General features: G+C 37.5%; 6 protein-coding genes across 14 annotated transcripts; 4 read left to right on the plus strand and 2 right to left on the minus strand.

Annotated features, from left to right (window-relative positions):
* The first annotated feature begins 5513 nt into the window (after nucleotides 1–5513).
* LOC125238728 lies at nucleotides 5514–19682 on the plus strand. The gene is made up of 8 exons (XM_048146147.1): nucleotides 5514–5661; nucleotides 7463–7638; nucleotides 12265–12485; nucleotides 12709–12825; nucleotides 13981–14431; nucleotides 15335–15465; nucleotides 16829–16969; nucleotides 18764–19682. Exons 1-8 carry the CDS (start codon nucleotides 5618–5620, stop codon nucleotides 18839–18841), a joined length of 1359 nt encoding a protein of 452 aa, XP_048002104.1. The 5' UTR covers nucleotides 5514–5617; the 3' UTR covers nucleotides 18842–19682.
* Nucleotides 19683–24136: 4454 nt separating this feature from the next.
* Nucleotides 24137–54758, plus strand: LOC125238575 (protein quiver). Of its 3 annotated transcripts, none has more exons than XM_048145916.1 (6): nucleotides 24137–24345; nucleotides 27786–27858; nucleotides 39738–39797; nucleotides 42767–42814; nucleotides 48179–48325; nucleotides 48637–54758. In XM_048145916.1, exons 2-6 carry the CDS (start codon nucleotides 27834–27836, stop codon nucleotides 48828–48830), a joined length of 474 nt encoding a protein of 157 aa, XP_048001873.1. In that variant the 5' UTR covers nucleotides 24137–24345; nucleotides 27786–27833; the 3' UTR covers nucleotides 48831–54758. The 3 variants fall into 3 exon arrangements, with proteins under 3 accessions (XP_048001873.1, XP_048001875.1, XP_048001874.1); XM_048145917.1 differs by lacking the exon at nucleotides 24137–24345 and adding an exon at nucleotides 26080–26151; XM_048145918.1 differs by lacking the exon at nucleotides 42767–42814.
* Nucleotides 54759–55410: 652 nt separating this feature from the next.
* On the minus strand, nucleotides 55411–97854 carry LOC125238787 (aldo-keto reductase AKR2E4-like). Of its 7 annotated transcripts, XM_048146224.1 has the most exons (8): nucleotides 83209–83339; nucleotides 80496–80589; nucleotides 66840–66932; nucleotides 65110–65289; nucleotides 64387–64503; nucleotides 62653–62820; nucleotides 61344–61535; nucleotides 55411–55835 (listed from the first exon to the last, which is right to left on the minus strand). In XM_048146224.1, the coding sequence occupies exons 1-8, from the start codon at nucleotides 83304–83306 to the stop codon at nucleotides 55620–55622; spliced, it is 1158 nt and encodes a 385-aa protein (XP_048002181.1). In that variant the 5' UTR covers nucleotides 83307–83339; the 3' UTR covers nucleotides 55411–55619. The 7 variants fall into 7 exon arrangements, with proteins under 7 accessions (XP_048002181.1, XP_048002186.1, XP_048002187.1 ...); XM_048146229.1 differs by lacking the exons at nucleotides 80496–80589; nucleotides 83209–83339 and adding an exon at nucleotides 97631–97854; XM_048146230.1 differs by lacking the exons at nucleotides 80496–80589; nucleotides 83209–83339 and adding an exon at nucleotides 95592–95652.
* LOC125238786 lies at nucleotides 83249–108989 on the plus strand. The gene is made up of 13 exons (XM_048146223.1): nucleotides 83249–83364; nucleotides 86485–86620; nucleotides 88080–88132; nucleotides 88728–88806; nucleotides 89642–89710; nucleotides 90681–90743; nucleotides 91164–91238; nucleotides 94498–94554; nucleotides 96915–97019; nucleotides 101543–101703; nucleotides 102030–102101; nucleotides 106249–106402; nucleotides 107411–108989. The coding sequence occupies exons 1-13, from the start codon at nucleotides 83315–83317 to the stop codon at nucleotides 107633–107635; spliced, it is 1299 nt and encodes a 432-aa protein (XP_048002180.1). The 5' UTR covers nucleotides 83249–83314; the 3' UTR covers nucleotides 107636–108989.
* A 4955-nt stretch (nucleotides 108990–113944) lies between these two features.
* LOC125238687 (LYR motif-containing protein 4B) lies at nucleotides 113945–118500 on the minus strand. Its single transcript, XM_048146085.1, has 3 exons — nucleotides 118338–118500; nucleotides 117502–117622; nucleotides 113945–114307 (listed from the first exon to the last, which is right to left on the minus strand). Exons 1-3 carry the CDS (start codon nucleotides 118424–118426, stop codon nucleotides 114251–114253), a joined length of 267 nt encoding a protein of 88 aa, XP_048002042.1. The 5' UTR covers nucleotides 118427–118500; the 3' UTR covers nucleotides 113945–114250.
* A 1627-nt stretch (nucleotides 118501–120127) lies between these two features.
* Nucleotides 120128–121468, plus strand: LOC125238958. Its single transcript, XM_048146458.1, has one exon. The coding sequence runs from the start codon at nucleotides 120128–120130 to the stop codon at nucleotides 121466–121468; it is 1341 nt and encodes a 446-aa protein (XP_048002415.1).
* Nucleotides 121469–121896: the final 428 nt, after the last annotated feature.

Below are 121896 nucleotides of genomic sequence, written 5' to 3' on the forward strand. Positions count from 1 at the left end.
CGGAGGTATCAGTCGATTTCTTTAAGTCAGTCATTGACTCTTAGGGTAATCCATTACCTAATCCAAAACCCGATGCGACGGATTTCTACTTCGTGCAATGAAGGTCGACAGAGTAGACTGAGAGGTGGAGACGTCAGTGTCGCATCGCTGGTGGTTGCTGAACACGTCGTGGTAGCAGGTCAAGGGGTGAATTTAACACCGCCACACATGCGCGCTTTAAGAGCGTAGGCGGAGCGCAATAATGGCGGTGCACCGCACTAACGCTGGCGTTGCGCCCAGTGGGCGCTAGCGGGAACGAACGAGCGCTGATAGCGAGCGCAACGCGCGCGGGACGCGAGCGGAATGCACGCGCATTCAGCGCGCTGATAGCGAAGCGGAATGCACTTTATGTGTGGCGGAGGCTTAATACGTACCGTTGTACGGCGTAATGCAGGGCTCTCGCAGACGAAGAGGTACGATGACGGGCGAAGCAGAAGAAGGCGAGGTCACCGAAGGTCACTTACTTGGCTCCCAGGGGGTGCATACTGACCTCGTACGACAGTCTGTTGGAGTCAGCAGTTACTGTCGTAGTTACTCGTAACAGAAGAGATGTAGTCCTGCCATCGTACAGCATAACATAACATACAACTGAACTGTGCATAGCATATAGTGCTATGCGAACCTTAAGCCGGCTGCATGTCACTTCAGTCGCCAGCGCCACCGCCTGTTGAAGATTATTCTCCATCGGAAGAGCTTTACTTCGTACAATGTTCCGATTATTGAAGGTCTTATCGGGCTGCAGATGCAAGCAAAACAGGGGCGATTGGCCTACAGCTATCGGCAGCTGTACGAGGTAATGCTGGAAACTGCAGCGGTGCAACCTTCCTCTGTAGACCACGAAAGTTGTGAAATTTATGAAATCAGGTTCTACGATCGAATCAAGCACTATATTAATTGAGTATAGTCGAGCCAGATGATAACTACTGAAGTACTCCTGAGTTCCTGGCCCCTTTCGCTTTGAGCTGGAATCTGAAGTTCACTAAGGCGAAGCAGGTTTATTTTTCCCAATTTGTTTATTAGAGGCTCGGCGAATAAGTTAATCTCTCGAATGGACAGGGGGCGCCACAAGCCTCCGGGAAATCGTCGTGTACTTGGAACCCCCGCGGCCAGATTGCCGATCGGTTTTGGTGTCCGCCCGGTAAACAGACGCACGCTCAGGATGCAGGACGCTGGCTCGAATTCAGATCTGGACATTCTGAAAGGGATTTTTTTTTTAATTCCGCAAACCTTTACGATGTCTTTGACCTACACAATGAGCGATGTACAGGAATCACAGGGTCTTCTCGCGAGGCGCCTCTCCGATTAGATAGCTCGCGAACATCGTCAGGACACCCTCGCAGCAGTGCGGCTCCTCGTCCGGTTATTGACGTCTTACCTCGTTCAACTATGGGTCTCCAAACCACGTTAGGACGTAGCATCTTAAGAATTTATCTGTTCTCACTTCGGCGACGGAGGAGTCTTTGGTCAAAATAGAGTGTAAATACAGTCGTACTTCACGGGAACTGGAAAGAGAAGAGTGGATACCATAGTGTACGGGATGTCAGCTGATAGCGGCGCCCGGCGTCACATTGGAGGGTAGTATCAGCCTGGTCAGCAACAGAGTCTGCAACGATACCGTAGCAGACGGAGCCTGGATAGTCGTGGTCGTGGCACCATTGTAGGGGAAGACAGTGTTCGCGGTGAGCGTGACATCTTAGGCGCGACGGGCGTTATCAGCGTGGCGGCTAGCAGCACCAAGGGCCCACATCAGCAATCTTACCAGCTTGTCACTGCAGCAGACGCTGTTATGTTCGGCGGTGAGATTGAGACGGCCGTCGTCAGCTCGAAAGGCGTCTCGATGCCCTGTCGCGTCGCGCAGTATCGTGCTCGGTGGCCCTCTCGAGGTCGCCGCCGTCAGCGCGGGAGGCACCGGCGCCAGCGTGGCAGTCAGCTACATCGGTGAACAGCATCAACAGAGTTCGCGGCGTCGTCACGGCAAACGCGGCAGGAAAATTAGCGACGCCTTCGCGGCAGCCGCAGTATTGCGCTCGGTGGCGCGATGAAGGTCGCCGCGTCTGCAATCTTACCTCGTGCGATCGAGGCGACATCAAGGCGCCAGCATGAGCGTGTCGGCCGACGACACCGGTGGAAAACTTCAAGTAGCTTGCGGCGTTGTCACGGCAGACGCAGCAGAAGGATTGCGACGCCTGTGCAGCGGTTAACAGTATTACGCTCCGCATCACCACTGAGGCGCCAGCATAAGCGTGGCGGCCAGCAATACTGGTGGACAGCTTCGGCAGGGTCGCGTCTCGCGTCGTTGTCACGGCATATGAACGCTCTACATCACCATCGAGGCGCCAGCAAAAGCGTGGCGGCCAGCGATACTGGTGGACAGCTTCAGCAGGATCGCGGCGTTGTCACGGCAGATGAGCTCGCTGCATCACCATCGAGGCGCCAGCATAAGCGTGGCGGCCAGCGATACTGGTGGACAGCTACAGCAGGTGGACAGTCAGCAGGATCGCGGCGTTGTCACGGCAGACGAACGCTCTGCATCACCATCGAGGCGCCAGCATAAGCGTGGCGGCCAGCGATATTGGTGGACAGCTTCAGCAGGCTCGCGGCGTTGTCAAGGCAGACGCACGCTCTGCATCACCATCGAGGCGCCAGCATAAGCGTGGCGGCCAGCGATACTGGTGGACAGAGCAGGATCGCGGCGTCAGCAGGCTCGCGGCGTTGTGGCGGGGGCAGAAGGTGGCCGCGCTGGTAGCCTGCGTATTGACGACTGATCACTAACGGCACGGCGCTCGCGTCGGGGCAGCAGCAGACATACTTACAGCGTCGCACGCGACGCCTATGCGGCGGCCACAACGTTGTTCGGCGGCACCGCAGAGATGGCCATCGTTAACGAGGAGGCAACTTCTACGCAACCTCGGCGGCGCCGACGCGGCGGACAACACTGCCGCGGTCAGCGGCGCTATCGCAGCGCTACAGTAAGTTTCGGCGCCGACACGTGGCTTGGGGCCTCCGCACCGAATCGGAAACCGAACATATTCTTTCTAAAATAATATGAATCTGCTCACCCATTCGTCGGAGAAATTCAAACCTCCTTGAAGCGCGGTATTCCTCCACCGCGCCCGCCGCCGCCGCCGCCGCAGCCCGCAGGTCGCGCAGCACGCGGTCGCGAAGCACGTGGTCCCCGGAGCACGTGGTCCCCGGCGGAGCAACTTACCTACGTTACCGCTTATATTCTCGCGCGAAACTTTTAATACGCGGATAACACTTCCTACTTTAGTCTCGAAATGCGAATAGTTTAAAAAGAAAACTGATTAACGGTAACGATTTTTGCAGCATGGAACTTTCTTACAAAAAAGTGGGTAGAATCATAAAGCACCGCTCGTTCATTTCTATAGTGAGAACCCCGAAAGACGAATAATGATCGCTAGCGAGGCATAATATATCTCATTATTCAAGACGAACGAGCGCAAATTAAAAGGGAAGAAAGAATTGACGGATGAAATTGAAAAATTTCATAATTCCGAAACGTTATAAGCCACTTTTTAAATAAAAACACGAATAACTCTGGTTTGACCAGAAATAACAAGGAAATAGAAACTAAAAGATTAATTTCGAGACACCATGCTGTAAAAATGTTCGAACGGAATACGCGACAACCGGTCACTTCGGCGTTCGACGAAACAATGAGGGTGGCTGGTGGCGAGTCGGGGCGCGGGGGGCCTTGTGTTGCAGGTGGGGAAAAACGGGACTACCAACATCGCGGCGGTGAGACGCCGGAGCGACTTACAACGAACGATGGCGCCATCTATCGGTCCGATGCGACGTCTACGACGTACTCTCTCTATAAAGACCTCGGATATACAAACGGCACAAATAATAAAGAAACTTATGAAGGTGGGCTCTGTACATGTAAACAATAAGAAATAATGAAAACGAGCACAATAATGTATGTAGTATGGGTAAGTAGAGAAATGCTTTAAATAAAATATTTAAGAAATTGTCAAAATGTCGTTTCATTCATGACATCCCCGTGAGACTCTGCCTTGCACGACAAGTCACGCAAGAGAATACCTAAGGGCCCATTTAGACGGTACGAGAACTCGCATACGAGTTTTATTACATCGCGGTATTTGATGGCTGTGCAAAATTGTATGTAACCTCAACAGCCCGCAATGTAACTAAAATCGCATGCGAGCTCGCACGCCGTCTAAACTAGGCCTTATTTTGGTTTCTTGGCACTAAAACAGGCGACGAAATGGAAAAATGTGTAGGGCTCATGGCCAATTGTCTAAATAATATGTGGCTTCCTAAACTTTGACGTTTGCGGAATCATCAACGAGCCATAATTGTATAGTTCTCGAAAAATTTGTACAAAAATTAAAGAAAGTTAAATTTGTTTTTATTAACTCCTATTTTGTTACCAAGATTTTGTTGATGAATTGAGATTTTATTAAGTTTTATTTCGTCATTAAGGTTCTCTAGTATCTATATTTTCTTAATTATAACAATTTAACCTGTATATATCTTACGAAAGTCGACTTATATTACTAAATGTTGGTAACAAAATAGGATCAATTAAAATTTGCTGACGTGGCTATGTACAAAGTTGCCGGCAACTGCTCAATAATACTTAAAAATTGACTGAAAAAGTAGGGTCGAAGGTTTAATTTTTACAGAAAAATTGAATTTTGCGCCTTTTTTTAGTGAGGTTTGTTTAACTGACTAGTGACTACAGCCTGATAAACATCAAATAGTACTGTATGTTAGATATAATAATCTGGAAAACGCCATTCGTTCGTAAAACAGGATCTAAATTTAAATTCCTCATAGAAGAAGAGCCTTTTTCTACTAAGTTCTGCTCCTTCTAGTTTCATTTTCGCATGCTTAAACTCGCTAGAATGCAAGACCTTTCTTCCATTCTCTCTTCATGATGATACTTGCATATCATGAAGGACTACCCTGTACATAACATCTTAATTTTAATAAATAAATAATAAATAAATTATTTATTTGCATTTAATTTACTCATATTTAACAAATAAAGCATCTTATCTTGGCTCAAATTTGTAAAGCGCTGGTGGCCTAGCGGTACGAGTAAGAGCGTGCGGTTTTCGATCTTGTATTGTATGTGCGAAATGTCATTTGATATTTGCCAGTCGCTTTTAGGTGAAGGAAAACATCGTGAGGAAACCGGACTAATTCCAATAAGGCCTAGTTACCCTTCGGGTTGAAAGGTCAGATGGCAGTCGCTTTCGTAAAACTAGTGCCTACGCCAAATCTTGGAATTAGTTGTCAAAGCGGACCCGGAATGCCGGGATAACGCAAGGGATATGATGATGAGTGAGTATATTATATTCTTTGATGATGATGATCTTATCTTGGCTCAAATGTCTAGTAGCCAGGTCCTAAATTTTGCAATAAAAAAAACACAGCTGTCAATTCTGTTGTCAAAAGAAGTGTCAATAAATTGACCAAAAATGTTGCGTATAGTACTAATAATTCTAAATCGCAAATAATAAACTGAATTTATACTTCTCTAACTTTATTAGTGCACTTAGGAACAATTTATAGTGCAAGTGCGAAAATGTCCGTCACAATAGAACCTGAGGGATACTGTACCGAACACAGGTAACTTATTATTTATTTTTATGCTCTTTTTTATTCAAACATAACTTTATTAATATAAGAAACTAATAGAAACTACTAGATACCTTACACAAAGATTTTTGGCATGCCATTGGTCAATAAATTAGATAATAAATGCAGATAACTAACCTAACTTCTGTGTTGTTTTGCCTGACTACAAACTATGATTACCATTTTATTTTCATTTATTCGTACTATTATCAACGTATAGTACCTAAAAAAATTTTTTCCATTTTTTCCTTTAATATAAAAATGTTTAGAATCGTTAGCAGACGTTTCTGCTTGTTAAAAAAAAAAAAAAGTATAGTACCTATTCACAAAATAAACAGACAATTAGACAAAACAGAAGTACAAATAAAACCATTTTTCTTATAAAAATAGTTCAACATTATAGCCACATTTCTGTATCTTTAGTATTAGCTTTGTAAATCGATTCTTCTCATTAGATCTTCTTCATTAAATTCTGTTACCCTCTGCTGGGGTGTAGGGCTTGAATTATATTTCTCCATTTTCTCCATAATTATACTGGAGGCCTTGGTGACTTTTTCTTTCATCACTACATATTAGTATAAAACAAAGTCGCTTTCTCTGTCCCTGTGTCCCTATGTCCCTATGTATGCTTAAATCTTTAAAACTACGCAACGGATTTTGATGCGGTTTTTTTTTTAATAGATAGAGTGATTCTAGAGGAAGGTTTACATCAGGGATGTAACGGATGTGTTTTTAACGGAACCGGAAGGGGAAGCAGAAGTTTTGAATTTAGTTTAACGGAAGCAGAAGCGGAACCGGAACCAGAAGCGGAAGTTATAGATGTTAAAAACGAAAAGAAAAAATACCACATAGGTATAACATAAATCAAAATTAATTAAATTACCTACAACTTTTAGGTGTTTACTGTTCAGCCTGTAATCAGCAGTTTGTAATCAGCCTTTAGGCCCACTTAGGTTTTAAAAACGAAAAGAAAAGTTACCTGATATTCTATCTTAAGTATATCATTAGAATCCAAAAATTTAAATCACCTTGAACTTTAAGATGTTTAGTTGTTTACTCACTAAGGGTCGGTTGCACTGAACCGTCTGTCACCGTTAAAGCGTTCGTTAAATTTTATTGTATGGGAAGTTCCATAGACGTCTGTTGCGTGACGATGATGTGTCTGTCAAATGTGGTTGATGCAACTGGCCCTAAAAATCATATAAGAATCCTTTTAAACCTTTATTATGCCGTAAAAGGTTTTAGAAACGAAACGAAAACTTATTTACTCGTTAGGTAGTATAATACATTCCAAAATTAAATGGAGTGATTCTAAAAGAAGTAAACTGTATTTAATAAACAAAAGCTTAGCAGATTTATCTCCCGGCAATTTGCTTCTAAGGGGATCGTAGATAAGCCCTGCACCACTGAATAGTTGTTCACTCGCTACAGAACTAGGTGGACAGGACAAATATTGGCGCGCAATGGAATGAAGCGATTGATGTTTAGTATCGCAGCACGTGGCAAGCGGAGAGATGAGCGAATGACAGGTATAGACCTGTTGGTCTTTGATGTACGCCGCTCATGTCCCACCGTCGCACTAGGTTCCGACATCCGCTATAACTGCTATAACTTCCGTTTGAAAAATAACAGAACCAGAACAGAAGCGGATGTGTAAAACGAAACGGAAGTTCCGTAGAAACGGAAGCAGAAGCAGAGCTCTGTTACATCCCTGGTTTACATGTAGGTATAGTACCCGTGCTAAGTAGTGTGTTTAATTTATTTCAGTTTCAAGCTTATTTTACCATTACAGTTGTACCTGCGGGCCGCCTCCGAAGCGCCGGCGCGTCCGTCGAGTGAGCATTCTAGACGTGTTGAATGTGGACCTGGTCCGGAACGCCATATTCCACTACGTGCCGTTGGGAGACTTGCTGCGCTCCGAGCGGGTTTGCCAGAGGTGGCGGAGTGCTGTGCATCATTATTTAAGAGGTAAATAAGAATAAGAATAATTTATTTACCAAGAAAAGGAATAGCTACAATTTTATCATTTACTGTGACTTCCACACTAGGCAAAGCCTGTTTTGCGGAAGTCCGGTTACTTAAGATAGTTTAACAAAAATGATTCGGCTATTGACATACATTAAAAAAGGAAAATCAAAAATGAAATGCTAAATGTAACAAAATCTAACAAAAATCTAATAAAAATATGTATTATATTGCTTTATTACTAGGTAATTGTGAATAAAAAAATTGAGAAATAAGAGGAAGCTGTTACTCTTATTGAGAACACACATTTTTGGTAAGGAACCTTAAAGATAGACCTAAAATCAAATACATTTCATGGCCGGTCTGTCTGCTAAGTCGCAAACCTGTTTGAATCCTGACAAGGGTATTTATTTGTGTGATCAGCATAAGATCTGCTATTTTTAACCCCCGACGCAAAAACGACAGGGTGTTATAAGTTTGTCGTGTCTGTCTGTGTGTGTGTGTGTGTGTCTGTCTGTGGCATCGTAGCTCCCGAACGGATGAACCGATTTGGGTTTAGTTTTTTGTCTGAAAGCTGAGTTAGTCAGGAGTGTTCTTAGCCATGTTTCATGAAAATCGGTCTACTATGTCACTGTCGGGGGTTTTTTCAAAATTTTGTGGTTAGGTTATTTCCTGAGTCATAGATGTTTTTTTTATTTATATAAGTATTTGTATTATTGTCTGAGTACCCACAACACGAGCCTCCTTGAGCTTAATGTTGGACTCAGTCCTGTGTAAGAACGTCCTTAAACCTCATCATAAGTCAGAACCCAATTTTTCCGATTTTGAATTGAGAACTTTTTTAAATTTCTGTAAGAGTTCAAAACTCGTATTTAATTTGTACTTTTATAAGTCGCCAAGAATTAAATTAAAATTAAAAAATTAAAAATCATTTACTGCCATAATTCACATGCAACATACACGAACTATCTTATCTTATCTTAAATCTGCGGGGGCCCTTACGGATACACTTCGACCCATCGGGATCTTTTGTGCAATTACCCCCTACGATCCTAAGATCCTTCAGCTATTCAGGAGCTTCTCGACCATCTCCACGTATCGGATGATGAGGCTCATGGGTAGCTCTCTGAAGTCCTTCGGTGCCAGGTAGCCTGCTCCAAAGTTCTTCATTCTTTGTCTGGCGAGGGCGTGACATTCACACATTAAATGTCTGACGGTCTCTTCCTCTTCGCCACACATGCGACAATCAGTGTTGTCGGCGTGTCCCATCTTGGCCAAAATTCCTTTGACCCCGTAATGGCCTGTGAACACCCCCGTTATAATTTGGAGTTGTCTTTTGCCTAGCTTCCCTAGCTTTTTGCTCCATCCAGAGTCTACCCTCTGCATAAAGAGCTTTGAATGCTTCAGACCAACCAGGGCATCCCACTCTTTTTGGTGACTAGCCTTTGTTTGGTCTTTCATAGCCATTCTGATGGTTCCTTGTGAAAGGCCCACATAAGGTTCCGGACCTATGAAGTTGTCTTCAGATCCGGCCTTGGCAAGTTCATCAGCGTTTTCATTGCCAATGAAGCCTTCGTGCCCCGGTATCCATACCAGTTGCACCTTGTTTTGCCTTCCAAGCTTGTTAAGAGCTTGGATGCCGTTTAATACCAGTCTAGAGGTAACTCTGGGCGATGTGAAGGCTTTGAGTGCCGCTTGACTGTCGCTGAGTATATAGATAGTCTTACCTTGGATTTGTCTAACTATATTCTCATGTACACAGGCAATTATTGCATATGTCTCGGCTTGGAAGACCGTGGCATAATTGCCCATGCTGATACTACCACTGTAGTCATTTGCATAAATGCCTGCGCCCGTACCAGATGCCATCTTGGACCCGTCTGTATACCAGATGATGGTGTTGTCATCAGGGGTGGGTGTCTCCAGACCCTCCTTCCATTCGGCTCTAGTATGGACTTTGGTTTTGAAGTTTTTGTGGAAGATGAATTTCGGTTGCATTTTGTCGCAGCCCATACTCATCAGCCTTCCCATAGAATTGTTGTATTCCATGCTTGTGTGTTTAGTCTTCGGCATGCTATCGCTCCAGAGGCCTGTTAAAGCCAGCCGGTGTAGCGATTTCAGTGCCTCAGACTGTATCACTAGATGTAGCGGCGGGAGATCCAATAGTACCTCCAATGCTGCTGTTGGCGTCGTTCTGAACGCACCCGTTATAGCCATGCATGCTGTCCTTTGTACCTTCATGAGGACATCCTTGCATGTGCTCAGTAATGTCCTTGGCCACCAGGCCAGGCTTCCGTACAGGATTATAGGTCTCACCATCATGGTGTAGATCCACCTTAGTACCTTTGGGTTTAAACCCCATGTTTTTCCGTAAGCTGACCTACACATTCCAAACACTCTAAGTGCCTTGGCTGTGGTCAGTTCGACGTGTCTTTTCCAGTTCAGTTCTTTGTCTAGTGTTACCCCTAGATATTTCACTTCATTGGAAAGTTCAAGTACCCTTCCATAGAGCCTTAGTTGCTCCATGCCAGTAAGGGCCCTTTTCCTGGTAAACGGTACTACCACTGTTTTGCCTGGATTGATGGAGAGTTGTTGGTGGTTACACCACCTCTCCACTTGCCTCAGTGCTGTATTCATGATTTCTGACACCGTTCCCGGGAATTTCCCGTTTATGAGTATCACTAAATCATCTGCATAACCCACTGTATATACTGGGCCCTTATTTAGTTCTTCCAAAAGTGAGTTCACTACCAGGCTCCATAGAGTCGGAGAGAGAACCCCACCTTGTGGACAACCTTTTGTTGCTGTGGCTAGTAATTCTTCCCCCATGAGGGAGGACTTAATTAGCCGGCTGTTCAACATATTACCTATCCAGCGGCAGATGGTAGGTTCTATGCCATGTTTGAGTGCAGCATTATTGATTGCACCATATGTGGTGCGATCAAAGGCACCTTCGACATCCAGAAATGCAGCAAGACATAGTTCTTTGTTTTCTATGGCCTGCTCCGCTCTAGTTGTCACCAGGTGTAGTGCTGTCTCCGTGGACTTGCCCGGCTGGTATGCACATTGCAAGCGGTGTAGTGGATGTCTCTTGAGCGGACCATCCCTGATGTGTCTGTCCACCAGTTTCTCCAAAGTTTTAAGGAGAAATGATGATAGACTTATGGGCCTATATGATTTGGCTTCTGTGTAATCCTCTTTGCCTGGTTTGGGCAAGTATGTTACCTTTACTAACCTCCATGCACGTGGTACATGTCCGAAGGCAATACACGCTTTGTACAGTCTACTCAAGTGGGGTATAAGTACGTTAGCGCCTTCTCGTAGTAGTATGGGGTAGATTCCATCTGGCCCCGGGGCTTTATACACGAACTAGGTAGGTACATTATATTTTACATTTTAAACAAGTTACAATTAAAATAAACTTAAACTTTACTAAACATAATATTAGTACACTATGATTAATTTACATTACATTCAACAATTCTATTCAATTAATTAATACTTTAAAAAAAAACAATCGTTTATGAACATAACCTACTTACAAAATAAACTAAAACTACCTAAAAATAAAACTTAAAATAATAAACTAAAACTACCTAAAAATAAAACGTAAAATAATAAACCTTGCACACGTGGCAAGGTACCCATCACGCAGGCAGCATTCCCGCGCTGTATTGCGATTGCAATCTTTTGCGCGAGAAAACTGCCCGCGCGAGTGTCCCCCGTTGACTTCCTCAACCGCCTGCCCAGTTCTCTGCAGAGCCCGCGCGCACCGCCACCCCACGGACCGAGTGTCTCGACACCAAAAGCTACAAATTCGTAATTGGTGCCGAGACAGCTATATTTATTTCTTTTAAAACGCTCTCGGGCGTCAGCCGCCGCCCCGGCATTTTTAGTGGTGGCTGAAATGTATGACGCTGCCAGCGTATCGGTGCAGGTAGCGTCCCACACCAGCGCACGGCCCATTTGTTTGTTTGCACATTACATTTGTTTATAACATAAGCATGGCAACGGGTACCAAACTCAGCATGTGCTGAACAGGTGTCCAGCGCTGATTTTTAGTTTGGCCCCTTTGTGGCGATTTGTCGTTGGATTAAAATACGGCGCGCATCACAACTCTTTCATTTGTAATTTTTTTCCGTACAAGTATTAATTATTTTTTCCCCTCACTAGCTCGGAAACACGTGTTTTGTCCTTTAATACCAGCGGGTAAAAACGCATTTTATCCACTAGTGGGTAAAGTAATTTGACCTTGAATAAAGTCAAATTAACTGCTTTAAAATTGATAAAAGTAGGTGAATCTAATAGTAATAGATGATTTACCACCTGTGGAACTACTGGAAGCAGTGATAAACGCATTTTTTGCGTTGTAGTTTCCTCGCTATAGTGAGGGGAAAAGTTTTGTGTTACACTCGGGTGCAAATGTATTTTACTTCTCGTATGTTAAAAAACTCGCAAGTTCAGGATTCTATTCTCGCTTCGCTCGTGGTTCAACTATAGAATCCTTTCACTTGCACGTTTTTCAATTCCACACTCGGCGTTAAAATACAACTTTGCCCCCTTGTATAACAAATAACTAATGTTAGGTTAGGTTACGAGGTTAATATTTATTTATTTCGACTGTTGCAGGAGCCCGCCGCATCCGCTCCAAGCTACACATAACTGCGCCCTGGCACCCTCCACCCCCGCGCCTGTGCAGCTGCCAGCGCCTCCTCCCCCTCGACGAGAGCCGCGCCCCCCACTACTCCACCGCGCTCTACAAGTGGGGGGCGGCTGTGGAGGCCGCCCCCTGTACCGCGGAGAGCTTTGAAGACATTGCGGAGCAGTGCACTAATATACGGGAGATTACTGTGAGTTTTATATCCCACTTCCTTCCCTAAATGTATTTTGCAAATTTTGAGATTTCGTCCTTTAGAAAAAAAAACATACTCCGAAAAAAAAAACTGTTTTTTTCACGGATTTTTTTCATGTTTTTTTTTTCAAGCCTGAAAAAAAACCCGTTTTTTTGCAACCCTAGACCGATCCATCTCCATTTCCGTAGAGCCTCATATAATACAAATGTTTTTGTTTCAGTTTTACGGATTTCCGGACCGGGAAATAGTAAAAGACAGTATTGCTAACGGAAGGTTGCGGAACCTGAGGCGGGTTGCCTTCAGGAATCTCGTCACAGAGGACGAAGACAGAGAACAGGTAATTATTAAAGCAAAGAAGATCGACTAATAGAAAAATAACCTAAACACAAAATTAAAATTTTGAAAAAACCCCCGACCGCGACATAGGAAACCGATTTTCATTAAACATGGCTAAGAACACTCCCGACTAACTCTGCTTTCAGACAAAAAAAAAACTAAATCTAAATCGGTTCATCGGTTCGGGAGCTACGATGCCACAGACAGACGCACACACAGACAGACACGTCAAACTTATAACACCCCGTCGTTTTTGCGTCGGGGGTTAATTATTGTACAAGTAAAATGAGTAGTCACAGTGCATACGCATAGACTGCCATCTCTCGACTCAGCGTTAAAACTTTTGAACCATTAGACAATTTTGACCTTATTCTTAACTTATATCGTCTAATATCAATGTTAGCGCCATCTAGCGGAGAATCAACCATCTATACGACCTTGATACCTGTCTTTACGGAGTTATACACGGTGAAATAAAAAGGAAAAAAAATTGACCAACATGACGACGAATTCGACATGTTGTTAGGTTCCTTATCAGGAACCACTTTTAGTTAAATTCGCAAAAAAATAATTTTCAGTACAGATGGTGTTTTTTTTACGCACTAGTGCGAGAAGTGGTTCATTATATGCCAGGTCGAAACTTCGGAGGCTCATCTGTACCGAAAAACGTCGTACGATACACGTGCAAAAAGGAAATTCGTAACTCGTGTCGATTTAAAACACTCCCTTCGGTCGTGTTTTAATTTATCGCCACTCGTTTCGACCTTCCTTTTTTACGCACTTGTATCGTAATGTACTATTTCATCGTTGTCATACATAGTAAATGAATTAATTAGTGTGAGAGACCCTTAAGGATAACATTCAAGTTAGTGTCAAGTGATTGACGGCACATGTCAAAGCAAATAACATTGGGAAGTGGTAAAGGCTGTCACACACGTGTTCAGTAAATATTTCTATTTTTTTAATAACTCGATAACCGTAAGAGTTAAGACGCTTTTTAGATACATTAATTGTATTTGGTCTAAAGAACCATCCCTTAAAGTTAACGGAAATCAATAAAACAGGGTGTATATAGTAGTGTGACTACTTAAAAAAAAACACAAATCAAAATATTTGTTCAAATAATTTGATTTGTTCACTTTATTTTCTTTTTCAGGCAACAGACGAAGACATAACCACCCTCCTTGAAAGCCGTCAGATAACCGAACTAACCGTAATAGGAAACGACCAAATAACCGGAACTTTCCTTCACCACCTAAACCAAAATATAACCTCACTACGACTCAGAAACTGTCCAAATCTAAACTATAAACATCTACTAGATATCTTAGACAGTTTAATAAATGTTACCATATTAGATCTATCAAGAAATTCTCCAGATGTACTCAAAAATGTACATTTGTTACTAGATGTGATGCCAAAATTAGAACATTTGGAGTTAAGTGGGTATGAGAAGGTGGAATTAGATGGGACTCTAAAAGGGCATGAGAGGTTGGAGAGTTTGAAGCATCTGAATTTAAGGCGGAACAAGAATGTGAACGATGATTGGTTGGAGACTATAGCGAGGGGGAAGAAGTTGGTTACTTTTGACGTGTCTTATTGTAAAGGTAGGTAAATATGTATATTTTTTTATAGTTCGTCTAAAGCAAAGAGGATCGAGTATTATAGAGAGTTACTGTCAAAGTAAAATATGTAATCTCAGTGCGTAGACTGCCATCTCTCGACACAAGCTTAAAACTTTTTAACTTCAGTTTTGACAATTTGGCCCATATTGTTAGCTTGATATGTTTTAAAATGTCAAATATTAATAGTAGCGCCATCTAGCTGAGCGTACCGCAAAGGTGTAATGCCATCTAGGCCACCGTACCTTTTTCTGTATGGTACTGAGGTACGTTTTTTTCTTAGACTTTATCTGTCTATACGGAGTTATATATGTCTTTGGTCTAAGGTAACTTTGCATCTTCTTAACTCTTTGCATCATAGAGGAATAAGTAACGGAAGAGTTGTAACTCCATACATCAGTAAATGCGGGTTATTTGTATAGGCGTAGTTAAGTGACATCTAGCGACAATCACGCGTCAAGGCTCGCATTTTTGCAGTAATTTTTTTTTTTGGTTAAGATCAAGAACGATTGGACTAGTGACCACCAATTTATATAAAGATTACAAATTCGAGTTTTATTATCTGAAGAATTGAATATTGTTTTCTCGCATTTTTTAGGGAAATTATAGGTAGGTAAAAATTATAGGTGGTAATTATAGGTGGGTGTAAGTTAATATGTTATATGTCTAAGGTATTGATTGATTTTTCAAAATCGGTCTCTTAATGCACCTACAATCTTCTCTGCTTTGCCCAAAGGTTGATTGGTAGAGAATGCCTCATGGCATTAAGTTCGTCTTTTGTATATTAAGTTGTTCTTTTGTGCAATAAAGTTTAAATAAATAAAAAACTTTGCAAAAATTGTATAGATATTTCATAATAAAACCTGTCAAAATGTCGTTTAATTTTAGGTGTGACGATGACAGGCTTGACCGAAGTTTGCGAGTCGTCTAAATCGATGAGCGAGCTCGCTATAGCGGACAACGATGACATATCAGATGAGGACGTCGAGACGATCATACGGCTCCTGCCCTTCCTTACGGTGAGATTTTCATCTATACACCGTGTTTTATTCGAATTCGAATATCGAATTAAGTATCTAACAAGTTTAATGTTTATATATTAATTATGTATTATATGAGTATATGTATATATCATTAAATGCGTTTCATTCCAATTGGTCATATCCAGTAAATATTCTTATAGCAATTTTTATGTAAAAAACTAGTCCACTATTAATATATTTACAACATATTTACAGTATTCAAAAGACATCGGTACATGTAAAACTAACTTAAAAATACTGACAATCATTAAATTATATTTATGTATTATTTGATGTTAGTATGTTTTAGATTTCTGATTTTCTTTTTCTGTTCTTTTGTTTTCAATGCTTCGCCTACTATCTTCTCTGCTTTGCCTTAAGGTTGACTGGTAGAGAATGCCTCATGGCATTAAGTTCGTCTTTTGTACATTAAGTTTGTCTTTTGTGCAATAAAGTTTAAATAAATAAATACGAGTATATTGTATTCATTTCATTTTAATATGAATATTCCTTGATTTAATTTAATAAAATATGTCATATTTTGACATTTTTAACTATAATTACTACCAATTACTACTAATATATTAATTTTAATACACCATGTAATAATCATGTAAATACATTTTGACGTGTAATAAGTAACAATATTATAAATAAATGAGTATGAGTATAGTTAGGTTCATTATAGGAACCAGAATGGCATAGTTAGTTTTCTTAAATTCGTATTTTTTCTATAAAAACCATACACCTGCGATAGATGTATGGTTATTATAACTCACACTAAGTGTCAACTCTGTGACATGTCAATCGCACATCGAACACACAAAGCCCGTTTCTTAACAGCGATTGATGTAATGTAACATCTATCGCAGGTGTACGGTGTTTAAAAATGTACAATTAAAAAAACACTAACTATGCTCTTCTGTTTCCTATAATGGACCTAACTCTATGCTGAAGTTAACGGAATTCAATAAAAACACGGTGTAGAAGACGGTCAACCAAATCTTAGCACTAAATAAAAAACCGGCCAAGAGCGTGTCGGGCCACGCTCAGTGTAGGGTTCCGTAGTTTCCCGTATTTTTCTTGAAAACTACTCAACCTAACTTTTGAACCACATGTTTAAAAAATATGAAAAAAATCACAAAAGTAGCACTTTATAAATACTTCCTAGGAAAATTATTTTGAACTTGATAGGTTTAATAGTGAGCGTGGCCCGACACGCTCTTGGCCGTTTTTTTTTCGTCACCCCGGTATTCGACACGGCTCATGAGAGCCTGAGGTCCGCTTTAACACCTAATCACAAGATTTCGGCATTAGTTTTCTTTAGTGATCAATGTCAAAAATACATTTTTATCCACAGATCTTGAACATCCAAAAGTGTCGCGGTGTGACTCCCGACCTGGTAGTGTATCTGGCCCGCATCATGCGCCGGCGCAACCGCTGGCGGCTGCCCGCGCTGCGGCTGCGGTTGTACGGCACCGTCGTGCCTGAAGCTATGCCGGTAAAAAATATAACCTTTATTAAAAAAATGAGACAAGTTTGACAAATTTTGGGCCGTTCGGAGGATCTTCAACTGGAGCAAGAACGACCGGTTGACAGTGCTGTGGATCTACGGCACCGTCGTGCTTGAAGCTTATGCCGTATTTAAAAAAAATTGAGACAAGTTTGACAAATTTTGGGCCGTTCGGAGGATCTTCAACTGGAGCAAGAACGACCGGTTGACAGCGCTGTGGATCTACGGCACTGTCGTGCTTGAAGCTATTCCGGTAAAAAAAAAACATTTTAAAAAATTGAGACAGGTTGAAAAGTTTTAGTCCGTTCGGAGGATCTTCAACTGGAGCAGGAACGACCTTTTGACAATGCTGCGGCTCTACGGCACCGTCGTGCCTGAAGCTATGCCGGTAATAAAAAAAAAACAAAGGAATGGAATGCGCTCCCACCATCGGTGTTCCCAGAAAAATACGACCTCGGTCTCTTTAAACGTAGAGTGAATAGGCTATTACTGAATCGGTGAGCTCCATCTTAGACTCTGTCTTCACTTCCCATCAGGTGTGACTAGGGTCAATCGCCGATCAGTCCATAAAAAAAAACCGGCCAAGAGCGTGTCGGGCCACGCTCAGTGTAGGGTTCCGTAGTTTTCCGTATTTTTCTCAAAAACTACTGAACCTATCAAGTTCAAAACAATTTTCCTAGACACACTTTTTTTTCGTTTAGGAGCGATTATTTCCGAAAATATTAATATTATCAAAAAACTATTTTAGTAAACCCGTATTCATTTTTAAATACCTGTCCAACAATATATCACACGTTGGGGTTGGAATTTAAAAAAAAATATCAGCCCCCACTTTACATGTAGGGGGAGTACCCTAATAAAACATTTTTTTCCATTTTTTATTTTTGCACTTTGTTGGCGTGATTGATATACATATTGGTACCAAATGTCAGCTTTCTAGTGCTAACGGTTACTGAGATTATCCGCGGACGGACGGACGGACAGACAGACATGGCGAAACTATAAGGGTTCCTAGTTGACTACGGAACCCTAAAAATAATAAATAAATTTTTATTTTGCTTGAAATATGGTACACAGAAGTTGTTCAGAAAATATTATAAATAGTAACACATATTTCACCATCATCGGTCATGTAAAACGTATCTTAACCTACAACTAAAACTAATTTAAAAATATTTTAAGCGGGTTACTCACGTATTAAGTCGATATAGCGTTCGACATGTTTCGGTTCAATTTCGAGAACCTTTCTCAAGAGTAGCGACCCCGCTGCTGTGTATGCGTCGCGCTCTCGACATGTAAAGGCGGGGTCGCTACTCTTGAGAAAGGTTCTCGAAATTGAACCGAAACATGTCGAACGCTATATCGACTTAATACGTGAGTAACCCGCTTAAAATATTTTTAAATATGTATGAGTCTCACGGGAGTTTTATAGTTAAAACTAAAACTAAGTCTACCTATACAATAGGGAACTTGACTGTAGTTAGAATAAAATATTTTATACCATACACGAAATAACGCATCAGATAATTATAAGAAAAACATGGACAGAAGTAATTTTTAAATCCAATTTCTATTTAATAAGTCAGGTAGAAATATATAAGGTAGAAATATATAAATGTGACAGACGAACAGAGTCGCACCATAAGGGTTCCTTTTGTACCTTTTTGGTACGGAACCCTAAAAATGGAAAAAAGTTCTTACCATGACATCAAGAACCTTTTTAACTACATTAATAATTCATAAAAATATTTCAAGAACTAATTTTGTATTTGTTTGTTTCAGATGGTCTATTCCTTTATCCTGGACTTCGCGAAAGGAGCAACGCTCGATCCAAAACCTAGTCCCTACTTAGGGTTCTGATCCACTAAAGTAGTACAAATATACAGGTTGATTTTTAACTATGCTTGGCAAAGTGAAAATGTAATCTACAATGACTATGCATCCCAAAATCGTAGAAAATGTTTCCGATAAAAAAAAATGTTGTCTGATTTGTGGAAATGTAGTTTTATTTTCGCGATTTTGTGTCGGTCTCATAAATAGATATATTTTTATTTACAAATGTATTTAGTTGAACTAAATATTAATATATTTTACATGTATACATTTCGAGGTTATGATTAGTTAAAACTAAGTTACTGCAAAAATTGTGTATTTAAATATTTATTTATTTTTCATTTTGCATTATACTTTAACAAACTAAACAAGCTTCCTACATCGTTCATGTCTACGTAAGGTGTGTCGTATTATTGAAAAAAAAAAGGAAAAAAATGTTTTCTAGGTCAACATATTATATCAAACATTGTCAAAAGGCCTTTCAATGATATATGCACTATATGTATATATGCGAATCCAATGTTTAAATATGATCTCAAAAATGGTGATTTTATTGTGATTCTTCACAAAAAAAAAAAATTATTGTGTTCCGTGTAAAATGAAATAAAACTAATAATTTAGTTTTAAGAGGCAGTTAGAGGAATTTAATTGCGGAATATCTAATGTATACTCTGTCGAACAAGTCTGCCAGTAAATAAGAACAAAGAAAACTATATGTATCCTTTTCTCTAGCACCCTAAAGAAAAGGCCTAAAGAAAAGGATGCATATAGTTTTCTTTGTTCTTATTTACTGACAGACTTGTTTAGGAAATAAATTATAGGAAATAAATAGGGTGATTCTGTGAGGCATGACCTTACTATTAAGAAGTGAATATTGTCCCAGAGCTGTAAGAACCTCTTTTTGACACATAACAGCGTCCACAAAACGTAAACTCGCGCAACCTAATGAAATTTTAAATAAAATCCTGTAATAATATTTAAAAAAATCAAGTACTTAAAAACGATATTTCGCTTATTTTAAACATAATCTAACACATGTTATATTTTTGCGGATCTTCGTTAATGAGTATTTTACGATATTATTTTATCACGCAGGATTTACTTATAATGTCATTTATCATTCATTTTTATTTTTAAACTAGTGCTGTGGCAGAGTCTGTAATTTCGATTCAAATGACATTTCAGTAAGTTGATAGAAATCGTATATTTGTTTAAGCGCCTCCTTGTACATAGGGCCTAATCGATTAAACCAATTCGAAACTAATCGTTAGATTTGGCAAACGATACGTCTTAGCCACATCGCAACATACTTCAAAACAAATGTGTCAAAAATGTGAACTTACAAATCCGGGACAATAAGTACATAGTGTACAGATGTAGTTCGAAAAGGTTTTCCTTCGTATTTTAACGGAAACGTTCGTATTTGTCATGCTAGTTCAGGCAGTGTCAGTACGTCTTGTAACTGACTGAAATAGGTTACTGGCCTCCTAGTCAAATCAGCTTCTTTTTAAGAACTGTCAAAACGAATTTCAATGTCTTGCTAATATCACAGTATAATAAAGAGTACTATCGTACAGTATGGCCACTCCTGCTCCCCGCTGAAAGTGCCGCCCACCCCCTATCAGTTACCTGACAGTTACCGCCTGTCAAAAACGCGAACAGTCGACCTGTCATATTTTACTCATACAAGCATGATACGCGTTCACCTACACGAGCTTAGAATGTGTGCTAGGAACGCGCCTCTTTCATATATTGGAACGCCAGTGTCCGAGATGTGCTAATATGGAATTAATACAGTCCGAGTCACTTGAATAGCCTCACCCCCAAAATAAGTATAAATGCTGTTATATATTCAATATTGCCTGTTTGATTCTATAGATAAACTTCACTAGCGTAGTACTATGGCTGAATCATAAAAAGTAAAAATAAGAAAAATAAATATACGGATTGTACACTAAAGTAGTGAAAAGGGTGCGTCACTTGAATAGCCTCAGTGAAATAAAACACCATTAAATACGATTATAATTTGTTTTTAATATTTTGTATACTTTCCATTATTTTTGATAACTTCAAAAATACGTCCGGGAATAGAGTCATATAATGAATTAATGTAATTTTGGTTCAAATTATTCCAGTGATTATGAATTTCTTGTTCAAGATCTGCGCAGCTATTAAACTGTCGTCCACCGGCAAATATCTGGCGAGATAGATAGCCCCAAACATTTTCCATAATATTCAGGTCCGGAGAGTTAGATGGCCAATCTAAAACTTCAATTTTATTTTTTTGAAACCAAGCTTTTGTTTCACGTGACGCATGTATAGATGCATTATCGTGTTGGAAAATCCAGTTCCGACGTTTAATAATTTTGCGAATATCTTTTTTCTTGTCTTCTAATAAATTAGTATATAATGCTGAACTTTGTTTGCCTCTGAGAATTGAAATTGGAATAGGTCCGTTATAAGAAATCGCCCCCCATACCATTACTGAGCCACCTCCTGAATGACGACGTGACAACACTAGCTCTTCTTTTCTTAGATCGTGAAAATAATATGAATAGCCATCTGGACCATCTAAACTGAATTTTTTTTCGTCACTGAAAACAACTTTACGCCATTCATTTGTCCAAGACATATGCATTCTGGCAAATAACAATCGGGCTTTTTGATGCCGGTCGCGCAAATGAGGTTTCCTCTTGATTTTCTTCCGTTTAAGGTATGGGGATGACTTTATAATGCGTCGCACGGTAGACAGTGATGCGCTAGTGTTAACTTCATTCGCGATTTGCCGCGCTGTCTTGGAAGAATTAGATGCTGCACGTAAAATAAGCCGACGTTCACGTGACGAAGTGGCCAATTTTGTACGACCTTTATAGTTTTTTCCATAGTTTTCTTTATTTTTCACATAATTATTAATTACTTTAGGACTGCGGCCAATTTTAATTGCTATTTCACGGTGAGATAATTTCTGATCTAAATAAAAATTCACTTTTTCTCTTTCTATTTCAGTTAATTTTCGACCACGACCCATGGTAGCTAAACAATAAAATAAGACTTAAAAAATAATATATACGTAATATTCAACGCTTAATTGAAGAATTGCAACCAAAAAACCGAATCAAACGCACGCGAGTAATGTTCGAATAGCACTGAGGCTAATCATGTGACGCGGACAAAATGACGCGCCGGCACAGGGCGCGGTGTTCCAGTGCAGGTTCGAACATGTTTTGTCTTGTATCGTAATGCACTGCGCGTGAAGTCAAATTAAGACTATTATGAAAGTAATATTCGTACACATTTATACAGAAATTTCAAAATTTAGGGGTGAGGCTATTCAAGTGACTCGGTCTGTATGAAATTGAGTGACGTCACGGTCAATTCAGTTACTTTATATATTTCTACCTGACTTGTTAAATAGTTTTTCTTACATTTATCTGAAGTTTTATTTCGTGCATGGTGTAAAATATTTTATTTTAAGCACAGTTAAGTTGCCTCTAGCTATAGCATGACGTTCGTAGGTTTCCATAAAAATACGAAGAAAAATCATTTCGCACTACACGTGTGTATGTTTGTTGCTATCGAGCTAACTATGAACTATTTTAGAAACACATCCTCATAGGACGATTGCTTTTACCGGTTGTTTCAGATATCTTGCGACCAAGTGCTGGAATGATATCCCCCCACCTTTAAGAGAGCTTAAATCCAAAAAATCTTAATATTCGTTTTAAAAAAATTCTCGAAAAGCAAGCAAATGGTATTCCATTCGGGTACTTGGTTGCAGATTTCCGGATATGATTTGGTGGGAACAACGGTAGTCTTGGGAGGCTTACAAGCTGTCCACACGTGTCAAGTAACTTGCTACTTTATACCATTCACCTTTAACATTTACATCATTCAGAAAACAACACACGATATGCACATAACACTCACGCTATACACTATACATTTGTTTACATTTGTTTACGATTTAACGTTGGCAATAAAACTCAAATATAATTATACTCTGATGTGAGTAATCTGTATATTGTGTGTGTTTGCAGTTTGCCAAATAAATGATTTATTTATCTATGAAAATTTGAATTAATTGGCTACCCATCTGGGAAAAAATCAACGTAATATCAGGCGAAGATTTTGAAACATGTCAAAACAGTTCATGTTTATTTGGTAATTATTAATTAGTCTTTATACAATCACTGTATATTATATTTTCTGAAAATACGAAATGAAATGTACTAATTTATTCTTAAAATAAGTTGTCAGTTATAGCTTAAATATTTTAAGTTACGTGAGTAGGTATTCATTAATTTTATTTTATTAAAATAAATAAATTATTTAAAGAATACCTATCTTTTTACCCCCTTATTGTCTTTAAGCAACCTTTGGACACGTCGAGCGTTATTTCGACTGAAATAAAAAAGTTTTATAAAAAGTGCATGTTAAAAGTTTTAACTTAAAACACATCTAAAATCGTCAGAATTAAACATTCTACTTATAGTAATACCACAGTATAATAAAGAGTACTATCGTACAGTATGGCCACTCCCGCTCCCCGCTGAAAGTGCCGCCCACCCCGTCTCGGTTACCTCACAGTTACCGCCTGTCAAAAACGAACAGTCGACCTGTCATATTTCACTCATACAAGCATAGTACGCGTTCACCTACACGAGCTTAGACTGTGTGCTAGGAACGCGCCTCTTTATTCATACCTATATTTGATCGCCAGTGTTCGAGGTGTGGTAATAGGTATACCCACTAATATTTTAGTTAGACTATAATTTTGAGTCAGATCAAAAGGAAGATTTGAATGAAATAAACAAATAAATCATTAAAACATAACGACATCCCCTTTGGTGAGATATAAACCCTTTGACACAAATTACAAAACTTCTTTAAAACTGAAAAGGTTTTTTTAGTGAACTCCATCTAGGTCCGTTACAGCCCACATAGGCAACTATCTTATGAATATCAAAAGCGAGCCATCTTTGTGGCAAACTCATTGATAATTCAAAAGAATTCAAAACAATTTTGTTGACAGCCAAAATGAGGTACCTACTCTTTTCCGCATAGCGGCAATACGCCAGCCAATGACAGGTCCCTTCACGAGTTGCCAGACTAAAAAAAATATCGTTGCAGTAAGCTTAACTATATTGTTGGCGTTTTCTGCACTATGCTTAGCTCAAATTTGTAGACATGTTTATTTATAGTTTTGGCGGTTGTTCAAAAGATAATTTTACAAAAATAGTTTGGAGAGTTTTTAATAAAAAGAGACATTTCTATTATGTTTACTGGCAACATCGGCAGTCTTATAAATTGAGCGCGGCGAGAGTTCACGAATATTATCCGCAATCCCTTTAAAATGGGCTCGAAATTGCATTTAAACCCAAAAAACATGTTATAGAATGTATAAAACAAATTATTTATAGCTAAATTATGTACGAAGCACGTTTATAACGTTCGTTCCATTGAATGTTAAGATAGATAGTGTTTTTTTTATGTTCACCGATGTTTTTCGGACTTTAAGATGTTACTGGCTGGTAAGAATCTCCAATTTTTATTAAAAAGTAATTTACTTAAATAAAAAATTAAAAAAAGAACAGTCCTCCTACTGCTTAAAAAAGTGCAGTAACTGTGTGCTTTTTTTTCTTAGTTGTTTTTAAATAATTTATTACTGCAGTGGCGTAAAACATCGATCGATAGATAAAGTGATTATTAAATAATGTTTTTCATGAAGGATATTGGTCCCAATGCTCGTTTTCGTTGCAAGGACGACATTACCAGTGGTTCCGACTTAAAATCAATAATGTGCGCGCATTGAAACTCTGCTACGCTAATGTTGCTTGCTAGCGTAAATCACTTTATTTCCATTTGATTCCTTAAACACTATAAAAATATATGTTTTATAACTTGTATGTATGTATTTATAAGCCTATGAATAGGTACAAGGCTTAGTCTTTGTTCACAATTAAATGTTAGGTAACAAAGTAAAAAAAAACAATAACCTATTTTTTTTAAGAAAACAGTGTAATCGTTAAAGAAAATTAGTTTACATAAAATATTCTGTCATTGTGATATAATTTATGGTCGTTATAGTTTTATAAATAAACTCGACGATAAAATTATGTCGTTTGGCGCCGTTAGCGCGTCTAGACGCGAATATTTTTCTCTATTTTATTGTTGGCTAAAAAATAGTGATGTGACCAATATCAACAATATCGATGTTTGGTATTTTTTTTCTCTATTTATTTTTGTAACTATGTTTCCATTTAATTATTTTCCTAATATAAATAAATTAAATAAGAGCATAAATACGAGTAAAAAAATAATGTATTATAGGACGTATCGCAAAAATTGCTTTCATCTAAATAAAAAACATGCAAAACATACTGCAATTTATGATAGTTATATCATAAATAATCACTCTATTACATCTAAGGTATGTTTTTCATCAGTAAGCATTTAGTACATATATATATACTATTTCAATCAAAATGCAAATCAATATAATAATTAATAGCGAAATATCATGATCATATATCACTGCTTTAGCCATTTGACCATTGATCATAAATCAATCTATTCTAACCCTTTCGGGAATCTATGAGATATTAATAATAGTGTGAAATCTTGAAATATAGCCTTTTGTGAATCCGTGCTCATTTTGTTTGACGTATTGTGTTGGCACAAACAGCGTAATATAGGGATGCAGCCTAACACTGGCTGTTATATTATAAATGTTATACCAATATATACATTATGTTATAACATTTATAATAGCCCAGTGTGGGAGCATCATAATACATATCTACCCTACAGTAACAAAAGCCTGTTTTATAGGTATATTTGGCTATTTTAGCTATGATGCATTTTGATTTTTTTTATGATGCTTTTTTTTTTGATAATGTATTTTATTATGTTTATATGTTTGCGAGGAAAAATCGCGGATAAAAGCCACTACCTGTAGTCTTTAAGCAAATAAATTTATTTCAAAAGTAATTCAAAATAAATCTTCGCCAACAAGGTTTTTTACGGAGCTTTATGTTTATAAAAATATAAATACCGGTCACGATCCTTATCATACACAGGGACAGACCAAAGGTGAATAATTGAGATCTCTGTGTGTCATTGTTTTGGTCATTGTGTAATTCATACAGACAATAATAACTTAAGCTCTGTCAATTTACTTCTAGTTATCACAGACTAGTCGCGCGAGTAGGTGGTTTATCAGAATTCACAATAGGTACATATTTTATTTATTTCTTAATTACAATAGAAAACATTATTTTTTTATTTACGAGTACAAAGCATTTTCTTAAACGTTTTAACTACTTACTGTAACTTAAGTAAGTAACTTATTTGTATTTATTTTTATCTTATTTATAAATATTAGGTATCTATCTCGTAGAAACTGCCACTGCAGCAATTTAAGAGACATTTCTTCAGTTATTGATTTATCTAGTTGTAAAAATATTTGCGAGTGTGCACGGAAAACGTCCCACTTTGTCGATTGCTATAAAGCCGCTTTGTCAGTTTATTCATATAAAGATACAAGTAAATCTCGCCTTAATGGTAACCGACAAAGTGGGACGTTTTACTAAACACACTCACATTTATTTATTAATAGTTCTCTTATTAAGTCTATTAACTGGCAGATCTTAGCCGGTTTTGTAGTGTCAATTCAAAACTGTCAAAAATCAATTGTTATACTACTCTGGGCTAGCATAACTTACATTCTCGCTCTTCATTTATAAGGTCGCGCGCGAGAACGCATCTTATGCTAGTTAGATTAGCCTACATCCATAGTAACTATTATTTTCTAAGAGTGATATATATAAAAAGCAGTGTTAGGGTCTCCCCAAATCTATCGACGCCGAATCTGCTTTCGCTGATCAAAAATGCTCCAACACTGCGTTATAAACGTTATATAACACGGTGTCACACTGTGCTATATAACATTTATTGAGCAGTTCCCGAATACTTTGTACATAGCCACGTCAAAATTTTAATTGATCCTATTTTGTCACCAACATTTATTGATATAAGTCGACATTCGTAAGATATATACAGGATAATTGTTATAATTAGGGAAATATAGATACTAGAGAACCTTAATGACCAAATAAAACTTACTAAAATCTCAATTCATGAAATAAATCTTGGTAACAAAAAAACCGGCCAAGAGCGTGTCGGGCCACGCTCAGTGTAGGGTTCCGTAGTTTTTCGTATTTTTCTCAAAAACTACTAAACCCATCAAGTTCAAAACAATTTTCCTAGAAAGTCTTTATAAAGTTCTACTTTTGTGATTTTTTTCATATTTTTTAAACATATGGTTCAAAAGTTAGAGGGGGGGGGACGCACTTTTTTTTCCTTTAGGAGCGATTATTTCCGAAAATATTAATATCATCAAAAAACGATCTTAGTAAACCCTTATTCATTTTTCAATACCTATCCAACTATATATCACACGTTGGGGTTGGAATTTAAAAAAATATCAGCCCCCACTTTACATGTAGGGGGGGTACCCTAATAAAACATTTTTTTCCATTTTTTATTTTTGCACTTTGTTGGCGTGATTGATGTACATATTGGTACCAAATTTCAGCTTTCTAGTGCTAACGGTTACTGAGATTATCCGCGGACGGACGGACGGACGGACGGACGGACAGACAGACATGGCGAAACTATAAGGGTTCCTAGTTGACTACGGAACCCTAAAAAGGAATAATAAAAACAAATTTAACTTTTTCCTTAATTTTTGTATAAACTTTTGCTGCTGATGGTGCTCAATTACATAGTATGAACATGCGTCCGGCTGCGTTTAGCGACGACGAACGCTTGAGCGTCTTCATACTAACAACCGATTTTTTTGGTCGGCTAGAGCAGAGTCCGCGTCGATAGGTTTGGGGAGGCCCGTATGGTGCGTTAACTGATATGCCAGGTCTTATATTGTGTGTGTTATAACGGATTGTTCATGAAGCGATGATGGCGCGCAGCTGAGTCCAGCCAGAGAGCTCCCGCACGCAACATGCGCTGGATATTTCCAGTACCAGGTGAGAATACAATACAATACAATATTCTTTTTTGCACACATCGTTTACAAGTAATGCACAAGAAACAAAAACAATTAGAGAGGTAACATCAGGTGGTCCGCTTAAGAACGATCTCTTCTAGACAGACTTTTTATTTTTACATCACCATTTCGGAAAATGTACTTTTCTTCACTGCTAAGATCGCAAAGTGGCACTTTTCCTCCCTGCTATGAGGTAGCAAAGTAATACTTTTTTGTTCACGGACATATTTATTTTTTATTTTCACTTTTTTTTTTAATGTTTATGCAGCGTGTGTAGTCCATACGGGCGCATAACGATTCTTAATAACGATTAGGATCGGACCTAAGTAGCCAACTACAAGGTTTTTTATTAATAGATGAGATTTTCTTTTCAGAATTATTATTTTGGTAGTTAATGTTTATTTAATGCTAAAACTCAGAACTTCAGTCATTAACGAGCAATGTCATAATTAATATTTAGAACTTCGTAAAGTAATTAAAACTAGATATTTCAAATATCCGTCCTTTTAACATTTTCTACTAATGAATTAAACCACGGTAATACTTTTATTTAGGAGAAAAAAATGACCTAAATACCATTTATATTTTACTAGGAACAAATTTTTGTAAGTAAATATAAAGTTTTTTTTAAATATTTTTTTGTAATTTTTTTCCATTTATATACATACAAAATCTTTAAATTAGTGATGTTGACATTAATCTATCGATATCGAGTGTCCCACTTTCGTAAATATTTGGTGTGAAGCTGTCATCGTGCCAAAACTGCGGCTTCCACTTTATCGAGTCCATTATGTGGGCCAAGTTTGGATTTAATTACATTTTAATAGTGTGAAGGGTAAAGCTGTTGACATAGCCTAGTTTATAGTGTGGTATGCCTTTTATTTTGAGGATAAATGATAGAAAAAGTACATAATATGTAAACTCACGCTTGTAACAAAAACAGTATTTAGTTTGTTAATCGTTCGTGCATAATAAAATGTACATAATGAATGAAATTGACTTGACGGCCGGTCTGGCGCAGTCGGTAGTGAACCTGCCTGCTACGCCGCGGTCCCGGGTTCGAATCCCGGTAAGGGCATTTATTTGTGTGATGAGCACAGATATTTGTTCCTGAGTCATGGATGTTTTCTATGTATATAAGTATTTATATATTATATATATCGTTGTCTGAGTACCCACAACACAAGCCGTCTTGAGCTTACCGTGGGCCTCAGTCAATCTGTGTAAGAATGTCCTATAATATTTATTTATTATTATTTATTTATTATTATATTATTAAGTATTAATTTAACTTAAAAAAGGTTTAACTCTTTACCCATAATCACTGGGTATGGATAGTGGATACTATACTACTATACCTACTATATTACTATTTTATAAGACATAAACCCCACCAGTAATACATTAATCAAACATTAAAATCTTCTCTTTCATCTTGAAAAAACCTCTTAATAATTAAAGAAAACCGTAACATAAATTATATTTAAAAGCTAAAACTAACACAAGAATTTGATAACATACTAATAAATCGCCGATCAACACGTCAATTAAATATCTTTTGTTGGCAGCAGGGCCGGATTAAGGGTAGAGCGAGTGGAGCGGCCGCTCTAGGCGCCACATGGTAAGGGGGCGCCAAAATCGAGGATGTGGAAAAATCCATACAAAAAATAATACACTGCGTGGGCGCGCACATATCACAAAATGGCGAGAGGAGTCGAGAATTAATCCAGATATTGAAAATCTAGATTTGGTTTCAGATTAAGTGGAAAGTTGGGCTACATTGCCATCATATACCAATATTCATAAGGGCGCTGTTGTTAGGGCGCCGTAAAAGGAGGATTCTAGAATTTCTTAACTAGCCCTTTACGTCGCTATCCAAATGCAAAAATATGAGTTTATCCGATAGTCCAAAGCATAGTTCCTCATAAAGCCAAAGGCGCAAAACGTCTCAGAGAGGCGCAATTTTGTGAGTCACATGCAGGAGATGATGAGCGAACTTCAAAGCACTAATAAGATCCCGAAGGGAACTTAGTGGCAAAATACCGAAATGGGCACTCCGACGGCGACGACCGAGTCCGCAGTAAATCTCTTAATTAACTCTTAATATATAAAAATAATAGCGATGGCGAAATATATGGCCTAAAAACCGGGAACATAGGCGCCCTGTGAAGTCAAAATACCCCAAAATATGCCAAAGACCGCAGCTCTGCAGGAGATCAAAGCTTGGAAGTTCGGAAAAAAATCGCGCTCGCTTCGCTCGCGCTTACTATTTATATTTATCTTTTACTTACTTAAGAAAAATTCCACACGCAGCGGTCGCGTTTTCATTTTTAGTCTGCTTTCCTGACTTGGGCACTATAGTACTCCATTTTGTTTGTTATTTTATGTACATGATATCCACGTTCAACCCCACCCCACGTAACTATACTAGGGTGGAACTGAGATAGTTCAACCCTTTGTCACATTCGTACTTTGTATGATGAAATCCCACAGGTGTGAAATCTACATGAAATTCATAAATTCTGTATAGCGTTAATCTTCAAATTACGGCGTTACGGTGAAAAAAAATCCGTGCTCGCTACGCTCGCGATTTTTTTCCTCCGTAGTGAAACTTCTTCCCAAGGGCGCCGAAACTCAAACTCGCTCTACCCTGATCGAGAGCACGGGCCGGCGCTGGTTGGCAGTACCTATTATTTATAGCAATCTCTTAACACCGTAACATAAATTATATCTAAAAGCCAAAACTAACACATATTTAAGAATTCTATCACATACAAATCAATCGGCTATCAAAACGTCGATATTGTTTACGCCAGTGTGGGCATTGTAACACGTAGTGACGAGAATAGACCGATATTGATACAATTTAGGCTGCGTATAAATAGATCGTCTGGAGATATAGGTGTCGCGCGGAATTTGATTACTTAACAAGAAAAATATGAAAAATCTGAACATATATTGAACAAGTTTATTTGGTTAATATAAGAGGGTTACACAACGACGTTGGGATTTTCTTTTAAGCAAAATTTGCTTGTGACAGAAAACCCCGCTCTTCCAGAAAGAGAGGGTATAAAACAATAACATTATGTTTGTGTTTTTACATATAAATTAAAATTAAAACTAAACTTAAACTAAATACTTCTTTTACAATTAAAAGTAGTACTAGCTGAGACAAAATTACAGTAAAATGATGTTATGATGACTACCTACAGAGTTTATCTTTCTTAACAAGTTATTATAAGTTATTATAACAATATTAATCTGTATCAATTCGTACATTTAAATTTATACATAGGCACAAAATTTACTATTTTTAATCATAATCGAACCTGTATATAGTAAACATTTAAAACAATACTTTCGTAAAATAAAGAAAACTATCTACTACTGTAATTATTTGTTTTGTCTCCACTGTATCTTTTGCTGAGGTGTGCCAATAAAGAGTATTCTATCTATCTATCTATCTAAGACTATGTTTTTCTATTTTTATTTATATTTGGCACAAATAGCTCACCTGTTGATGTTGGTATGTCATATGTCATGTGTCATGGACTTTGTCAGTTTTTTTATTTATTTCTTGATTTGTGCCGGCTCCACAGACCAATACAACAAGACGGCCCTTAGAGGGCGACTCGCGGTCACCAAGCATACGAAAAATAAGGTGTATAAAAGTTTGAACGCGCGCGACACCGATCAGTAGCGCCCAAGTATACGACCCGCTAACAGTGTTCGTGTCCGCTCGGGAAAAAATCTTAAATAATTAAATTTGGTTGCAAACAATGGTCTCTTGCAGCATAAAGTGGTGTGGCAAGTCTTCTAACACTTCCACATATAAAAAAGATGGAATAACATTCCACAGTTAAGTCAAATTAATTATTTCGTTGAATATTGTTTATTATCCGCGGAGTTCATTTATACTGGTCAATATGGTTGTAGTGAGCGGCGCCGAGGCGCGTCCATCCCTTTTTGCCTAGTTAACAATGCGATATGCTATCCCTTTCACGTAAACGACTAGGGATGGGGCCATGTTAGTTTATGTCTGTTGCGGGAACTTCGTACTACCGTTCGTACCATGTGCTACCATTTTATGAAATATAAAAGAAAGCAGATTTGTAATTGTGAAATTATCTAGAATCTGTAGAGTTTGTAGTGTTATTTAGTTGATTGATTAGTTTACCATATTTAGTTGGTAATTTAACTTAGTAAACGTAAGTAAAAATGCACAGTTTAGTTATTAGTTAGTAGAATGATTTTTATTGAGGTGCTATCACAATCGTCATCCTCCTTGCGTTATCCCGGCATCAGCATTCGCCATGGCTCATGGGAGCATGGGGTCCGCTTTGGCAACTAGTCCCGGAATTTGGCGTAAGCACTAGTTTTATGAAAGCGACTGCCATCTGACCTTCCAACCCAAAGGGTAACTAGGCCTTATTGGAATTGAGGTCAACATCATAATCAGATCAGATATGAAATTTAATCTATGGCCACGTTTCTGGCAGAGATGGGCAAATCGTAATCGATTCCGGATTACACGATTACTTGATTTTACTTTGTAATCCACTACTGGGTGTCAGATTATATGTAATGTAATCAAGTGAAACGGTAAATTACCATTACATATAAAGGAATCACTAATCATCTATACAATAATTACTATTACCAATAATTCTGAATCATAGTCGATTCAAAATAACTGAAATTATTGACTTGATTACTTTCAGATTACAAATATGTAGTACCTCAGAACTGTCACTTTGACACAAAAGTCGTCATGGGTGTCGTAAAATAGGTTTTAGGGGGTGCTGATTCCAAAATTAATGACCAATGTGGAATCTGACATTGCTGACTGTCACTTTGACACAAAAGTCGTCATGGGTGTCGTAAAATAGGTTTTAGGGGTGCTGATTCCAAAATTAATGACCAATGTTCAATCTGACATTGCTGACTGTCACTCTGACACAAAAAGTCGTCATGGGTGTCGTAAAATAGGTTTTAGAGGGTGCTGATTCCAAAATTAATGACCAATTTGGAATCTGACATTGCTGACTGTCACTTTGACACAAAAGTCATCATGGGTGTCGTAAAATAGGTTTTAGGGGGTGCTGATTCCAAAATTAATGACCAATGTGGAATCTGACATTGCTGACTGTCACTTTGACACAAAAGTCGTCATGGGTGTCGTAAAATAGGGTTTTAGGGGGTGCTGATTCCAAAATTAATGACCAATGTTCAATCTGACATTGCTGACTGTCACTCTGACACAAAAAGTCGTCATGGGTGTCGTAAAATAGGTTTTAGAGGGTGCTGATTCCAAAATTAATGACCAATTTGGAATCTGACATTGCTGACTGTCACTTTGACACAAAAGTCATCATGGGTGTCGTAAAATAGGTTTTAGGGGGTGCTGATTCCAAAATTAATGACCAATGTGGAATCTGACATTGCTGACTGTCACTTTGACACAAAAGTCGTCATGGGTGTCGTAAAATAGGTTTTAGGGGGCGCTGATTCCAAAATTAATGACCAATTTGGAATCTGACATTGCTGACTGTCACTTTGACACAAAAGTCGTCATGGGTGTCGTAAAATAGGTTTTAGGGGGTGCTGATTCCAAAATTAATGACCAATGTGGAATCTGACATTGCTGACTGTCACTTTGACACAAAAGTCGTCATGGGTGTCGTAAAATAGGTTTTAGGGGTGCTGATTCCAAAATTAATGACCAATGTTCAATCTGACATTGCTAACTGTCACTCTGACACAAAAGTCGTCATGGGTGTCGTAAAATAGGTTTTAGGGGGTGCTGATTCCAAAATTAATGACCAATTTGGAATCTGACATTGCTGACTGTCACTTTGACACAAAAGTCATCATGGGTGTCGTAAAATAGGTTTTAGGGGGTGCTGATTCCAAAATTAATGACCAATGTGGAATCTGACATTGCTGACTGTCACTTTGACACAAAAGTCGTCACGGGTGTCGTAAAATAGGTTTTAGGGGGTGCTGATTCCAAAATTAATGACTAATGTGAAATCTGACATTGCTGACTGTCACTTTGACACAAAAGTCGTCATGGGTGTTGTCAAATAGGTTTCCGGGGGTTCTGATTTGAAAACTAATGATCAATTTGGAATCTGACACTGTTGACTGTCACTTTCACACAAAAGTGATCATGAGTGTCATCAAATAGGTTTTCATGGGTACTGATATCAAAATTAATGATCAATTTAGAATCTGACATTGCTGACTGTCACTTTGACATAAAAGTCGTTATGGGTGTCGTTAAATAGGTTTCCAGGGGTACTGTGCAATGTCAAGTTCCAAATCGGTCATTACTTTTTAAATCATTATTAGTCATTAATTTTGGAATCAGTACCCCTAAAAACTATTTGACTACACCAATGATTCCTTTTGTGTCAAAGTGACAATTAGCACTGAGATTCCAAAATAGTCGTTAATTTTGGAATCAGCAACCCCGGAAACCTATTTGACGACACCCATGACGACTATTGTGTCAAAGTGACAGTCAGCAATGTCAAGATTCCAAATCAGTCATTAATTTTCAAATCAGTACCCCCGAAAACCTATTTGACGACACCCATGACGACTTTTGTATTAAAGTGACAGTCAGCAATGTCAAGATTCCAAATCAGTCATTAATTTTCAAATCAGCACCCCCGAAAACCTATTTGACGACACCCATGACGACTTTTGTATCAAAGTGACAGTCAGCAATGTCAGATTCCACATTGGTCATTAATTTTGGAATCAGCACCCCCTAAAACCTATGTTACGACACCTATGACGACTCATATGTCAAAGTGACTGTCCTGCTGACAGATTGCACATTTCTCATTAATTTTGGAATCAGCACCTCCGGAAACCTATTTGACGACACCCATGACGACTTTTGTGTCAAAGTGACAGTCAGCAATGTTAGATTGCACATTGGTCATTATTTTTGGAATCAGCACCCCCTAAAACCTATTTTACGACACCCATGACGACTTTTGTGTCAAAGTGACAGTCAGCAATGTTAGATTCCACATTGGTCATTAATTTTGGAATCAGCACCCCCTAAAACCTATTTTACGACACCCATGACGACTTTTGTGTCAAAGTGACAGTCAGCAATGTCAGATTCCACATTGGTCATTAATTTTGGAATCAGCACCCCCTAAAACCTATTTTACGACACCCATGATGACTTTTGTGTCAAAGTGACAGTCAGCAATGTCAGATTCCACATTAGTCATTAATTTTGGAATCAGCACCCCCTAAAACCTATTGTACAACACCCATAACGACTTTTGTGTCAGAGTGACTGTCCTGCTGACAGATTGCACATTTTTCATGAATTTTGGAATCAGCACCCTCGGAAACCTATTTGACGACACCCATGACGACTTTTTGTGTCAGAGTGACAGTCAGCAATGTCAGATTGAACATTGTTCATTAATTTTGGAATCAGCACCCCCTAAAACCTTTTTTACGACACCCATGACGACTTTTGTGTCAAAGTGACAGTCAGCAATGTCAGATTTCACATTGGTTATTAATTTTGGAATCAGCACCCCCTAAAACCTATTTTACGACACCCATGACGACTTTTGTGTCAAAGTGACAGTCAGCAATGTCAGATTCCAAATCGGTCATTAATTTTTAAATCAGCACCCCCGAAAACCTATACTCGTGGTATATCCACTTGAAATGTGAAAGTGAAAATGCTAGAATGACATGTCATGTAAACCAATTTGGTTTAACCAAAAACAATTTGAGTGACATATAAAAGTAAAGTAATAAGCCTGGAATCGAAGTAAAGTGTAATTCAGATTACTTAAGTACTTGATTACCGAGGAATCCATATTACAGGAATCTATAGTATACCGATTCCAAAGGAATGGATTACAGACGTAATCATAATACAGCATTACAGTAATTTTGATTATCCTAGTAATCGATTAATAAGGAATCATGATTACTGGAATGTAATCGTGTAATTAATTCCAAAAGGAATTGATTATGCCAAACTTTCTGGTCCATCAGCAGATCAGCTCCATGATACCATACTATTGCATCGTCACATGATTTACACAATTATGTGTGCAAAATTTCAGCTCAATCGTTTAAAAATATCTGCTTTAAAAGTCGCATGATTTAATTCGAATAAGTATACTAACATTGCAAGTTAAATAAAAGCTTGCAAAAACGCCTAACTCGCGCATTTCTTACCATTACTTGTAGAAATAATACTTTATAACTAAAGAAATATAAATAAGTTAGAAAAACTGATATAATATTATAATTTGTTGCTAAACAAATTCACCACAGTACTGGTACCGGTACCATTGTCTATAATAGACATGTCCCATTCCCATCCCTACGGCTAAGCGTAAAGGCGCGCCATTATTTGAAACGACCAATGGCAGCACCGGGCGCTCCCGCCTCACCCCGCAAGGATTGGTGATTTGCGTCTCGAACAATATCGCTTGTAATAGGCTTCTAGTGGGGTGTTCTGTGGCCGGCTCCAATGTAAATAGAACTGTGCATTTCATTTCCGTTTTGTTTGTCTATCCTTCAATTGCTTTTATTAAGATTTTACGAACGCAATCGTTAAAAAATATCTTTAAAATTTATAGATTCTAGACTTATTCATCAATATATTTTCATAATCATTAAAATATGCATTGTGGATGTATACAGTATTAGATATTATTACATTTTTTTTTTAATTGCACTTGTCTTTTTCATGCCTACATTATAACGATTGCTATCCATACTAATATCATAAATGGAAAAGTGTGTATGTTGTTTGTCCGTCTTTCACGACAAAACGGAGCGACGAATAGACGTGATTTTATGGAGATAGTTGAAGGGATGGAGAGTGACATAGGCTATTTTTTTGTCTCTTTCTAACCCTCCACTTTTCCAAAATGGGGGGTGGAAGTTTGTATGGAGCATTCTGCAACTTTCGAATTTTAACGCGAGCGAAGCCGCGGGCAAAAGCTAGTATATATTATATATATATAAGTCCTATAAAGTCATTTACTATGTATCCAAATTATATCCTCCTTTGCACCACTAACTTAGTAACTAAAACATTATAACATACAAATACTGCATACAATTGTTTACTATCAGCTTGTGCACAATAAAATATATTATAATCAGATCTCCAGTCCGCGTCGCATAGTTATTATTAGTTATAATGTCACGTGATATTTTTGGGTCTAAAATTAGGTCGCCTATGACTCCTGAGTATATCCAGAGGGACATATGTATTATTGACCTGAATATGGATTTAGTTAACGCAAATCTATCAAATTAATCTAATGGATGTATGTTTTTAAATTAATTCTAGATTATTACTTGTGACACATCACATTAGCCCAAATGAACATTTGTGTTATGTGTCACAGTTATTACATACTAGCTTTTGCCCGCAGCTTCGCTCGCGTTAAATTCGAAAATTGCGGAATTCTCCATACAAACTTCCACCCCCCATTTTAGGGAAGTGGGGGGTTAGAAAGAGACAAAAAGTAGCCTACGTCACTCTCCATCCCTTCAACTATCTCCACATCAAAAATCGCGTAAATTCGTCGCTCCGTTTTGCCGTGAAAGACGGACAAACAAACAGACGCACCCTTTCTATTTATAATATTAATATGGATAATACGGAGGTACTTGGATTATATCAGAGATATTTGTCACGATGAAAGGTGTTTCTACGACAAAAAAAAATTGAAATTACTCTTTTATTCGTCAAATGTAGAATAAATATCACAGATGTCATATATACCATAGATCAAGCAAACGTATCTACTTAGCGTGTCAAATGAACTCAGTGAAATCCACTGAGTTGTCCGTCTTTACTCGCAGCTTGCAGCTTTCGGGCGTCAATTTTTGTAAGTTGAAGTCAATCAAAACATAAAAAATGCCTCGTTACGTGATATTCAATTGCAACAACACAAAAATTATGAACAATCAAGAGCCTGAGACATATTTAAAATTACAGGCAAGAAACAACTTCAGTACAAAATTTGACACGCTCTGCCCCTATACAAATAGATGAACTTGTTTCTTCTATATAAATAAAGTTCTGTGATAAATATGTTGTTGACAAAAATCGTTGGAGTTTACGTATTTAGGTAGGTAATGTAGATATCTAAAATATCTAAATAAGTTTTAATAAATAGGTGTTATAGTCAATAATGGCCTCGCTTTCATGGCAAGTGTAAAAAATAGTTTCAAAAAATTAACCAGTATTTCGCTACAAAACAAAGTCCATAATATTCTGTGTCGCCACTCGCAAGATTGTCGATATAAAATACTGCAACTAGCGTGCAGAGGTTACATGTTTCAATAATGCAACGCGAGGTGAAACTTTCATGTCGGTTTTATTAGTTACTCAATGAAATGACATTTACTTAAGTACATAGAAAAATAAAATAAAAAACCTATTGAGGAGTTTTGAATGATTCACGGTTATTTTCATTAGACTTATATTGACCGGGATATAGACCGTGATTACCTTTTTGATTTTTGTCGAGCTCCCGATATCACGGTCGTCGTAATCACGGTCTATATCCCGGTCAATATAAGTCTAACCTATTGAGGAATTCATTTTTTTTATTTAATTTTTTTTATGAAGGTTTTTAGGAATTCGTTTGTTTCTTTGTTTCTAGATATAATATGAATACAAAGTACAGGGTACATAGGTACAGGTCATCACTAAGTATCACTGGTATTTGTGTCATATTATGTAAAATAAATACGTTAATATCATTATTTTTATTTGGTGTTTCTGATAATTATGTTTTTTAACCTTGTTGAACCGGATAGTAAAAATGTCGTTTTAACTGTGGTGCATATGGTACAATGGTCTCTTTAAATTTATATACATTATATTAACTACCAACATAAAATTTCTAACTTGTCCCTCAGTAAGTTAATATAAATTACAATCTGTGTATAAAATGATATATTATAGCTTGTCAGTTTTAAAATCTTATTGAGACAATACTTATTAATCCGGGACCAGTGCGACATAAAATAGTTTTTCTTTTTAAATTTGTACCTATCTAAAGCCTGGAGTCCACTAGGCTCGCCGAGTCGAGTCTCATTAATTCTCCTTCTGCATTTAAATAAATAATAATAAATAAATAAATATTATAGGACATTCTTACACAGATTGACTGAGGCCCACGGTAAGCTCAAGAAGGCTTGTGTTGTGGGTACTCAGACAACGATATATATAATATATAAATACTTATATACATAGAAAACATCCATGACTCAGGAACAAATATCTGTGCTCATCACACAAATAAATGCCCTTACCGGGATTCGAACTCGGGACCGCGGCGCAGCTGGCAGGGTCACTTCCGACTGCGCCAGACCGGTCATTCATTTCTTATGAAACTGCGTCCATTAGCTTCGTGTGGAATCGCATTCAAATGTTGAGGACTCGAATCCACGCGATTCGATTCAGCCTAAGTGGACGCCAGGCTTAACAAGGTGTCAAGTTACATATGTAATTTATGTTGCACTGCATTTAAATGTCAAATTAAATCTTGACATCTTAGAACAAATTAAATAAAATAATAATTAAGCCTTCGGTAATTGTGTCATATACTTGGAAATTTCGACCCTTGCTTTCGTGATCCGATGGCCGAGAGGTTTTACAGGCATCCGTCCGGTTGACGGAGTACGCTGGTTCGATTCCAGCTCAGAACACTTGGAGGCCTTGGTCACTTTTTCTTTGTATATGACATTTATTTAATGTTTAAATCTTGACATCCCCTCGAAAAAAAAAATGTGTTGAATATAATACTTAAAATTATTATTCCTCTTTTTCAGTTCTTCTGATGTCCTGGTTCGGAGTGGAGGAAGTAAAGGCCAACTCCTGCATCCGAACCGGTAACCAAGCCTCGTTTATCGATAGTCGATAGTCAGTGTCGTGTTCGTAGCTGCAAACAACATCGACTGTGGTACCGCACTACGCCGAGGCCTCTACTGATGTTGTGACAAATTGTATGCGATTTTATTTAGTTAATATTTATTGCACAACAAAACAAATAGCGGACTTAATGCCTGGAGTTCTCTACCAGTCAGTTGCAGTGTCTTTAAAAAAAGAAAAAGGAAACTGTAAGCGTATAGATAGACTTTAGGTGAATTTTTGACACATTGCCAATATTGCGATTATTTTTTTGAATTTGTTAACTAATAGCTTATAGACTTGTTTTTTTGAATTTATTTAAAACATTAGAATGTGATGTCAAGTTATCTACTCTTTATAAAAATAAATAAATGTCGATTTATAAAATAGAAATTGTGTATATAAAAAAAAAAAACTTCGGCTGCGGTCATTTTTCTATATAGTTTTTTAAGGTTCCGTAGTCAACTAGGAACCCTTATAGTTTCGCCATGTCTGTCCGTCCGTCCGTCCGTCCGTCCGTCCGTCCGTCCGTCCGTCCGTCCGTCCGTCCGTCCGTCCGTCCGCGGATAATCTCAGTAACCGTTAGCACACTAGAAAGCTGAAATTTGGTACCAATATGTATATCAATCACGCCCACAAAGTGCAAAAATAAAAAATGGGAAAAAATGTTTTATTAGGGTACCCCCCATACATGTAAAGTGGGGGCTGATTTTTTTTTTCATTCGAATCCCAACGTGTGATATATTGTTGGATAGGTATTTAAAAATGAATAAGGGTTTACTAAGATCGTTTTTTGATAATATTAATATTTTCGGAAATAATCGCTCCTAAATGAAAAAAAAGTGCGTCCCCCCCCCTCTAACTTTTGAACCATATGTTCAAAAAATATGAAAAAAATCACAAAAGTAGAACTTTATAAAGACTTTCTAGGAAAATTATTTTGAACTTGATAGGTTCAGTAGTTTTTGAGAAAAATACGGAAAACTACGGAACCCTACACTGAGCGTGGCCCGACACGCTCTTGGCCGGTTTTTTAAGATTTATTTTGTTTGATTTTAAAGTCACCCTATCTGGATCGTAGCTAGCAACGTATATAAAATCGTATACAATTGGTTGCATTTTGAGTAAAAGCCTTAACACGGTTATCATATTTATGCAGATTCTTAAGCCGTCTTAACGAGTGAGACAGCGCTATGCACGTATATAGCGATATCCTGCTCTAACATAACGGTGTAAGGTTCTGCATACAATGTGAAGCCATCCTAATAGCCTTTACTAAATCACGACCTTAGTGCTATTCGAAGCATGTAAAATATAGACGGTTAAGCAAATCTCGTAATTAAAAAAAGGCGTGAATAAAATTTTCTATACACGATAAACCGTCGCTCCTATATTTTTTTTTTAACTGTTATGGCTCGTCGGTGATTCCACCAACGTCAAGGTTTAGGACGGCACGCGTTTTATGAAGACAATTACCCGGTGAGTCCTACATTTTTCAAATTTGCCGCCTTTTTAGTGACAAGTTTTGCTTGGCCGTCTTTACTCTGTAAGTCAGACAAGAACGCAGCTATAAGTTAGAGCGAGAGAGCTAAGGTCGTGATTTGGTACTTACGTCTATTCTAAGGTTTTTGGAGTTCTGGTAGTGGTGTGCTCTTTAGTGTTGCACTGATCAGGGATATGGTTTGAGTGAATAGATAGTTTTATTTTAATAGGTGTTTTTCAATTTTTTTTTTCTTGTAAGTGTGTCTTGATGTCTTCCCTTGTGGTATTTTGATTGAGCCTTTCTAACAACTGCAGTATTTACTTTTAATTATTTTTATGTATTTTTTTTTACTTAAAAAAATATCTTTTTTTTCTGACTATGATCACTCTTTGAGCAAATACATAACTACCCCTACTTACCTACCAATCTATTTGGAGAAAGACACCTATTTTTTCATAAGCAGTGTTGCCAGTGTATTATTAAAGAGCAATGTTGTAATCCTAAACATTTCTAGATGTGTTTGCAGCGGTTTGTCCACAGGAATGAATGTTGCCATGTTTCGACGAATGGGTAATTTATGCATGCTCCAAATGTTTTTTGGGGTTTGCCAGAATTGTAAAAAGTAAAAAAAATACACGTTACTTAATTGATTCATTTTTTCTCCAGTTTTGTTACGAACAAAATCAAAAATAAATAATTTAGGTACTTAATACTTATTCATTTAATTTTAATTTATTCTAAATACTTATTTTTCTTATTTTTTCCTTTCATCTATTAAAATTGGAAAGTTAATAGAATACAATTATCTAATTAATTTGATATCTACTCATTGTTTAATTTACAACATTATTTTTATTACATTCAGTTTTGTATATTTCATAATTCACTATTTTTAAATAGACAATATATACTACCAGTTTTTTTTCTGTGAGTTCACATCATCAGATCAGTCTAGATTGTAGAATTTAACTATAGTATTAGATAATTTATTTTTTACAACTTCTGGCTTTTCCCAATTCCCGATGTATCCACGAACACTTACAAATATTACATATATATTAATCTCCTGTGAATAACTGAAGTCAATTTTTCAGGGGTTTTTATTCACTACTTATATGTACATCACATGACCACGGTAGGTATGGTTACGAAACGTTTCGTGCTTTTTTATATTTTTTTTCTCAGTAAGTATACCTATACATTAAAGTAAAATCTAGATGTAATAAAAACTACACATTTTACGGCACAAATTGAAAAATATATTTAGTTTAAAACATATAGGAAAATTGGAGAAAAATACCACGAAATGTTACGTTAAAAATGTCTTTAATCTTCTAGTGTTTTTATTTTATAGCTTTAGAGCTCAGTCTACGGTATTTTTTTAATTCAGTTATTTACAGGACACAGGGTTTCCTTTTTCAGTTCACTATTTACTGTATTTTATCTAATCGAAGCATGGATTTTCAGCATTATGGGCTCTTAGCCTCAGTCCCCTGGCTTCGGCCGAATGTCAAAGTAAGTACTTGTTTATCTACCAGCTTATCACAAGCTTGGCTTAAAAAAACACTCGCTAGTAGAGAGCAAATAGCGGAAAAAAATATTTGAATATTTTTTATTGGATATAATGTTGGAAAAAATCGAATATTCATATATTTAATTTAGATAACGACTAAAATGCCGTAGACTGAGTTGCCTTCTTTATTCATTGTTTTTTTAATCTGCTTTTTGTTTATATATTCCTGTATATTTTATAGCTCTTCTACTCATTATTATTTATTGGGCATACATATACACTAACAGACATATGAACATATAAAAGGTAAGTGATGTGATTGTCATAATGGAATGTGCATGTCGTCATCATTGTTTATTTATAAAATTTAGAATCAAAAATATAAAATGCTTTAGTATATTTTGGGTTCTAGTATTGGATTTATCCATAGTAATAGTAATGTATAAAATATGAAGACAATTTCATACTTAAGCGATTTTCATTGTTACGTAAAGTATGTACAAGCATATGACAACCAAATAATTAAATGTGTTAATTTAATTATTATTCCAGATTTCGCTACTTACCTATTTATTCTAGGTAAAATTAGTAGTTATAAAAAAGTAGAACTTTTACAAATACTTAAATATGCTTTTGATACTCATTCCAACGAAATACATATAAGGCACAGCTCGGCAAATCTCGACTGGGGGGTCAAATGTAACTGGTCCATTTTTTCCATGTTTTACAATGTTTGCATTATTAAATAGAGTGTCCACCGGTTATTCAATTCAATTCAATTCTTTATTGCTTCCATGTTGGTACATAATTATTACAGGTGGCAGATATAAAAGGTAAGGCACAACACAACATGAGACCCTGTTAGGGTATTGCAAAAAATATAAATAAAAACTATAACTGAAATATACACAAAGAATAAATTAATAAAATACATTATTGAATACATTATATAATATATGGTAGGCGTGTTCAGTGGATACATGCAGAACTCAACATCATAGTGTATTAATGGAAAAAATGGATCAGTTACAATTGCCCCCAGTCCAGATTTTCCCCGCTGTACCTTAAACAAATTAATAAAAGAAAATTTGTCTTGTTAATTGTTAAAAATTGAATTTATTAAATTAACCTGTGTCTCATTACATTCTCTCACAAACCGCTCTAGTTTTTTTAAATATTTTTACTATTGACCAACGTTGTAACTCGTAAGATGCCATTAAAACTCATATCGATAATAATTAAATTAGCAACATCACTATGGTATTCATTTGTCTACCGCTTACATGCGAATATCAACCGTGTTATAACGGCATAAGACTTTTCTAGATAAAGTTTTATAGGATCTTTTTAAGGTAATATGTTAGGCCGATTAGACGCTTGGTTTTAAACCAATTTGCGAGGACTCGATAATCTCATTAGAGCTGTCTCGTTTGCTCTAGATTTATCGATAATTGAGTCTATTTTTGCAAATAGACGTACTTTGAGTTGTATGGTTTTTAAAGCATAATATACAGGGTGGCTATTAAATAACTACATTCCCGTCGCCAGGGAGGTTTTGGCGATCAGAATAGGCCCCCTGAGTGTTTTTTTTTCGCTCCAACTATTTTAGGTTTACACTGAGAGAAATTTGCATTGTGAATTTAACAAGTTCGACTTGTTGCGGTTTATCCGTTTGAATCAGCCAAACGTATGTTTAAAACAATATGTGTCAGGTTGTTTTTATAAAATCGACTTGTTGATTCAAATATATTGCCGATTCAAATGACAAGTAGTTGTTTGAACCAAAGAGCACGTAGGCGCTATTTTAACCAAAAAACTTGTTGAACGAACATGAAAACTGGTTGTATTTTCTCTCAGTGTAGAGTGAAGTTGGTTGCGAGCATTTTGATCAGCAGAAAAAATTTATTATTTCCAAGGAAGGCATGCGGATTAAGTTGTTTGTGAGATTTAAACGTAACATATTGAGTCGCGTATGAAAACTGTCAAAGAAAAGTCAGATATACCTACTTAAAAATTTTGGTGGAAAAATAGTGAAGCGAATAAGAGAGTTTTGACTGAAAAATTGTAAATACAGACGGTTAACCAAATCTTGGCAATATAAATGCAAATTTTCTATGGGAATTAGAACTTCGCCCCTACTTGGCATTATTAATCAATTTTAAGTATGGCTCGTCGATGATTCCGCCGACGTCAAGATTTAGGAAATACAGCTACATTTTTCAAATTTGCCGTTTTTTTTTAGGGCCAAGATTTTCGGTCTATAATTGCGTATATTTTTGCAAATAATAGGTGGTAATTACTTAAAGTTTTTTGACGACCGGTCTGGCCTAGCGCGTAGTGACCCTGCCTGCTGAGCCGCGGTCCCGGGTTCGAATCCCGGTAAGGGCATTTATTTGTGTGATGAGCACAGATATTTGTTCCTGAGTCATGGATATTTTCTATGTATATAAGTATGTATTTATCTATAAGTATGTATTTGCCTCCTATCCCATAAAAAAAACTATGACAAAAAGTAATTGATATAAGAGAAAAAGTAAACACAAAAAACTACATTCATTAAAACTAGGGCTCAACATGGGGTCAAGTATTAGGCTATTTTTAGTACCGTACTTACCTTCTGTCTCTTTCCCTTTTCGTTTGAATGAGCGGGAAACAAACAAAAGCAAGCCGGCTCTTAGCAACTACTTGCATGACCTTACCAGGGACGTTTCTGTACTAGACTTGTAGTTCAGTAAAAAAGCAATTTCAGGGAGTGAGAGCCTTATCCCTCAGGTAATAAACTATATGTGCCATTGGACTTATATTGACCGGGATATAGACCGTGATTACCTTTTTGATTTCTATCGAGCTTTTAATGTTTGTGTAAAAAACCGGTGAAGTCAGAATTGAACAAACGTAGTGACACTGTGAGTTCAGTGGTAACGCTGAAAGTGAACGCAGCCGACGCGCGCGAAGGAGGGTAGATCGCACGCTGTCTACGCAACTTTGACATCCACCCGCCTTCGTCAGTTTTCCGTGATCATGATGCATGCAACTGCGTCGAAATATTGGGAGCTCGATAAAAATCAAAAAGGTAAATCACGGTCTATATCCCATTCAAAACTCTTATATGTGACGTTCTTTATTAAAAGGTACAGCCTCTTTACATTTCCACAAAAATTTTCTCCTCGTTACGCGAACAACCTGCCTTTGTGCCCTTTAATCTGTCATTTGCTAAAAAAATTAAGCGGTACTTCCCCCTTTTCATTTTTACATCTTTTTAGGGTTCCGTAGTCATCTAGGAACCCTTATAGTTTCGCCATGTCTGTCTGTCCGTCTGTCCGTCTGCGGATAATCTCAGTAACCGTTAGCACTAGAAAGCTGAAATTTGGTACCAATATGTATATCAATCACGCCGACAAAGTGGTAAAATAAAAAGTGGAAAAAAATGTTTTGTTAGGGTACCCCCCCCTACATGTAAAGTGGGGACTGATTTTTTTTTTCATTCCATCCCCAACGTGTGATATATTGTTGGATAGGTATTTAAAAATGAATAAGGGTTTACTAAAATCGTGTTTTGATAATATTAATATTTTCGGAAATAATCGCTCCTAAAGGAAAAAAAAGTGTGTCCCCCCTCTAAATTTTTTTTTAGTTTATTCAGAAACCAAACTGTCACATAAACACATTACATATTGGCAATACAAAAATGTACTGCAAAAAAAGAAAAACAATAACAAAAGACCTGGAGGTTCATAATTGTAAACCAAATAATGTTCACTAAATGTATATAAGAAAACAACATCACGTAACGTAATACAAGAAAATTAAACTGCATACAACATAAACATAAACCTAAAGTAATTATGTTATTAAAACAACTTACGTTTAACAATAGTTTTTAGAATAGCCAACGAATTTTGGAAACAATGAACATCAAAAAGGTGTTTATTATAGTAGCTAGGAGCTCGTCTGAAAAAGGTATGTCTAGAATAGTTCTTGACACAAAAACTGATGTGAAACAGCGATCGAGAAAATTTTTTGTATCCTCTCTAAATGGTCAATATGTACTTGGTACTGCGGAACTGGAACTTTTGAACCATATGTTTAAAAAATATGAAAAAAATCACAAAAGTAGAACTTTATAAAGACTTTCTAGGAATATAGTATCTATACTTTTTTAAGACCATGTAACATCTTTCAAACTAGGAGTCTAGTACATAAAGGTCGCTCATGCTCGCGTGTTGAAGCCAGTTCAGCTTTGCCCTAGATTTAAACCTGTGACCTAAACCTAACATAGGGTTTCGTGGTAACACGACGTTATGACAAGGTCGTATAATTGTGGACATATAGGTAATACATATTTGTGGCGTTTTATGCCTAAGTTTGTTGATAAAAACACTAGTCTAAAGATATTTACCTATTTATAGTCATTCAAATTTATATTCGCCATACTAATAATCAGTAAAAAAAAAAACATTTATTTCAGACCTTGAGCCCATATTAAAATAAGTACAACAAATAACACAAATATGTTTTTTTTAAATAATCAGTCAAAAAATTAGTGTTGCGAAGAATATGACATATCGATATCGATAAACGTTATCGACCATTCTGACCAAGAGTATAACTATATGATCAAGAATTGTTCATTACTAATAAAAACATAAAAGATTTTCTTACTTTTTGACGGTATATTTGTCTGTTCGGCTGTCGATTGAATGATATTAGGTTAAAAAAAGAGGTTTATACTCGTAAGGCCTTTTTCTTCTTTATAAGTTAAAGGATCTCATTAAAATCATGCTGTGTCGAGCGCTTGATAAACAATAAACCGTAAATTGTATATATTCTTAAATAATGCAAGAATAGGGACTTAGAAAATATACCTTCATGTTTTCAGTTCGGTAAAGAAGTCATGCTATCGTTATAATCTAAATTTAATTAAATCAGTATTTCAATACGTATGTTAGTTCAAAACTGGCGTTTATGAAGGCCTTTACTTCTCCAAATTTTGAAAACTTTCCTTTGTTTCAAAGAGACACAAATCATGAGTTTGGTTTTGGTTTGACCCTTGGTGCTCAACTAATGGTAATCAACTATGATTGTAGCTAAAAAATTAAAACAAAGAGTGTGTTACATACAGGGAGCCAAACTTTGCATAGTGACTTTTGAGGTCATATTGAATAACTTTCATCATGGGACCAATAGGTGGGACTGGGACATTATGACCTGAAAAGTCACTATGCAAAGTTTTGGTAGTACTTTCAAAATCTACATATAGACCAGCATTTTCGACATTTGTCAAAATAAAAACTGAACTCGTCATGCTTTGCCGTTTACCGATCGATGTAGGTAAACTTCGACTTACTAGTGAATTCTCCTTTCAGCCCGCACGATCTACTGCTACGAGTGCGACAGCTGGACAGACCCGCGCTGCAAGGACCCGTTCAACTACACGGCGCTGCCGCGAGACCAGCCACCTCTGCAGACCTGCAACGGTTGCTGCGTCAAGATGGTCCGCTACTCTAAGAGCCGTGAGTATTCTCTCTTCTTCTAATCTCTACTATTAGAGTGAGACAAACATGGCGCTGCGGTGGGACTAGCCACCTCTGCAGACCTGAAACGGCTGCTGCGTCAAGATGGTCCGCTACTCTAAGAGCCGTGAATATTCTCTCTTCTTCTACGCTCTACTATTAGAGTAAGACAAACATGGCGCTGCCTTCTATCATATTGTATAAATCACACCACATCAGTATCTATTCACCAGATTTTAAAGAAACCTGGTAAAATAAAATTTAATTTGTAAGCACAAGCCCAAAGATTAAAAAATACCTTTTTTTTTCAGCCTACGAAGTGGTCCGTCGCACCTGTACATCGCAGCTCCAAATCAACCTGTTCATGGTGGACCATGTTTGCATGATGGAAAGTACAGGCACTGGCCACATGTGTTTCTGCGAGGAGGACATGTGTAACGCGGGCGCCGGCGCGCGCGCGGCCGCCTGGTTGCTCGCGCTAGCCATTGCATGTGCATGGAGGTGAAGCGTAGTGTTGGGCGATGTCGATTAGGCTGTTGGGTGCTCGAATGGTTATCGATTAAATCGTTAACTTCGCTAGCTTGGAGATGGGAGAACACGGTAGCGTGATAAAGTTTACTAGGCTGTCCTTTTCGCTTTGTAAGTGCGATAGGGATGCGCGCAATAAGTTTTATCACATTATTGTGCCCGGAGGTTGTAGCTAGATAATGTCGAATTTGAAGGGTTCAAAGATCAAGTAGTTTAAAGCTTTTGTTGAACCAGAGGTTCTGTCAAAAAACGGTTGTGATGCTTTATTTAAAACTTTTCAACGCGTTGGAATACAAATTGATAAGTAACCGTAATTTACAGTTTTTAATGTCATCGAGCTGTTCGGAAAGGTTAACGGTTACAACGAAAATCATTTAAATATGTAAACATTCGAGAACCAATACGCCCGGATTTATAAACATCGATAAATAAATGCATTTTTTTTAATTTCATACATGTTGAAAATTAACAAACAGATGTGTGAAAATACACATAAAAATTTAGTAGGACATGATATGATAAATTGCATGTATTTTTCGATGTTACCATGAATTAAGAAGTTCAAAAACGCTGGCTTGTGAAATAAAAATCGACATACCTAATTAAAAATGTGGGCCTAAAAAGAGAACTATATCTTGTATATTAATCTTATAAAAATCGATAAGTTTAATATGGAAGGTGTGGTACAATTTTTGACTGCGAAATTTGAACTGTTTTTAAACAGTTATGAGAATTGTGTTTAAAAGTGACAAAAATGTTTTTTATTTGACCAAACCAGTGTTCCAACAACGATTGTTCGACTGAGCCCAAACTAGACTTTCGTCCAATGTAGTGTAGCAGAGCTTTTTCACATCACTATGCGTCCTTCAGAACTTGTACCTGATATTTATGTACTGATGTGGAAAACCTCAATCATTCGCTCTCACGATAACATTTTGCTCTAACCTAGACGTAGTTACGACAATTCCAAACGACTAGCTTGTAAATAGTGCGGCACGGACGTGCATATCGATATTATCGATAAAGCTGACACACTCAATGCTTTCTTATTGGTCCAAATTTCTTAGACCAAGTTGAATTTGCTCATAGATGCACGTAAAATAGATGTGGGGCACTTTTAGATAGAAATTAAATTGGTTATAGACGAACTAGCTTGAACTGCCGAAACGTAAAGAAGTTTAAACAGGATAGTTTTGTTTGAATATTTAAAAAAACAGTTGTACAACGATTGGCAGTCTGATTTGATTAAGGCTCTTGCACTTTAAAAAAACTGGCAATTTCTTTGACTTTTAAAGTTTGCATTTTAGTTAAATCAAACTGTTTTATCTTGTATTATAAAAAAAGTGTTTTTGATAATCTGAATACCACTCTATTTTTATAGTGCAACTGAGTCCTTACTTCTATCTACTAAAAATGTACCATAATGTATCAATAAACTAAAATGAAAAGCTACGTCATCTTAAGGTCTGCGTCTAAACTCTTGGAATAGGTAGATAATTAAATTGCTGCTAGATTTTATTCTAAAAATGGTTGTGTTTGTCTTTTGTTTGTTTTATAGTTAGTGTCAAAATGAAAAGGGTTGAGGCGGGATTTTGATAATATAAGTAATAAAGTAACTAAGGGAAGAGACCATATAATGTCGATCTGAACAGGTTACCTGTTTATACTTTAAGTTACTCTTTTACCTATATCAGGGGTCTTCAAACTATGACCCGGTCTGGTCTGTGGAAAAATGACTGTTAGCTAAAAAGAATTGACCACAAAAACTAAGATTCGGTTTGGTTTTTTGGCGCATTTTGTTCTGCCTAGGGTCATGTTTGGAAACCCCTGACAAAGATGGTACTTATGCCTTTGTGTCATAAAAAATACGGTCACGAAAAGCATTGTGGTTGAAACGACGAGTAGTGATTTTAAATTCGGATACTAGTTATTCCTTGGTGATTATAAAGGCAATAGATTGAACAAGTTAACGAATTATAGATATTTTATTCCGCTTTCGTTTTGACGTTTCGTGTGACGGGCGTAGATGTACGATGCTAGTTGTAGAAGATGAGAAACAAGGTGACCTCTTTAATAATAAATATAGTGCTAGAACTTGGCCGCGGCACTCCCGCGCGGCCTTAGCTTAACTAATTTAGGAACATAAACACCAAATAATTTTTAATCGTTAAATAGCTAATAAATAATAATAATTTAGCGTTTGATAATGCGGCAATGATTTTTAGGTAGTTTTTATTTTAAACAAAGCACTAAATGTGCATAGAAGTGAGATATTAAGTGCATAAAAGTTATTTCATTGAATTTTGAGGTCTCGTTGCTGGTTTGAATTGTTTTTTTTTTAATTCAAACTGATGGCGAGATTTTTCAAAGCACTGCTCTACAGTGAGATATTTGTGAAGAATAGCTTTATAAAACAGTAGTTCCTTTTATGCAAAATCGGAGCCACACTAGGTTATAGGCAATTTGATTTACGCCATATCATCAGTAGGTTAGTAATCTGATTAAGGAATGCAAATCCCGGAGAACCGGTTATTCCGAAACCGGTTAAAAGTAATTGCTTGAAAAGCTTTAAGCGATTATATTATAAGTTTCTGGCTTAATTTCATAAATAAGACAACAATAGAAAGTTAAAAAAAAACGTGTTACGCTTTAATTAAATTAAAGAAAAAATCACTAGGCAATTTATTTCCATTGCACATGTATATAAACGCAAAGTAATTCACGTCTCAATAAACCGGTTTATAACAAAGAAACCGATTTACTATTACGCGAAAAGGATTTGCATTCCTTAGTTTTAATGTAAGTGCAAAGCATAATATAAAGAGATGAATATTGTATGTATATTTAAAAATATAGTATGACTATATCTATTAATAGTTTACATAATCTTCCTTGTTAACTCTAGTTCTTAATGACGGTTTTGAATTAAATAGATACCCTGATTATTTTAAATTTCTAGCTTTAGAGTAAGTTCGGTCTGACATGTCTCAAACCCATCGCATGTGTCACAAGGTATACCCAGAATGTTTAGGACTAGTATAATGAAATTGGATACGCCACAGCACAATAAAATGACTACTATTTTATAAAAAGGAGAAAAACATTAAAAAAAAAACTATTTTGAGTGAAATACCACCATCTTGTACGTACTGATACCCAATTAATACGTTCACGAACGACTAGTGACATCATCTGTCATAGACCAAAGGAAACAAATGACTACGCGTATGCTATAGCATATGTGTCCACGAATGTCTATCACACCTTTGTTACTATCGAATCGACATAAAGAACATCGATATTTTTTGCGACAGTGGCATTTTTGCATCACTACAATAAATTGTGTTATGGAACATCCAAATAGCCCACTCTTACATCTTTAACCGTACATCTGTTCAAGTCATATATGTCAATCCAGGTGAATTCGGCAATTTAAAGTGTTATATTTTTACGGAAGTTTCTGTATACGATCTATTCTCTTTCTCTCATGAAGCTTCGCCACTCGAGCATTGCAATAGTATTTTAATTCTGTCTCTTATTGTCAGGTGCATTTACAATCTTAGTAATATTTGTACGTCGTAATCCAGCATACGACTAAGTACTTCCAAAATCTTTAAAATGCCGAACCATCAACAAACTGTTATGTCTAGGGTTGTAGCATGTCACAGCACTGTAGCAGGCTTCCCACTGGCCCTGACACCTCTGAATGCGATTCTTTAAGATAGCTGCCACTTGGCTGGGGCACTACCCTCCCTATGGTTGACTTTTTCGATTCCATATTTGAATCAGAATAAATTCGATCACGAGATTTACTTTTTTGTTTTAAAATCAGTCTTTGAATAAGTTTTCCATTCTTAAGTCTTAAAAAATGTATTTTTTGCAACATGACAATGGAATATCTCGTAACATTGTTGTTTAATGACTAATCTCTTTTGAAATTTATTTTTATTCTGCTTCTTATATTTTGGAATATTGTTAAAGTCCATAGTGGCGTCAGCTAACTTAAACCTTATATTAAACTAGTATATATGGAAGCTGATGATAAGACTAAGTAACGTTTTACCTAAATCGCTTTAATTTTAATAATTAGTATTTACCTATTATAAGAATGCGATGTAGTGTTGGAATATATTTTTTTATTTAAATTTAATAACGTTCAATAACAAAGCACTGGACTTAAAATATTCAAAAAAACACTTTTTATAAAAGTGTGTTTTGAAAACATAGATCGTGAAATAACTAGTGCTATTGAATATAGATAAAAACTAATAAGAACTTGTGAAAATTAAAAAAGTATATTTCAACACATTTATTTATAAATCTTCTTCCTTCACTTTATTACGGCATATCACGCATTAGACAAATAGTTCGGACGGTACTCATAGTCAATTAGACCTCTAAGATAACACATGTTAACTTTATTTAACAATAAGCATGTATTTACAGACAATATGCACGAAAAAATCCAACCTAATGCTGTCAAATTGTGTTAATGGTATTTTTTCTTGTATATTATTGTGTATCATTTTAAAATAACCATTTTTTCAAGTAATACCATCTATTTATTATGTTGCAAAATATAAATAATAATATTTTGGCTAAAAAAAGAAAGACAATATCGATAAGATTATCGATAAAAGGTAAAGCGTCACTACTTCAACCATCTCGTTCGAAAATATTTTTCAACATATTATGGATGGATTTTAGTTCTTTTTTCAAAATTGGTTAACTCTTGCACTTCCTAACGCTACGCTTGCGCGACTAACCAAAATCTGACCGCTCCAAGGCTGGAGTCTCACCACAGGGTTATGAACATTGAGACACCAACAAATACTTATGATATTTGCTTACCAATGCTAAGAAGCATATGTAAGCTTGCCAAACAAAAAATAACTTAAATAAAAAAAAAAGATTAGGATAAATGTCTCAATCTCCATACCGACAGAGGCTTCAGCCAACTCCAAACGCAATGTGGCCTGTCTGTTTAATTTTTCTCATGTTATTCTATGGTTCAACAATAAATGTGCAGTATACCTAAATGTCCGGTTATTCTATATTTACCAATTACCACGTCTTCCGAAGATAAACTAATGTATTTATCTTTCTTATGCCAAGAACAATATCATAAGCTCTTAAATATCGACTCAATTTGACTTATGGCTATCCAAAAAAAAAGGCGCTAAACGCTATAAGGATTTTTCAATTGAAATTTCAATAAAAAAACGTCCTTATGGCATATAAATCCTAAGGGTTTCCCCAAACCTATGGACGTGGAATCGGCTTTAACAGACCAATAATCGCTCGTTAGTATTATGAAGACACGCGCCGTCGACGCGAAACGCATGCGTATAATGTTCATACAAACATGCGATTTTTGATCGACGAACGCCAATTCCGCGTCGATAGGTTTAGGGGAGACTCTAAGGAGCCTTGTGTAGTGGAAACTGTGGAAAGCAACGTTTGGATTTGACTAAATTGGTAAATATTGGTATAAACCAGCAGTGTGTCGATGTTAAATGTTTCTAATTTCCTTTTTTTCTTCTAGAATGATCAATGTGTCCGTTTTCGTTGTGAAATTGTATATCTGTTGTATCTATTACAAATTTAAATGGATGTTAAAATTCAACTGATTAGTTACGTCGCTTATAAAAAAAAACTGCATTAATAATTTTGTCGTTAATACGTGCTTAATGAAAAACAAAGTTATAGGTGCAGTTGTTTGAGCTTCGATACAATAAAGAAATGTAAGCTGGCGGTTTGGACGGAAAAAGCTTTTATGCTGACAATAAATCAGTGCAGTATTATTTAATCCAATATTATCACAACCTACATTGGCTTCAAACCTAAGGTAAAAATGTTTTTGTCAAATATTGAGAAGTGCCATAATTATAAAAATATTGTTATACACTTGCATTTTCATTACTCCAACCCTTTCTATTTATTAAAACAAAATATTGGTATCAAATAAAAAGCAATATAATAAAAAAAGCTTTATTACTGACAGCACCATCTCTTGAGTATTATAATAACTATCACTATAAATATCGATATAATTATCGATAACTTACACATCCTTATAAATACAATTTTGATAAAATGCAAATTGAATTATATTGACTAAATATCCATACTAATATTATAAATGGGAAAGTGTGTGTGTGTGTCTGTTTGTTTGTCCGTCTTTCACGGCCAAACGGGCCGACGAATTGACGTGATTTTTTAAGAGGAGATAGTTTAAAGGATGGAGAGTGACATAGGCTAGTTTTTGTCTCTTGCTAACGCGCGTGAAGCCGCGGGCAAAAGCTAGTAAAGAATAAAACCTTAAAATCTAAGAATATGTAAGAAAGAAAATTCAGAATAAACATTCGTACATTACCACAAGGTTCAAAATAAGTGTTATAACCCCTCAAGTACTCGTAATATACCCAAAATTAGATGTAATAAATAAATAAACACCCTAACACAGATCAACCTAGTCCCTAACTAAGCAAAGCTTGTACTATGGGTGCTAGGCGACGATATACATACTTAAATAGATAAATACATACTTCTATACATAGAAACCATCCATGACTCGGGAACAAATATCTGTGCTCATCACACAAATAAATGCCCTTACCGGGATTCGAACCCAGAACCGCGGCTTTGCAGGCAGGGTCACTAACAACTAGGCCAGATCGGTCGTTAAATCTGAAAAGATTGTGGTAATGTATCTAAAACTACATGCGATTTGCGCGCCATCTAAATGAGCCTTAAGTACAAAGGGTTACACAAAAGGACTTGGTATAGGATTATCAACCTTGTCGAACGGGTAATAAGGGTGGTTTTGCCAGAACGAGGGCAGCGTGAACCTCGTGTTGGTATCGAGAGTGTTAACTCGCTGTATTTCGTCCTTTTCCAACTTGAAGTCGAAGATATTTATGTTCTCTTCTAGACGTTTAGGGTTAACTGTTTTTGGGATCGGTACTATATTTCTGTCCACCTGGAAATAAATGAATAGGGTTAATTTTCTATGCAAATGTCGAGTTCACAAATACTCTAAGACAATGACAATATTGACAATGATACACCCTGTTTTTATTGAATTCCGTCAACTTTAAGATCCAATACAATTAATTTCTCTAAGAAACTTACGGTTATCGAGTTATTAAAAAAATAAAGATAATTACTGAACATGTGTGCGACAGCCTTTACCAATTCCTAATGTTATTTGTTTTGACATGTGCCGTCAATCACTTGACACTAACTTGAATGCTATTCTTAAGGATCTCTCACACTAATAAATTCATTTATTATGTATGAAAAAAATAAAAAAATAAAATTGTGAATTTAACTAAAAGTGATATACACGGTAATTCCTGATAATGAACAGGTACGTGTTGAATTTAACGGAAAGCAAAAAAAAAAACACGGCAGATCGTGTATAAATCCTACAGGGTGTCGGCACATGACCCTACAAAAATTTTTGGGGGTATGTGGTGTAATTTCCTTCCTTTTATTCCTTGGAACCTTTGTCCTAGGAGCCACGGAACTCTGCTGTACGACAGATAAATGTGTTAGTTTTAAGAAAAACGTCCCAATTTGTAGCTAACCATAAATACGAGATTTTCTCGTATATTTATGTGACTAAACAGACAAAAATAAATAAATTAAATATTATAGGACATTCTTACACAGATTGACTGAGGCCCACGGTAAGCTCAAGAAGGCTCGTGTTGTGGGTACTCAGACAACGATATATATAATATATAAATACTTATACATAGAAAACATCCATGACTCAGGAACAAATATCTGTGCTCATCACACAAATAAGTGCCCTTACCGGGATTCGAACCCGGGACCGCGGCGTAGCAGGCAGGGTCACTACCGACTGCGCCAGACCGGTCGACAAAGCGACAAAGTGAGACGTTTCACTAAACTCGCTCACAAATGTGCATACTAATTAATAGAAGACGCGATTGAGAGTCATATTATAACTTTAAGAATTCTGTACATGTGTGATAACTAACCTACACCAAATTTATTAGGGTCAAACAAGAATACATGTACAAAAATTACACTTCCAACCTTAAAATAAAACAGTACTTAACACTACTCCCATGCGAAAATTCATCCGCAACGCAGGCTTCGCAAGCGCGAATCCAGCTTCGTGCCCAGGGGGGGGTCACGTGGTAAAGGCCTGGGGCCAGGGGGGGGGGTCACGTGGTCTATTTGTATGGCCAACTTAGGCTCCAGGGGGGGGGGGGGGGTAATGACCCCCATGACCCCCCCCTGGATCCGCGCATGGGCTTCGTCAGGTGGCCACAAATTACACCGGTCAAATCTTACATGAAAATCGGCTAAAAAAACAAAGTGTGATGTAAAGCTGGATTTTTGGTATGTTATTTGGAGTCCTTGGGGGAATGTAAGACTATATTTTGCAAGCAAAAAAAAAGTGTGCTAACTTCGTAATTTAAAAAAAAAGTAAAAAAATCGGACTTTTTTTGGTTTTTATTTTTTTATTAAAAAACTATGCGTTTTTGGTCAAAAGTTGCTTTGTAATGTTGAAAGCGCATTAAATTTAAAACAGTTTGACATCTTCTTTATCAATGTCCGTCAAATAGTTTTCGAGATATGAAACGTCAAAAAAGGTTAATTTTTGACGCATTTATAAAATGTAGCGTTTTGCCAATATTTTTAGACAAATATCTGCAAAATACTTCATGATATGATATATATTGCAATATAACATTGTATAAAATTTATTTTGCTTTAGTTTTAGTACAAATAAAGGTCAGTAAGACGAATAGTTACTTTGGTAAACAAAAAAATCTATAAATAGAGAAGCCAAGAGTCTGGTAGATTGGTTAAGGTAAAATAGTTTACGCTAAAAGTTTTAGGTTGAAAGTGCTATCTATTCGATCTCACTTTCTTTGATATACGTTTATCTGAAAAAATTATCTAAGCTAACTTTGCATCGATTTGACTATTACTAATGAAGAAATAAAATACAGTAAAATTTTGAAGTTTAGTAAATTAGAAAAATAAAACAGAATTAGTTACATTTTACTTTTTCCTTTTTGAGGGTCCTGCATGGTTCTGCATCTTGATGGCACAACTCCTGTAGTGATAGAAAGTCCACTTGAGTTGTATTTGACCACCAATTGCTGTGGAATAAACTACGGGAACGGAAAGCGCCCACGCCAATTATTAAGATACTGGAGAAGTGGTATTCCCAGCAGAAGAACGTAGTAAGATGGAAGTCAACTCTGTCCACAGCCAGCGGGCTAAACTGTGGCGTGAGACAAGGAGGCAGTATGTCTCCGGCTTTCTTCAGCGTGTACATGGATGGGCTGTCGCAGGCTTTGACCAGTACCGAGGTTGGCTGCTCCATCAATGGGCAAATGATAAATCACATCGCATATGCAGACGATATGGTCCTACTAGCACCATCTGTGGGAGCTATGCGTAAGTTACTTGCAGAATGCGAGAGATACGCCAGCCAGCATAACATGAGATACAATCCGGAGAAGTCTGAATTTATACTCATGGAGGCAGCACATATGCCCACACATGTACCACCTCTTTTGCTTGATGGAGTTCAATTGCGGAGAGTACACGAAGTCAAATATCTTGGCCACATCTTGTTGTCCAGTTTAAAAGACCAGGAGGACATAGAAAGGCAGAGGCGAGCCACCGCAGTAAGGGCAAACATGTTGGCTAGAAGATTCGCCAAATGTAGTGACAGCGTAAAAAGACAGCTGTTCCTCAGTTTTTGTACAAGCGTGTATACTGCCGAGTTATGGTCCGACTACACCTGCGCGGCGGTGAGAGACCTGCGCGTGCAATACAACACATACTATGTACTGATATTTCGTTAAACGGAGAATACTATGATTCAGGCACGTCCACGACAACGCTCGTGAAATTGCATCGATGTTATTGACCCTCAGTGGTATGCTTTAAAAACCAGTCCGTACAAGAACAATTTCGGAACAATCTGATTCCCTCAATCTGAAAACCCTCAGTTGAATCTCACTCATTGTGAGATTCAACTGAGGGTTTTCTACTCTTAATATATTTTTTTCCGCCAAGCGGCGATCCTGAGGTCTTTCTGACCGTAAACTTAACTTACTAAATAAATGTTGATTTGATATACGCAAATATGTGTCTGAGTAATACTTGAACAGCCCCCAAATAATAATAATTCGTTCTCCGCTACGCCTCCTGTAAATATATGTAAACTATCCCATTTGGCCATTACCATCCACCGATTATTTCTGATCCAGTTATACTAGACTTATGATATAATCCTATTTTTTAAATAACTCGCACTCTTTTGGTCTTAAATGAAAGCTAGTGAAATTTTCTACATTTTTATTTTACAATTTATGTAATAGCCTGAGTTGTTTTGCTGATATCTGTCTCAAAATATTAGCAAAACGAATATTTTCATAGAAAGGGGAAAAATGCTCTTTTTTGACGCTTCATATCTCAAAAAATATTTGACGGACATTGATAAAAAAGATGTCAAACTGTTTGGAATTTAATGTGCTTTTAACATTACAAAGCAACTTTTGACCAAAAATGCATAGTTTTTTAATAAAACGGCAAAAACCAAAAAAGGACTGATTTTTTTACTTTTTTTTTTAAATTACGAAGTTAGCACACCATTTTTTTGCTTGCAAAATATAGTCCTACATTCCCCCAAGGACCCCAAATAACATACCAAAAATGCAGCTTTACATCACACTTTGTTTTTTTATTTCTCTTTTTGACCAGTGTAAATCCAAATCAACAACATGTTTCGTCAAACAAACCAATGATGATATCCGCAACAGGCTTCGTCATATATAAAATTAGTACATTACTACAGAGGCCGGGACAAAGGGGGTTGCCGGCCGAAGACATATAGACGGCCGAGCGAAGCGAGGCCGTATAGGTCTGAGGCGGGCAACCCCATTTCCCGCCGAGGTATGTATAGTGCTTTTCTCAAACATGGTATGAAATAAATAAAGTCTACCTACTGAAAATAGTAACTTTGGATGACTGTATCTCCTAAACGGTGCGTCGTAGCGCAAAAATAATCGAATTTTCGTTCCCCTTTGAAGCCCCGTATACGCTTATAAAAAAAAACAAAAAGTTAAAAAAAAATAAAAAAAAACGAAAAAAATTTTTTTTGTATGAAAACGCACCCAAAATCAAATATTGTCTAGGGCCCGTACCAGTTGCAGTCGGCACGTCTATAAAGCCCCTTATAGTTTTTTTTTAATTGGCTAAATACCTGGATGTTATGTCACAATTATCTGTGTTTGGAAATTAAAAAAGTAGACTTTGCCGGCCTTGGCCTGCAAGGTTTGTATGAAATTCCATTATCTATCAATCGTCCTAGCCGCACCTGCAACGTCATACTTCGCTGCCAATTATAAGGCACATAACATCAATATTTCATACCATGTTTGAGAAAAATAACTTTAACCAACCGAACTAACCTACATCACATTATCACATACAGGTGTAGTGCGAAAAGAATTGCCTTCGTATTGTTACGGAAACTTACGAACGTGTCATGCTATTTCAGTCAGTCTCAGTATAAGATGTACTGACATTGACTGAACTAGCATGACAAATACGAACGTGTCCGAAGGAAACCCTTTTCTCACTATATCTGTCCATCTATGTATATTATACAATAGGCTAGTTTCCTACTAGTCAAATCAGCTTCTAGTCAAAACGATGTGGTAATATGGAATTATTATGAAATACTGAGAAGTGACGTCACGGTCAATTTATTTACTTTATATCTTTCTCTTTGACTTATTAAATAGAAATTATGTTTAAACATAACTACTGTCCACGTTTTTCTTCTAATTATGTGGTGCTTTATTTCGTGCACTGCATAAAACATTTTTCCCCTCACTAGCTCGGAAACACGTGTTTTGTCCTTTAATACCAGCGGGTAAAAAAGCATTTTATCCACTAGTGGGTAAAGTAATTTGACCTTGAATAACGTCAAATTAACTGCTTTAAAATTGATAAAAGTAGGTGAATCTAGTCATAAAGATGATTTACCACCTGTGGAACCACTGAAAGCAGTGATAACCGCATTTTTTGCGTTGTAGTTTCCTCGCTACAGTGAGGGGAAAAGTTTTGTGTTACACTCGGGTGCAAATATATTTTACTACTCGTGTGTTAAAAAACTCGCTTCGCTCGTGGTTCAACTATAGAATCCTTTCACTTGCTCGTTTTTCAGTTCCACACTCGGCGTTAAAATACAACTTTGCCCCCTTGTATAACAAATAACTATTATATCTTTCTCTTTGACTTATTAAATAGAAATTATGTTAAAACATAACCACTGTCCACGTTTTTCTTCTAATTATGTTGTGCTTTATTTCGTGCACTGCATAAAACATTTAATTTTAAGTATAGGAAACTAGCCTATTGCCATTGTTGGCTACCAGAAGATGGTTAGCGCCATCTATGAGATTATTGCGGCACTACTCACCAGCCAGCGCAGCACGATCTGAGCTTCACTCTTCCCATATTTCTCAGCTAGCTCCTTCAGAACAGATTCTTTCTTCGGCGGCGGGGCTCCAAAACGGGACACCATGGCTCCGAAGGGGCTGTACCCCATAACGACTAGACCTCGGCTTTGGGCGTAGGACACTAGGGATGTTTGAGGGAGCTGTGGGTGGACCTGGCACGAGAAAATATGGTTAAGTACATAGAGGAATAAGTAAGGGAAGAGCCTCCCCGGGATGTCCCTCAACTCCCCGGGATGTCCCTCCCTCCCCGGGATGTCCCTTCTCCCCGGGATGTCCCTCCGGGACCGGGAGGATATGTCTCTAAATTCCCAATCCTCCAACAAAAAAAAAGAGGGAAGAGTTGTAACTCCATACATCAGTAAATGCGGGTTATTTGTATAGGCATAGTTAAGTGACATCTAGTGACAATCACGCGTCAACTAGCGTAAATTATCAGTACTGCTACTTGTCGATAGATGTCGCGACGAACTTAGAGTCTAATGCTCACCAATTTTTAGCTAATATTACAATAGTATTAGTCAGTATTCTGTTTTCAATTCCTTCTGCTTGTAATATAAGTTGTAAATAATGTAATTTTTGACGATCATGATGAGAAGATAAACATAACTTTGGCATGTAACAAATTTATAGTGTAATTTTTATCATGAAATAAAGAAATCTAATCTAATCTAATCTAAACTGTTCGAATATTACATTTTTGGCAGACGAGACACTTGCCACCTAGTATCAAGTAGTGGTACTGATAATTCACGCTATTTGACGCGTGATTGTCGCTAGATGTCACTTAACTATGCCTATACAAATAACCCGCATTTACTGATGTATGGAGTTACAACTCTTCCCTTATTTATTCCTCTATGGTATGAGAAATATCGTTGGCTGTATGACTAAGCCCCGTATATTTGTATCATGATCGCTTTGCAGCCGATTGTCCTCAATGTCCATGAACGAAGATAAAGAGTCACATACATACATACACATACATACATACATTCACGCCTGTGTCCCATGAAGGGGTAGGCAGAGCACATGAAACTACTCAGGTTTCAGTGCCACTCTTGGCAAATAAGGGGTTGAAAGAAAACGAAACTGTGACATTGCAGTGACAGGTTGCCAGCCTCTCGCCTACGCCACAATTTAACCCATATCCCACAGTCACATAACCCTAATAATTATAGATATAGGTACAATGTACTAGTTTTTTCATTGACTTTGTCATATATAGCGCCTGATTATAATATATTCTGTGATATTACTTAGTTACTGTACCTCAATCTGCAGCACGCTGGGATGCACCCTGCTCTCGTTAAGCAACCTTCCCAGCTGTTCCTGGTTGAAATTTGAGACGCCGATAGACTTAACGAGGCCCAGTTTGTGAGCGTCCTCCATTCCTCGCCACGTCTCCATGTAATCGACCTTGGAGACGCTGTAGTCATCCTGCAATTTAGGAGAAAATTAGGAATCAGGATTTTTGTTGGTAAGAACAGCCTTATGTTGGCGGTTAAATCGTAAAATTCGCCAGATCACGAAACTTTCAGGCATATCGTAAAACTAGAAAATGTGTTTCTAGGTTATCTATATGTCTATAGGTAATTTTTAGAACTTTCCAAAGCTTCCGACTTGGCCTCCTACGTTTTAAAATATTTGTATGTATACTGAAATCCGTGTAACAATTATTTATGTACTTTTTCCCCTCACTAGCTCGGAAACACGTGTTTTGTCCTTCAATACCAGCGGGTAAAAACGCATTTTATCCACTAGTGGGTAAAGTAATTTGACCTTGAATAAAGTCGAATTAACTGCTTTCAAATTGATAAAAGTAGGTGAATCTATTAGTAATAAAGATGATTTACCACCTGTGGAACTACTGGAAGCAGTGATATACGCTTTTTTTGCGTTGTAGTTTCCTCGCTATAATGAGGGGAAAAGTTTTGTGTTACACTCGGGTGCAATTGTATTTTACTTCTCGTGTGTTAAAAAACTCGCAAGTTCAGGATTCTATTCTCGAACCACTCGCTTCGCTCGTGGTTCAACTATAGAATCCTTTCACTTGCTCGTTTTTCAATTCCACACTCGGTGTTAAAATACAACTTTGCCCCCTTGTATAACAAATAACTATTTTCTACTCCCGAACTGTTATACGTCATTTACAGGGTCGTGCATAGATCTTTAAAACCCTACATAAAGGTCTATTCCCCAAAGCCAGTGTCCGCCGGCTTTCCGCGCATGCGCGCAGTATCGAAAAAACTGAAAACGCATTGTTTGGCTCTGTAACCATGGCAACGCCTTATAACGACACTGCGCGAGTGCGCGGAAAGGCTTTGGGCAGCTAAACTGACAGTGCAAACCTTTGCGTCAAAATACAGGAAACAGTGTGAATTTCACGAAAGTTATTCAAGAAAACTATTAAAAACTAAGTGCATGGTCGTAGAAAAAGTATTGTATGCAACGGTGTTTAACTGGGTCAAAAAATACTCGTGTCGTCTCAATAACAATTTTCGGCTTCGCCTCAAATTGTTACCCACGCCACTCGTCTTTTTTGACCTCCTTTAAACGCCTGTTGCATAAAATACTATTATTTACTTATTTACAGGAATGGGGACCGTTAATAGCGTTAAATGGACTGACACGATATCGCGCCATACAAGTATGGTGTGGCGTGAGGCAAGGCGGACTGACCGCGTCCACACTCTTCAATCTCTACGTGAATAGATTACCTACTCGAAACGCTTGATATACGTGTCAGCTATCTATCATATAGACGCAATATACTTAAACCTTAATATTAGCCTATTACTTTTGCTAGTGGCTTCCGTCAATCGTTTTAAAATTGCACGGAAATGCAATGTAACAAAATACCACTTTATGGCATTTGACCCCGACAAATCGGATAAATAAGGTTCATTACATTTATCTCAAGTTTGAGAGTGGGGTGCTTCAAATGGTGACCGAAGAATTCTTTGGATGTAGAAAGAACGAACACCAAATAAAATAGGTACTCACATTAAAGCCCATAGGCCAGTGCATGAGATACAGATCCACATAATCGAGTCCTGATGCCTTGAGGGATTGCTGAAGAGCTACTGCCACCTGCTCCCGTTTGTGGTGGGTGTTCCATAGCTGAAAATATTAAATAAAATATCTATATGTTTAATTAAACCATCATCAAATAAACATGTTAATTGAAAGTACCTAGATTCCATTTTGAGGGTGATCGTGTGAAAGATACGACCTTCAAACTTACAAGAAAAGAGCGCACACCCGTCTCATCTTAAAGGCCAGCAACGTACCTACAACCCTTCTGGTGTTTCGACGGTTTCGACATGTCTGCTCGTTTACCTCTTATCCCATAAAAAAGGATTTCCTAGTCCCATATTCTGTCATTTCAAAATCTTCGACAAATTCTCGCTACGTGAACTTAACTAATCTAATCACTAAATTAAAATTTTGATAAAACCCCTGACATAGTGTACCGATTTTCATAAAACATGGCTAAGAACACTCCCGACTAACTCAGCTTTCAAACAAAAAAAAACTAAAAGATAGATTCATCCGTTCGGGAGCTACGATGCCGCGGACAGACACACACACAGACAGACAGCCAGGCAGACACACATCAAACTTATAACACCCCGTCGTGTTTGCGTCGGGGGTTAAAAATGGAGACTATACCTTGCATCGAGGAACTAACGGAATATATTGTACCTTGAAACAAATGATACTCACCTTAGTGGTGACGAATATATCGCTCCGTCTCACTCCCTCCTTTATCTTCGCAGCTACCCCCTCCCCCACCTCCCCCTCCGTGCCATAAATGGCCGCCGTGTCAAAATGGCGGTACCCGACGTCGATTGCTTGAGAAATGACGGAGCGAAGTTGGTGGTTTTCCGAGTGGATTATACCTTGCTGAGGAAGTAATTTAGAAAAAAGATAAATATAATTAGTATTTTTTTTAAATAAATAAAATAAATAATAAATATTATAGGACATTCTAAGACAGATCGACTGAGTCCCACGGTAAGCTCAAGAAGGCTTGTGTTGTGGGTACTCACTCAGACAACGATATATTTTTAAGTAATGTATGTTTTTTTAAATACTTATACCTATACATAGAAAACATTCATGACTCAGGATAATGTCCTAACCGGGATTCGAACCCGGGACCACGGCTTAGCAGGCAGGGTCACTGCCTGCAAGGCCAGACCTGTCGTCAAATAAATATTGAGGACACTTTACACAGATCAACTTAGCCCCAAACTAAGCAAAGCTCGTACTACTAGTATGGGTCCTAAGCGACGATATGTTACATGTATAGTACTTAAATAGATAAATACATACTTATACAGGATGATTCATGAGTCGTGAGCAGGAGTGAACAGGGTACTGGGGAGGGTCACACTGAGCAACTTTCATAATGGGGCAACACTCAATTGTGATTTTTTTCTTCTTAACTATGGCTTAATTGATAGCTAATTATCAATTAACTATCAATTAAGTCATAATTAGAACGTAATTAATAATTAGCTATCAATTAAGTCATAGTTAAGAAAAAAAAAACACAATTGAGTGTTGCCCCATTATGAAAGTTGCTCAGTGTGACCCTCCCCAGTACCCTGTTCACTCCTGCTCACGACTCATGAATCACCCTGTATACATAGAAAACATCCATGACTCAATAATAAATATTTGTGCTCATCACACCCTTACCGGGATTCGAACTCAGGACCAGGACCGGGAAATTCCCTTACCGGGATTCGAACCCAGGACCGCGGCTTAGCAGGCAGGGTCACTATCACTACTGACTGAGCCAGACCGGTCGTCATTATGACACAAGTGCGGAAAAGGGGAAGTTCGAAAGGAGTGGCGATAAATTAAAACACAACGATGGAGAGGGACTACTACCGACACGAGTTACGAATTCCTTCTTCGCACGTGTATCGTATGCCGTTTTTCAGTGACAAATGGCAATCTGAAGTTTCTAGAAGCTTGCTAGAAGCTGATGTTCGTTTGTTCGAATTTAATGATATTAAATTTAACTTTTTGGCAAGCAGAATCATGCACTTTTAAGTTTTTTTTGCAAAAATTTCATTTTTGGCACAAGCTTTTATCGCCGACTGTACCTTTCTTTCAACAGTCATCTTACTGCTCTCCGAGACGTTTCTAAAAACCCCTTACTCGATGGGGATACGACGTTTCATAACAGAGTTCCTATGACCACCTTTCTGCTCCATCATCAGATCAGCTCCATGATACCATAATATTGCCTTGTCACGTGATTTACATAATTATGTGTGTAAAATTTCAGCTCAATCGGAAACCGGGAAGTGGGTCAAATTTAGCTTCTACGTTTTGACCCAAACTAACATACTAACAAGGCAAGTAGAGCTTGTAAAAAGTGGATAATTTGTACCTTGGGTGAGACTTAAACTCACGGCATCAGCTCATAGTGTACATACCTCGTTAAAGCCAAGATAGGTGCCGAGCGCGAGTGCTGGCATCTCCCGGCCATCGTTTAGTTTCACTTTTGGCATCTCCACGCTGGTAGCTAACTGAAAACGAAACGAAATCAGGTTGACTAAGGGCCCCCACAGACGGGAGACAAAACTGTTTTGTCTCCGTCGCTCGGTCTATGGGCTACTTCTAGACATGTGTAAGTAATGCGAGTAATATCACAAAATGTGATATCACTTGAACACATAATATGGCATTACGTATCACTCCGAGAAATCCACCATCACCTCTAGCATTACGTATCACCCGAACGCAAATGTGGCGAACTACTATAAAACAGTGCGCGTAATGTTTACTGCCCCATGTGAAAACTGTAATGGTGTAACAACTAACAACTGAGATGTTTGAAAGCATCACTTATTACAGTTATTACTTTCTTATTTCTTATCTCGCTCTCGCGCTCACACGCGCCGCACTAAGCGCTCAGTCGCTCTCGTTCTAACCATCAAACTATGATGCGATGCTTTCGGCTATTTCCGGAAGAGTTCGGAACGCGCCACTCAGCCGATCGCGGTCGCGTTTACGTAGTTGCAAATTTCGCTTGCGAATATGATTTTATAACAGTCCAAAAGATTTAAAACTGTAATGCGGGACATATAGAGCTTATTTTATTATTATCATTTCTTATAATCATTTTGTGGATGCACAAACAGAGTAATTTTGTCTGTGAAATTGGGCGCGCCGAAAACAAAACATATTATTATTATTATTATTGTGAAATGTTTAGTTGACTTTCGCGGCTAATAATTTATCTAGATGTACATTACGTACATGTGTGGTTATCGTATGATCCAGTAAGTATAAGTAACCATTTGCAAATTTTATAAAATATACTTAATTCACGTAGCGGTGACAAAAAGCAACATGTAATGGAACTACGCGCTGATATGAGATGCGTAGCCTTGTTGATATCTGTGATGACTGTGATGGTGCCATCTCGCGCGCGCCCGAGCGCTGTTCAAGGTCGGGTAACGTTTCGAGTGAAGCTAGGAACACACTACGCGGACGTCCGTCGTAAATCACGGGCCTGGCCCCGTAGCCGAATGGCATTTCTCCGACGCCAAACGAAAGCGATACGCCGCTGGCTCTGTCGCGCCAATACGCAAGCGCGATAGAGATAGATATCTACTAGCGCTTCGTTTCGTGAGCGTTTCGTGAGCGATTGTGCCATTCGGCTAGCCACCCTGGCCCCGTAGCCGAATGGCATTTCTCCGACGCCAAACGAAAGCGATACGCCGCTGGCTCTGTCGCGCCAATACGCAAGCGCGATAGAGATAGATATCTACTAGCGCTTCGTTTCGTGAGCGTTTCGTGAGCGATTGTGCCATTCGGCTAGCCACCCAGGTTGTGACACTGGCGACAGATCGTACAGATATATCACACCGTGAATAGGGGGCTTTAAGAAGATAAGACTAATGTCTGTGACATACGATATGATATGACCAAAGATACTCTAGAATTTACATACTTACAGATGCACTAGTGCATTTCGATTAGAACTCAGCTATTCTGCTCATGGCAACGGATCATATTAATATTATAAATGGGAAAGTGTGTGTGCGGCAAAAGGGAGCGAAGAATTGCCGTGATTTTTTAAGTGGAGATAGTTGAAGGGATGGAGAGTGACATAGGCTACGTTTTGTATCTTTCTAACGCGAGCGAAGCCGCGGGCAATAGCTAGTTATTAATAAGACAATTTATTGGAATACTTAAGGTACTGCAGGGAAAATCTCGACTGGGGAGGGGGGGGGGGGGGGCAAAACTGGTCCATTTTTTTCATGTTTTACAATAATTGCATTATTATATTACAGCAATTCCCGTCAACTTTGTACAATGCCACGTCAGCAAATTTTAATTGATCCTATTTTGTTACCAACATTTAGTGATATAATTCGACTTTCGTAAGATATATACAGGATAATTGTTATAATTAAGAAAATATAGATACTAGAGAACCTTAATGACGAAATAAAACTTAATAAAATCTCAGTTCATCAACAAAATCTTGGTAACAAAATAGGAATTAATAAAAACAAATTTAACTTTTCCCTTAATTTTTGTACAAATTTTTCGAGAACTGCTGATTAAAGAGTGTCCACCGTTTATACATATATGGTAGGCGTGTTGAACTCAAGATTATAGTGTAATAATGGAAAAAATGGATTAGTTACAATTGTCCCCCAATCGAGATTAAGTGCCTAAGTAGCCTATGTCACTCTCCATCCCTTCAACTATCTCCACTTCAAAAATCACGTCCATTCGTCGCTCCGTTTTGCCGTGAAAGACGGACAAACAAACAGACACACACTTTCCCATTTATAATTTATTAGTATGGATATTAGTATGGATAAACGGTATTTCTACCTTATTTGTTCCACCGATTCCATGTATGTTCTGCACAGGATTACAACCTAAACCAATTGCACTTTTAAATGTTTCACAACAAAATAATCCTTTGTTAGACTGCATTTCGAAACACACGATACACTCCAAACGAACAAGAATGCAAACTGAATATAATAATATAAATAAACTTTTAAACATTTTATTTGATTACTTAAACTCTGATAGTTATCAACAATTTATGAACAAACATGAGTAGAATACTAGCAATTATGTTAAAGAGAAAGATACCCACATCTAACGTAATAGTATTATTATACTGAGATAGTACCGTGTGTCTTTCCACTAGAAAAGTGCCCTCGTGGTTCATCGGTAAAACCAAAGAGGATCGAGTATTATAGAAAGTTACTGTCGAAGTAAAATGTGTAATCACAGTGCATAGACTGCCATCTCTCGACACAGGCTTAAAACTTTAGAACCTCAGTTTTGACAATTTGGCCCATATTGTTATCTCGATATGTGTGATATAAATAATATAAATGATGATTTTTTATTATAAATATTGAACTAATTGATAGATTTGATTTAGTTTGATGTTTTATAGTCAGTATTTTGTTCCTGTTGGTGTGGTGAAAAATTTTGTGTTTCACTCGGCGGCAAAGTTTGTTTAACTTTCGTGCCTTGAATCCCTCGCAACGCTCAAGATTCCACTTTTTGAACAACTCGCTACGCTCGCGGTTCAATATTGGAATCTTTCGCTTGTTCGGGCTTCAATATTGGCACGTGCGGTTAAATAACTACTTTGCCCCCTTGTAAACAAATAACTATTATGCCTTAATTATAACTTAACTATTCAACGGGGGACCCTCGCGCGGGCAGTTTTCTCGCGCAAAAGATTGCAATCGCAATACAGCGCGGGAATGCTGCCTGCGTGATGGGTACCTTGCCACGTGGGCAAGGTTTATTATTTTACGTTTTATTTTTAGGTGGTTTTAGTTTATTATTTTAAGTTTTATTTTTAGGTAGTTTTAGTTTATTTCTTTAATATTGTCTTCGGTTACCGCGATAGTTACTCATGAAATAAAACTATGGAAATGGATTAAATCGCGTATAATGAATTTAAAATAAATCCCGACGTTTCGAACTCTTTACAGCGTTCGTGGTCAACGGGTGACTGAGGAAAAATTAAAATGTGCAAAAGCTACCCACTTACAAGAAATATTAACGAACCATGACCACAAATAATATACGCGATTTAATCCGTTTCCATAGTTTTATTTTATTTCTTTAAGTTTTATTTTGTAAGTAGGTTTTGTTCATAAACGATTGTTTTTTTTTAAGTATTAATTAATAATAATATTCTGCACTATTATGCCTCATTACTTAAAAGTCAGAAAATGTTGTTTTCGAATAGAATGACCTGATGCCCAGATAATGTATAGATTAATAAGACTGTGTCGTTTTCGTCAAAACTACTTTGAAAATATTTTTTGTCATTTTTAGGTCATAATTAAATATGGTACCTAATATTTTATTTCGGTTAATTGGACAGTACTTAATCATCTATGATAGACTTTAATAACCTAACCACAAAATAAATATTTTGAAAAAATCCCGACATAGTGGACCGCTTTTCAAAAAACATAAATAAATAAATATTATAGGACATTCTTACACAGATTGACTGAGGCCCACGGTAAGCTCAAGAAGGCTTGTGTTGTGGGTACTCAGAAAATGATATATATAATATATAAATACTTATATACATAGAAAACATCCATGACTCAGGAACAAATATACCCTCATCACACAAATAAATGCCCTTACCGGGATTCGAACCCGGGACCGCGGCGCAGCAGGCAGGGTCACTAAAAAATGGCCTAGCCTATTAGGCACTGGTCCCACCGCGAGCTAGTAAGCTATGAGCTATCGACTACAAAAACGAACAAAAGATAAGCACCCCCGTGCAAATAAAAGAGACACGGCGATTTTGATAGCTCACCGCTGGGCGAGTACCTATAAACATCGCCGTGTCTCTTTTATTTATACGGGAGTGATTATCTTTTGTTCGTTTTTATAGCCGATAGGTCATAGCTTACTAGCTCGCGATGGGACCAGTGCCTTATGTTATGTATGACTCACCCGCCAAGCAAGGAGGAGGATCGCGGCACGCAGCATCGCGGCAAGTGGGGGGCCGGCTGCGCGGGAGTTCATTTTATTCCCGATTCGGAGATACGCGGGCAGTGGACAAATCGAAACCATGCCCTAACAGGGTTTCATGTAGCTATGTCAAATGTTGTTTATAACTCAGTAGGTAGAACAATCCTGACCAAATCTACTATTTCATTTATAAACTAGTAACTTGATATTACAGTTTGCCCCCCCCCCTCTCATTTTGACCATTTTCTATAATTAATATGAATAAATTAAAAATAATAGTGCTTTCAATTTGTAGAGGTTATCAATTGTTCATAAGTATTCCAAATTTCATAGTGATAGCATAAGTAGTTATAGTAATATGACAGATAGACAGACAGACGGACAGAGTTGAGCATTTCTTTTTTTTTGCCACTTTTATGAAGTGTGATATTTAAAAAAAAATCTACTCAGAATTACTAGCTTTTTCAATCCTAGTAGTAAAAAAAATTGTCCCATACGATTTTTTCTTATTTTGTTACCATTTTCCGTACACGTTGTATGGGGTAACAAAAATGTATGGAAATTCTGGGACACTTTTTGTCTCCCAGTGAGATTGAAAGTACTCGTGATTCTGAGTACAATTGACCTAAAATTCCCTAAAACAATCAAAATTTTTTTAATGGCAAGAAAAAAGAAATGCTCAGTTGCACAATAAGGGTTCCTTTTGTACCATTTTGATACGGAACCTTAAAAAGAATGTCAGTATCTTGACAGTGCGTTTTCTCATTCTCCGATCCAATATCGGATGTAGGACCTATCTATCCCATACGTTACAGGCGCCATCTTGGATTTTTTCCATGAAAATCCTTCCGACATCCGATATCGGATCGGAAAATGTGAAAATGAAAACGGACTTAACGGCAAAGACATACATATTTACAAAATGGCTCATTTTGTGACTGTATTACTCAAAATTTGTTTATACTAGGTAGTAGGCTAGTTTCCTATACTTAAAATTAAATATTTTATGCAGTGCACGAAATAAAGCACCACATAATTGGAAGAAACATATGGATGGTTATTTTTAAATATAATTTATATTTAATATGTCAAAGAGAAAGGCATAAAGTAAATGAATTGACCGTGATGTCACTCCTCGGTATTTCATAGTAATTCCATATTAGCAAATCGTTTTGACAGTTCTTAAAAAGAAGCTGATTTGACTAGTAGGAAACTAGCCTATTGAACACTTTCTATAACTAAGGAACCCTAAAATAAACAAGACCTAATCTATTCCATTTATACTCTAGAAAAAAAAAACGTCGGGTTAAATATAAAACGTAAGTTTTACGCGATTAAGTCCCGTTTTAATTTAATAATATGAGTGAAGATCGTGTTAGTTTAAATCAATATAAAAAAAACAAAGTTCGTCGCACCTAAAATGCCACGAAGGAAAAAAGAATAAAAAGTCCCTGTTCTATTAAAGCCGGTTCACTCTTGTCTCAAACAGGATTATAGTACATTTGGAGTTAATTTATTTTTATCTCAAAGTCAAGGTTAACGGGCAAAGCCATATGGGAATCGTTAAAAACTAGCATAGTACCTACTTATAGTCTTATACTTACGTAAACAAATAAATATATGGCCCGATTCGGATACGTCGAAAATTAGATATACTTACATACATACAATCACGCCTGTTTCCCAGAGGGGTAGGCAGAGATTACGGATTTCCATTTACTACGATCCAGACAAATCACTTTCGCTCTCATACACGCTCGTCGGTTTCGAGTACTTCTGACCTGGCCTTTTTGCAATATTTCCCCGATTTGAACAAGAAAAGTTCGCCTAGGTCTTCCACTAGATATACTTAGATTTATTTATTTAATCTTTATTGTACACAAAGAAAGAAAAACTTATAGTACAAAAGGCGGACTTAATGCCAGACAGCATTCTCTACCAGTCAACCTTTAGGCAAAGCAGAGATATTGAGGGCGGTGATATTACTAAAACTTTACATAGTTTACTTACATAAGAAGTTACATAATAAAATATATTTCCAAAAATACATACATATATAAAAACAACTAGGAATCCTTAATTCTACCATTCCTTTTATTTCTAGATTGTATAGATACAATATGGATATGTTAGTACTAGGAAGCGCTGGTGGCCTAGCGGTAAGAGCGTGCGACTTTCGTTCCGGAGGTCGCGGGTTCGTACTTTATACCCCGGCTCGCACCAATGAGTTTTTCGAAATTTATGTGCGAAATGTCATTTGATATTTGCCAGTCGCTTTTCGGTGAAGGAAAACATCGTGAGGAAACCGGAATAATTCCAATAAGGCCTAGTTACCCTTCGGGTTGGAAGGTCAGATGGCAGTCGCTTTCGTAAACACTAGTGCTTAAGCCAAGTCTTGGGATCAGTTGTCAAAGCGGACCCCAGGCTCCCATGAGCCGTGGCAAATGCCGGAATAACGCAAGAAGGATGATGATGATGGATATGTTAGTACTAGATACGCCGATACAAAAATACAGTCATGTGGTGCAAAAAGGGTTTTCCTTCGTATATTTCCGCAAACGTTCGTATTTGTCATGCTAGTTCAGTAAATGTCAGTACATCTTGTACTGAGACTGACTGAAATAGAATGACACGTTCGTACATTTCCGTGATAACACGAAGGCAAATCTTTTCAAACTACATCTTCTTCTTCTTCTTCCTCCTACCCTTATCCCACGTTATGTGGGGTCGGTACAACATGTCTTCCTCTTCCATTCTCCCCTATCTCTCGTCATCTCAACACTCACATCTTTCTTTCTCATGTCCTCTTTCACACAATCCATCCATCGTTGTTTGGGTTTACCCCTCCCTCTCCATCCATCAACATTCATCTCCAACATTCTTTTGCCTATATGACACTCATCCCTCCTCATTACATGACCGTACCACGCCAACCTGCCACTCCTCATCTTTTCCGTTATAGGCGCAACTTTCAAACTTCCCCTAATATACTCATTCCTGATTCGATCCATTCTGGTCACTCCACACAGGGCGATTCTCAGAGATGACGTTCGGTGCCTGATTTCGGTGCCGATTTTTATTTACTACTTTTTTTATATGTCAGTCAATTTACTGAAATCTAGCCTAAATATAAAAAATATTGGTGGTGGAGGCCTCCATTAGAACCTTATAGTTTTTGAGAAATCTGATATTTTAAAATCACCGAAATTATGTATGGGCACTGTAATCAATTTGCACCACCGAATTCATTTTTTTACACATTAGTCCACATTTCAACTTTATTTATGACTTATTATTCAATTTATTTATATTTTCATGTTAATTCGATGACAGTTTATGTAAGAAGTTTAATAATAGCGCCATTTTACCAAGTTTAACATGATAATATCCTGATCATTATCTAATAGTGAATTTTGTACCCATAGTACGACTTTATTTGGTTACAAACATAGTTTTATGGTTTTATAGAGTATATCCTACTCTTTAAGTAAGAAATTATACTTTATAATGCACAATAAACCAGTTTACAACGTGGCTATCGAAGACGGTGGCCACTTTTTTTGATATCGGTGGTCAAAAAATCCACCGAGACCACGGAAATCAACACCACTGATATCAAATTTTATCGCTTTTTGGAGATAACTGCAATAGCATGCATGATACAGAGGAGGTGTCATAATGACGAAATAACATCTGTTCAAGGATTTATTTGTGTCTTGTATAACGACAAATGGATTAAAACTGTGGGAGTAAATTGAACCACCGAATCTTAAAAAACATGAGACCAAACCCAGCGAATGACTGAGAAACCTTTAAAAAGTCCCCTTTATAAAACGGTACTGCATCCCTTCTACACTGAATGGTTAAAACATAGCTAAAACATACTATATGTGTGCCACTGCCTCCCTGATCTACTAATTTGTAAGAGTACCGTCATGTTTAAAAAATTGCACCGAAATCAGTCACTAGCCCGGGACACATCGTAAATTTGTCTTTACTCGATGAGTTTAGCTAACATATTATTTTTATGTAGAAAATATGATAGGTTAACTAATACATTATACGTGAATATCTATAACAACTGCGAACAACAACTCCATCTTGAGTAATGATTTTTTGTTTTGCAAATTCTGGGTGCGGGACACGCCCACCGAAGGTCATTTTTCGAATTTAACATTTTATTTCTTATATTAAACAAATAATAAATAAATAATTTAATAGTGTACCAAATAGAACAGAGGCTATAGATTGTCCCTGAATTAATTCGGATTTTTAGAACAGTCCGTTCTGACGTTTTTTGCCCCGGACACGTAAAAACGCGCCTCCTGAGAAATGCCCACATCCATCTCAACATTCTTATTTCCGCTACGTGCACTCTCCTTTCATCTTCCACCTTTGTCGCCCAGCATTCAGGCTACATCTGTATGTTAATATTATATTTTGCAATAGAAATCATTTATTCACGGCATAAATATTGCTTCACAACTCACCTTGGTCTCCCCTACCTAAGGGCTGGTGGCCAAGTTGTAAGAGCGTACTTTCAATCTGAAGGTCGCGGGTTCGAACCTCGGCTCGCACCAATGATTTTTTATGAACTTATGTGCGAAATGTCATTTGATATTCGCCAGTCGCTTTTCGGTAAAGGAAGACATCGTGATGAAACTGGGCTAATTCCAATAAGGCACTTCGGGTTGGAAGGTCACATGGCGTAAAACTAGTGCCTACGCCAAATCTTGGGTTTAGATGTCAAAGCGAACTCCAGGCTCCCATGAGCCGTGGCAAAATGCCAGGATAATGCAAAGTGGATGATGATTATGATGATATGAAACTCTGTGACCTATTTCCGTGCAAAGTAGAGATGGCCCGAATATTCGGTAGTCGGCATATTCGGCAAGTTTTTCAATGTTCGTATTCGGCCGAATAGTTCGGTTATATTGCCGAATATTAACCGAATAAACAAAGTAAATAAATAGCGTTAGTTGTTTCGTAATTCATCCGATAATGACATCCTATTTCAGCATTCGAAGGAACCACCAAAGGGAGTTATAAATGCGTTAAAATATAAGTATCAGACCTACCTACAATGATTATGTCAAAAAATAAAAATAACGTAGCTTAAGAAACAAAAACCAAAATTTTCATATGCACTAAATGAGTACCCAATGTACCCATTACCAATCATTGAAAAGTTTTTAACTCTTAACGCCGTGTCTTGCGTGGGCGACGGTCGCGCGACCGTCGCCGTCGCGTCTCATACTTCCATATCGATAAGGTTTGATTTCGTATACGTCGCATTGCCGTCGCGCGACCATCGCGCGACCGTCGCCCACGCAAGCCACGGCGTAAGCCAGGATTTAAAATATGATGGAACGGTTCGGTAACAGCTGAACCGAATGTTCGGCCAAATATTCGTATTCGGCAAAGTCCGTATTCGGCCCATCTCTAGTGCAAAGTTTATCTTCCGATAGTGCACAGGAAATACGTTCAATATAAAAAAAATTATCTCTACCTTTTTTCCAAAATTTAGATTCCCATAACTTCTATCGTTCATAATTCCTTCACAATAGTTTTCATTGTGAAGGTAATAAGGCGTATTTTGCTTCGTTTGTAGTGTTTGTATGTTTGCAAGATCTTGGTGCTCCGGATACAAACCTTTCTTTTCTGTTTGTAAGCAATGTTTGTTTGGAAAATATGGTACAGTTACGATGAAAAGTGTTTAAATAAATCTTTGGATAAGAGCCATTTTTTTCCAAGTTGTCCCCCTACTTTTATTTAGATTTGGATTTTTTTATGTGGTTTCCACTCAGAATCGCGAGCTCTTTAAATCCTAATAGAAAAAAGTGTCCCAAGGTTTGTTCCCCATTCCGTTACCATTTTTTTCATACAAATAATCAACAAACAAATAATATCTAATTCATCAGAACTTTAGTAAGGTACAGCGGAACAAATCTCGACTGGGGGACAATTGTAACTAATCAATTTTTTCCATTATTACACTATGATGTTGAGTTCTACATGTATCCACTGAACACGCCTACCATATATATACACCGGTGGACACTCCATTTAATAATGCAAACATTGTAAAACGTGGAAAAAATAACCACAAAATTAAAATTTTGAAAAAACCCCCGACCGCGACCTAGTGGACCGATTTTCATGAAACATGGCTAAGAACACTCCCGACTAACTCAGCTTTTAGACAAAAAAAACTAAATCAAAATCGGTTCAAGTTCGAGAGCTACGATGCCACAGACAGACACACACACAGACAGACAGACAGACAAACAGACAGACAGACAGACAGAAAGACATACACACAGACAGACACGTCAAACTTATAACACCCCTTCGTTTTTGCGTCGGGGGTTAAAAATGGACCAGTTACATTTGTTCCCAGTCGGGATTTGCCCCGCTGTACCTTACCCGAACAAATGACAATTATGCCGAAAGTGAGGGTAGTTTCGCTCCGCCCCTGCCGCCGCCGACCCCCGCGCCGAGCCAACGGTCGCAGTGAGCTGCGGCCCGCAGTCTGCGTAGGGATGCCATCGGAATAGCGCGTGCTCAATGAAAATGCTCCTCATTACGGAGCGAAACATGTTGAGCGACCTTCGCCAATTTTACGTGAGTTACCCGATTTTACATTTTTAATGTTTTTTATAATTAAAAGTAGGTACAGAGTTTTTTTAAAGAAATTTTTCACTTATCGACACGACTGTACTAACACCAACTAAGCCTTCTCCAGTTTTACATCAACTTCAGTATCTCGCCATCACTCGGGGATGCCGAGCGAATAACTGAACACCATGTATATTATATATCTCGTGTTCTGTGTGGTCACGGTGTATGGCGACCCGGTGAAGGAGGGACAGAAGGATGAGTGTAAGAAATGACAAATATTATTTAGTTATATATGATTATCCATATTATAAATGGGAAAGAGTGTGTGTCTGTTTGTTTGTCCGTCTTTCACGTCAAAACGGAGCGACCAATTGACGTGATTTTTTAAGTGGAGATAGTTGAAGGGATGGAGAGAGACATAGGCTACTTTTTGTCTCTTTCTAACGCGAGCGAAGCCGCGGGCAAAAGCTAATAACATATACATAGGAAACGTCCATGATTCAGGAACAAATATCTGTACTCGTCAGTCTCATCACACAAATACGGTACGGTATAGATGGCGTTATACCTTTGGGGAACGCTGGCGCTAGATGGCGCTAACATTAATATTTGAGCATTTCGTTTTTTTTTGCCACTTTTATGAAGTGTGATATTTTTGAAAAAAAAAATGCTATTTCTACTCAGAATTACTAGCCTTTTCAATCCTAGTAGTTAAAAAGATTGTCCCATATGATTTTTTCTTATTTTGTTACCATTTTCCGTACATGTTGTATGGGGTAACAAAAGAGGAAAGTAACAAAAATGTATGGAAATTCTGGGACACTTTTTGTCTCCCAGTGAGATTGAAAGTACTCGTGATTCTGAGTACAATTGACCTAAAATTCCCTAAAACAATAAAAAAAAAATATTGGCAAAAAAAAAAAGAAATGCTCATTTGACATTTTAACACATATCAAGCTAACAATATGGGCCAAACACTGATTTAAACTTTCACGATTATTACACATCATTATTTTTAAAATCGGGACTTAATCGCGTATAACTACATATTAAACTGACCTCCAACGTTTCAAGGACGGCGTTGTCCCCGTGGTCTCGGAGAAGACTGGCTTGAAATGACATCAACACCTTCTGACAGCCGCGCGAGTTTTTCGAACTACCCGCACTTGGTTTTGATTATCAACTTGAACTGTTTGCGCACTTAGGGATGTTACTCTGTCGACATACAACACTGACGATATTTGATTTAACGATTTTTTGATTTGAAATATCGTCAGTGTTGTATGTCGACAGAGTAACATCCCTAGTGCGCAAACAGTTCAAGTTGATAATCAAAACCAAGTGCGGGTAGTTCGAAAAACTCGCGCGGCTGTCAGAAGGTGTTGATGTCATTTCAAGCCAGTCTTCTCCGAGACCACGGGGACAACGCCGTCCTTGAAACGTTGGAGGTCAGTTTAATATGTAGTTATACGCGATTAAGTCCCGATTTTAAAAATAATAATATGGGCCAAATTGTCAAGACTGAGGTTCAAAAGTTTTAAGCTTGTGCCAAGAGATGGTAGTCTATGCACTGATGTGATTACACATTTTACTTTGACAGTAACACTAACGGCTCAGCCACGACATTGGTCTAAGCGCGACAGCGGCAAGCGGCGGCCATACATTGAAGCGAGACACAGCGATGGGACTTTTCATTCGCACGTATGGCTGCCGCTCGCCGCTGTCGCGCTTAGACCAATGTCGTGGCTGGGCCGTAAATCTCTGTAATATTCTATTTACTACTAAGCTCAAGGATTTACTATTGAAAAAGGCATATTACTCTATCCAAGAGTATATGGAAGAGACACATTTATAATAAACCTAATATTTTAGTAATTAACTTTAAATAGTATGTATTAAGCCCGTGTGGTGACGGGTTAAGAATTTCACCACCCCCTTTCTTCCCGTGGGTGTCGTAGAAGTCGACTGTGGGATACGGGTTAAATTGTGGCGTAGGCGAGAGGCTGGCAACCTGTCACTGCAGTGTCACAATTTTCGTATTTTTTTTTCAACCCCATTTTGCCAAGAGTGGCACTGAAACTTGAGTAGTTCATGTGCTCTGCCTACCCCTTTATGGGATACAGGCGTGATTGTATGTATGTATTATGTATTAAGAATTGCCATACCCTACCAGGGTGCCATGTGATCCTATGTACTTAAATATGGAAACAACTTTGTAACATTGGTTCGCAATAAATGATTTATTTATCTATCTAATACTCGATCCTCTTTGCTGAAAATGAAAATGAAATGAAAATTAAATATTTATTTTTCAAGTAGGCATATTACAATGCGCATATGAACGTCAAATAAAGCTACGCCGGCTCTAACCCTACGCCTCAGCCTCGAGAAGATTTCAGTCCCCCCTCAGTTGGGAGGGGGGTATCCACTATGGGACCGGCAAGAAACTCGGCTGCTATGAATTGACGTTACCTCACCTTCCAGTTTGCACGGACCCTCGAACAATGAGGAAGCATGCAGCTTACACCGAATGGGCAGACGCATACTCTTGTACACGACACCGCTGCCAACCTGGAGGACGAAACCTAGCTATTTATACTGTTGGGTAAGTAAAACTGTATCACTATCACCTTATCCCTTAACTGCATGAATTTTTCTTTTAACGAGATATTAATATATATGTGATAGACAATGGTTTTCTGATTCTGGGAAAAATAATGAAAAAAATATTTAAGATCGATTTTAATACTAAATCAGTGTTAGAAGTTAAATAGGCCAAATCGTATTTATATAAATATATCGTAATTGGTAAGTTTTATTTAAAAAAAAATGACAACTATTAAAAAGGTACACTATTTGTGGAACCTCTATGATAAAATGTTTAAAAATAAACTAAAATATTACTAACTCCGAAAAAATCAGCCTAAATCACATACTAAAAATCGCCATCATCCTGTTTTTTCACACTTTTCCGCCATTTCATCTTTATCCTTAAATAATAAATAGTAAATCATTATATTATTTAATTTATTTAATTGTTTATTAAATAATAATAAATAATAATTAAGCAATAAATGTGATTTTGCATAGCTACATATCGAGCCACGGGCCTTCAAATATATGATGCATAATATATACATCACCATGCATTTAAGGGTTATAGACTAATTGTTGATCCACTTCTAGCTCATTTCATACTGGAACGTCGTAGTTTAACTATGCTTAACTATGATGTGTCCAGCTACAAGTGGATCAACAATTAAAGTCCGTGACCGTAAAATGAGGTCCTACTTCGCCTCAAAAACTGCACAGCACAACTAGGTAGGATCGTACAGTTACACTTTTACCCCCTTATTCATAAACGTGCTCTAAAGTTATCAAGCCGATAAAGTTCGTCTGTCCCTTTTCGATTTATTGGTGTGATAGAAAAGGACAAACGAACTTTATCGACTGGATAACATTAGAGTACGTTTATGAATAATTTAAGGGGGTTAGAATCTTACAGATGGTGCGCACTAAAAGCATTGTAGTCTGTACTCTTGTACATATCGTTGCCAACCTGGTGGGCGGATCCTCGCCATTTACATTCACTGTCGGTTATGTTCTTATTCGCAGTTCATTTCATTAGAGTTTAAAGTGACTACATTAGAGTTTATAGGCGAGAAGACTAAAGAAAACTAATTAGTCCGTCAGTTAAATTATCTAATAATTTTAGACACGTATTTTTTCTTTTTTGTCGTAAACGAAAAATGACGACGGTACAGTGCGTTGAAGTTTTACGTGACGTCACGCCTAGGTACAAATATTACCAGGGGCGGCTCACTCCGCGATCCTTTCACCGCGCTACAAGTACATGCCGGCGGCCGCGAGTTCGCGGCCCATTCACTGGCGACGACCTTCGCGCGGCGCAATAGAATTCAATGTCGTCTGCACGCGTGCGGTCCGTTTGTTAATGTAGGTAAGAATTTAGAATGGCGGCGTTTTGTGAACATCAAAGGAGTGAGCCTTCTGTACTTGTACTATTATATATTCTGTGATATTACTTAGAAGTGACGTCACAAGCCCCCAGTCCGGAACTTTGATGCTTTATATCTTTGTATTTTTTCATTAATTAGAAAAAGCGAAAAATATGTGTTCAGTATTTTTGGACGACCTAATGTAAGTATAGGTCATCACTCCCTATTGTACATATCTTCCTGGCAAGAGGCATCTGTTTTGCCGACAAGTTTGTGCAAAGTTAATATAAACAGATTCTATGTGTTTTCCATATTGATTCAGAAAGCAACGAACATGTATAGAAATATTTGTTTGTCTAAACAAACACAAGCTTTTTATAAGCCCCTGGTTTGCCAGTAGTTATATCTTATAATATATTCATATACTTTTCAGGTGCAAGCGTGTGGAGGCTCCAGAGTCAGCCATAGAATGTGAAGAAGTAGTCGAAGATACAAACATGCAGTTCCCTTACTGCTGCACGAGACTCAGGTGATTATCTTAAATGTCCAGCTATTCCAGCTAAATTACGAGACGAGACAATAATCTATGTACTATCCGCTGCAAAAGTGCTTGGCGAATTTATCAATGAATTCATTCATAATTTCTCCATGCACTTTTGCAGCTGATAGTACATTTACACTACTGGAGGATTACTTAGAACTTAAAATATTTTTTTCATCACACCAACTCGTAAAGATCAATTCTGCTATTCGAAAACGGATAGAAAAATTGCATTTTATCCACAAGAGGGCAAAGTAATTTCATACAAATTTTAACTTGATGCCCTGAGCTGGTTGGTAGAATTTACCTACAAATGATTATTTTGAATCATAAATATTGAAATAGAATCAGAATCAATGAAAATAAGAGTCGTCATAACCGCAGTAACTATTTGTATCGTAGTTTACGCACTGCATCCGAAGAATGACGGAAGGAATTCGGAGGATAGAGATCGGATGGATGTAGTGCGTAACATACCATTCAAATAGTTCTTTTTTTTTAATTAAAATTATTTTTTTTTAATTTTTTTTTTAATAGTTCTACTGCTATATATTATCTATCTACGGATCTGTTTTCATGGAGTTAAATCGGGCGTAGTGCGCTCTAATCGAAGTCAGTCAGATCTGAAAATGATGTCAAAATTACTCTTATTCTTTATTTCTCCTGTCTTATTCTTTATATCTACCCTTTAACCTGATTACTTTCCTTCTGCAGGTGCTTGGTCGTCGTCCGTGGTGAGGTCTGGACCCGAGTGTTAGGGCAGCCCTGGGAAACCCTGCCAGCAGCACCATGGAGCCACATGTACAAGATGAAGAAACCTCCTCCTGTTGACGAGAGCTTCTTGCCTAAGTAAGTCACACTTTCTTCTCCTAGGCATCTGTAGTCCAGAATTTTGGACTTGACTTTTAGAATAGACTTAGAAGAGTAGTTGGAAGAGCCTCCCGGTAGCACCTTGGAATCATACCACCACATGTAAAAGATGAAAAAACCGCCTCCTGTTGTCGGGGGCTCCTTGCCTAAGTAAGTTACTTTTTGTTCCCTAGATGACTGTTAGTTGCCCAGAAGTCAGGACGCCACATGTTTGGTCAGCCTAGTATTTTAGCCTGGTCAGGGAATTTGGACTGAGCTGGAACGAGGCCAAGGCGGTGGCTCAAAATAGGGTTTACCCTTGAATCGCCGACAGACACTTCTTCGAATATTATTTCAAAGACAACGTTTCAAATAATTTCATTTCATCGACAGTTTATATCGTAGAACAATCGATACAAGTAAAATCAAACCGTAGACTTTTATTTCGTAGATAAGTTATTCCGAGTATACTTTATATCGCGGTATTTCGTTTCGTGTTTTTTCATTTCATTTTGTTTTACATTAAATACAATTCATTACGCATAACATTATTTCAATTATGATTTTTTCTAAAATTTTACAATTTGTAAACTGTTTGATTGGTCACAGTTCTAACCTACTTTAAATAAAAATCGTTATTGTGTGTGGGGTCGCTGTTCTAACCTAACCTAAATCTACTCTGTAAACTGTTTGTTTTTGTGTGTGGTCACAGTTCTAACCTAACCTAAACCTACTCTGCAATACGTTTGCTCCTGTGTAAATCACAGGTCGAACCTAACCTAAACCTACTCTCTAAACTATTTGTTTTTATGTGTGGTCACAGTTCTAACCTAACCTAAACCTACTCTGTAAACTATTTGTTTTTAGGGTTCCGTACCTCAAAAGGAAAAAACGGAACCCTTATAGGATTACTTTGTTGTCCGTCCGTCTGTCCGTCCGTCCGTCCGTCTGTCAAGACCCTTTTTCTCAGGAACGCGTGGAGGTATGAAGCTGAAATTTATATCAATTACTCAGGTCTACTGTCCCTTGAAGCTGTGAAAAAATCAAACTTCTAAGCCAACGCAATCAAAAGATACAGCCGTTTATGCCGCAAATTTTCGACACTTGCAAGGGAATCAAAACCTACAGGGTGCTTCCCGTGAACTCAGAATCTTCAAATTTGGTACGAAGCAACGTCTTATAGCATAGATAAAGGAAAAATTACGAAAACCATAAATTTTTAGTTACATCACATAATATTTTTTTTTTTAATAATTTTAACCTTACTACCCATTTCCTCATAAACGCGTAGAGGTATTAAATTGAAATTCATACCAAATACTCAGGTCTATAATACCTTTAAGCTGTAACAAAATCAATCAAACTTCTATGTCAACGCAATCAAAAGAAACAGCAATTTAAGCTGCATATTTTGAAACTCGCAAGTACTCGCAAGGGAATCAAAACCTAAAGGGTACTTCCAGTCGACCTAGAATCTTGAAATTTGGCATGAAGCAACGTTTTATAGCACACATAAAGGAAAAATTCCGAAAACCTTAAATTTTTAGTTACATTACAAAATATATATTTTTTAATAAATATAAACTTATTACTTTTTTCCTCATGAACGCGTAGAGCTATCAAGTTGAAATTCATATCAAATGCAGGTTTGTACGGAACCCTCGGTGCGCGAGTCCGACTCGCACTTGGCCGGTTTTTTTTGTGTGGTCACAGTTCTAACCTAACCTAAACCTAATTTAAAAGCCATTCGTTGTTGTGAAGGTCGCAATTCTAATCTAACCTAAACCTACTTAGTAAGCCGTTTGTTTCTGTATGATCACACTTCTAACCTAAACCTACTCTAATATAGGATTAAAGCCAATGGTCATAGTTTAATTATAGACGTATGTGATGTGCCACGATGAAATCGATAATTTGAAGTTTCTTAGAATAGAAACATCTATAAATGTGTAGTACGACAAATGAGAAATTTTTGTAATAATACGTCGAATAAATGAATTGCGATGTTTTGTAGTTCTGCTATTTGAAGTACTAAACGAAAAAGAAACGAATCAGCGATGAAGAAATATTAGTTGAATAGTATTTATAATAACTAAGAAAATTTCAAATAAATAGTAGTTGAAACAAAATTACACGAAACAATTTTACTCGAACTAAACTTTCGATGTTTTGTTGTCGTTGAAATGATATTCGATGAAAAGTTTGTCGGCGAAACAAGGGTACACCTCAAAATAGAAAGGCGTGGAATAATCTTGTGGAGGCCCTATGCAGTATGCACCTATGGGGTGTCCTAGGACAAACAACAATAGGTATCTGTAGTCCAGAAGTCTGGATCTGACTGTTAGGATAGACGGAAGAGACTCTCCCAGCAGCACCCTGGAGACAAGCACAAGGTGAAGAAACCGCCTCCTGTGGATGAGAGCTTCTTACCTAAGTACGTTACAAATTATTCCCTAAGCTCAATAATGTACGTGTGTGAAAAGTCACAGAGTCTATAGCAGTGACAGTTTCATGGACAGCACGTCGCACTAACGTATGTATTCTACAAGAGCTTAATATCAATACTCGCCTTTCTGCTATCTGCCGGGAGAGAATTATAGGCTTCTTTGGCCATTTGGCCAGGCGAGATCCTGGCAGCCTTGAGAAGGCGTTGATCGTCGGACCAGTGGAGGGTCATCGTAAAAGAGCCAGATTACCCACGCGCTGGTTCAGCACAATCAAGAAGGTCACACGCGTTTGGCTCCAGGGATCCTTTAGGAAGGCAAAAGATCGGCCTGAGTGGAGAGCACTGCAACGTGCAACGAAGGGTAACTAGGCCTTATTGGAATTAGGTTTCCTCACGATGTTTTCCTTCACCGAAAAGCGACTGGCAAATATCAAATGACATTTCGCACATAAGTTCATTAAGTTCCGAAAAACTCATTGGTACGAGCCGAGGTTCGAACCCGCGACCTCCGGATCGAAAGTCGCACGCTCTTACACAATGTCAAAGTTTAACATGTATATATGTATAATTAAAATCTCTCTGTTTGTCCACGTTAAACCTATTTCTAAAAGCGTCATGATCATTCTTAAAAGCGTTTTCTTTCAACACTATTAATTTGAATTCATTGTTCCCAGAAACGGCCCAGTCCCAACGGGCCCAGTTTACGAGCTATCGGAGGACAAGTCGGTGGACCGTCGAGCCACCCCTGAGAAGGACTGTGACAAGCCCGTCAAAAGGGCTTCATTGGCTCCACAAGGACCGGATATAGTGGTAATTATAGACAAATCCAACTAAACATAGCTACGTCCTACAACTAGGGAACAAATCAAATTATTTTATTGAATATTTTTTCAGCCACCAGTGGGCCTTGACGTTTTTTCTTTCGTGTATGATATGATGATATCTATTTCAATTTATAATAAAATGTATATATAGTAGTGTGTGTGACTACTTGAAAAAAAGAACAAACCCAAAAATATTCAATAAAATAATTTGATTTGTTCCCTAGTTGTATAGATGGCAGCACAATCACTCTCGCTACATCATAATCCTGCAAAGGATTCATATAGGAGGTGCAAGCACTTTGCTCGCCCTTAGAGTTGGTCAAAAAGGTGCCTAGCCTTATCAGAGATAACATACACTAGAGACATTTCGTCGGGTACCACGGCGGGCGGGTGGTCTAGAGGTAAAGACGTTAGCCGCGTAAGCTGAAGACCCGGGTTCGATTCCCGCCTCGGCCACCAGTGGGCCTTGTCGTTTTTTCTTTCGTGTATGATATCTATTTCAATTCATAGTTACGTCCTGTTTCCGAGAGGGATTGGCATAGACTACGGGTTTCCACTTGACCGTCTTTTTTTTCTTTCACTTTCATAGCATTCCTCTTAATACGACCGGTGTATGGTGATCCTGACCTGGTCTTTCTTCAAGTTTTCCTGGATTTGCCTTCAGCCATATAGGAATATTAGTAAGGGAAGAGTTGTGACCTACACCAGCAAATGCGGGTTATTTGTATAGGCATAGTTAAGTGACATCTAGCGACAATCACGCGTCAAATAGCGTGAATTATCAGTACCACTACTCGATACTAGGTGGCAACTGTGTCTCGTCTGCCAAAAATTTAATATTAGAACAGTTTACAACTTATATTACAAGCAGAAGGAATTGAAAACAGAATACTGATTAGTACTATTGTAATATTAGCTAAAAATTGGTGAGCATTAGACTCTTCGTTCGTCGTGGCATCTATTGACAAGTAGCAGTACTGATAATTTACGCTACTTGACGCATGATTGACGCGTGTAAAAAAAAAACAACACTTCCCTTACTATTCCTCTATGCTTCAGTCTAGTCTTCTTTGACTTACTAAATTATATAGGACGAATTGCCGTCCCCGAGTGTTTTAAGAAGCGAAGCGGTGTTCTACCAAGTTAGATAACTGTGTTGATAAGCGTCGCCGGCGAAGCGATGGGGCTTGCGAAAGCTAAAGGCTGAGCTCCGCTTATGGTCGAAGGCCCGGAGCGTCACACGAAAGTTGAGCAAAAGTGCCTTAAAGAAGCGAAACTTAAATATAATAATAGGAGTTGTCAAAGCGGACCCCAGGCTCCCATGAGCCGTGGCAAATGCCGGGATAACGCAAGGATGATGATAGTACTAGGAGTTTTAAGTACTTAGCCCATTCCCAGGCCCGTATAAGAACTATTTTATAAGGTGCAAATATTTATTGTTCTAGATTGCTCTAACGACTAACAATGAGAAAAAACCTATCGAAACAGAAATTCAAAGGTAAGACCGTCAGTGTCCATTTTACGATTACTTTCCCGATTTAATCCGAAAACCGAAGACCCTTTTCAAATTGCAAAGGCTGTCCCATTTTCTGTTCCCTTTGTAGAAAGCATATACGAGTACATACAATTTCACCACCCCTTTTCTTCCCGAGGGTGTCGTAGAAGGCGACTGTGGGATATGGGTTATATTGTGGCGTAGGCGAGAGGCTGGCAACCTGTCACTGCAATGTCACAGTTTCGTTTTCTTTCAACCCCTTATTTGCCAAGAGTGGCACTGAAGCTTTAATAGTTTCATGTGCTCTGCCTACCCCTATATGGTATACAGGCGTGATTGTATGTATGTTGTACGTATGTATGTATATACATATATACGATCACGCCCGTATTCCATAAAGGGGTAGGCAGAGCACATAAAACTAAAGTTTCAGTGCCACTCTTGGCAAGGCGTTGAAAGAAAACGAAACTGTGACATTGTAGTGACAGGTTGCCAGCCTCTTGCCTGCCTGAAAGCCTGAAATTCTTAACCCGTCACCACACGGGTAGGAAGTGTCCGATAAAAACAACTTGTATAATAATACATATGATGTTTTCAGCAAGTTTTTGACGCGAGCTGACGAAGTTGACCGGCCCAACGAGATAGAAGCAGAGGAAGCGCATATCGTCACTGAAAAGGTATTTGCAACTTTTATTTCATGAAATCTTAGTATCATTAAGAAATTAATTATGGAATAATAAATGAAATAAACCCACACAAGTAGAGAAAATGGTGTTGATCGCTTCGACAAGCTGATGAGCTGAAGTGATCAACGCCATTTTGTCTACTTTGGGCCTTTAACACGAAAGGGTTTTTTTTTATTATTTCACTTATTATTCCATAACTACCTAATCTCCTATATATTTTCGTCGAAAGATCAGCGCTGACCTCCGGGTCAGCATTATGCTGAGTCGGGACCATTTCGTGATAAACTTATAGTATGAATTTTCTGAGATGAACGTTTCGCTTTTGCCGTAATCTGTTAAACAAAGGCCTTTGTTCCTATTGTTCACGGCGGCTAGCTCCCGTTTCCACAGCACGTGCTAAAGTCTCAGTGTAGTTAATAAGCAACTATCATGATAGCAATAAGGTTCAAATTTATTTAACAGTTTTGCAGTATGCAGGTAACTTTTTTTGAAGATGACAAAACGTGTTTTCTCCGAAAGGGCTTTTTATGGATTTGAACCTTATTACTATCATGATAGTTGCTTTTTAACTACACTGAGACTATAGCACGTGCCGTTTAAACGGGAGCTAGCCGCCGTCAACAATAGACACAAAGGCCTTTGTTTAACAGATTACGGCTAAAGCGAAACGTTCATCTCAGAAAATTCATACTATACCAATCCTTTGTACATTTGTAGTTTTAGCCATACCTTTTACATAACGTGTAGTTTTTAAGTTTATTACAAATAAATATTTTGATTGATTGATTGACAAAATGTCTATTAATAAGTTTGTCTATTGTTAAAGGTCCCAGAGATAATTTCAGAGGAGCGCATGTATGCTTCAGACAAAAGGACATCACAGAGGGACCACAAGGTAACAACCAACCATTACATCTAGAGTTGTGCCTGCTTGTTCACTGAAAAGATCGCTCTCAACTAGTACGATCTCCGAAGTGTATTAGTTCGTTCTTTTAGGACATTTAGTACAGTAGTATGTACACCGAGAGAGCGAGAGACAAATTGTGCATATGGCGTAGCTGAGAGCTGATACCGTTTTCGCGCGCTCTCGGTCCGAGTCAGTCGGTTCTAGTTCTGTTGCGGTCGGATCACACCGATCGCTTTACTGTCATTGTCACTCCTCGGCTCTTCGCTCCCATTCTGTTGCGCGTGTGAGAGTGTACTAAATGTACTCGACAGCATATTCATTTGGGAGTATTTCGGTCTAGTACAGTGCAGGGAATCGTGTCTTTTGTACTATTAGTACATGTACTACAACCCTATTGCATCCATCATCGTAGAGTCAGGCCAAGATATAGACGGCCAAGAAAATCGTGACACGAAAAAAGGCGCGAATTTTAAATTGTCTTTTTTTACTCCTTGCGTTATCCCGGCATTCGCCACGGCTCATGAGAGCCTGGGGTCCGCATTGGCGTTAACACTAATTTTACGAAAGCGACTGTTATCTGAGCATTCAAACCTGAAGGGTAACTAGGTCGTATCGTATTGGAATAGTCCGGTTTCCTCACGATGTGTTCCTTCACCGAAAAGCGACTGGCAAATATCAAGACATTTCGCACATAAACTACGGAAAATTTAAATTATCTATGGAAACTGGAAAGATAATTTATTAAAGATTTATGACTCAAAATCATCAACTAAACGTCAATTCAGCAAGCCAGCTTTGGACATCAAGTTAAAATTTGTATGAAATCACTTTGCACTCTTGTAGACAAAATGCAACGTTGATACTCGCTTTTCGAAGTACTAAGAGAACCTTTACCATATGGTGTCTTGAAAATATTTTGAATCAAGTTAGAATTTCGTTAAATTCTTCCATTTTCTAGTTTCCAGAAACATCAGACGACGAGACACCTTACAAACCGCTAAAAGATCCAAGACCACGTAAGGTAAGCATCGTCTATAGTTTTCTGTGCCACCTTATTCATAAACGTTTACGAAGACACCTCAACACGCTCAAGATTTGCTCAACGCTCGAATCGCTTGCTCGAGTCGAGTATCAGTATTGGCAAGGGCGATTAAATAACAAACCCCATTGTAAAACAAATACCTAACGATTGATTTTTTCAATCGTGCCTTCATTATCAGCCTTTTATGAGCATAGGCCTAGTAGGCCTCTCTACGCCACTTGTCCTAAGCTGGTCTCATTCAGTTGTGAACTTGCCTTAGTTTATTTAAAAATATTTTAAGCGGGTTACTCACGTCCCCGCTTAAAATATTTTTAAATATGTTTGAGTCTTACGTTTTATAGTTAAAATTGCCTTAATTTGTAATCAATATTTCAATATTAACCATTATTGCTTTTACAGACCCCCATGTTTACCCCGGAGGTATCATCTGATGAGCAGTATACAAATATGAACAAAAGAGGGAAAAAACAAAAGGTAAGCAAAAAAAGCTACAGATGTAGTGCGGAAAGATTTGCCTTCGTATTCTCACGGGAACGTACGAACGTGTCATGCTATTTCAGTCAGTCTCAGTACAAGATGTACTGACATTGACTGAACTAGCATGACAAATACGAACGTTTCCGGAAAAATACGAAGGAAACCCTTTTCGAAATACATCTGTATTTGAGGAATTAATTCCCAGCAAACCGGTTTTTTTTTAAATATGTGTTATCTCAATTTATCTACAAAGTATTTTTTTTAATTGAAATACAAGTGTACTAAGAGTGTCAATAGGAGTTTGTGTCACAAGGGAGCAAAAGTGCATAAAAACGGCGAAGCCATTCATTTAATCCTAAACAAACCGAAGAATTCTAAAATATGAACATTTGCTTCCATGTGACATATATTGCTTTTCACATCACCAACCAGGAAATTGTTCTTTAAACTGAATTGATAAGTAACAAAATGTTTTAAATAAACAAGTGTAATTTTGATCCCTCCTAACGGAGATGAAAAAGCCCTATTCCGAAATGGTGATGTGAAAAAATTTCTTACAGACCACACGGAGGGATGAATCATCAGACATAGACGCAAACCTTAGCGAAGAAGAAGAAAAGGTTCTAGCTGAATTTAATAAAAAACTGACGGTACTCCACCACGTTGTGAGGAAAATGGAAGAGCTGTCAAACAACGTCCAGTTCTACGCAGTGAGGTACCGACAACTGACGGAACACAAGAAAGAATCACTGAGCAAAATCGAGGCACTGGAAAAGAACAATATTTACTTGGAACAGCACAATAAAGCCTTGCAAGAGAGACTACAAGAATTAGAAAAAAGGAACGAAGAAAAACATAATAAAGATCTACAGGAAAGACTCCAAGAATTAGAAATAAGGAACGAAGAAGAACACAACAAAGATTTGCAAGAAAGATTACAGGAACTAGAATTAAGGAATAAGGAAAACGTACTTGAAATCAATGGACTGGATGATAAAGAAAATACTGTAGTTATTCAGGACTATGGGCATACATTAAAGTTTGACACAAATGATATCCATAGACGTAGGGTAGTTAAACAGGACCCTAATAAACCAAAAATAGTGCTAGTTAACGAGAATGTGCCGGAGCACAAACGTAGACTAGTATTGACAGTAAGAAACGTAGTCAAACCGAAAGGGATACAGTACGTTTGGATGCAAAATGGTAGCATTTACGGAACTGACTTTTGATTTACTAGGACTTTGTGGGGCTTGGTTTCGGATTTTTTTTTCTACTATCTCCCTATTATTCTCTGAAAATATGCCTATAGTCTGATAGCCTAGACCCATAAAGTACAATCTCGATAATCCGGCACTTCGATGGTCCGAAACGTCCAGTAGTATAGACTACACTAAAATTACACCTTGGACACTGGCGATCAAATATATGAAAGAGGCGCGTTCCCAGCACACAGTCTAAGCTCGTGTAGGTGAACGCGTACTATGCTTGTATGAGTGAGATATGACAGGTCGACTGTTCGCGTTTTTGACAGGCGGTAATTGTGAGGTAGCCGAGAGGGGGTGGGCGGCACTTTTAGCGAGGAGCGGGAGTGGCCATACTGTACGATAGTACTCTTTATAATACTGCGCTAAAATATAGATGCAAGTCATGCAAGTGATAGTTTACCATCTATGCGTAAATTATCAGTCTGACTTTAAAAGTGGCTAAAACCCAGATAATGGTAGAATATTTTTTAGATTTATCATTTTAGCGGTCTTTTTAAACGACATACATAAAAAAAACCGGCCAAGAGCGTGTCGGGCCACGCTCAGTGTAGGGTTCCGTAGTTTTCCGTATTTTTCTCAAAAACTACTGAACCTATCAAGTTCAAAACAATTTTCCTAGAAAGTCTTTATAAAGTTCTACTTTTGTGATTTTTTTCATATTTTTTAAACATACGGTTCAAAAGTTAGAGGGGGGGGACGCACTTTTTTTTCCTTTAGGAGCGATTATTTCCAAAAATACTAATATTATCAAAAAACCATCTTAGTAAACCCTTATTCATTTTTAAATACCTATCCAACAATATATCACACGTTGGGGTTGGAATGAAAAAAAATATCAGCCCCCACTTTACATGTAGGGGGGGTACCCTAATAAAACATTTTTTTCCATTTTTTATTTTTGCACTTTGTCGGCGTGATTGAAATACATATTGGTACCAAATTTCAGCTTTCTAGTGCTAACGGTTACTGAGATTATCCGCGGACGGACGGACGGACGGACGGACGGACAGACAGACATGGCGAAACTATAAGGGTTCCTAGTTGACTACGGAACCCTAAAAATATGAAAATATATAGAGAATGGCTCTAATTTCCAATAAACGGCACCTCCGTGTCAGCAACAGACCTGGATTATCGAGATTGTACTGTATTTCATACAAATTATAATAGTCATGGCAATTAGACATCGCAAACATATTTTCAGAGAATGATCCTATTATTAATTGTAAGTACTATGTTACATTGTGCAACGAGATACCATTTCATGGCATTTTCTATGTTTTATATTTTTATATTTTGAAGTACAATACTTAAATATATAATTTTAGCGTAGGTAAATGATCCATAAGTAAAAGCTAGTTTTTATACTTTTCAATGAACAGTCATTGTTCAAATATCAGTAGGTATATTTATATTTATGTATACTGTTTCAACATCTTATTGTGATTTGATATTACTTAATAGTTATTTGTTATACAATGGTGCAAAGTTGTATTTTAAATTAATCCTGGAGTTGGAGAGTTTTTCAGCACACGAGAAGTAAAGTACATTTGCACCCGTGTGACACAGAACTTTTCCCCTTACTATAGCGAGGAAAATACAATGCAAAAACGCGTTTATCACATGCTTCCAGTAGTTCCACAGGTGGTAAATCATCTTCATCACTAGATTCACCCACTTTTATCAAATTTTAAGCAGAAATTTTGACTATATTTAAGGTCAAATTACTTTATTCACTAGTGGATAAATGCGTTCTTACCCGCTGTCATTAAATAATAAAATAGGTACGTGCTTCCGAGCTAGTGAGGGGCTAATGTATCTAAATAACTTGTTTATTTGTGTTCAGTCAAATGTTAAAAATCGGTCTAAGTTTTACAAAATAAATTAAAACTTTTTCTATTCTATGTAGTTGGCGATTAATTATTTAAACTTATACTTTGATAATATATTACATAATAAAAGAGTTTTAATTAATTTTATTATTTAAGGTTGACCCGGTATCTGAGGAACGCTTCTTCCCGAATCCAGAGAAAAAAAATACAAGAGTAAGTAATTTATAAATAACCTAACCACCAAATTAAAATTTTGATAAAACCCCCGACCGCGACATTAGTACACCGATTTTCATGAAACATGGCTAGGAACACTCCCGTCCCGACTAACTCAGCTTTCAGACACAAAAAAACTAAATTTACATAGGGTTATCCGTTCGGGAGCTACGATACCACAGACAGACACGTCAAACTTATAACACCCCGTAGTTTTTGCGTCGGGGGTTAAAAAATATATATGATGGTATTTACTATACTCAAAGAGGATCGAGTACCTATTATAGAGAGTTACCCTCGAAGTAAAATTTGTAATCACAGTGCATAGACTGCCATCTCTTGACAAGTTGACACAGAGGCTTGAAACTTTTGAACCTCAGTTTTGACAATTTGGCCGATATTCTAGCTTGATATGTCTTAAAATGTCAAATATTAATAATAGCACCATCTAGCTGAGCGTACCCCAAAGGTGTAATGCCATCTAGGTCACCGTACCTTTTTCTGTATGGTACTGAGGTACGTTTTTTTCTTAGACTTTATTTGTCTATACGGAGTTATAATATATGTCTTTGCTATACTTAATGAATAGATGTTATAGATGAGAACTGAATGAAGAGCGCTAGACGAATATAGCACTGATTTCAACAGAATATACATAATTAGTATAATTACATACCTAAATAAACCCACGGCTGTATTTCCAAAAGGGGTAAGTAGAAAGAACACATGAAACTGCTCAAGTTTCAGTACCACTCTGTAAAGGCACAGTATAATAAAGAGTACTATCGTACAGTATGGCCACTCCCGCTCCCCGCTGAAAGTGCCGCCCATCCCCTCTCGGTTACCTCACAGTTACCGCCCGTCAAAAACGAGAACAGTCGACCTGCCATATCTCACCAATACAAAAGAATCACTCCTGCGTAAATAAAAGAGACACGGCGATTGAACAATCGCCCTCGAGTAGGGAAATTGTAGTTGAGAAAATCTAACGATCTATGCCAGTGAAAGCGAATCAAATCGAAAGGCCAACTCACCCTGTCTCCGCTCGGCGAACAGCTGGTCGGTACCGACTCTCCTCGATGGCGGGCTGGTGCTGGAGACGTTGATCACCTCAATCGACAATTTTAGCGAGTTTTTTTGAGTTTCGCGACGAACGAGCTTGCGCACAGGGCAATGAGCAGCCATCAAATCGATCTACCTTCAACTGGCTTTTATAAATGTCAAATTAATTCGAAGAAACTACCCTACGTACTGTCGCTAATAGATTTGAGTTCCATTTAATACGAGAAAGGACATGAATTTAAAAATACCTAAATATATACCTAAACTAAAGTGAGTATGGTGTCTGGATCGATCAGCGATGTTTATAGTATAGTTACTCGCCCAGCGGCCAGCTCTCAATATCGCCGTGTCTCTTTTATTTGCACGGAAGTGCTTATCTTTTGTTCGTTTTTATAGCCGATAGCTCATATACCGCTCATAAACCGGTGTGGAGCTCCTCGACCCTGACTAGAAGAACTAAACTGAGGATTTTCAATTCCAATGTAAAGGCCGTATTACTGTACGGGTGTGAGACCTGGTTTGTCCGCTAAGACCTAATGTCAAAACTCCAAGTGTTTGTGAACAAATGCTTGAGGCAGATCCTGCGTATCTTTTGGCCTAACTGGATCACAAACGCCCACTTATGGAGAATAACTGGACAAGCACCCGTACAAAAAGAAATACAGACGCGGAAATGGCATTGGATTGGACACATCCTCAGAAAACCTGATACTCACCTATCCAAAATGGCCCTCACCTGGAATGTACCCGGAAAGCGCAAACCATGCCGCCCTAAATCGACCTGGCGTCGTTCAGTTCAGCAGGAGCTCAGGGTGCTAGGCATGGGGTGGGAGGAGGTCACCCAAACTGCCCAAGACCGGAGTAAATGGAGAAATATGATTCGAGCCCTACACCCCAGCAGAGGGTATAATAACAGGATGCAAAGAAGAAGAAAGAAGAAGAAGCTCATATAAGCTTACTAGCTCGCGGTGGGACCAGTGCCTTAGGATGACTAATTTTTTTTAACCCCCGACGCAAAAACGACGGGGTGTTTAAGTTTGACGTGTCTGTCTGTCTGTGTGTGTGTCTGACTGTGACTCATCGTAGCTCCCGAACAGATGAACCGATTTAGATTTAGTTTTTTTTTGTCTGAAAGCTGAGTTAGTCGGGACTGTTCTTAGCCATGTTAAATACATGAAAATCGGTCTACAATGTCGCGGTCGGGGGTTTTTCCAAAATTTAATTTTTTTACATTGTTCACAAATTCTATTGAGGGGGACTTTAAGTACCTATGTTTAAAACTATTTATTTTACAGTCCTGGGCGAGGATACCTCAAGAGCAATGGGGTGCCCCCAACGTTCGTGCGCAGGCGCGGCCTGAGGCGCATGACTATGAGAAGGAACATGAAGTAGTCCCAAAGGTATTTACCAAAACATCTATGTGGCTTTAAAACCCAGAAGGTTCCTAGTGCTTCAAGTAGGGGGTTTTGTCGTTATAAGGACGTTTTTTCGTTATTAGGAAGTTTTTTTTTCGTTATAAGGACGGTTTTTTTTCGTTATAGTGACGTTTTTTTTTCGTTATAAGAACGTTTTTTCGTTACAATGACGTTCATTTAAAATTCCATAAGATATTCATTCTGATGAAACGCAAGGACCCTTTAGGTATTGAATGCCACATAGTTATAGCTGTATAAACTAAATAAAATCCAAGCAAAAGTATTTCGTAAGTGTTGTATTTACGAGTATTAGGTCAGATAGCGCTGTTGCGAATAAAATTAATTTATTCTGTTTTGCTCTTTAAACCTTTTATTCAAATAAAAAAAAAAATCTCTGTATCCGTTTCGCCCTGTAATTATTAAGTACTTACATCGCCCTGGCAGCGATCTATTCACCGGGTAAGCTAGTAAGCAAGTTAAATAATAGTTAAGTATTAGATTTAAGTTTATTGGTCTGGGACTGAAAATCAGCGGTCTCACGTGAGCGACAAAAAAGTCGCCGAGCAACTTTGTCGCCCGTGGGCGCACCTTCTTACCGCTCTATGACACTGGTCTTGTGGGTTATGTAGCGGGTCTTGCTTCAATCAAACCACAAAAATGTTCTCTTTATGAAGTCTATTTGAACAGAAAATGTCACACGTAAACAACACAGCACAATAGATAATTCAGAACGTGATAAACAATCAATTCGCGCAAGTGTGGATCGGGCGCCGGTGAGGCGCGGGGCAGCGTGGAGTCGGCGTCGCGGCTGGGTGGATACTAGCGTGTCGGCCGGCGCGAGCGCGGGGCCTCTCGCCGCTTCGTCACCTGGCCCCGTAGCCGAATGGCATTTCTCCGACGCCAAACGGAGACCACCCTGGGTGGCTAGCCGAATGGCACAATCGCTCACGAAACGCTCACGAAACGAAGCGCTAGTAGATATCTATCTCTATCGCGCTTGCGTATTGGCGCGACAGAGCCAGCGGCGTATCGCTTTCGTTTGGCGTCGGAGAAATGCCATTCGGCTACGGGGCCTGATCGGATGTGCCCGCCCACCGCGCCCGCGCGGCGGACGAAGGAGATTCAATAGAGTAGCTAGGATAACGTATGAAATATGAATATTGTAAATTGTATAGATATAGTTTATGATTTAAGTATTGATATTGATTTTAGTAAGTTTATTTATGTTTATATTGCATGTGAATTTTTAATGTAAAAGTGAATGTTATTATATAAGTGTTTCTGTTTATTATTTATGTTTAGTGTGATAGATATTATAGTATTCATAGTATTGATGGTATTTAGTAGTTATGTAGTAGGTATGTATATAAGTAAATATTATGATGATTATTTAATGTTATATACATGTATTTAATAAAGATAGGTAAGTACAGTGGTTACACCACAGTCTAGGGCTTCCAAATACCGGACCTTATCCAATACCGGTATTCATTCCGGTATTGGTAATTTCAATACCGGGATCCCGGGATCCCGGTATTGAAATCGCGAAAGTATAAAATCCAAGTAATTTGCTTAAAATAACAATTTTTATTCAAAATCTCGTTTGTTACTTTTCATGAGTGTTATAATACAGCGAAATCTTGCCAATCTGACTTAGTGATGGGTCAAATCGAATACATTTCGAACTTCATATGTTTCAATTTCAACCCAAAACGGTTCGCAAACTTATGTGGCCAAGTCGGTTCAATTTCTATCGTTTATAAGTATACATAGTGCTAAGGGCTACGCCCCGTGCTCTTTATTTTTGTTATGAGTGGGACTGAGGACGCAGTATATAAGTAAAAGCAAGCGGGAAAGAGCGCTCTACTCAGGTGATTCTGTAGGGTTACCCTCATCTGGCAGAATAGTTTTAGTCAGAAACACACTTTGCATATGTTTCGCAGAAGCACTATCGGTTGAATGGTCATTCTGCAGAAAACTTGGTTGGCATTATCACTACCACCCTCGCATAAGACACATTAGGCAGAATATTGTTTTACAGAACATTACTCGACTTTGATTTAGCATAGTTTTATAATACCATAATAATCGTATAGCACATGAGCAGAATTATTACACGCTATCAAAAAGGAAATACTGCCCCAGAGTCACCGTTAGGTGCAACGACGAGCGAAATGAGGAGGAGTGTTAGGTATCTTGCATCCCCAACACATCCAACTCGCTATAAAAAAAAAAGCAAACTGCAACATTATGCAGCCTAAATATTATGCACAAATATTATCTGCGAAAGTATTGTTCGACTAGAAGACTATTATGCACATCAACATTATGACAGCAGACAAGTCGGTATTACAAAAATCTGCGAAATGATTTATGCCAAAGCATATTCTGCGTAAGATGTTTCTGCCAATCGTGACTTCTGCCAAGAACTTTTATCATCACAGGCCTTTGCGTCTATTGCAGACGATTTACACATTGCTGCTTCGACAACGGGTTTGGTGACTGTGGAGGCCGATTCGCGAGCGGCACGACCTGCCACATTTTTGAAGAACTTTTATACGAATCAAATATATGCGAAAAAAGTTTCTGTAAGACAATAGTGAACCGATTCTGTAAGTTAGATATCGCCGCCAGATCGGACATTTCGCAAGAAGACGCGGCCATCCATAGCAAACCATGTTTTCTGCCAAATCGATCTCTTTAGGCTCGTGCGGAATAGAACCTTGTAGTTTAGTAGATAATGGTTCACTATTATCTGGCAGAAACTTTTTTCGCATATATTTGATTTGCATAATAGTTCTTGGCAGAAATACCTTACGCAGAATATGCTTTGGTATAAATCATTTAGCAGATTTTTATAATACCGAATCGTACATTGGCATAATGTTGATGAGCATAATAGTCTTCTAGTCGAATATTACTTTCGCAGATAATATCTGTACATAATATTTAGGCGGCATAAAGTTGCAATTTGCTTTTTGATAGCGAGTCAGATGTGTTGGGGATGCAAGATACCTAACACTCCTCCTCGCTTCGCTCGTCGTCGTACCTAACGGGGGATCTGAGACAGTATTTCCTTTTCGATAGCGTGTCATAATTCTGCTCTTGCTATACGATTATTATGGTGTATAAAATTATGCTAAATCAAAGTCGACCAAAGTAATGTTATGAAATACATGAGATGATTTTTTTTGGAAACACATTGTAATATTTTGTAATCAATATCTGTGGTACAATTGCTCAAAGGTTAACTGGAAGAGATCCCTTAAAGGGATAAGTTCGCCTTTGTACTTGTAATAAGCTCTTTTTCCTGTGTGTTGTATTATTTTCTGGTACAATAAAGTGTTTTACTACTTACTACTACTACTACAATTTAGTGGTATTTTTGTATTTCGTGGCGCTAGAGGCGCTAAAGCACTAATAAAATAAATCCGCCAAATCATTGAACAATTAGCCAAAAAAGGTAAATTGTCCCACATAAATAATTTTATTATTTACCACATTAAGAAATAATCATGATCAAATGATTACTTCGGAATAGGAACACGGATTACGCGGATCTACGGATTAGAAAAGTAATTTTCTTGATTTTGATAGTTCAGATTTCCCAATTTCGTTACTATAGGGAATGTTACGGCAAAGTTTTGCGCTAGAGTTCAACACATTAACGCACATGCACAGTAAACCATAGAGTAGCTACGTTATACGTTAGTTCGTATGCATTAACCAATTTTTGTAAAATGTTTTATCTATGATATAGATGCACCAGGGCGATTTGTTTACAGAGGGTCTGTGGCCTGTTGCAACGTTTGACGTGTTGCTTTGTGTCACACTTACGTGCGAATTCACAAGTGCAACAAATGTGTCAAAAAAGGTTCGCGACAGGCCCTCCTCAATAAATGCTTTTGACACGCATCTTTATCTAGGTAATCATCGAAAAAACTATCATTTTCATACAAATATTGTAAAAACACCAATTAGAGAATGTGTCAAATCGAGAAACGAGAGCAAGAAGCAAGATTTACGCGTGTAGCGACCGTCATGGTGCAGAAATGTAACGTTTTTGATGAGTAATTTACGTTCATTTGGCAAAATTTGTTAGTTTCTAAAAATACCGGGATCCCGGTATTACTAAATTAAATACCGGTATTGAAATGTGCCCAAAAAAAGGCGGGATCCCGGGATCCCGAGATACCGGGATCCCGGTATTGGAAGCCCTACCACAGTCTCACCGCGAGCTAGTAAGCTATGAGCTACTCGTATAGGCTATAAAAACGAACAAAAGATAAAGCACTCCTGTGCAAATAAAAGAGACACTGCGATATTGATAAACATCGCCGTGTCTCTTTTATTTACACGGGAGTGATTATCTTTTGTTCGTTTTTATAGCCGATAGCTCATAGTTTACTAGCTCGCGGTGGGACCAGTAATTACCTAACTACCTAACCGTTAGTCTACCTGCGCTGTATCTACCTACACCTTAAAATAATGAACTACAATTGTTACAGGTGGATCAACCCTCAAACACAGATTCAGAAGAAAAAACGGAAGACAAACCAGCGTCTCTCCAGCATTTAGTAAATGCTATTGGAACTCGCATGCGAGATATAGAAAATGTCGTTCAACAGATGAGCGAGAAAGTTCAACCTCCGATAGATAGTGTTGAAAGGTGAGACCATTCATTCATTCATCAGTTTCATCACTCACCTCACCAATTTGTCATTCATTCATCCAACCGTAAGAGGAAGAAGAAAAATCTGCGTCTCTTCAGCATTTATTTAACGCTACTGGTAATCCATACTAATATTATAAATGGGAAAGTGTGTGTCTGTTTGTTTGTCCGTCTTTCACGGCAAAACGGAGCGACGAATTGACGTGATTTTTTAAGTGGAGATAGTTAAAGAGATGGAGAGTGACATAGGCTACTTTTGTCTCTTTCTAACGCGTGCGAAAGCTAGTTAGTAATATTTAAACAAGTAAACTTGTTATTTTCAGACTGAGAATGGAAAGAGCGAAAAAAGAAACCGATTCGAAAATTAAACAGCCCAACTCTGACAACTATAACAGGTATTTATTTGAACAGCTGACTGAGGGCCGCCATCTTGTCGAGCAAATTGGCTCGGGCGAGGCAAACGCGCGTATGAGCACGAACGTTTTGGGCGCAAGACTGCTCGGTCAGTGACGTCAGTGTAGCTGTAGGCCCACCTGGCTAATAATGAAAAAATACATCATCCTCCTTGCGTTATCCCGGCCTTTGCCACGGCTAATGGGAGCCTGGGGTCCACTGTGACAACTAATCCCAAGATTTGGCGTAGGCACTAGTTTTACTAAAGCGACTGCCGTCTGACCTTCCAACCCAAAGGGTAACTAGGCCTTATTGGAATTAGTCCGGTTTCCTCACGATGTTTTCCTTCACCGAAAAGCGACTGGCAAATGGATGCTGATAAGCAACAATGTGTCAACCCACACGCCAACCATTTTGAGAAAATGGCGTCTAAAGATTTTTTCTCATTTTTTGGTGTTTCTCTTAAAAAAAATTGTTTTTATATAGATAGTTGTGTTTTTTAGCTATAATACGTTCAGTAGTAGTGATTATTGTAGCTTAATTTCAAAACAAACTTCAATTCGACGAAATAATGCCCTTTTCTTTTATTGCGAATTGTTCGACGACCTCAAACTTTTTCAAGACTGTGTTATGATACTTAACCCACTTTTGCTAATTGTTTAAAAATATCTATGAGTCTTAAATAAACATGTTAAAGCACATAAATTGTTGTTGTAAAATACTCTATCTATGCATATTTTTAACTTTATAAGTGTTAAGTAACATATCAGTCATGGTCACTTATGTTATTAGGTATGTAGGAATCAATACATTATTTATTAATCAAACCTTTTAATGATTTTTCTATTCCCGAACTATTATTCGTCATTTACAGGATTGTGCGTATCGAAAAAACTGAAAACGCATTGTTTGGTTCTGTAATCATGGCAACGCATTGCATTAACGATACTGCGTGCGTGCGCGGGAAGGCTTTGGGCAGCTGAGCTGACAGTGCAAACCTTTGCAATACAGGAAACAGTGTGAATTTCGCGAGAATTATTAAAAAAAACTATTAAAAACTAAGTGCATGGTCGTTGTAAAAGTATTGTATGCAATGGTGTTTAACTGACTCCAAAATACTCGTGGAAAGTACGCCACTCATATTTCTTGACCTCCTTTAAACGCCTGTTGAATAAAATACTATAAATTAACTATTAGAGTAATTATCATTTCTAGACACATAATTATTTAAATTATCTGTGTTTTTTCAACAAAAAATCGTTACAAAAACCAAATAATCATCTTTAAAAAAAATAAACTACTTATCTAAAATATACCTACAACAAAATATTTTTTTACGCTAATAAATAGACTAAGTCATTTAAATTATGAATAACTCATGACTTGTACAAGAACAAAACATAAAATATCTTTAACGAAATAATAAACTACCATTCAGTAAGTATTCAAAAATCAAACAATATTTTTATGCATACATTAACACGTCTTAATGTAATTAGTAATTATAAAAAAATAGTAGCTTATATTAGATTTTTATATAAACACGTAGGTACTTGTAAAAAATGTTTGCAAATTATAATAACGAATATGTATATTCATGACTTAAAATGTTCAATTTCGTACTGAATTTACCATTCATGTGCAAAAATATACTAATGGACTAAGTCATAACTTATTCAAACATAAATTAATATGAACAGTTATATTTTACAATATAGTGTCATGGTACTTACACCAAAAACGAACAATTTATGACCCGAATATAATTTAACAATAATGACTTATGTTTTATAACACGGGTCGTAGCATAAAACAACGAATAAAATATTATATTGCAATAATCATTCAAGTCTCATAGCGGGTAACTATGTCATTTTTTGCGTTTTGCAAGAATGAGTCAAGTGTAAAAAAATCGTTGAGTCAACCCTCATAACACATTATTGTAATTTAAATATGTCTTCTGCCAATTACTATAATAAGTTAAGGTTCTTGACACATTCATGCAAAACAGGCAACACAAGATAAAGGATTTGTGTTAACCTATTTTTTTACTTTTGGGATAGTGAAAATTTTCAAAATGAAAAGGTCATTTTTGCGAATAGAAGTTTAAAAATCCAGCTATAACATGGCATTAAAATCTCATTTTTTTAGTTTTTGTGGGTTGACACATTATTGCTTATCACCATCCAAATATCAAATGACATTCGCACATAAGTTCCGAAATACTCATTGGTACGAGTCGGGGTTCGAACCTGCGACCTGGACCGGTTGGATCTTTTTTTATGACCGGTCCGTCTGGCTTAGCGCGTACCGCGTAGTGACCCTGCCTGCTAAGCCGCGGTCCTGGGTTTGAATCCTGGATATTATCAACGGAGCAATAGTACATTACATCAGAGGCCGGGAAAATGAGGATTTCCGGCCAAGTGTGTATATACGGCCGAGCGAGCGTGCGAGCGAGGCCGGATAGGGATACGAGGCCGGGAATCCGTTTTCACGCCGAGGCATGTATAGTGCTTTTCTCAAACATACAATGAAATATAAAAAAAATGCTCTAAAGGACAATATTTTATAAAAAAAAGTTACTTTGCAGGCCTAGGCCTAAAAAATAATATGAAATCCCTTTACAGTCCTCTCGAGTTGTTGCGCCCAAAAAGCGATACTTCCCAGCCCATTTTAAGGAACGTAAAGACAATATTTCATTGCATGTTTGAGAAAAGATATTTGTTCCCGACGTTTTCTGTGTACTTGTAATATTAAATATATCGTCGTCTGAGTACCCGCAACACAAGCTTTCTTGAGCTTACCGTGGGACTCAGTCAATCTGTGTGGTCATATCCTCTTGGCACCCAATGTACTTTCTGAAGTACATTTGGTTTCAATGGAATTTTAACTTTCATGTAAACAAATAAAATATTTTTTTTTTCCAATCTCAATAAGTACAATAAGCAATAAGAATCAAAATTCCTTAGGAAAAAAATTGGTTGTCTGTAAAGTCGGTTTACGGACGGTAGTTTAACGTGATAACGTCAAACATTACAGTAGTATAGACAGGGGCGGTCAGAGTATAGCAAAAGGGGCCCGATTCTGGGACTTTTTTCACGTTTTTTTGTTCTTATTTGAAAGAATGCATTAAAATAAGCATCTTTTATAAATGAAAGTTTTTTTAAAAACCTACTAATTTAGGAGTTAGAGTGGTGCAAAGTTGCAAAATTTTCCCGTAGCATTACTAAGGCGCCAGAGACAGAAAGCGATATTGACGGAGCCCGCGGGGCTCCTATTCTGTGCAGTTTGGCCTTCGGCCGTTTGAAGATACCTAACGATTTAGCCAACCTAACCTATACCTATATAAAAGTCGTCATTTTGTATCCTAGACCGTTTGCGAGACACGCGTTAATTTTATTAAAGTGCTAGTGCCATTTACTAATCTTAGAACCCTAATATCTCAGTAAATATTAATGGAAAAGAAAAAGTTTATATAACAAAACATCCTTATTTAAACGTGTTCTATATGATTTACCAATATTAACATAGGTTATATTGGTAAAAAAAATCATCGTAAATTTATTAAGTCTCTGGCGCCTTAGTAAATACTATGGGAAAATTCGCAACTTCGTACTGCTCTAACTCCTAAATAAGTAGGTTTTTCAAGCAACTTCATTCTATAAAAGATGCTTATTTTAATGCAATCTTTCATGTTTTTAAATTACAAACACTCAAAAATAATAAATGAAAATTTTTAACAAAAATTTTCTAAGTCCTAAAATCGGGCCCCTTTTGCTTATACCCCAACCGTCCATACACAAACCACTTGCTCTTGCTTGGTGGCCTTGAGGAACGGGACAATGACGTCATCTTTTGTTGAAAGTTGAAAGTTTATTCACAAGAACATATGGTGCGTTACAGTAGATGTTATAAAGTGTTTACATTGGAGATCCTTAATATGCTCTGCCACAGGGCATGTGAAAATTTCCATGTTCACTACATGTCAAGCTATGTATGTGAATATTAATTGCGTACATGCAATGTCTTCCTTACAAACTAAGAATTTTTCGTGCATGCAGCCCGTAGTAACGAGTTATTAGACGTTATCACGTCAAAAATTTGTATGGTGCGCGCTACGAGGCTATAGCATTTGTTTATCTCCCCCAGATTTCCCCCCCAGCAAGGGGTGAGCAAGTACCTCCGCGCCGTGGCTGACACGACAACAGATGTCCCTCTGTACGTCGGGGACAACCTGAATGGGTACTTTAGCGACCCTAGCAACAACCTGCTAAGGAGGTCTATGAACAAACAGGGACCTAAGGTCTGTTATCCTTGATTTTTACTAATTTATGGTTACCACCAGGGCTCGGATACCGGTAAATTTTCCAAACCGGTTTCATGTACTTGCGGCAAAACATTTCGTTTTCGCTCGAAAAACCGCTATTTTTAAACCAGTTTTTAAGGGAACGCTTTCATAAAGGTTTCGTTCGATTAACCTGTTTAGAACTACTGGTAATACTGTTCTAACCAAACAAAAAAGTCGCTGCGTGAACATAGGTATTTACGCAGCGCCGGTGCGTTTTGCCGTTCGTCGAATAAACCGGTTTATTTCGGTTAAAATAAAGTTCTCATAACGTTCGCGTTCTTTAAAAAGTCCGGTGTAAAATCGAAATAAACCGGTTTTAACCGGTTCCGAGCCTTGGTTACCACTGACCGCTTGATATCATATACATTAGGAGCATTTCATGAAAAAGTCCACCGTTGTACCGTACAAACTCGAATTATCTGCAAATTGGCTGGTGTAAGAGGATTTATCTAAGGCAATATGCGAATTATGCACAGAAAAATGATCGCCTGCTTTATACGCCGAAAAATATCACAACACACGAAATAATGGGCACGTGATGAATGAGTGTGCCCAGCCCAGGACAACAATAGGTATTAATTCGGAAAAATAAAACGAGAACAACTAGCCATTGCCTGGATTATAGGCAACCTACTTCGATCTCTCCTTTTTACCTATAGTTCTTTCACTCAATGGATTATGGAAACTCATATTTATTTAGGCCCGAGTACTTTTCCATTGTCTTTAGACATTTACCCCCTTATTCATAAAAAAGTTACTGAAGTGATTAGTTAAAAAGTGTTTTGTCCCTTTCTCTAAGTCTTCTGTATTTATGTATTTGTTTTCACACTTTTTAACTAATTAGCTCAGTAACTCGAATGTTATGTTTTATGTAGGTACATTTATTCCTGTTTGTTTCTCCAATAAAGAAAATAAAATAAACTATTGAATGGATAAGGAGTTTAAACTATAAACTGTTTACAGGAACCGCAGGAAACCTACATGGTACCCATAGACAACGATCACTCAGATCGTAAGAAACCGACCGACAGTTCAGCCGAGCCTGAACTTAAGCACAAGAAACATGGCCACAAAAAGAAGAAATCCAAGCACGGCAGAAGGAAGCATAAGAGAGAAGAAAAGAAGTTCAGCAGGATCGCAGAAGGAAACGCGGTGTCAGTTGAGGAGAATGACTTTGGTAAGGCATGACTAATAAGAAGATTTCTTACTGGCGAAGTCAGTAGGATCGTGAGTGAGGGCCCTCGGGTCGAGACGGCTACGTATTATTGGAAATAGATTAGTAAATAAAGAGTAGGAACGCAAGGTAAAGACGGTTAAGCAAGTCTAAAAAGACGGCCGGCCTGTCTTCATAAAGCGTCCTTTCCTAAACCTTGATGCAAAATCATCGACGAATAGGTTTGTACTAATAATAGTACAAAAGACACGATTCCCTGCACTGTACTAGACATAACTACTCCCAAACGATTTTCGAACTCTAGTACATTTAGTACACTCACACACGCGCAACAGAATGCGAGCGAAAGCAGCGAAGCGCCGCGGAGTGACAATGACAGCAAAGCGATCCGTGTGATCCGACCGCAACCGAACTAGAACAGACTGACTCGGACCGAGAGCGCGCGAAAACAACGGCCGATCAGCTCTCGGCTAGTACGAACGAGCGTTTACTGTACGCGATATGCACAATTTGTCTCTCGCTCTCTCGGTGTACTACTGTAGGTAGTAAATGTCCTAAAAGAACGAACTAGTACACTTCAGAGATCGTACAGTTGGGAGCGATCTTTTCAGTGAACGAGCAGGCACAACTCTATCGACGAGCCATAACACTAAAAAAAATATTGAAAATGTAGGGGCGAATTTATTGTCCATAGAATTTGAATTTCGCGCCTTTTTTAGTAACAAGATTTGCTTGGCCGTCTATTAGTAAATAAACAAGACTAGGTATATACCTACACAAAAGTCCGTCTAAGCTATAGATAGACCAAATTGCCATGATAGTGTTCTTGATACTTGTTCTTAATACTGTTCGTGTACCTATGTTCAGAGCAATTTTACATTAATAATGACATGTAAAAATTTGAAAAAAGTTTAAAATTGTAGATATTTATTTTATAAACTCCCTTATATTATTTAAACAAATCAGTTATGAAATATGTAGTACAATATAAAATGTGAGTGACTTGAATAAGCTAGCGAATAGCAAACTAAAACCGGTTATGATAAAAACCGGTAAAAATTAAGTTGCCATTTTAGTGCCGGTTAAAATTAGGCAGTAAATCAATCAATATTGTTATGGACGTTATGTCATATATGGCAAGTTACTAAATTCGGAACACATATTTCTTAAATTGAATTCCTGAATTTTTGGGGCATGGTTAAATTCTATACCCATATAAGAAAAACGGGCCTCCCGAGAATTTGGAGACTACCACTGGTGACTCCATTTTGGAATTAACAAAACCGTTTGGGAAAACTAAATTTTTAATAAGCGATAATTTTAACCACGAAATTTAAAATCGTTTTGAATACCGTTTTTTTCTATGGACATAGGCCGGCAACAGACAGTCTTAAAAATTCATAATCTTAAAAAAAATTGTATGCAAATTGACAGTTCAAACTGACACTGACAGATCTGTCAGTGTCAGTTTGCATACAATTTTTTTTTAAGATTATGAAAATTAAGACTCGTCTGTTGCCGGCCATAACGAAAGTAAGGTAACATGGGAAAACCGTTGTTTTTTTGTCTGTGGTCATAACGAACGTAAGGTAACGTTTTCGATCATTGTCCTTCAAGACTTTTATAAGTGATAAATTATCACACAAATTAAAAAAGTATATGTTAAACATCGACAGTACAGTCAACCAATTGGAACCCTAGGCCGCTTTACAACCATGTCAAAATGACAAGCAATAAGAGATTTCTTACAATCTGATTTATAACGTCACTATGACATAGTTCTACAGTGGCCTAGGGTTCCAATTGGTTGTCTATACTTAGGTAAATCGCGACTGCTTTCGCTAGTTTATTGCAACAACTTCCTCTATTTTTAGTACCAAAAAAAGGACATAGATGTATAGATGTATCTATCTAAACATAACTACTTGATAGTTCTAATTGAATGTCAATTTAACCTAAATTCTACTTTAGTTGAGACAAAGCTTATCATCACTGACATCCCGCTTAATTTAACATAATTGAGAAAATGAACTAGAATAGTATAAACTTTTAATTGTAAATGATAAATTTTATTTTAAATAAAATTGTAAGTAAGAATACTTGTTTTTCTATATTATTCCCATTCGGGTAGTTTCGGAATATTCAGAATATCGGTTAATTCCAAAAATGACCTCTAAATTAAAAAAAATACTGGTTTTTTGTTCGGAATAAGCCGAGATTTTAAATTCGGAATTACCCAAAACACATTACATTGTCCCCATAAGAATTCTTCGCTAGGTACCGGACCGAATGACGAGGAACTATCGCAGAGGCCAGTGCGATATCGCCGTTGCTACCCTGTCCGACCAATGAGCGTCCGGGCCCTGGCGGATCCACCAATCACAGCGCTCCGGACGTTGATCTATCGACCAATGGCGCACCATCATCCTGGCATGCATGCTATGTTTGCAGTACCTTGCAAAGTTCCTTTTATAAATCGAATGCGACATGGAAATCGATATAGCTACAGAATTTTGTGAGGTGTCATATAATTAAAATATTTATTAACATTGAACATTTTAAACAGCGTGTTTTTTTTAAGGCTAAAAACCGGTAATTTCCAAACCGTTATCATGAGGCAAAACTTTGTAATATCAGTTTCGTTCGAAAAACCGTTATTATTAAAACGGTTCTTAGAAAAGTCGGTTCTTATTATGTAAAAATAAATAAGAATCCACCAAATAATAAAATTGAAAACTAAAATATCAAATAAACAATGTGTTTCCGAATTTCGGTCTTTGGAGATGATACTTTTATTTCCCAAAGTGAGTTCATTCGAAAATCAGTTATTATAGCAAATGACCTAATTGATTAGGAATGCCTTATAAATAACCGATGTTAAAATACCCAGTAGATAAAGGAACTACGTCTAAGGCACTGGTCCCACCGCGAGCTAGTAAACTATGAGCTATCGGCTATAAAAACGAACAAAAGATAATCACTCCTTAGTAAATAAAAGAGACACGGCGATGTTTATAGTTATTCGCCCAGCGGTGAGCTATCAATATCGCCGTGTCTCTTTTATTTGCACGGGAGTGCTTATCTTTTGTCCGTTTTAATAGCCGATAGCTTACTAAGACGACCGGTCTGGCGCAGTCGGTAGTGACCCTGCCTGCTACGCCGCGGTCCCGGGTTCGAATCCCGGTAAGGGCATTTATTTGTGTCATGAGCACAGATATTTGTTCCTGAGTCATGGATGTTTTCTATGTGTATAAGTATTTATATATTATATATATATCGTTGTCTGAGTACCCACAACACAAGCCTTCTTGAGCTTACCGTGGGCCTCAGTCAATCTGTGTAAGAATGTCCTATAATATTTATTTATTTTATTTATTTTTTATTTATTTTTACTAGCTCGCGGTGGGACCAGTGCCTAAGTATGCTCGAAAAACTTTTCTATTCTATCAACATATATTTTTATAAGTATGAGAGAACCAAGAGGAATGAAAGAAAACTAATATGAAAACATTACATCTCATATATTTACATTCAACGTCAACTTAAATTTAACAACTAAACTACAATAAAATGCATATTGAATACAGTGTCTTTTCTATTAAAAGTATTAAATAATAAATACGTCTTGAGGCAAACACATAAACATATTATAAATTTTAAAATTTCTTGAAAGCATGTCGCTTTAAATAACGAAAAACGCATTTATATTCAAGTGTACCTTACGGCGCTGTTACACAGGCAACACAATTGCTAGAAATTCGCATTCCATTGCCGCGTTTGTTCAAAACGCACCAGCATAGTTATGGAGCAAACGCGGAAATGGTATGTGAATTGCTGGAAATTGTGTTGCCCGTATAACAGCACCGTTACGGTTTTGTAGTAAGACTTGCCGTCCCGTAACCTATATGTGGGACCCCGAGTTTTTTTACATACTTTGTAGGGTTGACAGGCAAAACCTATGCAGGTGAAATTCGTTTGAAACAATGTGTATTTTTAAAAACTCAAGGTAATTTCGGCTTAGGATTTTCATCATGTTTAGTCGCTATCATGCATAGAGGTATAAGTAAGAGAAGAGTTGTAACTCCATACATCAGTAAATGCGAGTTATTTGTATAGGCATAGTTATAGTGACATCTAGTGACAACCATGCGTCAATCACGCATCATCTAGCGTAAATTATCTGTACTGCTACTTGTCAATAGATGTCGCGACGAACGAAGAGTCTAATGCTCATAAATTTTTAGCTAATATTACAATAGTATAAATTTGTATTCCGTTTTCAATTCCTTCTGCTTGTAATATAAGCTGCAAACTGTTTTAATATTAATATTTTGGCAGACGAGACACTATTGACACCTAGTATCGAGTAGTGGTACTGATAATTCAGCTATTTGCGCGCGATTGTCGCTAGATGTCACTATAACTATGCCTGTACAAATAACTCGCATTTACGTCATTTACTTATTTCTCTATGCTATCATGTTAGGTTACTAAGTATACTTATTAGTTTTATTATTTACTGGCTGCATGAGGTAGTAGAAGAGAGTAATAGTTTATATCAGATCAAATATTTGGTATTCTGTCATGTCCGCAAAATGCTTCACTCTTAAGCCGCCGTAGAGAGATTCATTTGTGTTCATTCTCTGCTTACATGTGTTGCGTACGAACACGGCGCGCACACATACATACCGCGCAGCATACTTTTGTTAGAAGTGATACTACTGGGCTTATACTGTGTCTTTACCATTGTGTAAATTTCGTTCAAAAATTCGACGTAGCGGTTCTTTTGGTCCCCTTTGTAATAATTGTGAACAGCGCGCCAAGCGGGAAGATTTGGAAACAAATAACGGAACATAACGTTTTCAAATGAAAAACGTTTTGGGAACATCAGTTAGTTATCTTAACCGGTTTATGTAGAAACAAACCATTTTTATTGATTGTTTAACAGATTTTACCCTAAAAAAGATGTTGGTCACATTCAATACCGTTATCGGTATTATTTCCGGTATTAATAGCTAACGGTTTTAAGAATCGGTCGATATTAGATGCACTAATAATATGAGACATTACATTACGCTTTTTGTGGGGGCCCATCTTGTGGGGCCGAGTCACCGTCTGCCGGAAATAAAATTGGATACCGTTTTATTAGGCAGGCGTCCGGTTTTTTATCCATAGCCCAGTATTTAGTCCATCACTTTCATCAAAATAGACCAGTTCATTTTAGATTCCATTAACTCTCAAATAGTCCTTACACCCTGGCGGGTGTTGCCTCTGCGTGTGTCCCATGATATGGGCAAGGGCAACATCCGCTCGGTGTACCCCTTACATTTCATTAAAGTGTCGAAAGGGGCTCTACGCGTTGGCTTCGGCCCCGCGCACGCCTCCCAAAGGTCCGGAATACCATTGTTCCGTGATGGGAAAGACATTCTAATAAAATTTTCATAAGGCAATAAATTTGTCTTGGGATTTCAATAGTACAGTGACCTGCAATAACTACAATAGTATTTTTAAAGACATTTATGCGGCCTTCGAAGAGTAATAAAACTAGTAACTCTAAAAATTGTGTGATGAAAATAAAGAATAAGTTTTTTAAATGTTTGTGAGAACAATATGTCACTTGTTTTTTTTTTAAAGATATAATAATTTTATAAGATTTATAAATATAATTCTAGAATGTTGTTGGTTTTGTAATGATACATAAATCAATCGTAAGCCTTAGAAAATTAATAAAATATTAATTTATTCAAATGCAATATATATAACTTATCTCAACTAAAATATTTAATAACTTGTGATTTTACTAAACACAATTGCAAGTTGGTGCAGAATTGACAACATTTCATATTTTTGAGTACTACTTTTTATTGTTTGGTTTGAAAGAACTCAATACTAAAAGATACACGTATTTTTTTATTTTTCCAAAAACTGCTATTTTAATGAGAAATTCCCTTTTTATTACTACTTCGAGCAGAAAGAGCGTAAGTTACAAACGTCAAGACACAGCTTCGTGACGTCACATGTGTTGTTTCATACACCTAAGAAAACGACATAATCATTCCTAAAAAAAAAGTTTTAACAGTCAGCTTAAACAGTCCGGTATGTCTGACTGTCAAGTGTCACTGTCAACCACTAGTGAATGACTACGAATCATAGACTAAGCCATGATTTTTTTAATATCTTTGCTACAAACTGTGATAAGTTTCACTGTCAAACTCAAGTGACATCCCAACTGGAAGATTTTTTTGATATAGTGGCAGCTCTAAATCAGCTACATATTTGACGTCACTTCCCCTTTAAACTATTTTTAAGATTTTTAATACTAAAAATGCGAAAAAAAAAATTAAAAAAATGATTTATGTGATCTACAAGCGTATATCTCGAAATGGTTTTCGATTTAGGGACATTGAAAAATTTGAAACGTTGTCAATTAGCATAGACAGACTGAAGAAGAGACAAGTATAAATAAAAAAAAACCTCAATTCCATTGGATGAAATCTAAGGCCATTGGCTGATTATTGCATATCTTTATTAGTCGACTCATCTCTGCTGTAGTAGAAAGACCAGCTTACTTACTTATCCTGTAACTAAAGTAATAGAGTAAACTACATTTTAAATTCTTACAACTTATCCTACCGGAGGTTCTCGATAACTAGTTTCTCTGTCTGGTACATATCCCCGATTGCTGCCTGAAATAACAATACAATATTCATTAGTAAACTGAATAGGCTACATACATACTAGGGTTTGCTCCCGGGAAATACCGGTACCGAAAGTACCGGGAATTCCCGGGATTTTTGGCCAAGCAAAGAACCGGGAAATCAACTTGAAAAATCCCGGTACTTTCGGTACTTTCGGGAAATACTTTTTAATAACATTTTTTGCTACAAAATGTATTTATTTCTGTTTATATTATTTAAACAGTTAAAAAATAGGCATAGGTACAGTAACACGCGCTTAATCACTATTTAATAGCGGGTGGCAGTGGCAGCCTGACAGCCGTGGCCACCGCGATACCCTAGCTAGCCCCACTAGCCAGTTCAGTAGTCGAGTCTTGTATTATTGGTGAAGGTTTGTTATATTCATTTCTGTATTTATTTTTTCTCTCTCAATCTTATTTCTCATTTGACTCATTTCTCTGCATGTTATAAAACTGTGTTCGCGTATTTTGCGATAGACTCAGAAACTACTAAACGCATATTTGTGCGTTTTTCACCTATGTATGAATAGAGTGATTCTTGAGGAATGTTTAAGGTTTTATTATTATAAATTGATTATTAAAAAATGACTTAATGTGCTAAAAGTCGGTAAAAATCACGCTGCTTAAGAGCTTTAATCGAAAACCCTGCCCGTAGGTACCGACTGACTTATAAGAAAATAATGTATAGTGGAATTGTCGCTCTTATACATAAATGTAGGCCTAGAAAAAAGTCTGCAATGAATTATGTAACTTTTAAGAACAACTGCTATAAACATACGTAACTGTTAAAAAATGTTTACATACAATGTGGTATTACGGTATTCCACAGAAATTTCTAGAAAATGACTAATTTTCTCGAGAACGTTCCCTCTGACTAGCAAAAAAATAGTGCACCATCTCAAATGTTTTGTTTCCTTTAGTTTACATTCTTTGCTTCAAATTACGTGTTTGGGGAATTTTGTGAGGTTTTACTGCCGGTCTATAATCAATTATTATATTTATGATATCTAATAGTATTTGTCTTATTTCTTTTACTAAGCGATTAAACATCTCTCAATAATGGCACATCGCTTAATCGGAGCAATGTATTGCAACGGTAACCATTAATGCCTATGCCTAATGCCTATGGTTGCCCGATAGTCGGGTTTAGGCGGAATTTTTCATGATTTTTTGCTTGTTCTTTCGACTCCCGATTCATTATAATAAAAAAAGCAGATAAAATAATACGCCGCCGAGCGAAGGCGGTGCGGTTCGGTTATGGTAATATAATAATAAAAGATGTAAAATGCCAAAAATTATGTCGTTTTATTTGAAAAAGCGAAAAAAATTGACCAGTCCCGAAAGTACCGAAAATCCCGGGAAATCCCGGTTCCATATTGCTTCGGTACCGAAAATCCCGGTTCTTTAAAATAGTACCGGTACTGCAATCCCTAATACATACATACATACATCAATCACGCCTGTATCCCATAAAGGGCTAGGCAGAACACGTGAAACTACTAAAGCTTCAGTGCCACTCTTGGCAAATAAGGTGTTTTTTTTTTGTTTTTTTTTTTTGCTTTGGCTTTTACTCCCTGTCAATTGCACAGGGTGAATTTGCCAATGTCAGTGTTGGCTTGCTATTACCGTAGTGTTGACTTTCACACGTGAGGAGAATGTTCGGTAAAAAAGAAGAAAAATATTTAATAACCTAACCACAAAATTACATACATACAATCATGCCTGTGTCCCATGAAGGGGTAGGCAGAGCACATGAAACTACTCAGGTTTCAGTGCCACTCTTGGCAAATAAGGGGTTGAAAGAAAACGAAACTGTGACATTGCAGTGACAGGTTGCCAGCCTCTCGCCTATGCCACAATTTAACCCATATCCCATAGTCGCCTTCTACGACACCCACGGGAAGAAAGGGGGTGGTGAAATTCTTAACCCGTCACCACACAGGCCAAATAGTCACCAAATAGGCTACACCCTTTTTAGGGTTCCGTAGTCAACTAGGAACCCTTATAGTTTCGCCATGTCTGTCTGTCCATCCGTCCGTCCGTCCGCGGATAATCTCAGTAACCGTAAGCACTAGAAAGCTGAAATTTGGTACCAATATGTATATCAATCACGCCAACAAAGTGCAAAAATAAAAAATGGAAAAAAATGTTTTATTAGGGTACCCCCCCTACATGTAAAGTGGGGGCTGATATTTTTTTTCATTCCAACCCCAACGTGTGATATATTGTTGGATAGGTATTTAAAAATGATTAAGGGTTTACTAAGATCGTTTTTTGATAATATTAATATTTTCGGAAATAATCGCTCCTAAAGGAAAAAAAGTGCGTCCCCCCCCTCTAACTTTTGAACCATATGTTTAAAAAATATGAAAAAAATCACAAAAGTAGAACTTTATAAAGACTTTCTAGGAAAATTGTTTTGAACTTGATAGGTTCAGTAGTTTTTGAGAAAAATACGGAAAACTACGGAACCCTACACTGAGCGTGGCCCGACACGCTCTTGGCCGGTTTTTTTAAAGTCTGTCTTATATGATTAACTGTCCAATTAACCGAAATAAAATATTATTATAAAATAATAAAATATTATGACTTAAAAATAGCAAAAAATATAGCGCCTTGGAACAAGCTACCAGAGGAAGTAGTCTCAGCACCCAACATCAACAGTTTTAAGAACAAATTAGACAAACATAATAATATGAGATAAACCTAGAAAAAGATACCAGGATACAGGCCATATCAGTTGTTTTTTCAACTGCCTGCCTGAATTATATAAATAATAATAATAATAATAAATATTTTTAAAGTATACTTTTTAGGTCATTCTACTCGAAAACAACATTTTCCGACTTTTTAAGTGTGAAGGCATAAAGTTTAATATGTCAGTGATCTCTGGTGCTAACATTGACAACTAGCATCACAGAGAGGACAACATCGTCAACATAAAAAATATATGTGAAAATCTGTGTGTCTTTAAACATGTGACAATATTTCAATGCATTTTAAGGGTGCCCTGAAAACCATTAGACACGGTATATGCTGAGTGGCGTCCTATTTGGTGTACTAGTTATTATTACTTGTTGTTTTTTTTTTAATTATGTATCTCTATGCCTAATATTATCTATTCTATTCTATTAAGCTGTTGTTAAAGAGATCATAAATATTAACAAAAACAGATATTCTTACTTGGCGTCTGATAATAGCAAGATTTTCCTTGGCAAACAGGTACTCCTTCTGGATCTGTTTGGGGTCTGACAGTGCCTTATTGGCTTTGAAGGCATCTCGGACTCTGCGCAGCGCGTAGGCTCTGAAAGTTTTCATGATAATGGATTTTAACTGGATATGTTTAATATACAATTAAAATAATGATTAAAACCGAAATAAATTACACATATGAAAGAAAAAGTGACCAAGTCCTCTGGTGCCTGAGGCTGGAATCGAACCATTTTAGAATATTTATTTTAATGATATCGGCATTTTCAGAATTTGGGAACAAAATTAGCGTAAGTTGTTAACAAAAATTAACTCGCTGTCAGTTTTGTGACGACAATTAAATTAAGCATAAAATCTGTCTGAATGTTAATTTTTTTCTCGTTCTGAATGTAGATTATCGGTTAAAGTTTATGTAATTAACACAAAAACAATATGCTTAGTTATCGTCACAAAACTGACAGCGAGTTAATTATTGTTAACGATTTACGCTAATTTTGGGTCTCAAATTCAGAAAATATCCATATACACTAAATTTTCTGGAAAATATTCTATACCTGCTTTATTATAAACAATATTTGTCCATAAAAAGTCTGTATAAACAGCTAAAATTGATTTTTCTAGTTGAGACGTAAACATCAGACAGTCACCAAAACAATGGCCCACGTACTATGTATTTGTAACGATGCTAAAGAGCTCATAATTATGAATATTCATAGTTTTATTTCGACAAATAAATCTACACAAAATAAAGTTAAAATTAAATTGTCGAATATAGGTTATGTAATTCAGGATACCAAATTGTGAAATACCTGAAGTTGTAATTGGCGAATTTCTGCGATTCCCTCATCAGATTTTTATACATAGATAGGACTTGCATTTTAGTAACACTCGAGGCCATTCTCTGCTTGCACAAGAATTTATTTTGTAATTATCACTTATCAAGGCAAACCAAAAAATAAATGAATGAAAATGTAAATAAAGTTAATGCGTTCCATTTCACGACATCCTTAATAAAGAAACTGATCCATAATTAAATATGTATATCTTAACCGATTAGTACCTTATTATTTTGCTCTAAACTAAAAAAATATATTATTTTTGTTATTGTAACAAATAAAGATTTATAAATAATGAATAATAAAATGAAATATAAAGTATTGACAACTACAAAAACAAGCACGTAGTTTGGAACGTTAAATTAATGTTGCCAGTAAAAGGATCAATACCCATTTCAAAGGTAAGTTATGCAACTTATTCAAGTTAACTTTGTTTCTGTCAAAGTGTAAATATTAGCTAAATTACGAATATAACAGATATTTTTAACATGTTTTGTATCATGTTTGCAGCGACCATGCTTCAAAAAACATTATATTTTATAGAAAGGATTTTGAATGTTGAGTCGCGGCCCTTTTTAACCGACTTCAAAAAAGGAGGAGGTTCTCAATTCGACTGAATGTTTTTTTTTTTTATTTTTTTATTTTTTTTTTGTATGTATGTTATTCGATATCTCCGAGAATCGTGGACCGATTATCAAAATTTTTTTTTTGATCGAACCGGTATAACCCCGAGATGGTCCCATTGGCACCAAGTCAGGGTCTGATGATGGGATCCTGGAGAAATCGAGGGAACTCTTCAAATGTTATAGGCACATGTAATGTTTTTAGTCTATTTTTCAAAGGTACACCAGTATTTACGTCTGATGGTAATAATTTTATGTGGCTGAGCTGATGATGGAAGGTCAACTCCTCAATGGTTAGGAGTTAAAGGATAATTCTTTCACTACTGTACATGTATTCGGACTGATACATATAATATCACTAGGAACCACTAAAAAACAACAAATAAATAAACTTTTTAACAAAAAATAAAACCGCCTTCAAAAATAAGCGCGTTACAAAACACGGAGAAACTAAAAAGCCAAAAATAATAAACCTTTCAATTCAGATTTCTTATCGTATTGCAATAAGCTAAACATCCAAATTATAAACAAATCAATTATTTTTGGAGTCGGTACCAGCCTGTGTATGGTTGGGTGGGGCAAACAGGCAATAGCAAGGCGACGAACAGGTCTGGTACCGACTACAAAAATAATTGATTTGTTTATAATTTGGATGTTTAGCTTATTGCAATACGATAAGAAATCTGAATTGAAAGGTTTATTATTTTTGGCTTTTTAGTTTCTCCGTGTTTTGTAACGCGCTTATTTTTGAAGGCGGTTTTATTTTTTTTAATATCCATGTTTGACCTAATTATTTTAATTTTAACATTGTAACATTGTGATATTAAATAAAGCCATTCTATGGCTCCCCACAGACAGTCTTAAAAATTCATAATCTTAAAAAAAACTTGTATGCAATCTGACAGTTCAAACTGACACTGACAAGACACTGACAGATCTGATTTTTTGACATCAACATCACAAAACTAAAATTTGTGGAGACATTTCGTACATTGAGTTGCTAAACTAAACGTCGGTTGAGGAGTAGCGCGTTGTGTGAGTGGTTCGATTTTTAGGTTATATTCCCGTAAATAAAACAACTTTCCTTATTTTCTAATCAGGTGGTGGTTTATTAATACATAAAACCAAAGGTTAGTTTAGATGGACGGCAACGAGAAGGAGAAGCCTCCAGACGAGGATGGTGATAACGGTATGGACTGGGAGAAATACACGCGCAAGCGTAACTTGGATTTATCACCAACCAAGCTGGAGCCTTCCCCCAAAAAAAATGTAATTGACCCGGCAGAGTCCGAAAAGCAGTCGGGTAATACAAATAGTGCAGTTGAGGAGCCCGGTACTAGTAGGATGGTCGAGTCTCATGCGAACAGTCAAAAAGAGTCAGTTGAAATAAACAAAAGTAACTCAACTGAATTTAACCCGCATCTATACAAACACCCCAGTCTAGACAGCAAATCACGAGAGTATGGTGCCAACGATGATGGACCTTTCATAGTGCATGTCTCTAGAGAGGCCGCCCCTTCCTACAGTGCCACTCTAAAACCCATAAATGTAGGCCTTTTACTAACTCAGGCAAACGTCAATAACATCCAGAAGGACGGTGGCATTAAATCGGTGGGTCGCAACAGAGTAGCGGTCACTTTCTTCACAGCTGCGGATGCAAATAACTTCCTTAAGCACCCGCTTCTAGGCAAAAATAAGTTTATAGCTGATATCCCTTCATATCATGTATCTCGAATGGGAGTGGTGCGAGGAGTTCCTTCAGACTGGACTATGGAGGAATTGGTCAATGGAACGTCCCTTAGAGAAGGTAAAGGGAAGATCCTTAAAGCTCGTCGACTTCAACGGAAGATACTTAAAGATGATGGCTCCCCGTCTTGGGTTCCGACTCAATCGGTAGTAGTAACTTTTGAGGGTCAAAGCTTGCCTGCCAAAATTTTTGCATACTACACCTCATTAGTTGTGGACGTGTATCAGCTGCCAATAATCCAATGTAGGAAGTGCCTCAGGTTTGGTCACATCCAAGCACAGTGCCGGTCTGATGCTAGGTGCTACAAATGTTCACAAAAACACCCTGGGGATGGATGTAACATTGCTCCTGAACATGTTAGATGTATATTCTGTTCCGGCAGACACTATGCGACTGACAAGACATGTAACGAATTTGGTCGGCAGAAAGCCATCAAACTGGCTATGTCTGAACAGAGTATTTCGTATGCAGAGGCAGCTGCTCAGTTCTCATCAGTACGCCGCCCATACTCTGACGTAGCGAGAGTCATGTTTGAGCAGATTCCAGACTCTTCTAGATCGTCCGAGTCACCCTGCCATACGTTTATGCCAACATCCCCGCCTACGACATCTTATCGTAAGACCATTTATCGGGCGCCCCGGGCGAGGGTCCCCTCTCCCCAGGTTATGACAGAGAGGCCCACAATAATATTGTTCGTACTCCCCCACCACAGCTCCCCAATGGCCAGGCCCTGAATGGTGCTTACAATAGAGTCACCCCTCAGGAGGACCTAATGGAGCTGTGTTTGAAGTTACTAACAAATATCATCGCCAAATGGAGCGACATTCTACCGAACGACGTTGCGCCTTTAATGGTCACACTTGCAGAGCGACTCACCTTTCATAATAGGTCACCAGGTCAACTTTTTACAATGGAATAGTCGGAGTATCATCCCAAAGAAACCAGAACTTACCCAGTTGATCAATGATCATGCTGTGTCCGTTGCGGCCATCTCGGAGACATGGTTACGTCCCGGGGCTCTTTTTAGAGTACCGGGGTTCTCGTGCCTCCGGGAGGACCGTAGTGACGGACGTGCTGGATGTGCGTTATTGATTAAACATTGTTACCCATTTTCTCAAATTTCTATCCCTCCCCACTCGGATGGGATTAATGCCGTAGCTGC

The sequence above is a fragment of the Leguminivora glycinivorella genome, chromosome 24 (assembly GCF_023078275.1).
Source record: "Leguminivora glycinivorella isolate SPB_JAAS2020 chromosome 24, LegGlyc_1.1, whole genome shotgun sequence".
Taxonomy (NCBI): Eukaryota; Metazoa; Arthropoda; class Insecta; order Lepidoptera; family Tortricidae; genus Leguminivora; species Leguminivora glycinivorella.

What these genes read in the sequence shown, in the direction of transcription:
- LOC125238728 (XM_048146147.1), top strand. Translation starts at nt 5,618, where the DNA reads ATGTCCGTCACAATAGAACCTGAGGGATACTGTACCGAACACAG. An exon ending in CTAATATACGGGAGATTACT is followed by an intron (nt 12,486 to 12,708) that starts GTGAGTTTTATA and finishes TTTTTGTTTCAG; the next exon opens with TTTTACGGATTTCCGGACCG. An exon ending in TGACGTGTCTTATTGTAAAG is followed by an intron (nt 14,432 to 15,334) that starts GTAGGTAAATAT and finishes GTTTAATTTTAG; the next exon opens with GTGTGACGATGACAGGCTTG.
- LOC125238575 (XM_048145916.1), top strand. Translation starts at nt 27,834, where the DNA reads ATGCGCTGGATATTTCCAGTACCAG. An exon ending in CTGGATATTTCCAGTACCAG is followed by an intron (nt 27,859 to 39,737) that starts GTGAGAATACAA and finishes CCTCTTTTTCAG; the next exon opens with TTCTTCTGATGTCCTGGTTC. An exon ending in GGCTTCGGCCGAATGTCAAA is followed by an intron (nt 42,815 to 48,178) that starts GTAAGTACTTGT and finishes TTCTCCTTTCAG; the next exon opens with CCCGCACGATCTACTGCTAC.
- LOC125238787 (XM_048146224.1), bottom strand. Translation starts at nt 83,306, where the DNA reads ATGGTGCTGCTGGCAGGGTTTCCCAGGGCTGCCCTAACACTCGGGTCC. An exon ending in GGGTCCGTGCAAACTGGAAG is followed by an intron (nt 66,933 to 80,495) that starts GTGAGGTAACGT and finishes TTTCGTTTTCAG; the next exon opens with TTAGCTACCAGCGTGGAGAT. An exon ending in CCAGCGTGCTGCAGATTGAG is followed by an intron (nt 61,536 to 62,652) that starts GTACAGTAACTA and finishes TTCTCGTGCCAG; the next exon opens with GTCCACCCACAGCTCCCTCA.
- LOC125238786 (XM_048146223.1), top strand. Translation starts at nt 83,315, where the DNA reads ATGTACAAGATGAAGAAACCTCCTCCTGTTGACGAGAGCTTCTTGCCT. An exon ending in CATCACAGAGGGACCACAAG is followed by an intron (nt 89,711 to 90,680) that starts GTAACAACCAAC and finishes TCCATTTTCTAG; the next exon opens with TTTCCAGAAACATCAGACGA. An exon ending in CCGATAGATAGTGTTGAAAG is followed by an intron (nt 101,704 to 102,029) that starts GTGAGACCATTC and finishes TGTTATTTTCAG; the next exon opens with ACTGAGAATGGAAAGAGCGA.
- LOC125238687 (XM_048146085.1), bottom strand. Translation starts at nt 118,426, where the DNA reads ATGGCCTCGAGTGTTACTAAAATGCAAGTCCTATCTATGTATAAAAAT. An exon ending in TTCGCCAATTACAACTTCAG is followed by an intron (nt 117,623 to 118,337) that starts GTATTTCACAAT and finishes GAAAACTTTCAG; the next exon opens with AGCCTACGCGCTGCGCAGAG. An exon ending in TTGCTATTATCAGACGCCAA is followed by an intron (nt 114,308 to 117,501) that starts GTAAGAATATCT and finishes TTGTTATTTCAG; the next exon opens with GCAGCAATCGGGGATATGTA.
- LOC125238958 (XM_048146458.1), top strand. Translation starts at nt 120,128, where the DNA reads ATGGACGGCAACGAGAAGGAGAAGCCTCCAGACGAGGATGGTGATAAC.